This window comes from Eucalyptus grandis, chromosome 8, assembly GCF_016545825.1.
Source record: "Eucalyptus grandis isolate ANBG69807.140 chromosome 8, ASM1654582v1, whole genome shotgun sequence".
Taxonomy (NCBI): Eukaryota; Viridiplantae; Streptophyta; class Magnoliopsida; order Myrtales; family Myrtaceae; genus Eucalyptus; species Eucalyptus grandis.
This window is the reverse complement of record NC_052619.1, coordinates 15,675,716-15,814,945: the sequence shown is the minus strand read 5'-3', so window position 1 is coordinate 15,814,945 and position 139,230 is coordinate 15,675,716. Positions and strand designations below refer to the sequence as shown.

The 139,230-nt window shown below is 38.6% G+C and overlaps 13 protein-coding genes and 2 non-coding genes across 21 annotated transcripts; 12 read left to right on the top strand and 3 right to left on the bottom strand.

The window, feature by feature from the left end:
* Positions 1–18,564: 18,564 nt before the first annotated feature.
* On the top strand, positions 18,565–19,315 carry LOC104416440 (nudix hydrolase 2; the record flags this gene model as incomplete). Its single annotated transcript, XM_018860891.2, has 4 exons — positions 18,565–18,690; positions 18,770–18,820; positions 18,916–18,950; positions 19,090–19,315. Coding segments are annotated over 4 exons (378 nt in total), but the record flags the coding sequence as incomplete, so codon positions are not given.
* Positions 19,316–38,186: 18,871 nt separating this feature from the next.
* On the top strand, positions 38,187–54,706 carry LOC104456806 (glutathione S-transferase). Of its 3 annotated transcripts, none has more exons than XM_039300550.1 (4): positions 38,187–38,539; positions 38,678–38,726; positions 38,944–39,433; positions 54,398–54,706. In XM_039300550.1, the coding sequence occupies exons 1-3, from the start codon at positions 38,393–38,395 to the stop codon at positions 39,387–39,389; spliced, it is 642 nt and encodes a 213-aa protein (XP_039156484.1). In that variant the 5' UTR covers positions 38,187–38,392; the 3' UTR covers positions 39,390–39,433; positions 54,398–54,706. The 3 variants fall into 3 exon arrangements, with proteins under 3 accessions (XP_039156484.1, XP_039156482.1, XP_039156483.1); XM_039300548.1 differs by lacking the exon at positions 54,398–54,706 and adding an exon at positions 51,238–51,316 and having other exon boundaries at positions 38,944–39,432; XM_039300549.1 differs by lacking the exon at positions 54,398–54,706 and adding an exon at positions 44,930–45,166 and having other exon boundaries at positions 38,944–39,431.
* LOC104456805 (glutathione S-transferase) lies at positions 43,809–45,166 on the top strand. Its single transcript, XM_010071661.3, has 3 exons — positions 43,809–44,038; positions 44,177–44,225; positions 44,442–45,166. The coding sequence occupies exons 1-3, from the start codon at positions 43,892–43,894 to the stop codon at positions 44,885–44,887; spliced, it is 642 nt and encodes a 213-aa protein (XP_010069963.1). The 5' UTR covers positions 43,809–43,891; the 3' UTR covers positions 44,888–45,166.
* On the top strand, positions 49,636–51,195 carry LOC104416439 (glutathione S-transferase-like). Its single transcript, XM_039299640.1, has 4 exons — positions 49,636–50,076; positions 50,210–50,258; positions 50,448–50,650; positions 50,959–51,195. Exons 1-4 carry the CDS (start codon positions 49,930–49,932, stop codon positions 51,193–51,195), a joined length of 636 nt encoding a protein of 211 aa, XP_039155574.1. The 5' UTR covers positions 49,636–49,929.
* On the top strand, positions 53,255–54,706 carry LOC104456797 (glutathione S-transferase). The gene is made up of 3 exons (XM_010071654.3): positions 53,255–53,504; positions 53,643–53,691; positions 53,908–54,706. The coding sequence occupies exons 1-3, from the start codon at positions 53,358–53,360 to the stop codon at positions 54,351–54,353; spliced, it is 642 nt and encodes a 213-aa protein (XP_010069956.2). The 5' UTR covers positions 53,255–53,357; the 3' UTR covers positions 54,354–54,706.
* An 8,188-nt stretch (positions 54,707–62,894) lies between these two features.
* LOC104456798 (glutathione S-transferase) lies at positions 62,895–65,012 on the top strand. The gene is made up of 3 exons (XM_010071655.3): positions 62,895–63,041; positions 63,176–63,224; positions 64,297–65,012. Exons 1-3 carry the CDS (start codon positions 62,895–62,897, stop codon positions 64,740–64,742), a joined length of 642 nt encoding a protein of 213 aa, XP_010069957.2. The 3' UTR covers positions 64,743–65,012.
* Positions 65,013–67,679: 2,667 nt separating this feature from the next.
* LOC104456799 (glutathione S-transferase) lies at positions 67,680–69,019 on the top strand. Its single transcript, XM_010071656.3, has 3 exons — positions 67,680–67,974; positions 68,111–68,159; positions 68,311–69,019. The coding sequence occupies exons 1-3, from the start codon at positions 67,828–67,830 to the stop codon at positions 68,754–68,756; spliced, it is 642 nt and encodes a 213-aa protein (XP_010069958.2). The 5' UTR covers positions 67,680–67,827; the 3' UTR covers positions 68,757–69,019.
* A 4,221-nt stretch (positions 69,020–73,240) lies between these two features.
* On the top strand, positions 73,241–76,364 carry LOC104430794 (glutathione S-transferase-like). Its single transcript, XM_039300551.1, has 3 exons — positions 73,241–73,565; positions 73,681–73,729; positions 75,571–76,364. The coding sequence occupies exons 1-3, from the start codon at positions 73,419–73,421 to the stop codon at positions 76,014–76,016; spliced, it is 642 nt and encodes a 213-aa protein (XP_039156485.1). The 5' UTR covers positions 73,241–73,418; the 3' UTR covers positions 76,017–76,364.
* Positions 76,365–80,687: 4,323 nt separating this feature from the next.
* Positions 80,688–82,036, top strand: LOC104456801 (glutathione S-transferase). The gene is made up of 3 exons (XM_010071658.3): positions 80,688–80,945; positions 81,043–81,091; positions 81,306–82,036. Exons 1-3 carry the CDS (start codon positions 80,799–80,801, stop codon positions 81,749–81,751), a joined length of 642 nt encoding a protein of 213 aa, XP_010069960.2. The 5' UTR covers positions 80,688–80,798; the 3' UTR covers positions 81,752–82,036.
* A 13,675-nt stretch (positions 82,037–95,711) lies between these two features.
* On the top strand, positions 95,712–107,327 carry LOC104456802 (glutathione S-transferase). 5 transcript variants are annotated; one of them, XM_039300544.1, is made up of 4 exons: positions 95,730–95,952; positions 106,266–106,275; positions 106,381–106,429; positions 106,579–107,327. In XM_039300544.1, the coding sequence occupies exons 1-4, from the start codon at positions 95,789–95,791 to the stop codon at positions 107,022–107,024; spliced, it is 669 nt and encodes a 222-aa protein (XP_039156478.1). In that variant the 5' UTR covers positions 95,730–95,788; the 3' UTR covers positions 107,025–107,327. The 5 variants fall into 5 exon arrangements, with proteins under 5 accessions (XP_010069961.2, XP_039156478.1, XP_039156480.1 ...); XM_010071659.3 differs by lacking the exons at positions 106,266–106,275; positions 106,381–106,429; positions 106,579–107,327 and adding exons at positions 96,070–96,118; positions 96,334–97,058 and having other exon boundaries at positions 95,712–95,935; XM_039300546.1 differs by lacking the exon at positions 106,266–106,275 and having other exon boundaries at positions 95,731–95,935.
* On the bottom strand, positions 104,191–104,261 carry TRNAG-CCC. The gene has a single exon. It is a non-coding gene; the product is annotated as a tRNA-Gly (tRNA).
* Positions 107,328–112,965: 5,638 nt separating the features above from the next.
* Positions 112,966–114,511, bottom strand: LOC104456796 (pentatricopeptide repeat-containing protein At5g56310). Its single transcript, XM_010071653.3, is given in 2 exon segments — positions 112,966–113,213; positions 113,216–114,511. Coding segments are annotated over 2 exon segments (1,362 nt in total). The 5' UTR covers positions 114,330–114,511.
* Positions 114,512–114,611: 100 nt separating this feature from the next.
* TRNAG-CCC lies at positions 114,612–114,682 on the bottom strand. The gene has a single exon. It is a non-coding gene; the product is annotated as a tRNA-Gly (tRNA).
* A 2,362-nt stretch (positions 114,683–117,044) lies between these two features.
* On the top strand, positions 117,045–118,998 carry LOC104456795 (desiccation-related protein PCC13-62). Its single transcript, XM_010071652.3, has 3 exons — positions 117,045–117,451; positions 117,999–118,224; positions 118,508–118,998. The coding sequence occupies exons 1-3, from the start codon at positions 117,141–117,143 to the stop codon at positions 118,886–118,888; spliced, it is 918 nt and encodes a 305-aa protein (XP_010069954.2). The 5' UTR covers positions 117,045–117,140; the 3' UTR covers positions 118,889–118,998.
* A 2,646-nt stretch (positions 118,999–121,644) lies between these two features.
* LOC104456794 (protein LOW PSII ACCUMULATION 1, chloroplastic) lies at positions 121,645–126,918 on the top strand. Its single transcript, XM_010071651.3, is given in 10 exon segments — positions 121,645–121,928; positions 122,848–122,951; positions 123,691–123,826; positions 123,915–124,116; positions 124,119–124,145; positions 124,300–124,457; positions 125,054–125,242; positions 125,555–125,655; positions 125,943–126,039; positions 126,313–126,918. Coding segments are annotated over 10 exon segments (1,335 nt in total). The 5' UTR covers positions 121,645–121,682; the 3' UTR covers positions 126,388–126,918.
* The last annotated feature ends 12,312 nt before the right edge of the window (positions 126,919–139,230 follow it).

The window sequence follows — 139,230 nt, the reverse complement described above, 5'->3', positions numbered from 1 at the left end:
TCTTCAGTTCAAGTCCCACAAACGAACATTTAGTTTAAATACACCAACAACAGACATCGAATGAAAGAGAGAACTATCGGATAATCACCACTATGATCGTGTTAACAATCTCGTAAAAACAATCCGTTGTATCCTTGATGTTTAGTCACAGCCCGAACTAGAGAGAATTCCCTTTCCTTCACGTACTCTTTCTCTCTATTTTCAGCAACCCTTTGTCATGTCCCTAAACTACATTTTAAATAATATATATATAAATTAGCAACGGTTGCTGATCAATGGATGATCAGCAGCAACCGTTGCTAATCGTCCGCATGCACGCGAACGATTGTGCATGAGCGGTTGCTCATGCACGATATTGTGCATGATAGTCACGATCCATGCTTCATGCATGATGGTCAGCAACCACTGACCATCCATCCATCTTAATTAATTAATTAATTAATTAATTAATTTCTGAAACAAAAATAAAAGAAACATAATTTTTGTGTGTGCAATTAGGGTACATTAACATGTATTCACTTTGGGCATGCGTGTGCATCATATGCAAGTAGGCTCGTGACTATAATACAGATTAAATTAAATCTCATTTAATTTAATTTCAAATCAACTCAAAGCAAACATATTTGCAACAATATTTCATTCTTATTCCACGTTATCCTAATTGTTTATGGCGTGTGATATCACTAGGTTCATCATTAAGCTGGTAGTAAAACTTGTACTAACACATTAGTACTCCCAAAAGAATTAATTGTCCCAATTAATATTTGGGTCTTACAAGCCATGATTGACATTTAGCAATATATCATGACTACCTAGATAATATAAATGCTTTAAAAACATAATGAACCTGTCAATTTTAGCTACAATATAATTCAATCCATCTGTTTAACTATGTTCCAATCAAATAAAGACAATGGAATATTTGTCAAGTCACAAATTCGATCATATATACAAATCTAATTGACATGCATTTTTATTTTTATTTTTATACCCAAGGACATAAATAATTTATTTTGAACTCCTCCATCCTGGTTACAACTCTTATCCAACTAAGCCACCGCAAGCAGTGGTCAATTGACATGCATTTTATTTGAGACAAACAATTTATTTTCGGTTACAACCCCGGCGAGGATTTCAATGCAGTGTCATAATTAGATCACATAGGATATCATTATTATACTTTGTATCTAACAAGGAGACAGATTCCATATTGCGCACACGTGCAACTTCGTATATGAAGAAACTATGACCATTAGGTATAAAGACAAATCAACAACCCTGCATTATGTGTACCTGTGAACCATAGTTGTTCAACAAACAAGTTAACACTGTGCCTCAGGTCTAAGGATTATTTATACAAGATCAAAGCATAAACAATTAGAATTAGTGAAAGTATAATGGGTGTAAAAATTTTGGACAATTTTTTCCATGGAATTACGATGTTATTTTGCATTTTCTACATATGTTGTTCACAAAACCAAATCATGTTGTAGATATTACTTTGTTTAAACAAACAAAACAATAGGAATTATAACTTTATCACATTCAATGTGATGGCTATCACATAAAGCCTTATTCTATTACTTGGGAAAATTAGCCAGAAAGTCCTAAGCCAACAAAGCCAATGCAATCTTTAATCTTTCAATTGTTTTAATTTAATTCTAAACTTTTTAATTATGATAGTTTAATCTTAAACCTTTTAATGATTTGCCAATATAATCTTATGGCTAAATATCCAAATAATAGTTTTTTTAATTGAAATGGGAAATTTTCAATATATTTATAATTAAATTGATACAATTAAAATGTTTAAGATTATTGGCCATTGTATATTAAATTTAGAACTTTTTGGATAATTATCCCCTATTACTATGTAATGAACATCAACGGTTCTCTCACCGCCATTGAGAATAATGCTCTATGCAAGAACAAGCGATCACAACCGAGTTTTATATCTCATCATTTCACCATCATTAGTAACGCTAGCTTCCATGAATTCACGTACAAATGCGAAAAGTACAAATACAAGTTGTCATTAACTATTAATGGGAATTTAGATGCAATTGGCAAATTCTAAAGAAATAGAGAAATCAAATCCACTACCATCACACATAGTATTCCGATTCATAAGTCGAGTAGCTTATGGGTCTACATGGTAACATTTATGTTTCTCTCAATTTTTGTTCTTTTGTTCCCCGAACAAAAAAATAACAAAAATTTGTTTGGTAAAACTTTTGTTCTCGGGAACAATTTCTAGAAATAAGCCAATTTTCTCTTTTATTTTTCTTTTGTTCCTCTTTCTTACTGCGGCCACCTCCAAGAGCCACCGTTGACCGCTATTGACCGTTGACCGCCGACCGCCGCCATTGCCGCCGTTGCCGACCATCAACCGCCGACCGCCGCCACCCGTCGCCGCCCGCCACCGCTGCACAGCCCATTGGCCGCCACCAATCGCCAGCTGCCCATCCATGAGCAAGAATAAAAAATGAATAAATACAAAAAAAGAAACGGTTTCGTGCCAAACGTATTTCTATTTTTTTCTATTTCAAAATATAAATTTTTATAGTTACCAAATACCTTATTTTACTCAGAAATATTGGTTGAGAATCATTGATTTTTTCATTATGTTATGAATTCTACTTTTGATTATAGTTATTGTATGAATGTTTTGTATGTTGATTAATATCATGTTATGCCTTTTGATATTAATAGAAAAATGTGGAAATTATATGGGATCATGAATTTTTTTTTTATTTATGGAAGTTCGTAAGTTAGTAGAATTCGAAAAAATTCTCACCTAGAACTTACAATTTACACAAATTAAACTAGTTAACAATAATACACAAAAGTTTTTTGATTGGTAATATAGTGAACTTTCATTTCTATGCATTTTGTTAAATTATCATTAATTTAGTTTGTTTTTACTGCAAATTAAACATGTGTGTTACTTTAGAAAATGTGCTAATATTGATTCTGTGTTTATTATGTTAATGTGTAATAGCAACTAATTATGGTTTCGGCATCTAAGATCATTCTGACTAATCTCATAAGGGTGAAAAGCTTAAGGATTGACAATTATGATATTTGGCATCGAAAAGTTTTGTATATCTTTGAGAAAGTAAGAGGTTTTGGAAGCTCTCAACCACATCATGGACAAATCTAAGCATGGAACCTCAATTTAGCATATAAGAGATCAAGAAACTTATCAAGTTCCAAAAAAAAAAATAAAATAGCATTGCTAATATCACGTTACTGAATTATATGCAAGATGATCTCATATATAACTTTGAAGGTTATGATAAAGTTTCAGCAATGTAGGTTGCCTTGAAAATAAGTTTGGGAGTACGTCTATCACTAAATTAAGGAGACTCATCATCAAATTTAACACATACCAAAAGCGCCTAAATCTAATGATGATGTAGCATGTTCGGGAAATGTCAAACATGATTCATGAGCTAAAGTCGACAAGTCACACTCTTACTAATGAATAGAAGTTCAAGTTGTCATAAGATCTCTTCTTAACAATTTGGAGCATAAGAAAATCAACATGACGCACAATGACAATATCATCGTTTTTAACGATATAGCGTGTCATTTGGAATTAGATGAATGAGCATCTAGATGTTGCGAGATGCTCTACCTATGCTTATATTGCTGAATCGCGTTTGTGCAAAGCTTTGAGCTTTAAGCACAATAGGGGAACCATAAATTCAACAACAAATGGAAGGAGTTTGATTAGGCACACAAGAGAGCCAAGATTCTCTAATGCAAGAAGCGTGATGGCAAGAAGGATAATACTAAGATGAAGTACTACAATTATGACAGATTAGGTCACTTTCACTCGTGAATATACTGAGCCAAAAGAGGTATTCAATTGATCAATTACTGATGCTTTTATTTCAAGAATTATAATGTTTACTGAATCTCATCTAATATGAACTCTAGACTTGGGAGTGACAGAACACATAGTTAGAGATCGATGAGCATTTATAGAATATCGTCGGATACAGCTTGGAAGAAGATAGTTATATATTGACGTGCAGACCCTTGAAATGCTTTAACTTTGCACAAAGGGATACTTAAGTGCCATAACTTACAAAAAGTACACTTAAGTGCCAAAATCGGAGTAAAATGGATTACTTGAGTGCCAATCCAGCCAAAGTCCGGCTAAAATGACAACGTGGCATTTTTTTCAGTGACGAGCAAAATGACGCCGTTTTGCACGGCGACGTGGCCAAATAATGCAAAATCGGCGTCGTTTTGAGCTGACGTGGTAAAAAAATAATATAAAAATTAATTTAATTTAATTTAAAATTAAATTTAGTTAAAAATTTTAAAAATAATTTAAAATTAAAAAAGGGGGGCAGCGGTGAGGGATTAGCCCTCGGCTGCCGCCATCGGAAGGGCCAACAACGGCGGGGAGGGTTGGCCGAGGTCGCCGGGCCACGGCCAAGGGCCGCTGGGCTGGGGCGAGGGTCGCAGCCCTTGCCGGATCCGGTGAGGGTCGCGGGCCCTCACCCGGCCAGCCAAGGGCCACCGACCCTCGCCGGATGCAGGCGAGGGCCGCGAGCCTCGCCGGATCCGGGCGAGGGCCGCGAGCCCTCGCCACGACCACGGATGCGGGGAGGGTCGCGGCCCTCGCCTAGATCCGACCTCGACCGACCGGCGGCGAGGGCTCGTGAGCCCTCCCCCAAATCGGGGCGGGGTCGACGACCCTTGCCGGTCGGCCAAGGGCCGTCGCCGGGGTGACCCCCGTGCGGCGGCCCTTGGCCCGATTAGGGGTAAGGGCCCGCGACCCTCGTTGGATGCAGGCAAGGGCTCGCGAGCCCTCGTCGCCGGTCGGCTCGGCGACCACCCCGCCGACCCTCCCCCGCCGTCGCCGGCCCTTCCCGGCAACGGTAGCTTAGTGATCCCACCGGCCGCCTCCCCCTTTCCTTTTTTTTTTAAATTAGTATTTTTTAATATTTTAAATAAATTTAATTTAATTAATTTATATATATGTATATATATATATATATATATATTTACCACGCCGGCCCAAAACGACACCGTTTTTGTATTATTTAGCCATGTCAGCGTGCAAAACGGCTTCGTTTTGGGCTCGCTTCACCGGAAAAATGCCACATCGGTATTTTGGCCGAAGTGGTACTTAAGTGATCAATTTTTCTTCGAATGTGGCACTTAAGTGTATATTTTGAAAGTTATGGCACTTAAATGTCCATTTGTGCAAAGTTATGGCACTTGAAGCGTTCTTTTGCCGTTATATATTAGGAACAACTCAAGAATTAAAGTGAAGAGTATCGGCACATGTAAATTAATTTTATGTTTTGGTCAAAACCCATTCCTACATAATATCCTCTAAGCTTATGATATTCTACAGAAATTTGATCTTTATAGTTATTATTCTTAAATTAGGTTAAGTATTAACTTTCCATAGTGATTGTGTTGACATTTTGTTTGGAACAGTTTATTATGATTATAATAATGTATTTAATGATTTTATGGTATTAGATATTGACTATTATGTGTACAATGTTAATGTTGATAATTGTTTTTCTTTAATTGCATCTTTAAATAATGTTAAGATTGATGTGAGTACTTGACATGTTACACTAAGTCACATTGGGTTATAAAGAATGTAAATGTTAGCTACAGAAGGTCTTTTAAGGTCACTTGCTAATGTTGACTACCCATATATAAATATTATCTAGTAGGAAAAACAACTAGAAAATAATTCCATAAAGGATCCAAAGCTAAACTTCCATTATAACTCATATATTTTAACATTTATGGTTGATTGAACGGGAGAACGAGGCATGAAGTCTCATATTTCTTCACTTTTATAGATGACTTCACAAATTTTGGTTATATCTTTCCGATCTTCCAGAAATTGGAAGCTTTACATTACTTTAAACTATATATATTTGTTGGTAGAGAATTAGTTGAACAAAACAATAAAAGCATTAATAACCGATCATGAATGTGAATATCTATTTGAACAATTCAAAACTATTTGTGATGAAAATGAAATTGTAAGACAATTAATTATTCCCGATACTCCACAACAAAATGGAGTTGCTGAGGGAATAAATAGAATTTTATTGGAGATGGTTAAGTCTAGCACAAGCAATTTATCTATTAACTACTGCCTATATATTTAATCATATGCCTTCTAAGTCAGTCAATTTCACCCTTATGAGTTGTGGATTGGTAGGAAACTAGACTTAAGTAATTTACAATCTTAGGGATGTATAGCTTATGTTCATGCTTTTTCCCATAAATATAGCAAATTAGGCCATAGAGGGAAGAAATGTATTTTATAGGATATTCTAAATACTCCAAGGAGTATGTATTCATAGGTGAACAAGTTGATGGAAGTGTAATTGAAATGGAGTCATAAGATATCACGTTCTTAAGAATAATTTTCCTTAGTTATATGAGATGGAAGATTCCAATAATATACCCATTAATGTTGTCGAAAGAAATAAAAATTTACCTCAACATACAAGACCAAATGGGAGTGTCGTATCGCATAGTGAATTGAATTTAGAAAAGATTCAGTTACGTAAAAGTATTCTTTGTCATTGTTTTGAGACTAAAGAGAAGTCATTTATGATTGCTTCGCAAGACGATGTCAAGGTTAAGATTGACTAAAAAATTCTCTCATCCTCTAACAAGAAAGTATAGAGAAAAGTTTTAGAAGATGAAATAAAATCAATGAGGGTAAATCACGTCGGGATTTAGTTGATCTGCCACCCAATCGCAACGCTATTGAAAATAAATGGGTTTTCAAAATTAAACGAAAAGTAAATGATCCATTGAAAAGTATAAGGCTCATCTTATGATGAAAGATTATACTCAATAAGAGAGTATAGATTATCGGAAACATTTTCACTAGTTGTAAGATTTGTCTCTATACGCCTTATTCTAATCATTGTCGCATATTTTGACCTAAAATTACATTAAATGGACATAAAGAATGTATTTTTCAATAGAAAATTAAATAAATAAATCTATATAAAATAACAAATAGGTTTCACAGGTAACGGTTAGGAGTATAAAATTTGCAAGTTTTATTACTCAATATATGTCCTCAAGCAATCATCTAGATAGTGATATTTTTGTTTTCATCAAGCAATAATTTTTTTAAGTTCACGATGATTGAAGAATATCACTGTGTATATGTCAAATAATCCGAAAATAAATTTGTGATTTTATCACTTTATGTGGACAATATAATATTGGCTAAGAATAACAAGGGTTTGGTTATTTCCATAAAAGAATGGTTGTTCTCTAATTTTGAAATGAATGACATGAGAGAAACTGTTTATATATTAGGAGTTAAGATCAAAAGAATGATTAAAAGAGCTCCTTGCTTTGTCACAAAAGTCTTATATAATGAAGATTTTTGAGTTTTAATATGCAGTATTGTAATCCCATTGATTACCCTATCACGTAAGGCAAAAGCTTGAATATTAAAATGTGTCATAAGACTACAAAAGAAAATAAAAAAATAAAAATTGTTCCTTACACTAGTGCGGTCAAAAGTTTGATATATACTATGATATGTATTCAACTCGAAATATGTCATGCCATGGGGTTGGTGAGCCAATATCAATCAAATCCTACTCAAGTACATTAGAAAGTAGTGAAGAGAATCTTAAGATACTTGAAAAGCATTATAAACCATCTACTTTGTTATCAAGGGAATAATTAAGGAGGAGACTTAGATGAGCATAAATTGACTTCTAGATTTGCGTTCTTATTCAATGAAAGCAAATTTCTTGGAATAGTAAAAGAATAAATATGCATAACCTTATCTATGATGGAGGCAAAATTTATTACATGCTCTGTCGCAATGCAATAAGTAATGTAGCTAAAACATTTCTTAGGAAATTTAGTTATTGTCACTAAGGTTCCAAGATCAGTGATGGTTTATTATGATGTCAAACAGCCATTGCCTATGTGAAAGATTCCAAGTATTATGATAAGATGAAGCACATTGATATAAAGAACAACTTCATCAGAATATAATAACAAAAGAAATGATCCTACAATACATTTCAACCAATAGATAGTTATTGATCTGTTTACGAAGGTTGCTCCTAGAGACGTGTTATTGACTCATAGGATGTCTCTAGGTTACGTAAAATATGATATGTAATATTGTCGAAGATCATTGGTTTATATATATATAAGCATATGTATTGTACTTATTTTTTTTAATAACTTGATGTTTTATCAATAAGTACAAATTCCTTATAAGACTAGTACAAACACACATATATTGTTAAAATGTATGTCAATAAGTAATGATTGGCTCACTCACACGAACAATCACCTTAAATACCATAATTAGCAAGTTGAGATGAAACATTATATACTATAAATACTATAATAGCAAGTTTAGTATGTAAAATGATTACGTTATCTTGATTGGAGTCAAGATGAGGTTTATAATTTTTATATGATAAGACCGAACATAGTAGTACCATAATCGTGTATGACTGAAGATACCGGATGTAAGTACTTAATTGGATGCTATAGAAAGCAAGTTGATATAGCACTTATGTTGAGTATGTGAGAAGCATGTAATTATATTTAGGCTAAGATTCATATAGTGGATGTGTTCAATAAATGACACATGCTCTTATAAAAAGAGAAATCCACTATAAGATGTAATTCATACTATATGTACATTGTACAATTAATAAGGGAAGGTGAGTGAAATTATCCATGTTTACTCATCGAGTATGAGCCCTTGAGATAATTTATTATTTACCTCATTTTGTACCCTATATTGTTTCTAACTATATTCTCGAAGTGAAATATCAATGTTACTACTTTAGCTTGTTATCAACGATCATGAATAGATACATCATTTCTAGTATGGAGAAAGACATGAGTGTTAGGGAAGACTATCGGTATATTACATCTATTACGTATATTTCCTGGTTGACTAATTATATTGTTTTCTATGATTTTGGATATAATTGTAAATACATTTTTTTTATGAGAATAGTCAAATATGATTTTTAAGGGATGGGTATATTTGGACCAATGTAACAAAATATATCTAGGGCACTGTCAGACATCAATTATTTATTTCTTTTGAGGTTGTAGGCATTATGTCATCCCTAACATGTGCATAATTTGAGCTTCTAAATATAGGTGTACACACTAGTCGTATGGCTTTCTTGCCGATATGAATTATTTTAAAAATAGATGAATGTTGAATGCCTTCTATTCTTGATAGAGCACTATCAAACCCATCATGTCAAAGTGAGAAATGTTCTATTTTTATGGTACGTCAATGATGGGGTGTGATTAGAATGCACCGGTTCATCTTAATCTGACATAATGGAGAGATGCCATTTGAAAGAGTGTAGAGGAAGTTATATAAATAACTTCTTAAGATAATTGTCATGATGGTTGGCAGAAATAACGTTTTGAAAGAAACTGTTCTCTCTCTCTTCTTCTTCTCTTCTTCTCCATCAAAGAGCAAAAGGCATTCCAATACTACTTTGAAAAGACAATCGATATTAACATCGTGGAACTTGAATGTTTTTCTCATGATTGCATTCAGACCATCGTGGAGTTGTATAGTTCCTAATTTACTCATGATTTAACATTCATTCCTAGGTTATTTGTTCATTGCACATTGAGGAGGTTAGCCATTTTCTTTTGGCGACTCTTCTTCCAATATAAGCCTATGTCCACTCTCCCATACTAATAACTTATTAGCTAGATTCCACTATGAAGAACCAATCAAAAGTTATAAGATCTGAGCAATGAATACTTAAGTTCGTGTGATTAACTCCTCACACACTTTTAACTTTAAATGATTATGCAATGTTGCTCATAGAGATGAATGTATTAAATCCTAAACACTTTTCAAACTTTAGAATTAAAAGCTTCAATTTCTCTCAAGTTGCAATTGATCCTTTTAACTTCGAGACTTCCTTTTATTATACACTCTTTTTTAGAATATTCCCAAATAATAACTATCAAGCTTTTCTGTTAATGACAAAAAAGAGAGAGAGAGAGAGAAAAAATGCAATGGAAATGAACCCCCCAAATCAAGCCTTAGATTTGCTTTAAATATGAGCATGTAGAAGGAACAATGTGCTGTGGGCCATCTGCCCATCAAAATCAGCTTTGATAATTTTTCTTTCTAGAGCGAAGTTGCATGGAAAAAAGCCAGCACGGAAAGTGAACAAATATTTTCTTGTACTTTTGACTAAGAAAAGAAGACAGAGAAAAAAAGGTGAGATATCATCAAATCACAGGAAACATCCGACGTTAGTGAACGCTTTAAACTTTTGAAGTGCCATTCTTCATTAAAGTCCAAACACGAAAAATCGTCTTTTTGACTAAATAATTTGAATATATATTCTTCACACCTAGACGAAGTCTTTCTTATGAGCTTTGATGTGATGTATCCAATTATTTTGGAAATGACTTCCATTTTGATTTGACCAAGAATAACACCATCATGCAAGTTGGCACCCAAAAAAAATCCAATAAAAAGTGCCCCACCTGAGCAATAGATTTTTCGCTCCAAAGTAATAGAAAATATGGACCTAAGTAAAGTCCTAATATACAAGCATTATTCGATTCCAGTAATTTGGTTTAACCCTAAGCCCACTTGCTTCTTAGGTAGAAACGCCTTTTGCTCCATGCACAGTAGAGCCTTTTCCAAAAGAAAGCATCACGATTCTGCTCCATTAGTTCTATTTGTTCTGTTGGGCAAGATGAAAATATAGCAACAATAGTTCACAATTTTATGTATTACAATGCTAATATGTCGTAATTGACCAGTGTGATAAATTCATTAGCAGTCTAATGACCAAATTGCAGTCAACATTTATAGAGTAGTTAGGAGTAGTAAATTTACTAAAGTGAAATTTGTCGCTGCTCCTCCCCCACCGACAAATTATAGAGTAGCTAGGTGGTAATTACATCTTTTCGCCTAAGTCAAGAAAACAGTGAAGACACCAATTGCAGTCAACTGATTAAAAAAAAATAACACTTTAACCTTTATAGGTCAAGAATGCAGTGTGAACATCATCTATTTGTTTTTGGTTTGAAATGAGGGAGGGGCTCGTGCTCATGGTTCATGGAAAGTGGAGCGTCTGTGCATTGTTAGCTCTATCATTCCAACAACATTTGTCCTACTGTTACATGTGAGCGTCTAAGTAATGAAGAGGTGGTCCTTGTTCGAGCTTTGTCTTCTTCTCTTGAAAAAAACGAAGGCCAAAAGCAAAGGAAGAACATGGAAAGAAACGAAGGAAGAAGCATTTGAGTTTTTCTTCTTTTCTTTTTAGGGCTTGTAATTTTTTACTTGAGTTTTTTTTTTGGGATAAAAGTATCCATATTCTGGCCATTCAAAAAATCACATGCTCACTAGTCAGCAAACGTTTGGCTAATTGGTGAGTTTAGGTCCTTATGTGAGATTGATTTAGTTATTTTAAATTATTATTTGAAATAATGTTCACTTTAGGTCTTTTTTGATGAAATGACTTTATTCTACGCTCTTTTTTAGAATATTCCCAAATAATAACTATCAAGCTTTTCTATTAATGACAAAAAAAGAGAGTAAAAAATGTAATGGAAATGAACCCTCCAAATCAAGCCTTTGATTCACTTTAAATATGAGCATGTAGAAGGAACAAGGTGCTGTGAGCCATCTACCCAAAGATCTTTTTTCAAAATTTTTGATACTTAAGTGATCTAAAATAAAATTTTAGCAATAAAATGGGGACGCGGACCTCGGAGTGCCAAAAGTTGGCGCGAAAAAGGACACTTAAGTGCCAAAGTTACGAAAGGTACACTTAAGTGCCAAAATCGAAGCAAAAATGGATCACTTGAGTGTCAATCCGGTCAAAATCCGGCCAAAATGCCGACGTGGCATTTTTCCGATGAACCAAGCCCAAAACGACGCCGTTTTGCATACCGACGTGGCCAAATAATGCAAAAACGGCATCGTTTTAGGTTGATGTGATAAAAAATAATATAAAATTTAAATAAATTAAATTTAAAATTAAATTTAGTTAAAATATTAAAAATTAATAAATTAAAACTAAATTTAGTTAAAATATTAAAAAAATTAATTTAAAATTTTAAAAAATTAATTAAAAAAAAAGGGGGCGGTGGTGAGGCAGATTATTTTGAATATTTTAACTAAATTTAATTTTAAAATTATTATTTTTTAATATTTTAACTAAATTTAATTTTAAAATTATTTTTTTAATATTTTAACTAAATCTAATTTTAAATGTAATTTATTTAATTTTTATATTATTTTTTTACCACGTCAACCCAAAGAGACGCCGTTTTTGCATTATTTGGTCACGTCGGCGTGTAAAAAACGGGCGTCGTTTTGGGTTCATTTCGTCGGAAATTCGTTGGAAAATGCCATGTCCCTTTTGGCCGAACTTTGGCAGTGTGGCACTTAAGTGATCCGTTTTCTTCGAATGTGACACTTAAGTGTACCTTTCGTAACTTTTAGCACTTAAGTGTCCCTTTGTGCCAACTTTTAACACTTGAAGCATTCTTATCCCCAATAAAATGAGTGTGTATACAAGTTTTGACCCTTTTAGTGTAGTTAGCCCAGATATCTGCTCATGAACTTTCCTTATTCATGACTGAATGTACATAAAGAAGGAAAGAAATCGTAAAAATAATTGGCTTTGATAAACTAATATCAAGTCATCGTCGTTCTTTCTCATCAATTTCTTGCGCTAGGGCCACTTGGTTTAGGTGCATGCTGTTAATTTGCTTAGGCATGATGTTCAGTCCTCGTGCTATAAATTCAGTCGATGAAATGCTTTTCCATGCACTCCGCTTTTCTTGTAAACCCTAAGAGTGCTGCTTATCCTTCATCTCATTCATGTCGGCCAGTTCACCATCGGATGCAAGCCAAAAGAAGACCGACGGTAGCACTGGTCGGGTTCATGTCTTCAGTGGAAAATCAGACAGGTTTGAAGGACTAATGGTGGAAATCAAGGAGACCATGGACGCTGAGACATTCACTCGCTGCCTCAGAACTTCAATTGATGAATGGAAGAAACAGGTGCGGAATAATGTTAATAACTATTTGTTGCAAAAAAAATAAGCTACCGAACACATTAATGAGCAAGAACAAGCAAATAAATCGGATGCTGGATCGACACAGTTGACTTCCTTGTTTTTCACTCTCCAAAACCTGCAAAAATTTGGACTTTCCCTTTAATTTTGCCACGCCTGAGATAGCATAAACCAGTCCAGATTTTCTGCAGAGTATTTAGTCGCATTTACTGTTTTGGCTCCGAATAAACTCATGATTTCAAACTTCTCTTGCCTCTTTTGTTGTGTCCTCCTGAATTTCAGGGGAAGAAGGGCATCTGGATCAATTTGCCCATTGAACATGTCAACCTTGTTGAATCTGCAGTGAAGGTACATGACTTTTTATGTCGCCAGGCATGAAGGAAATTATTTGGCTAATGAGAGAACACAAAGTACATTCTTATATGTTAACTTGGCAAGAAATACAAGTGAATCAAGTGGTGATAACATATGATTCATGCCTTCTAATTTTTTTCACAGGAAAATTTAAGATCCACCATGCTGAAGAAAATTACTTGATGCTGACGCATTGGCTTGCTCCTGAGAAAAGTACCATTCCTATTAATGCCTCCCACAGGATTGGCGTGGGTGCTTTTGCCATGAATGATGATGAAAAGGTAATGACCATGATGCTTTTGGCGGATTCCAACACTTGAGGGCCACTGCAAAACACCAACTTGAGTCAAATTCAAAATGATAAAGAATTGGGTCTTCCCACCAGGATTGACTCGTGTAGTTGTAGTCTAAGAAGCACTAACATTCCGAAGCTTTTGTGTCGTATCCGACACTCCGACACACGGTCAACGAGTATCAGAAAATCCGACACTTGGTCAACTCTTCCTGACATGCTTCAACATGCGAGTCCGAAATTCCAACACACGATTCCGACACGTACAGGGTCAATTTTAAAAATTTTCAATACTTGAGGGGTCAAAACGTAAATGTATGAAAAAATAATGAAAATAGCAAAAATAAAGGGGAAAGAAGAATATTCTTATTCTCAAGTTTCTCACTTATAAGTTCTGATTTTTCACATGAGTAACGATGGAACGCTCCTCTTCTTGTCAGCGTCGTTCTGTTGCCCTCACATACTTAAAGTTATAAATTTTTTTTGCTTCTTTATGCCTCTCGCAAGCATCGCTTGTGAGTTATCTCTTTTGGTTTATGTTATTGGCTTGTGAGTTATCTCACATTTTTCATGACAAATTTAATGATTTCCTTTTCTTTTGGTCATACTTCAAGAGTTCTTATCCTAAATTTTCATTTTTCTCAAACCTTGTTTACTAGTCTATGTCATGAACTCCGAACTCTGTTTAGGACTATAAAAAATCTCACTAATATCCGACAAGTATAAGAAAACAGGACATGTTCCTTTAAGTTTACTCTTTCATGTTTGTAATTTTTGAATTTCTCGTTCAATTTCTGTCAAATTAAAACAGTGAATGATATTAACATATGTTGGATTAATATTTTTAGTATAAATTAATTCTATGCTCTTTTATTATTTATTTATTTATTTATTGCATTTATATATATAAAAATATATATTTAATATATAGCGTGTTGGGACATGTCGAAATCTTTATTTTTTGAGAAATGACGTGTCGGCGTGTCGTATCGTGTCATGTCACGTATCGCGTGTCCGTGTCCGTGCTACATATGTGGCATCCTAAAATTTCATACCAATCTCTAGATGTATTACGACCCATGAATAGGTAATGGAAACGCTATTGGACTATATTATAGTCATTAGACTAATGGATTTCAATAAAACAAGTCCGAGCATTTAATGGACAATTGTTTTGTTGGAAATGTATCCTATGTCCATGTATGATCTAGGTTGTATTAAAGGATAAATTGATAAGGAATTTTCTGTTCTTGGCCGTATACTCTATAAGTCGGATTACCATCGATTAATGTTACAATATTATATGGCCATGTGAGTATTTGTAATTATGTATATATAAGTGGAGGTTAAGGTGGATTATTAGAAGCAAGTGTGGGCTGGATACCTAAGGCCCAAAACAGCCCAAAGCAGCCCACAACCCCCATCGTTCGGCCGACCAAGGCCCGGCCTAAGAAGCCCATAAGGCTGTTGACTGAAGGAGGGAGAGGAACCGGATGGAGCAGCCCCACACCACCTCTCCATTTGTCCTCTTGATGAAGCCACATGTCTTTCCATTGGAGCCAAGTGTCAATTCCCATGCAAAACCTCATGATTACTAGCTAATCTTGAGAGTGAAAGAAAGAAAAAGAGAGGGGGGCGGAATGGGCGAGGCAGCAACCGAGGGAGAGAGTGATCGAGAAAGAGAGTGAGACTGAGCGGGCGAGTGAGCGAGAGAGAGAGGAGGAGAGTTTGAGCGGGATAGGGGGCGCACGAGTGTGGGCCACGAAGGGGCAAGAGGAGGACCGTCTTCCGCTGTGTCCAAGTTGCCACCATCGACACCGCCTAGCTTCGCCGTCGGTTGAGCCACGCCCGGAGTCCTCAAGTCGCCGTTTGCTTGCTGTGTTTGCGTGAACTTAAGGCAAGTGAGAGTCCATTGATCTACACTTTGCTTGCTGTGGTTGTGTGTGAAGTGTAATAGATTTTGGAGATGCTTGAGTTATGATGCTGGATGTTGGAATTTCGAAGGTATAGGAGTAGTTCTTCAAGCTAGCAAACTGTTTCATGGAAAAACAGATTGACCTTTGACGACTCCGTGAATTTTCTGTAATTATCTAGCCGAAATTTGACTTTGAGTCCTTGATAAAAGTTGTAGATAACATCTTGAGGAGTAACATAATAAAATTTGAGAAGAAACGGACAAGTATTGGTCTTTAAAACGATTTTTCTTTGAAAGTGCTAAATCTGGAAATCGTTACCAAGGGTTAGGGAGAGTTATGGTGATTATAGATTTTGGTATATAATGAATCTGACTTTGAGTTCTTCACGAAACTTTTACCTTTAGGTTTTTTCTATAACATTTCAAAATATCATAATTTTCTGAGTTCATTTAGGGATTTTATCGAAATTATTGTTGAAACTGTGTAATAGTGATGTTTGAGGTTTTATGGCTGTGATGCATGGACCATTGCGATTCATAAAAAGTTTTCTTAACTCGGTGCTCTTCATAAAACCTTTTTCTCTAGATCTCGTTTATAACATGTTAAATTTTCAGAATTTATTAAGATCGTTTACTAATTTTCCCAGAATTTTAATTAAAGGAGTCCATTATGTTTTATCCGAGAATTTGTTTTATTTTAAGAACAAATGCAATTGCTTGGTAAGCTGAAATGTCTTGAGTTGTTATTTATACAGCATATGTGGTGACATTTAGCATATCATATGACATCAAAAGTTGATTGAAACCTTTGACATTATTGCATCAAATGCTATTTTGAAAGTGAGACATATATGTGAATATACATTGTGATGTTGATGATACCGTCGAACCCTTGAGTCGACGATGCCCCGGGAGTGTTGGGATGCTCGGAGGTGTGTACCAGATGCCTCGGGAGTTTCGAGATGCCCGGAGGTGTGTGCTAGATGCCTGGAGATGTGTGTCGGATGGCCTCGTAATGCCAGTTGGGGTACAGGATGCCCGGAAGTATGTGCCGGATGCCCAAAGGTGTGTGCCGGAGGTCTCGCGATGCCAGGTTGGGTGTGAGAGTCAAGAGGGATGCAAAGATTGGTCCCTGGAAAAAAATGAGATCATTTTGAATATCAAAATGGGAAATGAATCATGCGCATGTGTGTGCATATGGCATGGTGCATGAAATGTCTATGAATTGAGTTGGTACTATCTAGCATTGAGATTGTGGTCATTAAGGCATTGAATGGATCTCATGGAAATATATGCATGATTGCATGGATGATATGTGCATTTCAACATGAAATCTTGGTTGTCTTGCTTGTTGCATTGTGTAGTTTGATGGATCTTATACTGCTAAGTGGTTATACTCACCCCTTTTGGAGACTAACATTTCAGATTAAGAGATGCCTCTGTTACTGGTCACACGTGATACTTTCTATGGCTTACCGTTCGACGTTGAGGTTGAGTGTTCGGAGCATTCTTGTGTTGGTGTTCGTGGACTAGTGTTCATCCGTGTTTGAGTTTTAGTTATATATGACGTGGGTCTACCTAATGGCCTTGTAGTTCAGGAGTTCATATCTGTACATGTTCATCGCGACGAGATCGTGATGGGGATGCTGCTGCCGCCACCGGCCGATGCACCGGGCTGGGTGTGATTATGCGTGACTGGTAGAGGATGACACTTTTAGATAGCCGCCACTGGATGATGGATCGATGTACATGACTGTTGCGGGGTCGGGTACTTTTGGGTTATAGCCAAGCTTAGTAAAGCCTTGGCCTTTTGATGTACTGACTTGTGATGTCCATCAAAGTTATGTAAATAAAAGCGGTTCGACTCTAACTTATATATAAGATGTGTAGTTGGTGTGCATTGCATTATCTTGATGAGCATAGGATAGGGAGATTTTGATTTTGCTTCCGCTATATGAACTGCGCTAGGACCGATTTAAATGATATAAACCCCCAAGACTTATGAACCCACTATAATTAAATGGTATCACAGTGATAAATTAGCAAGTCAAGAGAAAGGAGAGTGGACTATGGCAACCCTAGCGGATCAGGGGCCGTGTTGGGGGGTGCCACAACATAGGTTGTAGTATATGCTACTTCTGCAAAATGTCCTTACATACTTTTTGCTAATTTGCGTTATATTGCCTGTTTACCTTCCGTTTCTTCCAGGCAAATTGACTTCCTCATGTTCTATAAACCTTCACCTTCCATAGGTCCATCCAAGCATTTAGTGAATCCATGTTTTACAGCTTGTTCTCCTTCGACAAAAGGTCCTTTCAGATTTAGACACAGTTTTCTGTACAATAGCCTGTTCCCTTTCCATGCTTTAGATGTCCTGCTGTTAATCCTAATTGCAAATGGCTCATGCCTTTGTTCTACACATTCAAAAAAATTAGTAACCTTTATTATTTTGCCACCTTCCAAACATCACATGGTTTTTATAAAAAATATCAGCCTGCCTGATAGGCATTAAGGATATATAGGATCACAATAATTACGCATGGGAAATAATCCTCTGCATTCAATGTTCATCGGATTCGTGTGTGCATATGTTACCATTGAGTATAAGCAGAGATGTTGGACATTTGTTCCTTTATGCTAGCAGAACCAGTCTTTGGTGCCAGTGAGTTTTGTTTGACTAGGTTGTCCATATGACAAGCCATTTAGTAATGTGACTTCATTCCTATTAGCCTTTGGGGTGCAATAAATCTTCTCAGCTTTAGCAACAAGCTAATAGTTTTCTATCAGTTTTCCTCTCTTAATTGATTCAATCCGTGGATAACAGCCCTTGTGAAGAGATAAAATGCAGTAACGTTTTATACATACTTTTCTTAGGGGCATCCTTTCGTTCTGCTTCATCTGGTTTTCGACATGATTCTATTACAACCAGACACTCGATACTTCAAAGAATTTAAAACCTTCCCCTCCTTTCCAGGTGCTTGTAGTCCAGGAGAAGAGTGGAAAGCGTGTATGGAAGCTCCCCACTGGAGTTGTTAACGAGGTATGTTTAAGAAATCAAGTACTACATCAGAAGTATCAATACATGTTGCGATGGTTTGACCATGACTCTATCCCTGTAGGGCGAGGATATATGGTGTGGAGCTGTGAGAGAAGTAAAGGAAGAGACAGGAGTAAGTGACGAGTTTTATGTTGTGTAGAAAAGCTAATTCTCTAAGGCATTCACTTGAGAACTCCAACTAAAGCCTTATTCTTATATGTTCTACAGGTAGATACTGAATTCGTTGAGGTCCTCTGTTTCAGGTAAAAGAAATCCTCTATTTCAGATTGTGGTGCATTAATATTTTTTGGTCTTTGTTTTAGAGCCTTCTTCTATGTTTAGCCTTCTGATCTTCGAATTCGCTTTCACTTCTCTAAAACGCTCTCTTATGTTCGATCACAGGCAAAGCCACCAAGCGTTCTTCACAAAATCAGATTTGCTCTTCCTGTGCGTGCTTCGGCCTAAATCAACTTTAATCGAGAAACAGGAAGTAGAGATCGAGGCAGCCGAGGTACATTCGCACTTGCAGATCTTCTTGATTTTGGTAGAAGTACGAAGACTTTACTGATTAATCTTTGCTTGGGCTGTCTTGTACTATACTGGACTGCGTGCTTCAATCTTGCAATCTTGCTCATTCTTTTTTTTTAACAATGAATCTAGTAAAATTAGATGTACATTTTAAGCACATCATTGACTAGCTACGTCACTGAATGTCTGTTCAAGAAATGAGCAAGAAATCGAGGCTACTGAGGTAATTCACCGACCTGAAGAATCCTTTCTACCTAAGATCCAAAAGGTCAAGCACAGTATACTTCTCAACGGCTCGTAAACCTCAAATATAGTGTTCCAGCAAGCTGATCAGTTCTGTCCATCCATAGAACGAGTTTATCGAACAATTTCCCCCTATTCACAGTTTCACATCGGTGTGTTATTTAAGGTTTTGAGAACGCCATATGAGTAGTCTTTCAATTGCGCAATGGATTCCGATCAAGGAGTATGTACAACAATATCCTCCTGAGAAAAATGACCACTTCTATGAGATGGCACAGTGTCGCGACCTAAATTTCGGGTAATCATCTAAAATAAGTCTAACTTAACTTGGGTTCTCCAAAACCCATACCAATTCACGATTTAAGTTTAAATATTTAGCATGCAAAAGGGAGTTGCCACTAATCAGTTTAGTGTAGGTCGATTAGACACATAAGTAAAATAATGAGAGTATTTTACTCATATAAACTAGAGACTTTGGTACGAGGACTTGGTTACACTAAATTTCTCTAATGCCATTTTATTACCATTTCTTTTAAATTTCAAAAATGTTTTTGCAGGCAATTTGGATTTATTTCAACCTAAATTACTATTATGCAAACGGGTGATCACACAAATGCTCAATCATTGTTAAACAGTGAATAAAATAAATTGCAACAAATGAATTCCACACACTAAAGCAAGTTTTTTTTTTTTGAAATTTTCTTTTAATTAGAACTTTATCATAAATCATGCATTTAAACTATATGACCTAATTTTACTAACAAGTTATTTCTAATTAAATGAACCTTACATGTAAACTAATTGACATGCACCTAATATTTTTGTATTTTTCTTATTAAAATTTAGAATCAATAAAAAAAATCTTAATTAAACTATCTAAAATGAATAATTTTCTAACATGTTTTAGGGATTAATTTGACTTAAAACCCTATCCTATCTTAGAAAACTATTTTTTTTTTAAGAAAAATGAGATTATCTAAATGTGCAAACATTATTTAAGAGTCTTATCTATATATATATAAAGTCAATCTTAATTTATTCCAAAAATCATCTAAAAGTGCAATCCTAAAAAATGCCATCCTAATTTACTAACAGACTCCGATGCAAGATTTGATTTTTTTATTGTTATGTTTTTTAGTGTTTTTCCAAGATAAGTAACTATATCTAAAAATCAAGATATTCATCAAATGAGAATTAAAATAACCAAAAAATAATCCGTTGTCTCATGATTTAAATTAACGGTTATTTTAACCCTAAACATCATAACATAAAGTTCAAAATAATTAAAAATCCGATCTGAAGTCTTACAGATCAAATTAATAACTATAATGACTTAACAATTAAAATACTATCAAAATACCCAAAAATAATATAATTAAAAAAATAATTCGATGTCTTACGGATCAAATTAATAATTACGATAATTTTAGACAAAACCCCTGCGGTTAGTGCCTACAATAAAACGAAAATCAACTCCCAATGTTCCAATTGATACAATAATAGCAAAACTTAAAAAATAAAATAACATAACATAAAATAAATGAAATATAAAAAAATAAAAGGAAAAGTAAGCAACCTAAGGAAAGTGGGGCAGCAGGTTGGTCGGCGCCGGGTGGAGGATGACCGGCGTCGGAGCTCCGGTGAGGGCTGGCAGGCAGCGACGGTGAGGGGCGTCACGGGCGGTGGTGCCGCAGCAACTGGCACAGAGCTGCTGCAGAATTGTCGCACGGAGGAGGGGGCGTCGGACACCGGGCGGAGTCAGGCACTGGGTCGCCGGAAGGAGGACGGTGGCGAGTGGGCTGCTGCGGGGTGAGTTGCAGGTCGCGGTGAGGCGCAGTGGTGAGCGGAGACGCGGCAGGGGCTCGGCGAGGGAGATCGGCGCGGCGACGTCAGTTGCTGCAGAGGCGGAGACGGACAGGCTAAATGCAGAGCAGGTGCAGAGGCAGCGTCGCGGTGGCTGATGGAGGAAGGCTCGGGGCAGCTGCAGGCGACGGGGCTGGCTGCAGGAGCGGAGCGGCGAGCCGGAGCGGCGGGCGTCGGCGCTGGGTCGTGGATGCTGGCGTCGGGCGCTGGGCTGAGCAGAGGATGCGTCGCGGCAGGGGGCGGAGGTGAGCGGAGACGTCACTCGGGCGTGCGGTGACTCGGCGTCCGGTTCTGGCGCCGTGGGTCGGCAGCAGTGGTGTCGGGGCGTCGGTGCTGGTGCAGGTTGCTGCGACGAGCGAGCGGCAGGAGACGCCGAGGATGCACGGCGGTGGCTGGCGAGGCAGGGCGCGGCAGTGGCTGGCGTCGCGCTTCAGGCTGGCTGCCGGACACAGAGACCGGCACGGGGACGAACGGGGCTGCTGGAATGGCGGCCGGCGCTGGGGTTCGGCGACTGCAGAGGAGGCGGGACGCAGCGCGGCGCGAGCTCACGAGTGTGAGAGATCTCCGACGGCTGGCGGGATGCTGGTGGAGCGGCGGTGGCGGAGCGACAGTGGCGGAGGCGCGGGCGCGGGACCGGCGCGGATGGGAGACGCGTGCGGCGGGTGTGGGGGAGGAAGACAAACAGTGACTTTGTTCTTCTTTTTTTTTATCTCTCTCCCTCTGCTCTTACGTCGCCTCTCTCTGCCTTTTGCTAACTTTTCACTCTCTCCTCTTCGACCAAGATGGACGAAGGCTTTTCCTTGCACAAATTTTCCTCTCAATTCTTTCTTGCACGAATTCTTTTCACGATTTTTTTTTTTTTTTTTGCCTCCGAATTCGCTCCCCCCTTGGTCACGAAAATTGTGGCTCTCTTTTATAGTGATTCAGACGACTGCTTTCCATGGCAATTTTCAAGTTTCCATCTTCTGTTGCATTAATTCATAATTACAAATCAGAATATGATTTCACAATTAACTCAATTTTGTTTCGATTCATTCTATTTTGTAAAAATTCTTGCTCTCTATTCTCCTGATTTCCTAATTGCTTCCACATTTACCAAAATTTGAATTTTATCAAAATTTCCTTTTATTTGCTCTGATGCAATTTTTTTTTTCTAGATTTGCCAAAATTAAGTGTCAACACACAAATATGCTAGGGAGAAGGCAAAGGGTCAGGGCTATCCCAATTTCAAACACTTTAAGAGCAAAACGGGTAGTGGAAAGCCTTGTTACATATACTCAAACAAGCTTGGAAAGCCGGAGTAACAGTAGCAGCATCTGAAGCTTACTTCAATTTATGCTTATGGCACAAGATAAATACATCAATCTAAGCTATATGCGTCTCCTTCCTCTTCACATGTATTATCTATCATAGTATGCCCCACATAAAATTCCCTTTGGGAAGGAAAGAGGCAGTGTTCGTAATATATTTCAAGATTATTCTTGGTTTTAAGGAATTTTGGAATCTTTCTCCCATGCTTTTGAGATTGAATGGCTCTTAATTAAAGCCAAGTTTAAAATGAGGTGCAAATAGACTATAAGAATGTTTATATTGAAAAAAATTAGCAAGATTCTTATGGCGAATGCTCTAAAATTGAAAAAGTATAAGGGATAAGAAAATTTATAACCAGTCCCATTAGCTTTTGCAATATTCAGAGACTTAATTATACCTTGTTTGGTTTGGTATTTGCAATGGGCTTTAAGACTCTAAAGTCCCTTGACCAAATACAACCGCTTTTGGTTTCTTGTTTTTACTCAATTTTGGGAAAATACAATTGCATCTCCAAAGGGCTTTAAAGGCCTTTAATTCAAAGCAAGTCATGTGTTGTATTTTCAAAATGCAAGTCTTGCCATCAATTACTGTTCATCTTCTCCAAAAATTGCCGTACGAAAAAGTCGAATGAGGGCCGACGATAATTGGTAATCCCAAAAACAATGACCATAATTGTCTTTATAGTAATGAACCGGATGTCCATCACCATCAAAGTGTCGAACATGCTTTTTTGGATCTGGCTCGGAAATGGATGGAGGAACACATGGTTCAATCATGAGTAGGGTTTGGAAAATAGAAGGACTTTCTTCCTTTTCTTTGCCAAATTTGATGGAAACAGTTCCATCTTTTTTTTTTTCCTTACGAACTCCGAGTCCGTAGATTGGATAGGCTTGTTGTGCTGATGTAGCTTCTCATAGTTGGTAATCCAGTCTCGGAAGAAGCTTGGCTAACTTCTCCTTTGGAATTTGTCTGGGAACATGGATGCAGGATGCCTGGTCATTTTGCATGGACATGAACAAGGCATCTTCATTACCATTGTTGAAGTTAAGATCAAGCGCATGGTTCTGCACTCGATAAACCATCTGGTAATGTAATGTTGCAGCTACAGAGTCAGCAATTTGAGGGGCTCCAGTGAGTTGAAGTTGAACTTTCATAAAAGAAAGTAACTGGGGATCTGAAAGGGCTATATTGAAGTTGGGGTATAGAGTGACAAAGACCGTTCCTGCATTCAAAGTAGTTTGAACAGTACCAATGCAAGCATGCTGGTATTGTGAAAACCTGGTATCTAGTAATACTATTCTTGCCACAACCGGCAAACCTTTTCGACCATGGAACGTGAGAGCAAGACGAACAGCTCCATAATGGACATGAGTGTATCCCTGTTGAGCCCATTGTCTGGAGAATTCTGGAGGGATCGAAGAGTAACAAAGTATTCCTTTTCGAGCGTGAATAGGATGCTGGTCGAATTTGGAGGACTGGACGTACTCCTTTACTTGTTTTGGGCTTTGGTGAATTAGCTGACGGATGGAGCGGATAGGTGAAAATGATGAGGTTGGTTTTGCAAAAGCGGAATAAGGGTTCATGAGGGGGGAGTTGGGTTTTCAAATCTTGGTTTCATCGCTAAGAGACTTCATAGAGATAGTCTATCTTAGAAGCATTAGAAACACGAAATTCTGGAGGTGTTGAAGATGAAGCAGAAGGTGCCAGGGTAACCGGTGCTTCAAGGGTTTCGGGTTCTGTAGACATTATGAGGGAAGATCTTCTCAGATCTAGATTCACCTACCAAGCGCATGGAATGGATTTATTAAAAACGGAACCATGGCTCGATACCATGAATGGACCTAGACTTAGAACCGGGGAAGGAGAGTAAATTTCTTGCGGCATGCATCCCACATGGGCGAACCTAGCCCTTCGGGGACGGCCCATTAGCAAGAAACCACTCAGCCCTTTAGTTCGAGCCTAGAGACACTCGAGATGCCGGGATGGAATCGTTTCTAATCTATCCAAGCTGCCTTTCTTGAAGGATCCTACCAGATTTAAGAAGAAGAGGAATTTAGAAAGCCATAGAGAGGTTTTCACAAAGCACACACTTTACTTCAGGGGACTTTGCCCAAAACATTACACCCTCCTTGCCTTATATAGGCAATAAGAGGTTACAAAGACACACACACAGGACCTAGCTCACGGTCCTAAACAAACAAGGGCACCGAAAGGGAATTATTCGAACACTATGAACAGTAACTGTACTGTGAACAGTACTTTCCCTAGCCTAGTGCTACAGTAAAAGTGAACAGTGATTTGCTACAGTGAAAATGTACGGACTCAACGGTCTCGTCCGTCTCGAGCATTGTAGGCGCAAACCGAATCATCCGAGTTTTCTTCTAGGAGATGTGCCTCGTATTTTTGTTCAAGGGCTTCAAGGTCTTACGGTGAGAGAATTTGATTCAGCCTTCGTGATGAGGATGCTTGTTCATGAGCCCAATGTGATGCTTTTTCTTCAACCCGGTTTGTATCTTCATCTTCTTTGAAGGTCAATAATTCTTGGCCGAGGCCGTTGGATGGTTACCGCATAAAAGATGTGTCCATGCTTTGGAATTGTTCGTAGGGATCCTGGGACAGAGGTCCTCCAAAGCGTGCGTAGGGGTCTTGGGTGGATTGGAGAATGTCATCTTCGCTTGTCATTTCAGGCTCTTGGGACGATGAGGCTTGTGCGTATTGTCCGAGTGCTTCCTTAGCTTCTGGTGCTAGGTCATAATGATCCCACGTAGTGGGTGCATTATTCCAAATATCTTCGGGAATGGTCTTGTTTTCCCCGGCATAGGATTCTCTCGGTTCTCGATATTCATGTTCACAAATTCGAACGGATCTAGGATAAGATTTGTAAATCCGGGATTCCCAAATTCGGGTTAGGTTTATAAGATGTAGTTCCTATTTCCGTGGTGCATGAAGAATACTACCATTATTTCTGCAAAATTCCAAGGGCGTCGAAAAAATAGGATGGTATGGACTTCGAGGATCTGGTGTCATGGATCTCGTTCTTTTTCCAAGTCTTGTTTCCAACATGTAGGATGATAGAACCAATTTAGAAATTCTAAAAGATTTCTATCACATTCTTTTTCAATGTTTCTTCCGAGCAAGAATATCCTTGTGAGGTTAGCAATGAATCTTCTGGTTGGGATTTCAAAGGCTATTAGATACTTATTGGTTAAGTACCATAATAACGTTTTGAGTTGTTCAGGAAAATCATCTTCTTTCCAGATAAGAGGATGAATGAATGGATAATTCATGTTTAACCCAAAAGGATAAAGAATCGAACCTCCATTGAACCTGAATAGATCTATATGGCTTTGCCACATGAGGTTCTCAAGTTTTCAGCAAAGTACATCGTTACGGATTTGTTGAATAATCTCCTGGGGTATTTCCAGCTTTGCGAATATTTGATGTTCTCAATTTTGTATTTCACTCCATGGTTGAGCATATGGAAAGCAGGCCTTTTGATATACATGTTGATCTCGGCTGGTGCCTTTGGCCTTGATAAGAAATTAGCAAGTACATTCTTCTTTCAGAATATGCTTAGTTTCAAAGGAGTATTTTGAAAACCATTCAGCCCATCGAAGCAGTTGGGAATTTGGAATCTGCTTCTGTTTAAACTTGGTCATCTGAGGGAAAGATGCCATGTCTAATTCTACCAGAAAGTGGTGGCCAATGAGGTGGAACTCAAATTTTTTGATTCCATTTTTGACTACTAAGATTTCTTTGAAAGTGGAATGGTAATGCATTTCAGCTTGGGAAAACTTTCCACTTTTATGAGCACAGAGGAGTCTCTTACCATCGATTTCTTCAAAGAGAACGGCTGCCCAGTATTTGTCACTGGCGTCAGTTTGGAGAATTCTCTTGCCTGTTGATGGTATTTGTAATGGTGGGAGATTCGCATAATCTCCTTAAGTTACTTCTTGCTTTTGTCCGAGTTTTTCCCCAAGGTGGGGAATTCTTTTTCAGCATGGATTGCAAAGGGATCAGAAGTTTTGCAATATTTGGGACAAAAACCCTGAGATAATTGATTATCCCGAGAAATTGCTGAACTTGCTTTGTTGTGAAATTGTCCTGAGGAAACTTCAATAATTCTTGGGCTATATGCGGCCCTGGGTAGTATGTACCTTTGTTAAGGTGCATACCAAGAAATTCAATTTCTGTCTGGGCAATATTCATCTTCCTTTGGGAAAGCATAATACCATGTTTTTTTTATGATTTCTGCAAACTACTCAAGAAGTTGACAGTGTGACTGCTCATCAGAACTGTAGAGCGGGATATCATCAATGTATACTTTGCGCACTCGATAGAATTGGTTGGAAGATGCGACACATGGCCTTTTGGAAAAGGGATGGTGCAACCTTTAAGCCAAAAGGAAGAACTTTCCATTGGAAGTGCTGGTTCGGGATACAGAATCCTGTTTTGGATCTGTCTTCAGGATGGATGCCCAATTGCCAAAATCCAGCTTTGAGGTCGAATTTGGAATAGATGTGGGCCTTGGTTAGGCCACTGAAGAGAGAGTCTCTAGATGGTAAAGGGAATTTATCATCTTGAAGGAAAAGATTGAGAGGTTGATAGTTAATTACCAATCTCATTTTTCCTCCTGTTTTGCTCGGCACGTTTATTGACATAAAAGGCTTCACAAGCCCATTGTGAGTCGAAACTTCAATAAGTCCTTGTTGTAAAAGTTCCGAGCATTCCCTTTGGGCTAGAACCAAATGTTCTGGCTTCATTCCCATGTGGCTTGCCTTAGTTGGGTTTATGTCTTCGTTTTTCTTGAAAGGAAGCCGAACAAAGAACTCTGGGTTTTTCCATAAAGGATGAGAGCACCTTTGAGCAAATTCTGCATGGGATTCTGAACAGGATTCCAATAACTTCTGCATAATCGGATCTAGTAGACTCATTTGAATGGAAAATAGTCTCTGGATATTAACAAACTCAGAGAATTGATCTTTATACCTAAGACCTTTTCCAGGAATAATACGAAGCTGGGAGACTTGAGTCATGATGTCCCACCCAATTATCAGGTCTTTATTGGGAAGGTTAGATCCAAAAATTTTGCGGTTATGGAGCACTTTATGGGAAGAACTGGACAGTTATAGGAGTGGTTCGACATTTGTGGAGAAAGTATCTCCGGACGCAGAGTTGAAGTATCGGGTGTAGGGAGTCCAGAATTCTTCAGGGATAATTTTGGTGTCTAGAATAGAACAACTTGCTCCTGTGTCAATGAGAGCAATGACAGTGATTGGTTTGGCAAACTTTGAGGTAAGGATTTTAACTGGGAAGTGTGGACAATGGGTTTGACTTGAAAATATGTCAGAGTTTGGTTCTGGGGATGCTTTGGTGATATATGGAAAATATCTTGGACTCGAGTCGACCCGGTTTCCACCGGAAGTTTGGTAGGAGGGAATGGCACAAAGAGTTTGTTCGGATGGTTCTTCATCAACAGAGAACAAGGATTCAATATCATCATTTTCAAGAAAAATACCTATTTCGCTTTCAATATGATGGATGAGATGATTCGACCTTTTCTCACTTGAGGACAACTTTTGGCGAAATGTCCTTTTTGATTGCAAATGTAGCAACGATTTGATTTTTTGTGGCTTGTGCGATCCTTTCTCTTTCGTAGGTTTCGCCATTTCTTCTTTTTCCGGAAATACTTGGAGTTATGTTTGGATTTCTTTATCCAAAATTTCTTGTAGTGCTTCTTCTTGCGGAGTACTTGCCACATGTTCCATCACGCCTTTTTTGGAGCATTTAATTTTCAACTCTTGTCGGGAGCAGGGTGATTCTAGGCGTTTGTCATCTGTGATGTATGTTTTCACCATCTTGCGTTTTAAGCATAATTCTTCTAGGCATAGATGGATTCCTGCTGTATTTCTCCCAAGGGAATATCTTGTACCTGCCTTTGTTTTCCAAAAATGATCTTTCAACCATCCGGATAGTTCTTTCGGAATGGAAGTAAGGAAAACATGCTTGATTTGGTTCTGCTCCAATCGATAAAAGGTTTGAAGCATTAACTTAAAATGCTTATCAAGATGTTTCTTACGGAGGGAGCAAAGATCATCGTCTTTCGAAGAACTCTCTTTTTTTTTATCTCTATGAGATCCCCGGGTTTTCCCACAAAGACATGATATAAGAGAGTAATCGCATGGCTGAAAGTGGGTGACATTAGAAAATGGATCTGATCTTGTTCTGAAAAGGATTGCCACCAGTGCTTCAGACTTCCTGTGAATCTTGTAACAAAGTTGTACAATACATCATTCATATCATGGTTGGTGATAGACTGCGTATTCATCCAGGTGTGAAATTCTTCAAGCCTTATCGGCCATTTTTGATAAGGAATATCATCAATGGTGAAGAATTGTTTTGATGCAGTAGACACCTGATGAGTAGGCTTGCTTGTTTGGCCCATTTCAGGGTTGGAATAATCCCAAACTAATAATGTCCTAAAATGCACGACCCAAGCTGCCGCTTGAGGTCGCACGACCTCAAGCGAGGCCATCCGAGGCTAGATCCGGTAGTCCAACGGCTATATCTAGCTAGTTGGTGACTAAACTTCAAAAAGGAATTACAATTTTTTTTTAATTTAGTAAAAGTATTTTACAGATGCAATTTTTATCAAATGGCATTTTAGCCAAAGTTGTTTGTCAATATACTTTAAAATTACAATTCACCAAACGTTGTTTGCATTTTGGAAAACTCCCTTAATCCAAATGTATTTGCATTTTCCCAAAGACATTCCCTCAAAGCCAACCAAACGGGGCCGAAGTCACCTAAATAAGACATAGGAGTTGCTGCTTGGTATTAGAAATAAATTAAAAGCTTATTTGATTACTATTCTATTTATCTATTTTTTTTTTTTTGTTCCCTGAAATAGAAAAAAAGAGTATTAAAAAAAAAAACAAAAATAGAAATTCGTTTGATAATATCAACTGATTTTTTTTTTAATCCATGGAATAGATCAGTGATAGAATTAGATTTGGAACATATATAAGAAGTAAAAACACATACTTTGTTTATTCCGGAAACAATTACCAAAACAATGTCATTTTCTTTTTTTTTTTTTTTTCTTCCTTCTTTTTTCTTGCTTGTTGTCGACATTGGCAATAGCTAGCAACCAGCTAGAGATGAGGGCCAATAAGCTTGATGTTGTCTAAATCCGGCGAGGTTGAGCCTCGCCTAGCCATCGTAGGATTGGCTTTGCTTGGCCATGGCGAGGCCAAACTCATGGAGTTTGGTGAGTTCAAGCCTCACCGGCCATCACCGAGGCCTGATGACCAGTTAGAGAAAGAAGAAGAAGGAAAGGAAAAAAAAAAGAAAAATCACAGAAATTATTAAAAACTAAAACAAATTCCACATTAAAAAAAATTGAGAGTCATATTAAACACTTTTCTATTATTTTTCTATTCTTAAAATATAAATTTTAAGGTCGTGTCAAATGTGTTTTTTTACTCAGAAACTCGCATAGAGAAAAGAAATAAAAAAATATTTTTGAATAGAAATTATTTTCAAAAACAGAAATATTACCATACGCAAAATGGAAAAAGGATGAAATGGACAAAAGAAAAGTTGAGAAAGAACAAAAGAAGGAAAAGTGGGAAGAGAGAATTGTTAAGAGAAGAATAGAACTGAGTGGAGGGAGAGTTCTTGGAAGCATGACAATCCCTCCTAAGAACCCTCCTTCACTACGAAGGTAAGATAGATTTCTATAATCATGTCAAGATCAGTTTGCTAGTCTATTTTAGGAACTCCAAGAGAGGACCCATGCGTATTAAATGTCAGTTGTTACCAACAGCTCTCCTTTCACGTGTGGTACAAAACCGGTTGTAAATTATGTCATTAATTTTTAGGAACTCTAGGTATGACCGTATAACTAATGTTCGTACTAAATGTCGGTTGTTGTTACTAGAAGAATGTCACTTTTTAGTCGGTACAAAATTGGTATTTGCAAGGGGCTTTGGGACTCTAAAGTCCTTTGACCAAATGCAAATGCATTTGGTTTCTTGTTTTTACTCAATTTTGGGAAAATACAATTGCATCTCCAAAGGACTTTAAGAGCCTTTAGTCCAAAGCAGGTCCCGAGATACTTTGGGAAGTTGTATTTTCAAAATGCAAGTCTTAGCATCAATTATTGTTCATCTTCTCTTAAAACTATCGTACGAAAAAGCCAAATGAAGGCCGATGATCATCGGCCAAGGGGTCGTGTGACCCCGAATGAAGGCCGATGATCATCACCCCTAAAAATGTGCGACCCAAGCTACCGCTTGAGATCGCACAACCTCAGGTGAGGCCATCCGACGACCAGATCCGGCAGTCCAGCGCCTATCTCTGGCTGGTTGATGACTGAACTTCAAAAAAGAATTATAGTTTTTTTTTTTTAATTTAGTAAAGCTATTTTACAGATGCAATTTTTACCAAATGGCATTTTAGCCAAAATTGTTTCTCAATATACTTTAAAATTACAATTCACCAAACGCTGTTTGCATTTTAGAAAACTCTCTTAACCCAAATGTATTTGCATTTTCCCAAAGATATTCCCTCAAAGCCGAACCAAACGGGGCCTTAGAATATCCTGCAAACACAATTTTAGTGCAATAAAATCCAAAAGTTCCGCTCAGTCATCCTTCTTCCCCTTTTTTTGTCAATAGCCAAAAAGATACTAGATGAACCAAAATATTATAGCCCAACCATAGTAGGAAAGTTAGTCCAAATATCCAAACATAAAGTGAATCTGAAAAACATTACTTGCCAAACTGAAAAACAATCCAAATTTTCAAGAAATAACGCAAGCAAAGAAAGTTGTTTAGAGGGAAATGGTTGGTTTGGGTTAGGGTCTGAATAGAAGAAGAAAATTTGGCTTCAGGAGGTAGTTGGACCAAAACATAGTACCGCATGTTCTTAATAGTGCGCTCCGTATTCTTCATTCTTGAATCCAACTCTTCAACCTGGTCTCTAAGGAATAGCTATAGATTCTTTAGATCTTTTTCCATAGCAATATTGTGCTCCTTCATGTTGAGTAAAGTCTAGAGGACAACCTGTCTTTAGTACTATCAATAACATGTACATTATTGGGATTTACCTCAACTCCAAGTTTCATCACCATGGGGATATCCTCTCTTCTCTATCTATCAGTTTCAAGCTCCCCCTCAATACTGGCAATTCCTTACCCTTTATCATGTATATCTTTATCAATAGAAGGGTCGAATGTAGTAAAATGTTGGATTTGCTCACTAGGAGAAGAGATGCCATCGGTTCCAGTAGGAATTTGAGGAATGTTAATGGCAAAGGCATCAACATCATCTGTGTTTTCTAGAGCCTTTGGGAAGGTCAATAGCTACATCCTCACAAATTTCTAGAGCTTTTGGAAGATCATCGGCATCATTAGCTACTTCTTTAGGAACTTATGGAGCCTTTGAAATATCATCAATACCATCCGTGTGTCTACAGGTATGTTCCCAACCAAAGGTTCCTCTGGGTCTGCTAGTACATCTGCTTGACAGTGCTCCCCCTGAGTGGATGCCATGGTTTGAGAGGGATCGATTTCATGATTGTCAGCAAGTTCCTTATCCGCAATAGGTTTCCAAACCTCATGAAGTGATCTTTGATGCTTTTCATCTTGTTCTTCCAGATGTTGTGATCATTTTCATCAAAGTACATAGGTCTTGAATCACTCTGTCCTTCCATAAGTCCTAATACAATATTACTAGCCACAAAAATATCGTTGACTCAATAGTAATAAAACACTTCAATGAAGAGTAACCAAAACTCTGATACCAAAGGTGATATTGCGGAAATAAAAGAATTCAAACTAATATTATAGTGAAACAACTCTTGGTGGAGGTTAGATTTTATTGATGTGTAATTATATCACAATTAATAATAAATAGAGTAAGGGATAGAGAATTGCACTTAAAAGATTATAGTGCTTCGGCTTTTGCAAGCCTACGTCCACTCTCTCACGCTAACAGCCTATTGGCTAAACTCCAAAATGAAGAACCAATTAGAGATTATAAGATTTGAGTAATGAATTCTCAAGCTCGTGTGAATAACTCCTTACACACTCTTACCCTCTAAATGATTACACAATGTCGCTCACAGAGAGGAATGTATTAAATCTCAAACACTCTTCAAACTTTAAAATTAGAAGCTTCAATTCTCTTGAGTTGCAATTGATCCTTTCAACTTCAAGATCTTCTTTTATACTCCTCCCAATCCAAACTAACCGTTGCACAAATCCTTAGGAAAATTATCATGTCAACCTACCCGTTGGCCTAAATCTTGCTTAAAAGATCCGATTGCTTCAAGGTCATTGAAGATAGAGTTTCCAACTACTCTACTACCCATACAATAGTTTGGGTTTCCATAAGTTGAGTATTTCATATTAAAAAAATGTTTTGCCTCAGGTATATCATTCTAGCAAAGTCAAATCTCCGAGAGATGTTTAGAATACTTTCCTTTTAGAACTACTTATAAGAAACATAGAAATCCAACCAATCATTATTAGCGGTTGTATGAGTATATTGCCTCATTCCTAATCGTTTGACAAAATAAATAAGGAAGGAAATGGCAACTCTTATTCTAATTGATATTGTTTGATTATTTTTCATAAGACTTTCCACCTGAAAATTACTTATCATCAAAATTAGAGCTGGCAAAATGGGTCATAAACCCATATGATGACCCATTTTTAGTTAAACGAGTCATATATAGGTCAAGTGAAGGTTAAATATGTTTTAGAAATGGGTCAAGTGAAAGTTAAATATGGGTCAAAAATGGGTCTAAGAAAGTAAAAAAAAAAAAGGGTCTAAATGGGTTATTATGAAACCCACTTTAAAGTTTAAACCCATGGCATTTTTAACTTTATAAAAATATTTTAATAAAAAATCGAAATTATAATTATTTTTCATATTTCAATTTTTTTTTCTTTTTCTTTTTTCTTTCTTTTTCTTCCTTCCTTAGCCGGCGGCTAGCAAGGCGACGCAGGGCCGGCGCGACAAGGCTAGGCGAGGCTCAAGCTCACCAGCGGGTTGTCGATGACCGGCGAGGCTCGAGCTCACTAGATCTAACGAGACTTGAGTTCGCCGTCATCGAGCGGCCTCGACCTCACCGGATCGACGAGATCGAGCCCCACCGAATGTTAGCGAGCTCGATCTCACCTGTGGTCGATCGCCAGCCGTCATCGTGGTGGTGGCCACCGAAGAAGAAGAAAAAAGAAAAGAGAAAAAGAAAAATAATTATTCAAACTTAAAAATTATATTTTAAAAATAAGAATAATTAAAATTATATTTAAAAATTAAAAATTATATTTTAAAAATAAAATAAAATTTTATTGCATTTTAAAAATATTTTAAAAATTTTTTTTAATTATAAAATTTTTCCATTAAATTTGTATTGCATAAAAATTGTTAAAAAAATTTGTATTGCATAAAAATGTTTTAACAATACATTTTTTAATAAAAAAATCATTGCAATAAAAATGAGTTTTTTATGTTTTGTTAAAAATTTTCATTTACAATTTTTATTTATTCAATGGTATGTTCATTTCAAATAAGAGAAGCATGTGTATAGTCTAATTTTTTTTATAAATATTTCAATTTATAGGTTTTTAAAACTATTTTTATTTTATTTACTATTTTTAATTTAATTTGAAGTTTTAATTCAATTAGCATATAGTAGAAGTTGGTTTTCCTAGAATATTAATAGGTTTTAGCAATACGGGTTGGGACGGGTATGAGTCACTAGATTTACACTACAAGAATATAAGTCAAAATGAGTTAAATTGGTCAAATATGGATCGACCCATTTTTTACCCGACCCATACCCAACCCGATCCACCCATTTGCCACCCCTAATCAAAATGAAGGTCTTTACTCATGATAAGTTTTGTCATTATTCAAAATTGTTTTAGGGAATATTACTCTAACACCATTGACTATTCTCACTTAGGCCATCGTTGGCAAGAAGGAAAACGTGATACCGTCACTGTCGCCGGCCATTTCCACGAATGATCCTTTTCCTTATGGAAAATGACAATGTTTAAAACATCCACTATATGTACATTATCTATGGCAAGAATATCTTCGAGTATAAGCGAATCTTCTCCTCTTGCATTACCGCCCCCACTCACAATCCCAACCTTTTTGTTTTCATTTCATTCTACTTTATCATATTTTTTTTTTTTTTCAGAAAAAATACGAAAGTACACCTACCTTCACGAGAGAGGCCAACAAGACCACCAACCGGGCTTTTTGTCTTTTTCCAAAGTAATAAAGTATTTAAAAAAACGGAACATGGGTATATTATTGTAGCTTATAAATGGGAAACTGGTATCCTAAAGTTCCTTTTATCATGTAATGTTAGGTGTTGAAAAGTTCAACTTCACTTCATCTTCCAGAAAACAATGCAAAAAAGCTAGGCTGGTCTTTCTTTTTCAAATCCTGATTCCATGTGCAGAATATCGGGCAACTTTCAAGAACTCTGTTCCTTGTTTGACGGGACAAAGAAAAGGAAAGGGAGGGAAAAAGAAAATGAATTCGATCTGCATTATAATGGGCGGGGGCAATCGAGAGGACGTGCAGGGATGTGCAAATATCGGAATTGGAATGCTCGATCTTTTCTGGTCAGAAATGAACGTGAAATATAGTGATGGGATAGCGATCGGTTCTGCGAAAATGGGCCAGACACGTCCCAAAGCAATGCCCTAGAAGATTCCCCTGAATTTGGTTGTAAGCATGTCGGTGCCATTTGCATCACGAAAAGGGTGCGATTATTAGGATCAATCATGGACAACATCTCTCTCTCTCTTCGTTCATGCGCAGGAGCGAACATGGCAATCTAGGTCGGGTCAGTCAGTATTTGAGGTTGTGCGATGTGAATCGCCAGTACCGACCTGGTATTTGAGGTCAACGTTAATCATCGACCGTGCTGCTAGCACCAAGTTCGGTCGTGAGCGTCATTATTGGCAACAATTGCAATGGCAATGGCATCAAGGAATTTTTATTTTTTTTTTTTTGGTTTTCCGGTTGGTAGAGGGGCGGGACTGGGGTAGGCGAGATTTTTCCCTAACAAGTGACTTTTTCATATTAATTTGGCACGGGGTTAAGTAAAAAAAAATTAAGAAGAGAGATTCGTGATGAATGGCTATGCCATTAGTGAAATGGCCATCTCCTCTAATCTGATTCATAATTCCTAAAAGGCTCGATAAAAGCAATCGATCTGTAATAGACATTAGATATAATGTCATTACTGCACCCAAACATGCTATCAGTTATGTATGTAAAAAAGCACTGAAAATATTCATTTTAGATAGATGACATGTGGCTGAGCGGAGTATCTAAGTCTGCCATTCCCCTTAATTTCTCATGCTTAGATGGACCAAAGGATCAATCTTTTTTAAATCAAGACCATTTTCCAAAGCCTAACATCTATATGTGGCGTTTGATAGGCCCGAGTTATTGAAGTAACAATTTAAAAAAGGGCCATAAAGGCTATCGATTATTCACTTCCTTGAAAAACGTAAGATTGGAAATATCTACTAGGGCAGGAATATAATAGAAGATGGATTTTTTCCCTAATTTGGGACCGTATTTTCTAGGAGCAGTCTTCAACCAACCTTTGTGGAATAGTGCAGAATTTTCTACAAATTAATATGAAGATAATAAATCAAATAGAGTATTCACGAGTAAGGCTATTAGTATCCATCTTAGATGTTATATTCACCAAGGAATTACAGAAAGAATCAACATTGCTTTTTATTGGTTGTTGAGCTTTACTTCGCAAAATTGTTGGACTTGGAAGTGGACAAGGAAAAGTCATCTAACTAGATCGGACAAGCATGACTGACGAGCTTTAAGCTATAACAAAGTTCAATCGCTCGAATTATTATTTTTTCTTTAACATTGCAAGCACGAAACTCACTATATTAAAAAATAAATTTAAGAAGAAACTCCTGGAAGAGGAAATAATTGTGCTTGAAAGGCTAAAATGGCAGGACCAATTAAAATTCTCCCATCCAATTTGAATTTTGTTAATAAGTGTCCCCATGAATTTGCTAAGGTATTGTTTGGTAAAACTTCCGAGAATAATTGATTCTATTTTTGTTCCTCCGAAAAAAAAAAAAAGGACAGAAATTCATTTAGTAAATTTTTTCGTTCTCGATAACAAAAATCCATTTTTTTTGTTCCCAAAATAGATTTAAAACAAAATAAAATAATTGAAAAAAGTAATTTCTTATTTTCTAGAACAATTTTAAAATTAAATATAACTTTTCTTTTTTCTCCTTTTTTTTTTTTTTTTCCTTTTCTCATTATCTCTTCTTCTCCCATTGGTGGTCACCAATGACTAGCTGAGTGAGGTTTAGCTAGCTCGTCAAAGCCTTGCTAGGCCAAGGTAAGGTTTGGCAAGCTTGCCGAAAGCTCACTTGGCGATTGTGAGCCTTGGCCTTGCAAAGCTCGCCAGCAAAGCCTCGCCCAAGCGAAGTGAAAGGCTCAAAACTTATAACAAAAGGAGGAAGAATAAGACAAGAGGAAAAAGAAAAAAAAAAAAAAAAAGAAAAAATATAACAAAAGTATTAAAAATTTAAGAATCCCACCAAACCCCTTGAAAAACTCAAAAATTATTCTCAATAATAGAATAAAAAATCATTTTTGAACAAAAATTATTCCCAAGAATAGAATAATTATCAAATGCGCCTTAAGTGACTTATTAGAAAAAAAAATCATGCATCCCCTTTCTTGTGCTACTTGTATCGTTATAATTGGACGAGAAGAAAATTTTCAGTAGAAAATTGCGAAAGATAAAATCAAATTTTTGCTCATTTTTTCCCTTACAAAAAGTCTAAAGTTTTATCCTTTATTTTAGATCGTCACTTACATTCGGTCTATTTTCTCTCTTTTTAAAAGGAAAAATGACATAAAAGGTCCCTTGACTTTTGAATTTACATTATCGTCTCTAAATTTTTAACTTGTTCAATACATCATTTCTGAATTTATAATTTGTCTAATATAATTCCTAAACTCCGATTCGTTGTTTAGTATGATTCATAAACTTTTAAACATTTTCTTATAATTTAAAAGATTACATTAAAAATTTATTAATAGTTCAAAAATTATATTAAGTAAATTAAAAATCTAAAGATGACATTATATATTAAATAAAAGTTCATGGATAACATTGTATAAAATTAAATTTTAGGACCATATTATACATATGCGATAATCCATTTTTTGAAACCTGATTCACGTTTCCTGAAAGTCTTTTCGGAAGAGTGGAATTACATCCTCGCCCTTTAGATGAATCTTCATTCCCAAGATAGGCGCTTTTGGCGTGAGCTACTTTATCGCCGCATGACGTGCGCACGTAGGTGGTGTCTGGGGCTTCCCTTTGGCGTGTTCACACATCGAAAGAAGAGAAGAAAGGGCGAGATGATTAAATATGAAAATGGCTTGGCAGGAATGGCTGCGTGCGTCTCTTTCTCTCTGTGTCCATCCCGTCGAGGAGCCATTTTTTAATCTCCTCTCCTAAGTATAAACAACAGAGATAAAAACGCAAAAATATCTCGTTGAATGGGAAAGAAAAATCGAAATTTAAAAGTCAGTTAGATCATTCCAGAACAGGATCCTGAAACCCTTTACAAAAAGAGCCCAAAACCCACGCTCTTTGGCCACACCTGTTCTGCGTTTAGCCTTCGAGAGAGAGAGTTAAAGAAAAGAAAGCAGAGCCGGCGATCATGGTGATGAAGGTCCACGGAAGCGTCTTATCCACCGCGGCCATGCGGGTCCTCATTGTCCTCAACGAGAAGGGCCTCGAGTTCGAGTTCGTTCCCGTCGACATGCGAGCCGGCGAGCACAAGAAGGAGCATTTCCTGGCCCTCAACGTAAGTCTCCGTACCTGCCCACCCCCTGTTCGACCATTATCCTCGCAGATCTTCGGTCTTGCGGGGTCTGAATGTGCTCTTTCAAGAAACCCTCTTTCGTCTCTCTCAGATCTAATGTTTCTGGATCTCTCTGTGCAGCCTTTCGGTCAAGTCCCGGCCTTTGAGGACGGAGATTTGAAGCTATTCGGTAAGTCTTTCTGTTAGTGGTGTATTATACTGTGTGACCATCATGAAAGATGAAAGTATTTAGTCAAAAGGGTGCTGATTCGATTGCTGATAGATCATGCGACCATGATGAAGGATCAAGTGTTTAGTCAATCTTTGAGTGTTCAATTCGTCAACTGAACAAGAAACAACTACGCGAAGCATGGTTTACATCTTGATTTTGTTCTTTGTGGTGGCAGAATCAAGGGCAATTACTCAATACATAGCTAATGTATACAAGGACAAGGGCACTCCCCTCGTGTGCGAGGGCAAACCCATGGCGACCTTGGGCGTGTGGATGGAGGTCGAGGCCCACCAGTTTGACCCGGTGGGGTCGAAGCTGCAGTGGGAGCTCCTGTTTAAGCCGATGTTCGGCATGGCCACGGACGCCGCAGTAGTCGAGGAGAACGAGGCCAAGCTCGCCAAGGTCCTCGACATCTACGAGGCCCGGTTGAGCCAGTCCAAGTACTTGGGCTGCGACTGCTTCACCCTGGCCGACCTCCACCACCTCCCAGTCCTGACCAACCTGATGGGGACCCATGTGAAGAAGCTGTTCGACGCCCGCCCCAAGGTGAGCGCTTGGGTGGCCGACATCATGGCCCGGCCGGCTTTGGCCAAGGTTCTTGCCATGAGGAACCAGCAGTGAAGCCCAGGCTCTAGTTTAAAATTATCTGGTGCTGGGGGACCATATATGAGTTGGTAATCGTATTTTGTTGTTGATTCTGTCCTTTGGTCGGTGTTTTATGTGGGATTTTCTCTGAAGGTCGTCTTCAATCATCGAAGTTGGAGATGATGACCAGTCTGGTGTTTCACAGAACTGTACTTCTAGTTCTGTGATTTTCTATTATGAGCAATAAAAAGATTGGACAGATGCAGAGTCATGTTTCATGAGTCATTGGCTTAAATGTTTTGACGTTTTAGTTTCATTAGAGTGTAATGATTTCTGCGGGTGCCGGTATTATCTCTACTGATAAAAACCTCTCCTCTCATCACCTCCATAGGATGGGATGGCCTCCAGTTTCCCTACCAGTCATGAAAGCTTCACCCGCTTTCATCTGTTAAAGTACCATAGACTTTCACTAGACTATATTCATAGATGAGCATTGCCTTTACACAAAGGGATACCTTCCTCAGAAATTCTAAAATTCATCAAGCAAATGCAATTCACCTAAAACTTACTTTTAAATAGTAAATTGAATCCTAATTAAATTTATATGATGAACTTCTTTATTAAGTCATTTGATTTGACAACTAAAATTCTATTCCACCTCTTAGAAAGAAAAAAAAACTTAAATCAAAATACTTAATATTAATAGCATGGCTTAATAGAATAGCATGGCTATGCATTTATACAAAACTTCTATCCGAGCAAAAGTTGACTCTGCCTAGCGTCACATCTGGAAAAGAATTAAAAATTGTATAATAAAAATTTAGAGAATAAAAAAAAAAAAAGTGTTTTGTGACGTGAAAAATCCCGAAGTTTCTTCTAACTATGACATTTACCCCATTAAGGGTATTTTCGTCTTATTATTTCTGTTTTTTTTTTCTTTTTCTTCTTCTCTCTTTTCTCCGTCGGGCCGGGCGAGGGAAGTCGGCGTCCGCGAGGGCGCCCTCGGATTGGACGACCTCGCTCGCCGGCGTCGGGCGAGGGCACCTCGCTGACGCCGGCTTCCTCATACGGCTCCGCCATGGTCAAGCGGAAGGAAGGAAGAAGAAGAAGAAAAAAAAGAAAAAAAGGAAAAAAGTTTTTAAAAGTAAAAATACCAAAATTCCCTTATGATTTAGGGTAAATATGTCACACAAATAAAAGTTTTGGGTAAATGTGTCACGCTTAGCAAATTTCGGGGTTTTCACGTCACAAAACAAAATTCGGGGGTAAATCACACTCGAGGCAAAGTTGGGGGGTTTTGGTGGCTTTTTTTCCTAAAAAAAAAAAAAAGGATGATAAATAAAAATGAGAAGAAACCGGACTCCACCCACCCACTGTCCCTGCTTTGAGCTGGCCACTCGAGCTCCGTCAAGCACACCATCATGGCCACGACAGTTTCTTCCGGATCCTGGCCACGGCTGCTCTTATAGGGTAGGCGCGTGCCAATTGCACAATGAATTATTGATTTCTGCACACTACTCGTCCCTCGTCCCGAAGGCTGATCTCACGACATGGAACAGTGCATCTACTAAGAAACTCTCGGGCTGGGAAATATCTGAGGTTGAAGTTACTCTGTCCTTTCCGCTTAAGTCTTTATTAACTTGCTTATAATTTATGGGCCAAATCTGTTCACTTCTTTGCATGGCTGCAAGCAAATGACTAAAATTGTGGGGCCAAATGAAAATTCTCCTATCCAAATTGGACTTTCTTTAAAAGTGCTCTTATGAACTTGTTAAAAAAATAAATAAAATTATGCAGTTTTCAGTGCACCACTTTTCTCGTTTACTTATAAGTAGTGCATTGTAATCAAATTCAAAATTACCCACGGTGACCACAACTCATTGGAGTATTTGAAAATCCCGCTCTATACCTCGCGGTAATGATTCATTTGGCATTACGACCTTTAATACAATGATGCTGTCCATAAATCAAATTATTTCGCATATTAGATTTCACTTGACTATCTACAACTTTATTACGTGTGCCCGGGATAGAAGTTTTGTATAAATGTATCAACATACTATTAATATTAAGTATTTTTATTAAAGTTCTTTTCTTTCTAAGAGGTGTGTTGACATATAAATTTTGACAACTGCGATTAGTTGTTTATCATTTTAAAAAGAGAAAATCTCAAATAGGGACCTAAAGTGGCCCCATTTTCTCAAAAGAAGACCTGAAATGGAATCTATTTTAAATAAGGCCCCAAAGCAGTCATTTAGTCTCAAAAAAGGACTTGACTTGTCACCGGCGAACTGATGCATTTTCAATGTGTATTCCAACGACCTGGTCTGGCGAACCAATGCATTTTCAATGCATATTTCGACGACCTGGTTTGGGGTATTTTTGTCCAAAATATATTATCTTTTTGTTTTCCTTATCCTGTTCATCTTCTTCTTGATCTACCCATGGTTGTCCCTATTCATCGTCTTCTTCGTCAAGATAGGCATTGCCCAAATCAAGGACATCGGAAGTAGGGAAGGGCCGGTGAAGGTCGTGGGACCGGTGTGGGTTGGCATCACCTGAGGCCAGCAAGGGCTCAACGCCTATCGCCGGTAGTAGGCGTTGGCAGCGGGCGAGGGCTTGCAGGCCCTCGCCTACCCTTACCAGTGGTCGGCGAGGTCAGCGAGCCCTTGTTGGTCTCGCCGAACTCACTGAGGATGAAACCACCCTACAATGGAGTCTTCTTCTTCCTCCTCCTCTTCATCTCCGCTTCCCTCGCACAGAGCGACCTGGACATGCTCTTGAAGCCCAAAACCGCCATGGTCGGGCCTCCCTCTGCCGCCATCAGCGACTGGGTCAACTCCTCCTCCTTCTTGCCGCCGCCCTTTCCGCATTGCTCCTTCACCGAAGTCACATGCGAAGCCGGCTCATGGGTCGTCTCTCTCAACATCACATCCGTCCGCCTCTCGGGCTACATCCCACCCAAAATTGGCCTTCTTTGTGACCTCGTCAACCTCACGCTCGCCATCGACAACCTCACTGGGACCTCCTGCTAGAGCTCGGCAGCCCCACCTCCCTCCGATTCCTCAACCTCTTTGGGATCTTCCCCAGCAAAGTCTTACAGGCGATAACCTAGCTCGAAGAACTCCACTTGGGCAATGACAAGTTCACGGGGCTGCTGCCGCTGGAGGTGGCAGGGCTCAAGAAACTGAAGTGGCTTGATCTCGTCGGCAATTACTTCACTGGCGAGATACTGGAGGTCTGCTCGCAAATGGAGAAGATGAACAGAGGAAAAGGAAAATGAAAAGAGAATATTTTTTGGACAAAAATACCCTGATTAGGTCGCCGGAATACGCATAAGAAATGCATTAGTTCACTCGGCCGGAATACGCATCGAAATGCATCGGTTCACCGCCGGCGAGTCGAGTCCTCTTTTGAGACTAAATGAATCATTTAGATCTTTATTTGAAACAAACTTCATTTTAGGTTATTTTTTGAGAAAATGAAGCTATTTTCGATCCTTATTTGAGATTTTCTCTTTTAAAAATTAGAGATTAATTTTTAACCCATAAACAAAAAAGATTATAATTAAATTACATAACATGTAGTTTTAAGAGCATTTTTTTATTTATTACATTTGCATTGGGTTGGTGACGAATGGATTTAATTTGATGGTTCTGAGCTTAAATTTAGCAAGTTGGACTAAGCCTGCGTTGAAATGGAATTGGCCAAAGCCCATTATTTTTTGATGACCAAAGATTAACTTATAAGAATTAGTGATTCGATATTTTCGATGATATGATAGAGGATTTTTCATATGTTCATGTAATCTATTCATATATCCTCGAAAACGGCAAGTGTGAGAAGGAGATATTACGAGCTCGTCTTTACAAGATTTAGAATTTGAGAAAATCCTATTACAATCTAGAATTTTTGGTATTATGTAATAAAAATCGATGGAGAATATTCATTTTTTTTGCATAGTCTAATGTGGAAAGATATGGAGTGCATACAAAGGAAATCAAACAAGGCTAGAAGAGATGTGGAAAATAAAAAGAAATATTGCATGTGGGGTACATATTTCGACAATATATCTTCATGCATGCTGAGAAAGGAAATGTGAATCCGATGTGAAAAAGGAAATAAAATATTCTAGAAAGCCTTAATACCTCGCCCATAAAAGCCGCTCGCAAACGGACGAAAGAGGGGGCGGACGTTAGATTTAAAAAAAAGGGAGTTCTCTCTCGTTTTTTTCAACAGGTCAACAAAGGACTTTGTCCTTTCTCTGACAAGGTGCAGACGGAAAAGAAAGGAAGGACGCGAGAGAACAGAAAAGGAGGAGCCATTTTTGCATCTCCATCTCCTAAGTATAAACAACAAAGATAAAAAAGCAAAATTATCTCGTTGAATGGGAAAGAAAAATCGAATTTTAAAAGTCAATTAGATCATTCCAAAACAAGATGCTGAAACCCTTACAAAAAGAGCCCAAAACCCACCCTCTTTCCCCACATCTGTTCTGCATTTAGGGAGATAAAGATAAGAAAGGAGAGCCAGCGACCATGGTGATGAAGGTCCACGGAAGCGTCTTATCCACCGCGGCTATGCGGGTCCTTATTGCCCTCAACGAGAAGGGCCTCGAGTTCGAGTTCGTCCCCGTCGACATGCGAGCCGGCGAGCACAAGAAGGAGCACTTCCTCGCCCTCAACGTAAGTCTCCGTTCCTGCCCACCACCAGTTCGACCGTTATACTCGCAGATTTTCGGTCTTGGCGGGTCTGAATGTGCTCTTTCAAGAAACCCTCTTTCGTCTCTCTCAGATCTAACGTTTCTGGATCTCTCTGTGCAGCCTTTCGGTCAAGTCCCGGCCTTTGAGGATGGAGATTTGAAGCTATTCGGTAAGTCTTTCTGTTAGTGGTGTATTATATTGTGTGACCATCATGAAAGATGAAAGTATTTAGTCAAAGGGTGCTGATTCGATTGTTGATAGATCGTGCGACCATGATGAAAGATCAAGTGTTTAGTCAATCTTTGAGTGTTCAATTCGTCAACTGAACAAGAAACAACTACGCGAAGTATAGTTTACATCTTGATTGTGTTCTTTGTGGTGGCAGAATCAAGGGCAATTACTCAATACATTGCTCATGTATACGAGGACAAGGGCACTCCCCTCGTGTGCGAGGGCAAACCCATGGCGACCGTGGGCGTGTGGATGGAGGTCGAGGCCCACCAGTTTGACCCCGTGGCGTCGAAGCTGCAGTGGGAGCTCGTGTTCAAGCCGATGTTTGGCATGGCCACGGACGCCGCCGTAGTCGAGGAGAACGAGGCCAAGCTCGCCAAGGTCCTCGACATCTACGAGGCCCGGCTGAGCCAGTCCAAGTACTTGGGCTGCGACTGCTTCACCCTGGCCGACCTCCACCACCTCCCGGCCCTGACCAACCTGATGGCTTCACCTGTGAAGAAGCTGTTCGACGCCTGCCCCAAGGTGAGCGCTTGGGTGGCCGACATCATGGCCCGGCCGGCTTTGGCCAAGGTTCTTGCCATGAGGAACCAGCAGTGATGCAAAGGGGTCTAGTTTAAATTATCTGGTGCTGGGGGACCGTAACATTAGACCTTTTCTACCCCTTTTTATATGAGTTGTTAGCTGTATTTCGTTGTTGATTCTGTCCTTGTCGGTCAATGTTTTATGTGGGATTTTCTCTGATGGGTCGTCTTCAATCATCAAAGTTGGAGATGATGACCGGGCTGGTGTTTCGCAGAACTGGACTTCTGGTTCTGTGATTTTCTATTTTGAGCAATAACAAGATTGGACAGATGCAGAGTTATGTTTCATGAGTCATTGGCTTGTATGTCTCATCTTTCTAGTTTCATTAGAAATGATTGCTGCAAGTGCTGGTATTATCTTTACTGATTACAAAGCTCTCCTCTCATCATCTCCATAGGATGGCCTACAGTTTCCTTACTAGTCACGAAAGCTTCACCCGCTTTCAACTGTTAAAGTACCATAGAAGTTCACTGGACTATATTCATGGATGAGTATTACCTTTACACAAAGGGATACCTACATCAGAAATTCTAAAATTCATCAAGCAAATGTAATTGACCTAAAACTTTTAAATAGTACGAACTGAATCCTATTCAAATTTGTATAATGAACATTTTTATTAATTCATTTGATTTGACCAACTAAAAGCTGACTCTACCTAACGCCACGTCTGGAAAAGAATTAAAAGATTTTATAATAAAAAGTTTAGAGAAAGAGAAAGAGGATATAATAAAATTGATAAGAAACCAGAAGCCACCTTCCCACTGTCCCTGCTTTGAGCTGGTCACTTGAGCTCCGTCGAGCTCACCATCATGGCCACAACAAGTTTCTTCCGGATCCTGGCCATGGCTGCTCTGGTAGGGTGGGCGCGTGCCAATTGCACAATGAATTCTTGATTTTTGCACACTACTCATTCCTCATCCAAAAGGCTGATCTCATGACATGGAACAATGGATCTACTAAGAAACTCTCAGGCTGGGAAATATTTGAGGTTGAAGTTACTATTTGTCCTTTCCACTTAAGTCTTTATTAACTCGTTTATAATTTATGGGCCAAATCTGGTCACTTTCTTTGCATGGCTGCAAGCAAATGATCAAAATGGTGGGGCCAAATGAAAATTCTCCTATCCAAATTGGACTTTGTTTAAAAGTGCTTTTATGAACTTGTTAAAAAAATATAAAGAGAATTATGCAGTTTTCAATGCACTGTTTTTCTCATTTTACTTATAAGTAGTGCATTGTAAATCAAATTTAAAATTACCCATGGCAACTACAACTCATTGAAGTATTTGAAAATCCTGCTCTATGCCATGCGGTAATGATTCCTCTAGCATTACAACCTTTATTACAATGATGCCGTCCATAGATCAAATTATTTCGTGTATGTCTACAGCTCCATTGCATGCGCTTGGGATAGAAGTTTTGTATAAATATATCGCTATGCTATTAATATTAACCATTTTGATTTAAGTTCGTTTCTTTTTAAGATGGGAATATAATAACCTAGTTGAAGTGTAATGATCATACGTCTGTAATGCTTTGTGTGCCCAAGAATAGGTCCCATTCTTCTAACGATAATAGGTCCTATTCTTCTATCCTTTCAGAAGAGTTCGACCCAATGCTTTATTTATGTCCTACTTGATCTTGATTCGACATTAAAGGTATATTGATTTTTCCCTAATAATTTTTCTTCCATAAATCAATTTTCTTCCCCAATATCTTATGTTATGATATGAATATACCACATCAATTTGTTATGTATGGATGATCAGATTCCATTGATATATAGTCAATTCCAATAGATTTATTGTAGTGTCCCGTTGGCATGCATCCAATAGGAATTGAACCTACGAATTCACCAATTATGAGTTGGGCGCTTTAACCATTCAACCATGGATGCTTAGCAGGGATCCTCATACACGGTGAATAACCAAATTCCAATTGAAATGAAATCTTTAGGAGAAATTAATGCAATTTAGGAGAAATCAATGAAAGGACATCAATTCAAATCCTGGATTTTCGAATTGAGAGATCCATAATTCTCACTATTTCTTAGATTCATGGATCCAATTCAATTTCATGGGATCTTTCATCCACATTTTTTTCCACCAAGAACATTTTATAAAACTCCTAGACCCCCGAATTTGGAGTATCCTACTTTCACGCAATTCACAAGATTCAACAAGCAATTGATATTTCACGATCAAGGGTGTAGTACTATTTGTAGTAGTAGTCCTTATATATCATGTTAATAATTGAAATATGGCCGAAAGAAAAAAATCTTTATTTGATAGGGCATTTTCCTATACCTATGAATTCCATTGGACCTAGAAATGATACATTGGAAGAATCGTTTGGGTCTTGGGTCTTCCAATATCAATAAGTTGATCATTTCGCTCCTTTATCTTCCAAAAGGAAAGAAGATCTTAAGATCTTCGAGAGCTTTTTCTTGGATCCGAAAGAGAGTACTTGAGTTCTCCCAATAACGAAAAAGTGTATCATGCCTGGATTTAACTTGGGTTTGCAGTGCAGAGGAATTTGATCGGAAAAAAGAGGATTCTAGTTGTAAGATATCTAATGAAACCATCGTTGGAATTGAGATCTCATTCAAAGGAAAATATATCAAATATCTAGAGTTTCTTTTTGTATATTATATGGATGATCTGATTTGCAAGTACCGTGATTGGGAATTTTGGATCGTCTTTCTCCGAGTAAGAAACTAAACATAATTAATTTGAATTCATGATAGCTATTCGAAATCTTTTTTGTCCAAGTTTCTTTTTCTTTTTTTTTGTCTAACTCACTTCCTTTTTTCTTTGTGAGTTTCATGAATAACCCCATTCATAGGTTCGAGATCCACGTCTATGAATTGAAAGGTCCGAATGATCAACTCTGCAATCAGTTGTTAGAATCAATAGGTCTTCAAATTGTTTATTTGTAAAAATGGAAGCCATTATTTTTGGATGATCATGATACTTCCTAAAAATCGAAATTATTGATCAATCAAGGAACAATATCACCATTTTTGTTCAATAAGATACCAAAGTGGATGATTGATTCATTCCATACTAGAAATAATTGCAGGAAATCTTTTAATAATACAAATTCATTTTTCTCAATGATATTCCACGATCAAGACAATTGCCTGAATCCCGTGAAACAATTTCATAGAAGTTCATTGATATTTTCTTTTTATAATGTATTTCGGGGCAAATTTCTGAACGCACGACATACCATGCAATCAACATATTTCTTGCGACCAAATTACTTAAAATGGATCTTTCATACATCAAATACAAGAAAAGATCCCACGTTTATAAGTTGCAGACTTGGGTTCCATTGGAGGAGAAAATCCTTAAATCCAATGTTGATGGCTCCTTTGTCGATGAATTGGTGGATGGCACCGTAGCTGGTATCTACAGAGATCGTGCTCGTATTATTATTACGGGTTTCCCCAAATTGGTGAAGATCTCATCACCTTCTTAGGCGGAAGCCCTAGCCGTCCTTGAAGCAATCCAGCTTGTAGTTTTGAGTGAAGATAGTTCCGCAAACTATGCAGTTGAGCTCAACCATGCCGATCTCGTGGAAGCTTTGGTAAGCGGGTTTACGAATAATTTCAACCGGGAGGAGTGACTTCTTATCATGAATTTTATAAAGCTACTCAAGGCCCATCCATCCATTCGCATAGCCCATTTTTCGCGGGCTTCTAATGTAGTAACTGAGCTACGAAGACATGATGGATTGGCCCACTTCCACAAAACCGGCTTTCTTTTCCTCCTCAAACCCTTTGGGCCCTCCTTTGTTCAGATTCGCCTTGCTCGGAGCTCTTTACACCATGTTCGTAATTTCAATAAAATTTTCTTCGATAAAAAAGAAGAAGAACAAATTCAACTTTTAGTCCTTTCCTTATGTTTGCAATCATGGTCAATGGAAGAGAGAAGAAAATTACAAAAAAAAAAAAAAGAAAAGGAAAACAAGAAACACTTTCCACTCTTTTTATGCCTTAAGTAAAATTAGAAGTTTTCTTTATTTTCAACCCACCTGAAAATTCATTCCATTTTCTCTCGTTTCTTAAACATAATTAATGTTTTCTCAAAGTCTTTCTAAAGAGAGGATTGCCTTTTTGATTTTCAAAAAATTCTCCTTCTGAGTAGAGGCACGTTTCACACAAGTGACTTATTGATGGGCTACCTACTACACAAGGATTTGTTGTCTCCTTTTGAGTAAGGGTTATTAGTTTATGATCCGATTCAATTCCAAGGTGAAATCGGAAATCGGACGAGGAGATGGTCATGTTCCCAAAAATTAGAACTGAGGATTGGATCGATTAGTCCTACAATTGGAAATCGGACCACATCATCGATTCGATCCAATTCTGGTCTGATCTAATGGAATTGATCGTTTATTTTTTTTCATTATTTTTTTTTTCTCATTGCTTTAGTATTTAGTTCATATTTCACTAATTTTTGAATAAATAAAAAAATAATTAGTCTGTCTAATTCAATTCTGCCTCAAAATCGGAACCACATTGATATTCTCATAAATTGGACCAAATCCGCCGGTAGAGTCCACGCAGTTTCAGGTTCAGGCTGTCCAATCCCAACTGCCACCGATGGATTTCATTTTCTGAGAAACTTTCAGACGACGAAAAAAGTATGGCCGTGATAGATGGTGTTGAATTTAGCAGAAATAGGAAATAATAATAGTACAGCAATAGTATCTCCTTTCCAAGAATGGGAGATAAGAATCTCGCCGACGGACAGGAACATGGCTACGGAGGACTCATCGCCTGCGTCTCTCTCTCTCTCTCCCCCACATCCCGGCAAGGAGCCATTATTGTCATCTCCACCTGCTAACCGTAAACAATAAAAGATACAAGGCAAGATTATCTCGTTGAAGGGCATACCAGAATCGAAATGTTCAAGTCAATTACATCATTCCAGAACAAGATCCTGAAGCCCTTATAAAAAGAGCCCGAGACCCACCATCGATCGCCACAGCTGTTCTGCGTTCAGGTTCTGAGAGAGAGATAAAGAAAAGAAAGCAAAGCGAGCAATCATGGTGATGAAGGTCCACGGAAGCGTCTTCTCCGCCCCGACGATGCGGGTCCTCATTGCCCTCCACGAGAAGGACCTCGAGTTCAAGTTCGTCTTCGTCGACTTGCGAGCCGGCAAGCACAGGAAGGAGCTTTTCCTCGCCCTCAACGTAAGTGTCCGTCCCCGCCCACCGCCCGTGCCACAGTATTCCTAACTATTTTCTGGTCTTGGGTCTCAACGTGGTCTTTCAAGAAAACCTCCTTCGTCTCTTGGAAATAACGTTTCTCAATCTCTCTGTGCAGCCTTTCGGTCAAGTCCCGGCCTTTGAGGATGGAGATTTGAAGCTATTCGGTAAGTCTTTCTATTACTGATGTATTATATCGTGTGACCATCATGAAAGATGAATCATGATGAAAGATCATGAATCATGATGAAAGCTCAAGTGTTTAGTCAATCTTTGACTGTTCACTCAGTCAACAGAATAAGAAACAACTACGCGAAATATAGTTTATGTCTTGATTATGCTCTTCGTGGTGGCAGAATCGAGGGCAATTACTCAATACATTGCTCACGTATACGAGGACAAGGGCACTCCCCTCGTTTGCGAGGGCAAAGCCAATATTTTCTCGTGGATGGAAGTCGAGGCCCACCAGTTTGACCCGGCAGCGTCGAAGCTGCATTGGGAGCTCGTGTACAAGTCGAAAATTGGCATGGCCACGGATGCTGCAGTAGTCAAGGATGCGGCAAATAGATTTCTGAAAATCGAACCGATACTCAAACGATCGAATATAAAAAACGAACGTGGAAACATGTTCAAAAAACATTGTTGCAATCTCAGAATTCTCCTTCTTCAAGAGAGAGTGATCTGTTTCAAGGAGAAGAAAATGGAGAAACGTGTTTTCTCTCTGAACATTTAATTTTTATTTTATATATTACAGTTATTTTCACTTAGAAAATAACTGTATTTTCCTTTTATGGGCTGAGTGGGCGAACAGACTTAACTTGACCCATCAAATGAAAAACCCGTTTGACTTAGCCCATCTAGGATAAGGAGGCCAACCTTGCCAAGGTCCTCGACATCTACGAGGCTCGGCTGAGCCAGTCCAAGTATTTAAGCTGCGACTGCTTCACCCTGGCTGACCTCCACCACCTCTCGGCCTTGACCAGCCTGATGGGGACACTTGTGAAGAAGCTATTGGACGCCCGCCCCAAGGTGAGTGCTTGGGTGGCTGACATCATGACCCCGCCGGCTTTGGCCAAGGTTCTTGCCATGAGAAACCAGCAGTGAAGCAATGGGTCTAGCTCAAATCATCTGGTGCTGGGGGACGATAACATTAGACCTTTTCTACCCCTTTCTATATGAGTTGGTAATCGTATTTTGCTGTCGATTCTATCCTCCTTTGGTCAATGTTTTATGTGGGATTTTCTCTGAAGGGTCGTCTTCAATCATCAAAGTCGGAGATGATGACCAGGCTGGTGTTTCGCCGAACTGCAAGTTCTGTGATTTTCTATTATGAGCAATAAAAAGATTGGACAGATGCAGAATTATGTTTCATGGGTCATTGTTTTATATGCCTCATCTTTGTAGTTTCATTAGAATGTAATGATTTCTGCAAGTGCTGGTATTATCTCTACTGATGAAAACCCCTCCTCTCATCATCTCCATGGGTGGCCTAAGGCTTCCCTAAAGCTTCGCCTAGTTCACTGCACTTTATTCATGGATGAGTACTGCCTTTACACTAAGGGATATATGCATCGGAAATTTTAAATTTTGTCGTGTAATTGACCCCTAATATTTTAAAATGTATAATAAATTTTTTTATTAATTTGTTTGATTTGACCAATCAAAAAAGCTAACTCTACTATGGGAAACGTCGACATTCTCCAGAGTTTTTGAGTCATATTAGATACTCCAACACGTGTCTAATATTCTATTAAAAAATCCAACGTATGGTCAAACTTTCTCAATATGTTCGAATCTAGAATTTAGATAATAAATTTTAAACAAATTCATATAATTTAAAGATTATACTAAATATTTATCAATAATTTAAAGATTATATAAAATAAATTAAAAATTTAGAAATGATATTATATAATAAAAACTCACGGATCACGTTGTACAAAATTAAATTTTAGGGACTGCATGATACATTTGTAGTAATCCATTTTTTGAAACATGATTCACGTTTTCTCAAAGTCTTTTCTGAAGAGTGGAGTTACATCCTCGCCTTTAGGAGTGTGTTTGGTAATGATTTTATTCTCAAGAACAAATTCTAATCAGAAATGATTATTTTTATTCTATTCTTAGGAACAATTTCTAAACATTTTAAACCATTTAATAACTATTTAAAATTTATAATTTTGGAATAAATTGCGTTTGGTATCATGCTTATTGATTATGTTCTAAATCATTTTTTTTTCATTTTTAATAATTTTTTACTTTTTTCCTTTTTTTCCCCTTTTTCTCCTATTCTTCTTCTTCTTCTTGTGGCTGGCGACCTCATTGAAGTTTTGTTGGCCCTCGTTGGCCGAGCATCACCGGTAGTTGGGCAAGGCTCGACCTCGCTTAATCTTATAAGGCCAAGCCTAAGCCTCGGCGAGCTCTGGCTGGACCTCGTCCTTGGCCTGGCGAGCCTTCGGCGAGCTCGCCGGACCGGTTGTCGGCGACGCGGCGAACGATGGTGGACGGCGGCGGATAGTATTTGCGGGATGTCGGTTGATGAAGAAGAAGAAAAAAGAAGAAGAAGAAAAGTTGATTTTGATTTTTAGATTTGTTCTTGGAATAAGAATCATTTTTTTTTTTATTCTATTTCAAATCTACTTTCAAAAACAAAAAAATATAAATTTGTTTTTGAAACAAAAATTTTACCAAACGAAATTTCATTTCAAAATTACTTTCAGAAAGAAAAAATCAGAATCAGATACTATTTAAATAGCTACCAAATATTCCCTAAATGTATCTCCTTCCCAAGATAGGCGCTTTTTTTTTTTTTTTTTGTCGGTAGATAGGCGCTTTTTTTTTTTTTTTGGGTCGGTAGATAGGCGCTTTTGGCACGAGCTACTCGCCGCATGACGTGCGCACGTAGGTGTCTGCGCCTTTCTTTTGACCTGTTCAGACATCGAATGAAGAGAAGAAAGTGCGAGATGAATATCAAAATGGCTTCGCAGGAATCGTCGCGTCCGTCTCTCTCTCTCTCTCTCTTCATCCGACAAGAAGCCATTTTTGCATCTCTATCTCCTAAGTATAAACGACAAAGATAAAAAAAGCAAAATTATCTCGTTGAATGGGAAAGAAAAATCGAATTTTAAAAGTCAATTGGATCATTCCAGAACGAGATCCTGAAACCCTTATAAAAAGAGCCCAAAACCCACCCTCTTTCGCCACAACTGTTCTGCATTTAGCCTTCGAGAGAGAGAGATAAAGAAAAGAAAGCAGAGCCAGCGACCATGGTGATGAAGGTCCACGGAAGCGTCTTATCCACAGCGGCTATGCGGGTCCTTATTGCCCTCAACGAGAAGGGCCTCGAGTTCGAGTTCGTCCCCGTCGACATGCGGGCCGGCGAGCACAAGAAGGAGCACTTCCTCGCCCTCAACGTAAGTCTCCTTTCCTGCCCACCACCAGTTCGACCGTTATACTCGCAGATTTTCGGTCTTGGGGGGTCTGAATGTGCTCTTTCAAGAAACCCTCTTTCGTCTCGCTCAGATCTAACGTTTCTGGATCTCTCTGTGCAGCCTTTCGGTCAAGTCCCGGCCTTTGAGGATGGAGATTTGAAGCTATTCGGTAAGTCTTTCTGTTAGTGGTGTATTATAATGTGGGACCATCATGAAAGATGAAAGTATTTAGTCAAAGGGTGCTGATTCGATTGTTGATAGATCGCGCGACCATGATGAAAGATCAAGTGTTTAGTCAATCTTTGAGTGTTCAATTCGTCAACTGAACAAGAAACAACTACGCGAAGTATAGTTTACATCTTGATTGTGTTCTTTGTGGTGGCAGAATCAAGGGCAATTACTCAATACATTGCTCATGTATACGAGGACAAGGGCACTCCCCTCGTGTGCGAGGGCAAACCCATGGCGACCGTGGTCGTGTGGATGGAGGTCGAGGCCCACCAGTTTGACCCCGTGGCGTCGAAGCTGCAGTGGGAGCTCGTGTTCAAGCCGATGTTTGGCATGGCCACGGACGCCGCCGTAGTCGAGGAGAACGAGGCCAAGCTCGCCAAGGTCCTCGACATCTACGAGGCCCGGCTGAGCCAGTCCAAGTACTTGGGCTGCGACTGCTTCACCCTGGCCGACCTCCACCACCTCCCGGCCCTGACCAACCTGATGGCTTCACCTGTGAAGAAGCTGTTCGACGCCCGCCCCAAGGTGAGCGCTTGGGTGGCCGACATCATGGCCCGGCCGGCTTTGGCCAAGGTTCTTGCCATGAGGAACCAGCAGTGATGCAAAGGGGTCTAGTTTAAATTATCTGGTGCTGGGGGACCGTAACATTAGACCTTTTCTACCCCTTTTTATATGAGTTGTTAGCTGTATTTCGTTGTTGATTCTGTCCTTCTCGGGTCAATGTTTTATGTGGGATTTTCTCTGATGGGTCGTCTTCAATCATCAAAGTTGGAGATGATGACCAGGCTGGTGTTTCGCAGAACTGGACTTCTGGTTCTGTGATTTTCTATTATGAGCAATAAAAAGATTGGACAGATGCAGAGTTATGTTTCATGAGTCATTGGCTTTTTATGTCTCATCTTTCTAGTTTCATTAGAGTGTAATGATTGCTGCAAGTGCTGGTATTATCTTTACTGATTACAAAGCTCTCCTCTCATCATCTCCATAGGATGGCCTACAGTTTCCCTACTAGTCACGAAAGCTTCACCCGCTTTCATCTGTTAAAGTACCATAGAAGTTCACTGGACTATATCCATGGATGAGTATTACCTTTACACAAAGGGACACCTACATCAGAAATTCTAAAATTCATCAAGCAAATGTAATTGACCTAAAACTTTTGAATAGTACGACTGAATCCTATCCAAATTTGTATAATGAACATTTTTATTAATTCAATGATTTGACCGACTAAAAGCTGACTCTACCTAAAAAAAAAAAAAAAAAAAGCTGACTCTACCTAACGCCCCGTCTGGAAAAGAATTAAAAGATTTTATAATAAAAAGTTTAGAGAAAGAAAAAGAAAAAAAGAGGATACGATAAAAATGATAAGAAACCAGAAGACACCCTCCCACTGTCCCTGCTTTGAGCTGGCCACTTGAGCTCCGTCGAGCTCACCATCATGGCCACCACAAGTTTCTTCCGGATCCAGGCCATGGCTGCTCTGGTAGGGTAGGCGCGTGCCAATTGCACAATGAATTCTTGATTTTTGCACACTACTCATTCCTCATCCAAAAGGCTGATCTCACGACATGGAACGGTGGATCTACTAAGAAACTCTCAGGCTGGGAAATATTTGAGTTGAAGTTACTATTTGTCCTTTCCACTTAAGTCTTTATCAACTTGTTTATAATTTATGGGCCAAATCTGGTCACTTTCTTTGCATGGCTGCAAGCAAATGATCAAAATGGTGGGGCCAAATGAAAATTCTCCTATCCAAATTGGACTTTGTTTAAAAGTGCTTTTATGAACTTGTTAAAAAAATATACAAAAAAAAAACTTGTTAAAAAAATATAAAGAAAATTATGCAGTTTTCAATGCACCATTTTTCTCATTTTACTTATAAGTAGTGCATTGTAAATCAAATGTAAAATTACCCATGGCGACTACAACTCATTAGACTATCTGAAAATCCCGCTCTATGCCATGTGGTAATGATTCCTCTGGCATTACGACCTTTATTACAATGATGCTGTCCATAGATCAAATTATTTTGTGTATTGAATTTCACTTGATTGTTTACGGCTCCATTGCGTGTGCTTGGGGTGCTTGGGGTAGAAGTTTTGTATAAATATATTGCTATGCTATTAATATTAACCATTTTGATTTAAGTTCTTTTCTTTTTAAGAGGTGGAATAGAATAACCCAGTTGAAGTGTAATGATCATACGTCTGTAATGCTTTATATGTCCCTGTATAGGTCCCATTCTTCTACTGAGAATAGGTCCTATTCTTCTACCATTTCAGAAGAGTTCGACCCAATGCTTTATTTGTGTCCTACTTGATCTTGATTCTTCATTAAAGTTGACATTAAAGGTATATTAACATACCACATCAATTCATTATGTATGGATGATTAGATTCCATTGACATAGAGTCAATTCCAATAGATTTATTGTAGTGTCCCATTGGCGTGCATCCAGTAGGAATTTAACCTACGAATTCGCCAATTATGAGTTGAGTGCTTTAACCATTCAACCATGGATGCTTAGCAGGGATCCTCGTACATGGTGAGTAACCAAATTCCAATTGAAATGAAATCTTTAGGAGAAATTAATTCAATTTAGGAGAAATCAATGAAAGGATGTCAATTCAAATCCTGGATTTTCGAATTGAGAGAGATCCATAATTCTCACTATTTCTTAGATTCATGGACCCAATTCAATTTCGTAGGATCTTTCATCCACATTTTTTTCCACCAAGAACATTTTATAAAACTCCTAGACCCCCGAATTTGGAGTATCCTACTTTCACGCAATTCACAGGATTCAACAAGCACTTGATATTTCACGATCAATGGTGTAGTACTATTTGTAGTAGTAGTCCTTATATACTGTATTAATAATTGAAATATGGCCGAAAGAAAAAATCTCTATTTAATAGGGCTTTTTCCTATACCTATGAATTCCATTAGACCTAGAAATGATACATTGGAAGAATCTTTTGGATCTTCCAATATCAATAGGTTGATCGTTTGGCTCCTTTATCTTCCAAAAGGAAAAAAAGATCTCTGAGAGCTTTTTCCTGGATCCGAAAGAGAGTAATTGAGTTCTCCCAATCACAAAAAAATGTATCATGCCTGGATTTAACTTGGGTTTGCAGTGTTGGAGGAATTGGAGCGGAAAAAAGATGATTCTAGTTGTAAGATATCTAATGAAACCATTGTTGGAATTGAGATATCATTCAAAGGAAAAGATATTAAATATTTGGAGTTTCTTTTTGTATATTATATGGATGATCCGATCTGCAAGTACTGTGATTGGGAATTTTGGATCATCTTTCTCCAAGTAAGAGACGAAACATAATTAATTTGAATTCGTGATAGCTATTCAAAATCTTAGTTAAAGACTGGATTTGTTTTCTCATGTGTTGCTTTTCGTGAAAAAAATACCAATTGAAGTGGAGGGTTTCCTCAAACAACAAGGAGCTGGGTCAACTATTCAATCAAATGATATTAAGCCTATTTCCCATCTCTTCTCGAGAAAGAAGTGGGCTATTTCTTGGAAAATTGTGCTCAATTTCATATGTAACAATTCCACCAAGATCTCTTCGTTAGCTGTGGGAAGAATATGCCTGAATCGGATTTTTTGAGGAACATATTGAGAGAGAATTGAATTTGGTTAGACAATGTGTGGTTGGTAAACAAGGACCAATTTTTTAGCAAGTTACAAAATGTATCGTCAAATATTCAATATGATTGTACAAGATCTAGTTTTGTTCAAATAACGGATTCTAGCCAATTAAAAGGATCTTTTGAGCAATCCAGAGATCATTTCGATTCCATTAGTAATAAGGATTCGGAATATTAGACATTGATCAATCAAAGAGAGATTCAACAACTAAAATAAAGATTGATTCTTTGGGATCCTTCATTTCTTCAAATGAAATGAACAGAGTTAGAATCAGACCGATTCTCTAAATGCCTTTCTAGATATTCCCAACTATTCACGAAATGTGAGAAAGAGATGAAGAATCATTTGCTTCCGAAAAAAATCGAAGAATTTCTTGGGAATTCTACAAGATCCATTCTTTCTTTTTTCTTTGACAGATGGTCAAAACTTCATCTAGGTTGGAATCCTACTAAGAGGCCCACTAGAGATAAAAAATTGTTGAAGAAAGAACAAGATGTTTCTTTTGTCCTTTCCAAACGATCATAAAATAAAGAAATAGTTAATATATATAAGATAATTATGTATTTACAAAATCCTGTCTCAATTCATCCTATTTCATTAGATTCGGGATGCGATATGATTCTAAAGGATGAACTAGATATGCACAGTTCCCATAAGATTTCATTCTTGAACAAAAATACATTTTTTTTTTTATTTATTTCATCTATTTCATGACCGAAACAAGGGTGATACACATTACACCACATTTTGAATCAAAAGAGAGATTTCAAAAAATGGCAGATCTATTTACTCTATCAATAAGCGAGCTAGATCTGATGTATCTTAAAGGATTTCCCTTATCTATGGATTCTTACGTATTAGATCAAAAATAATTCTTTAATGAGGTATTCAAATCCAGGGATGAATTGAAAAAGAAATCTTTATTGGTTCTACCTCCTCTTTTTTTTTTTTTTTTTTTTAATAAAGAAAATGAATCTTTTTATTGAAAGATTAGAAAAAATGGGTTTGGATCTCATGCGAAAATGATTTGAAAGATCCAAAACAAAAAATAATGGTATTTACTAGTAACAACATAATGGGACAGTTAATCAATATAGATGGATCCGAAATCTAATTCAAATCCAATATAGCACCTATGGGTACATAAGAAATGTATGGAACTGATTCTTTTTAATGAATGAATCCGATTGCAATTTTGGATATGGAATTCAAAGGGATCAAATATGAAATGATACTTTGAATCATAAAACGATAATGAAATATAAGATCAACCTACATTTATCGAATTTGAAAAATAGTTAGAAGAAATTGTTCAATCCTCTTATTTTTATTTCTTGAACTGAGAGATCTGTGAATCGATATCCTAATACATATAAATACAAATGGTCCAATGGGAGCAAGAATTTCCAAGAACATTTGGAACATTTTGTTTCTAAGCTAAAGAGCCGTTTTCAAGTAGTCTTTGATCAATTAAGTATTAATCAATATTTGATTGATTGGTCTAAGGTTCTCAACAAAAAAGATTTGTCTAAGTCACTTCGTTTCATTTTGTCCAAGTTTCCTCTTCTTTTTTTTTTTGTCTAACTCACTTCCTTTTTTTCTTTGTGAGTTTCGTGAATACCCCCATTCATAGGTTCGAGATCCATGTCTATGAATTGAAAGATCCGAATGATCAACTCTGCAATTAGTTGTTAGAATCAATAGGTCTTCAAATTGTTCATTTGTAAAAATGGAAGCCATTATTTTTTTATGATCATGATACTTCCCAAAAATCGTAATTATTGATCAATCAAGGAACAATATCACCATTTTTGTTCAATAAGAGTCCGTTCGTTTCATGGAAAATATGTTTCCGGAAAACATTTTCCTAAAAGTCATTTTCCAGGAAAATGACTATTTTCCGGTGTTTGGCCGAAACCAAAACTTCAAGTGGAAAATATTTTCCACCATTCGTTAGCTAATTTAATTGTTTGGGAAAGATTATCAAAAATTGAATTTTAATATTTTTAATTGACTAAAAAATTAGTTTTATTTTTTTTATATTTTTAAAATAAAATTTTAATTATTTCTATTTTTAAAAAATCGAAATTTTTATTATTTCTTTCTTTTTCTTTTTCCTTCCTTCTTCCTCCTCTTTCTTCCTCCCGCTCCACCTTCCTCCACCACCGCATGCCTCGATGATGGTCGGCTACCGCGACCGACCAACACCCAGTCGCCAGATCCGACGAACTTGAGGCTCGGCCAATCTCGCTCGAGCTTGTCGATCTGGCAGTGGAGCTCGGGTTCCTATGGATCACGAGCCCAAGCTTCGTTGCCAGATTCGGCAAGCTCACGGCTCACTAGAGCCTGGCAAACCTCCGGCGAGCTCGGGCGAGCTCGGGCGAGGCCCGAGCCTCACCTAGCTCGCTGGATCTGGCGAGGTTCGAGCTCTACCCTAAGTCGGCAGGGCTCTGCCTCGCCCGATTTGGTGAGGCCCAAGCTCGCAAGGATTGGGCGAGCTCCCTTCGCCAGATTGGGCTAGGCGAAGCCTTGCTAGCCTGGGGCGAGGCTCAAGCTGGCTTGCAGCCGATTGCCGGCCGCCGCCGTGGCTGGCAACCGACCACCAAGGAAGAAGATGAAACGGCCACCAAGGAAGAAAAGAAAAAAAGAAAAGGAAAAAAATTAAAAACTCGATTAAAAAAAAAAAAAAGAAAAAGAAAGCATAAATGTGTTGGTGAAAAGAAACAAGGTGGAAGAAGTTATGGAAAATGTTTTCCTCTTTTCAAAAGAAGAAATCATTTTTCACAATATTAGGATCTCCATCGGTACATTTTCTTTGACTACCTATTTTCCGCCATCGGTACATCGGTAATTTTGGAAAATATTTTCCCGGAAATTGTTTTCCGCGAAACAAACGGACCCTAAGATACCAAAGTGGATGATTGATTCATTCCATACTAGAAATAATTGTAGGAAATCTTTTAATAATACGGATTCCTATGTCTCAATGATATCCCATGATCAAGACAATTGCCTGAATCCCATGAAACCATTTCATAGAAGTTCATTAATGTCTTCTTTTTATAATGTATTTCAGGGCAAATTTCCGAATGCACGACATGCCATGCAATCAACATATTTCTAGCGACCAAATTACTTAAAATGGATCTTTCATACATCAAATACAATAAAAGATCCCACCTTTATAAGTTGTATACCTAGGCTCTCATTGGAGGAGAAAATCCTAAAATCCAATGTTGATGGCTCCCTTGTCAATGGATTGGTGGATGGCGCCATAGCTGGTATCTACAGAGATCGTGCTTGTATTATTATTACGGCTTTCCCCAAATTGGTGAAGATATCATCACCTTCTTAGGTGGAAGCCCTAGCCGTCCTTGAAGCAATCCAGCTTGTAGTTTTGAGTGAAGATGGTCCCGCAAACCATGCAATTGAGCTCAACCATGCCGATCTCGTGGAAGCTTTGATAAGCGGGTTTACAGATAATTTCAACCGGGAGGAGCGACTTCTTATCGTGAATTTTTTACAGCTACTCAAGGCCCATCCATCCATTTGCATAGTCCATTGTTCGCGGGCTTCTAATGCGGTAACCGACTGAGCTACGAAGACATGACGGATTGGCTCACTTCCACAAAACCGGCTTTCTTTTCCTCCTTAAAGCCTTTGGGCCCTCCTTTGTTTAGATTGGCCTTGCTCCGAGCTCTTTAGACCATGTTCGTAATTTCAATAAAATTTTCTTCGACAAAAAAGAAATCAAATTCAACTTTTAGCCCTTTCCTTATGTTTGCAATCATGGTCAATGGAAGAGAGAACAAAATTCCAAAATAAGGGGAACAAATTTTACACTCTTTTTATGCCTTAAGTAAAATTAGAAGTTTTCTATATTTTCGACCCACCCGAAAAATCTTTCCATTCTTTCTCATTTTTGAAACATAATTAATGTTTTCTCAAAGTCTTTCTAAAGAGAGAATTGCCTTTTTGCTTTTCAAAAAATTATCCTTCTGAGTAGAGGCACGTTTCGCATGAGTAACTTATTGCTATGCCTACTTGTTGCATAGGGATTTGTTGTCTCCTTTCAAGTAAGGGTGATCGGTTCTCAATCCGATCCAGTTCCAAGGTGAAATTGGAAATCGGACCAAGAGACAGTCATGTTCCCAAAAATAAGAACTAAGGATTGGATCGATTGGTCTTAGAATCGGAAATCGGACCACATCACCGATTCGGTTCAATTCTGATCCGGTCTAATGGAACTGATTGTTTTTTTTTTTTCTCATTGCTTTAGTATTGGACCAAATTGGCTGGTAGAATCCACATAGTTTCAAGTTTAGGCGGTCCAATCCCAACTGCCACCGATGTATTTCATTTTCTGAGAAGCTTTCAGACCACGAAAAAAGTAGTGCCATGATAGATGGTGTGGAATTTCGGAGTGAGCATGGTTCGGGTTGGACCGATCCACCCCCTAACCCTAGGACCAACCTGCATAGTGCTAGTCCTCAATTTTTAGGACCGAGGACCGACCTAATTGAGCTTGGAACCGAGGACCGGACCGACCCAATGGGTTTGGTCTGATTCGGGATCAACCCGAGACCAACCGATAATTTTTTATTTCATTTTTTGTACTTCTTAAAAAAGCCATTAAAGACCGGATTGACTCAATGGGTTTAGTCCGGTTTCCAGGTCAACCTAGAACCAACTAATAATTTTTATTTTATTTTTTGTACTCTTTGAAATGGCAACCAATGACCGTACTAACCCAATGAGTTCGATGATAAGTAAGGTCAGTTAAGAAAGGCAAGCATTAAGGGTTAAGTGGGGTGAGCGTCGAAAGAATGAGCATCGAATGTTGAGCGGGGAGTAGCAAGCCAAGTGAGCATCAAGCGGCGAGTGGCACGAATGACCTAAAGCGAGCAAGGTGAGTGTCGAGTGGCGAGTGGAGAAGTTGTTTATTTCGATTTTGACAAATTGAAGATTAAGATGACAAATAAGACAGAAGAGAACAAATACTATAGGGGATGCCATAAGGAGCTGTTTATACTTTTTTGGACACCGTGAGGACTCTCACAAAAACATTTTCCTCCTTCATAAATTATGATTTTCAAGTTATTAAAGAATAATGTAAAATTACTTGAACTCATTACTAAATAGCTATTTAATGCCGTTGACACTATTTATTTTAGGGTTTTCTCTATATAAAAAAATTATAAATAATATTATATATATATATAGAGTCAGGGTTGATCCGGGTTGGACTGATCGAGAACTGACCCGCACAGTACTGGTCTAGAAATTCTAGGACTAAAAACTAACCCAGTCTCCCTAGGAACCGGATTAGGACCGATAGGGTTGGGCCGATCCAGGGTCGATCCAATGCTCACCTCTAGTGGAATTTAGCAGAAAAAGGAAATAACAATAATACAACAATAGTATCTCCTTTCCAAGAATGGGAGATAAGAATCTCGCCGACGGACAGGAACATGGCTACGAAGGTCCACGGAAGCGTCTTCTCCGCCCCGACGATGCGGGTCCTCATTGCCCTCCACGAGAAGGACCTCGAGTTCGAGTTCGTCTTCGTCAACTTGCGAGCCGGCGAGCACAAGAAGGAGCATTTCCTCGCCCTCAACGTAAGTGTCCGTCCCCGCCCACCGCCCGTGCCACAGTATTCCTAACTATTTTCTGGTCCTGGGGTCTCGACGTGGTCTTTCAAGAAATCCTCCGTCGTCTCTTGGATCTAACGTTTCTCGATCTCTCTGTGCAGCCTTTCGGTCAAGTCCCGGTCTTTGAGGACGGAGATTTGAAGCTATTCGGTAAGTCTTTCTATTACTGATGTATTATATTGTGTGACCATCATTAAAGATTAAAGTATTTAGTCAAAGGGCGCTGATTCGATTGCCGATAGATCGTGCAATCATGATGAAAGATCAAGTGTTTAGTCAATCTTTGACTGTTCACTCAGTCAACAGAACAATAAGGGTTTGCATGGAAACGTTTCTAAGAAACAACAAAAAAGAAAACGCGTTTGGTTGCGTTTTTGTTCTTTTTTGTTTTTTTGTTTCGGAATGAAATAAGAACAAAAAAAAAGAAACAACAATTTGTTGTTTCTTGTTCCCGAAAACAAAAACGAAGGAAACGTTTCTTCTCTCTCTTCTTTTTTTTCTTTTTTTCTTTTCTTCTTCTTTTTTTCTTCTTTTTTTCTTTCACCGGTCGCCGGCCTCGGCCATGGCCGGCGACCGGCCATCGAGGCTCGGCCTCGCCGGATCTAGGCGAGCCCGAGCTCGCCCAGCCAAGGCGAGGCTTGGCGTCGCCGGCGCGCGGCGAGGCCGAGTGTCGCCGGCGCGAGGCTCGGCGTCGCCGGGATCTGGGCGAGCCCGAGCTCGCCCGCCAAGGCGAGGCTCGGCGTCGCCGGGGCGCGGCGAGGCCGAGCCTCGCCTTGGCCGGGCGAGCTCGGGCTCGCCCGGATCCGGCGAGCTCGGCCTCCTCGGCCGAGCTCGCTCGCCCGGCGAGGCGAGGCCGGCGTCGCCCAACCACGGCGAGCCTCGCCATGGCCGGGCGAGGCTGCCCGACTCGTCGGCCGATCGCCGAGGCCGGTGACCGCCCGAAAAAGAAAAATAAAAAAGAAAGGAAAAATGAAAAATAAAATAAAAATGTTAAAAAAATTAAAAGAAACAAAAAAAGAATAAAATTTACCAAACGTGTTTCATTCATTTTTTATTCCCGGACCAAACGTTACCAAACGCGTTCTTTTGTTCAAAATTGTTTCCTAACGAAACACATTTTTTGTTTACATTGCCAGTCAAAAAAAAAGAACAAACGTTAATTCGCACCCTAAACAATTAGGCGAAATATAGTTTGTCTTGATTATGCTCTTTGTGGTGGCAGAATCGAGGGCAATTACTCAATACATTGCTCACGTATACGAGGACAAGGGCACTCCCCTCGTTTGCGAGGGCGAACCCATGGCAACCGTGAGCGTGTGGATGGAAGTCGAGGCCCACCAGTTTGACCCGGCGGCGTCGAAGCTGCATCGGGAGCTCGTGTACAAGTCGAAAATTGGCATGGCCACGGATGCTGCAGTAGTCGAGGAGAACGAGGCCAAGCTCGCCAAGGTCCTCGACATCTACGAGGTCCGCCTGAGCCAGTCCAAGTACCTAGGCTGCGACTGCTTCACCCTGGCCGACCTCCACCACCTCCCGGCCCTGACCAGCCTGATGGGGACACCTGTGAAGAAGCTGTTCGACGCCCGCCCCAAGGTGAGCGCTTGGGTGGCCGACATCATGGCCCGGCCGGCTTTGGCCAAGGTTCTTGCCATGAGGAACCAGCAGTGAAGCAATGGATCTAGCTTAAATCATCTGGTGCTGGGGGACAATAACATTAGACCTTTTCTACCCCTTTCTATATGAGTTGGTAATCGTATTTTGTTGTTGATCCTGTCCTTCTTTGGTCAAGGATTTATGTGGGATTTTCTCTGAAGGGTCGTCTTCAATCATCAAAGTTGGAGATGATGATCAGGCTGGTGTTTCACATAAATGCACTTCCAGTTCTGTGATTTTCTATTATGAGCAATAAAAAGATTGGACAGATGCAGGGTTATGTTTTATGAGTCATTGTTTTATATGTCTCGTGTTTGTAGTTTCATTAGAGGATAATGATTTCTGCAAGTGCTGGTATTATCTCTACTGACGAAAACCCCTCCTCTCATTATCTCCATGGGATGGCCTAAGGTTTCCCTAAAGCTTCGCCCAGTTCGCTGCACTTTATTCATGGATGAGTATTGCCTTTACACTAAGGGATATGTACATCGGAAATTTTAAAATTTGTCGTGTAATTGACCCCTAATATTTTTAAATTTGTATAATGAACTTTTTTTATTAATTTGTTTGATTTGACCAATTAAAAAGCCTAACTCTACTCTAGGAACCATCGACATTCTTAGGAACATTCCAACACGTATCCGATATTCTATTAGAAAATCCAACATGTGGTTAGTTTTCTCGATATGCTCATGTCAGAATTTCAACACATGATTCCGATGTGTATGGATCAATTTTAAATTTTTTTAATAAATGAGAGATGAAAATGTAAATATGCAAAAAAAATTAAAAATAATAAAAATAATAAAGGGAGAAAAACCTAGTCTTCTCTTATCTTTTTTTTTAATTATAAATTCTCATTTTCTGTGATTCACTATTTTCAGTGTAAATTCATTCTAAACTCTTTTATTATTATTATTATTATTATTATTATTATTATTATTATTATTATTTTTGTCAATAGAGTCAAATTAATTTGATTGAAATAATCATGAATATGTATAACGTGTCGTGTGTATCGTGTTGCGTGTGGTGTGTCGGTGTCGATTCTCCTTAGATTCTACCAAGCACCACATTTGGAAAAAAAAATAAAAATTTTATGATAAAAATTGAAAGAAAGAAAAAGAGAATAAAAGGAAAAATGATAATTATATATATATAGGGCTCCACCACCCCGCTACCCTCCTTTGAGCTGGCCACTCGAGCTTCGTGGAGCTCACCATCATGGCCACAACAAGCTTCTTCCAGCTCCCAGCCATGGCCGCTCCGGTAGGGTAGACGCGTGATAATTGCGCAATGAATTCTTGATTTTTGCACATCGCTTATTCCTCCTCCACTAGGCTGATATCGCGACGTGGAGCAGTGGATCCACAAAGAAACTCTCAGGCTGGAAAATAATTGAGGTTGAAGTTACTATCTGTCCTTTCAACTTAAGTCTCATGACTATTTTATAATTTATGGTCACTTTCTTTGCATAGCTGCAAGCAAATGACTAAAATGGTGGGGCCAAATGAAAATTCTCCTATCCAATTTGCACTTTGTTTAAAAGTGCTCTTAAAAACTTGTTAAAAACAATAAAAAATATCATACAATTTTCAATGCACGGTCATTCTCGTTTTACTTGTAATCAGTGCATTGTAAATTGAATTCAAAATTACCCGTAGTGATTACAACTCTTTGAAGTATTTGAATATCCCGCAATGACCATATATTTCGAGAAAAATTCCAAGCACACAAGAAACAGTGGAATCGGCATATTTCTTGCAATTGGATTACTTAAAATGGAACTTTCATACATCAAATACAAGAAAAGATCCCACCTTTATAACTCGCAGAGTTGGGTTTCGTCGGAGGAGAAAATCCTAAAATTCAACGTCAATGGCTCCTTTGTCAATGGATCGGTGGGTGGCACCATAGCTGGTATCGGCAGAGATCATATTGGTGCTATTATTACAGGTTTTGCCAAATTGGTAAAGATTTCCTCTACTTCTCAAGCGGAAACCCTAGCCGTCCTTGAAGTAATCTGGCTTGTAGCTTCAAGTGAAGACAGTTCTGTAAACTATGCAGTTGAGCTCAACCATGTTGATCTTGTGGAAGCTCTGATAAACGGGTTTATGGATAATTTTAACTAGGAGGAGCAACTTCTCATCATGAACTGATTAAAACTACTCAAGGCCCACCCATCCATTCGCATTGCCCATTGTCTGTGGGCTTCTAATGCAGTAGCCCATTACGTTGCGAAGATATTGCAGAATGGCTCTCTTTCATAAAACTGGCTTTCTTTTCCTCCTCAAGGCCTTTCTGCCCTCCTCTGTTTAGATTCGCCTTGCTTGGGACTCTTTAGACCATGTTCATAATTTCAATAAAAAAAAAATTCGATAAAAAAAATGATAAGTTTTTAGCTCTTTCCTTATGTTTGCAATTATGGTCAATGGGAGAGGGAAGAAAATTGCAGAAAAGAAGAAGAAGAAGAAGAAAATAATAAATAATTATCACTCTTTTTAGGCCTTATGCAAGTTCTCTTTATTTTCGACCTACACGAAACGTCACTCTGTTCTCTCTCATTTCCGAAACACAATTCACGTTCCCTCAAAAGTCTTTCAAAAGAGAGGATCGCACTGTCGCCCTTTAAAAGATTCTCCTCCAGAGTAGAGGCACGTTTCGCACGAGCGACTTGTCCCCGTGTGACGTGCCGCACGTACGTGTCGTCTCCTTCCCACTGACTCCATTTGCCGAGAAGCCTTCAGACAACAGACAAAGGAGTACGAAGATGGACACGAACATGGCTACCGAGGAGTCATCGCTTGCGTCCTCTCTCTCTCTCTCTCTCTCTATCCAACCCGCTCAGCCACACGGGTCATTTGTCCTTGGCCCCACTTTCTCATCTTCTCTCATCTCCGTCTCTTTACCAAGAAACTGCGACGAAGTTATCTCGTTGACGGAAAAAGGAAGACCGAATTTCCGCTTGGAAAAAAAAGGAGAAGTTAAACCGGTTCGTCGAGCCCTTATAAAAAGAGCCCGAAACCCACTTTCATTCGCCACGATTGTCTTGCGTTCGGTTCTTGGAGAGAAACGAAAAAGAAAGTAGAGCACAGCGACCATGGTGATGAAAGTTTATGGAAACCTCATGTCCACCGCGGCGATGCGGGTCTTCGCTGCCCTCTACGAGAAGGACCTCGAGTTCGAGCTCGTCACCGTCGACATGAAAGCGGGCGAGCACAAGCAGGAGAATTTCCTCGCCCTCAACGTAAGTCCCCGTCCCTGCCCATCGCCTCGAACTGTATTCCTCGCTGATTCTGGTCTTGGGGGGTCTCGACGTGTTCTTTGAAGAAACCCTGTTTCGTCTCTCTCGGATCTAACGTTTCTCAAACCTCTCTGTGCAGCCTTTCGGTCAAGTCCCGGCCTTTGAGGACGGAGACTTGAAGCTTTTCGGTAAGTCGTTCTATCACTGATAGATTATCGTGTGACCATGATGAAAGATGAAAGTATTAAGTCAAACTTTGAGCGTTACATCAGTCGACTGAAAAAGAAACGACTAGGAGAAATGAAATTTATATCTTGATTATGCTGTCTATGGTGGCAGAATCAAGGGCGATTACTCAGTACATTGCTCATGAATACGCCGCCAAGGGTGCTCCGCTCGTCTGCGAGGGCAAACCCATGGCGACGGTGGCCGTGTGGATGGAGGTCGAGGCCCACCAGTTTGACCCCGTGGCGTCGAAGCTGCAGTGGGAGCTCGTGTTCAAGCCGCTGTTCGGCATGGCCGTGGACGCTGCGGCGGTCAAGGAGAACGAGGCCAAGCTCGTCAAGGTCCTCGACGTCTACGAGGCGCGGCTGGGCCAGTCCAAGTACCTGGGCTGCGACTGCTTCACCCTCGCCGACCTCCACCACATCCCGACCCTGACCAACCTGATGGGGACACCGTTGAAGGAGCTGTTCGAAGCCCGCCCTAAGGTAAGCGCTTGGGTGGCCGACATCATGGCCCGGCCGGCTTGGGCCAAGGTTCTTGCCATGAGGAACAAGCAGTGAAGCACAGGGTCTACTTCAAACCATCTGGCGTTGGGGACAGAAGCATGAGACCTTTTTCACCCCCATTTGTTTGGGGAGTTGGTATTAGTATTTAGGTGTTGATTCTGTCCTTCTTTGGTCAATGTTATTATGTGGGAGTTAAATGAACTTTTCGTAGTTGTCTTCAATCATGAAAGTTGGAGATGATGATGAGACTGGTGTCTCGTGATCGTCTAGCCTGAGCAATAAAGACTTTACTAATAAAGAGAGAGTTATATTTCTAACGTCTAATCTTTATAGCTTCATTAGTAGTAATTGCTGGAAGTGCTGGTTTTGTTTCTACTGATGAAGCCCTATTCTTGCATCATCTCCATGGGATGGCCTCCAGTTTCATAACCACTTTCCCTGGCAATCACAAAGATCTTTATCCAGTCTCAAACATTCTTTCACTGTTGCAGTTTCTAGAGTTCCAGAGTTAAGAGAAAAAAAGTCAAAAATTCAATCAAAATTAGACCGAAGGTACTCACTTATCCAATTTTGCATCGTATTGTCTAACACGTACAAGTTAAACAGTTAAATTTCCAAATAATTAATTCATTCTTTTCGCTTTGATATGAAAATAGTCGTTTTGGGTCAGCTCATTTGGGTCCAGCACGCGGGCGCATTTAATGTCAAGTTCCATCTGTAATTCAACCGGCAAGATGACTGATAAACTACATGAATCAAAACTTATATAATAAATACTCCTCATGTATTTTTCAGTTTTCATATTCACATCTTCTTATCTCATCTTGTAAAGTTAGTCCGATGGTCACTTCATTCTGAATTGAATGTGACATATTTTTAGAGGGTTACGATAGATTTTTTGCAGAAAAGGCAAAAAGTATCCCAAGTGGTGCCCTAAAAGATGCGCATAAAATAGGCAATTATTCGGACTACTAATGGACAAATTCTCTCTAGAAAATATACAGGGATTTCAGAGTGCCGCATCAATATAGTCAAATGCAATTATAGATTGACACGTATATATTGACATGAAATTAAACAAATAAAAAAAAAAAAAAAATTGCCTTGATATCTTCCTCCTCCTCATTCACAAAATGCCCAGATCTCTTCTTCCTCTCTCATCCACAATAACTGACGCCGTGTCCAGGCCGGCGTGGAGAGAGCCAACCTGGAGGATCGACCACGAAGACGAGACTACGGCGCCGAGAGACGGAGAGAGCCATGCCCATTGCTCTGCACTTCCGTCACCAGTCATGGACCAGTGGTATCACTAGCTGGGCACTAGCTTGCACTCCCGTTGCTTTGTAATCGTGTCACCGCGTCTAGGCCGTCAATGGACGAACTAGGCTCGCAAGTGATGCCGATCTTTGTCCATGGTCCTCATCAGAGTCGTTCGGCCAAATTTGTAGTATTGCCCAAGTCCAGACATGGAAATCCGGGCGCTCACAGCCAAGGCTCCATCATCCATGTCATCTAAACCGTCGACAAGATCTAAAGCAATGTCCACCTTTAAATTTGGAAATATGGGTGCTCATGGCCGACGCTCTGTCGGCGTCATCTAAACCCGCTCCCTTGTCACTCGTGGCTCAAGGTTGGCCATAGATGGAGGTAGATCAGAAAGGTGAATGGAGGCCAAACACAAAGCAAAATAAAAAATTTCAGTTTTTTATTTGATTCCAAGTCAGATCCATGTGTTAAGTTATAATTGCAGAGAATTGAATGTGAGTAAGTAAATGCATGCCACATGAGATGCTGATGTGGCACTTTGAACCTACCGAATATTTTCTCCTCTCAATCTCTCTCAAAAATACGTTTGGGTCTCAGATTGATCTCTTCGAGGTCGTCCCAATGTTAATCACAGACACCAACCTCAGATTGACCTCTTTCACAAGGCATTTCTCACACTATTTCGGTATTTATTTTATAAATCAGTAACATTTTGAAACCTCTTTCATTAAAAAATTTCCAAATCATTTTAGAAATCATCTCATAAATCAGTTTGCAACTTATATATAAAAATCATATCATTAATAATTTCACAACACCTTTCATAACACGTTTCTCTTTGAAATAATCGAAGAGTAGTAAATGCGTGATACATATTTTTATGTAATAAATATTGGGAGCCGAATACTTAAGAGTGCTAAGGCACATGAGGACAATTGAGTGCCCAAAGTTCATAAAGGTACAGTTAAATGTCAAAATTAGAGCAAAATAAATCAGTTAAGTACCAACGGTCATAAAATCCAACCAAAATGCTAACGTGACGTCTTTCGACAAGATAAATGCAAAACAATGTCGTTTGCACACTGACATCGAAAGAAAAGCAAAAAATAACGTTGTTTTGCCTCGGATTTGAATTTGAATGTAAATATTAATTAAATTAAACTGAAAACTATTTTTTTTTTAAAGAAAAAGATTGCAGAAGGTTAGGGCTATGCAAGCCTTCGCCTTCTGCAATCTTCATCTCCTCCGTTTTTTTTTTAAAATAATTTAATTTAATTAATATTTATATTAAAATTTAAATCAGAGGCAAAACGATATTGTTTTGGCTTTTCTTTGTTGACTAAGCTTTTTGGTGAGTTACATATGTGAGTTATATTATTAAAAACTCGTAATGTAGGATTTTCGGCAAGGTCGCTGAACTTGGCATTTGGGTATCCCAATTTTTTTTAAATGACACTTAAGTATATCTTTTGTAATTTTTAGCACTTAAGCGTCCTCAATTTCAAGTTTTGGCACTTATGCTGTTCTTTTTCCAATAAGAATGTTATTTCATGACCCATAATATATCACTTTTGAACAAGAAGTCACAAACTCGACGTAAAAATAGCACCACTCACCTTGAAATGTCTACGATCAATAAATGTAGTTATAAGCGTTGATAATCTCATAATTCTAACAATTAAACAAGAATCAACATCAAACCGAGTAGCAAATATTTAAATTATCCACAACACAGAGCTTAAGTGCAAAGATGGTTATGTTATTACTTTGTCTATTGAACCTCATTTCAAGTGAGCTTACAATTAAAAAGAAGATTTTTTTGAAACACTCAAAGACCCATAACTTGGCTAACCCAAAATGAGCCCAAAAACCCTCGAAATTCGACCCAAAAGCCATTGGCTACGCATTCATCACTTGTAGCCAAATTTAAAATCTTATTTTGGACAAACTGTAAGTTCAAATCAAATTTTGTAAAATCTTACGACTCCATAACACTATAAACTATCATTTTTAAATATATTCGTAGCTTAACGACTCCTTAATTGAACCTCATAATTAAAAATTCACAAAACCCCAAATTTGTGTTCCAACCCCAAATATTACTCCGATTAGATGAATGAAGGGTGAAGTATTAACTGAATCTTGCGGTACATAGTAATTGTTCGCGGCACAAAACCCTCCTCTTTCTCTTTCCCTTTCTTCATCTTCTTTTCTCTGTTCTTCTCTCTTCCTCGCTTCTTCTCCTTTTCTCCTTTTATATCTTCCTTTTTCCTTTTTTTTTTTTTTTTTTTTTGAGCTCCACACATGTTGACCAATTAAAAAAATTAACTATTACGGAATTCATCTTAAATTTCGTCTCACCATGTAATTACAAAAAGAAGAACAGAAACTTTGATTAGTCATTGTCCTTTACTTTATAAATATTTTAGACTAAAAAAAATTTAATCAGAAGTAGCCAAATATTCTTAAAATGGCAGGTTACGAGCAATAACAAAATTCAATTTAAATTACTTACCTTTTTCTAACGGTGTAAGCACAAAAGTAACATTATGGATAATGGTTCCAAGAAGAAACTCTTGGGTTATGACATATTTATTGCCAGAAATTACCATTGTATCCTTTCAACTTTAGTGAATAACCTTTTATAATGTTATGGGCAAATTCTAGTCAATTCTGCTCACTTTCTTTATATAGCTCCAAGTAATGACTAAAATGATGGGGTGAAATGAAACTTGTCCTATCATGAGTTTTGTCAAAAAAATATTTCCGTAAATTTATTGAGCACCCACAAAGAAATTAATGTTGTTTTCAATATACAATTTTTCTGGTGCTACTTGTAGTCGGTATATTATAGATCAAATTCAATATTTAGCCCTTTCCTTACATTTGGAATCCTGGATAAAGAAAACTTCGACAGAAAAATGGCAAGAAAGAGTAGATTTGAATTCCTACTCTTTTATCTTCTATTTTCTCTCATTGTTTAAACATGAATCGTTCCTCGAGTCTTCCGAAAGAGAGGATTACTTTTTTGCTCGTCGAAAGGTCTTCCTTCCGACTGGATGCCCGTTTCGCGGATGCTACGTATTGCGTTAGATGTGGTTCCCTCCTCCCAACGACTTTAGTTACCGAAAACTGTTCAGACAGCCATTAAAGTCGTACGAGAACATGGAAATGACAACGCAGTCAATCGTATGCGTCACCCTCTCTTCCAACCCCCGGGAAAATGCAGCCGCAGGAGGAGACGAGTCGTTTTGCTTTGGCACCCTCTCTCTCTTTCTCTCTCTCTCTAGTCGTCTCCATTTCATATGAAGTATACACCATTTCATAAAAGATCATTCCAGGACAAGATCGCTAAGGCCGTACAAAAAGAGCCCAAAACCCACCATCGTCCGCTACAATTTTTTCTGCGTTTAGTTCTCGAGGGAAAAAGAGAAAGTAGAGCAAGCAATCATGGTGATGAAGGTCCATGGAGCCGTCATCTCCACCGCGACGATGCGGGTCTTCGCCGCCCTCTACGAGAAAGACCTCGAGTTTCTGTTCGTCCCCATCGACCTGCGGGCCGGCGAGCACAAGAAAGAGCACTTCCTCGCCCTCAACGTAAGTCTCCGTCCCTGCGCACTACATGTTGGATGGGCTTGGGGTTTCAACGTGCTCTTTCAAGAAACCCTTCCTTCGTCTCTCCGATCCAACGTTTCTCGATCTCTCTGTGCAGCCTTTCGGTCAAGTCCCGGCCTTCGAGGACGAAGATTTGAAGCTGTTAGGTGAGTCATTCTATTAATGAGTTGTTACAAATTGATTTTGCTATTATTATGAAATAATTCACGATTAAGTAAATTGATATTGCTATTATTATTAAATTATTCACGGTCAAGTACTATGCTCAATCCTACTCAAATTGTTTTTTTTTCGGCTGCCCACTTAGACTTTAGCTCATTAACTTTACCTAGTTCATGAGGTTAGTGAGATATATTTCATTGATTTGGGAATTACATGTTTAAGATAAACTTTCTTGCCATGTACATATATCATATAATGTCAAATAGACTCACGGCTCGTGGAACTTGACTGAACAAAATATTTATGTAACTTGAACTCTATTCAAAATCAAACTAATCAATCTCGGGTATTTAGTGACTGAACTCAAGCTTTCTGTGAGTAGCTTGACTCAATTTTGCCCCTACAAAGAGCAAAAACTGCTCATTCGAAGGTCCTTGGTATTAACCATGGGGAGGTACTCCATCCTTCAAAAAACTTTGGTGGGTGTCATGGTAAGGGGTGCAATCGGGCCCCATTAGACCCAAGAATCGTTTGTACCATTCTAAACGATATATTTTTAGCAGGCCTTGAGGAGCCGGTCAAATTTTCGATTCACGGGACCCATAACCAACATTAAATTTATTTGATTTCCGATTTCACAGGAATGGCTCAGCGGCCTTGATTTACTCCTTTCCCCTTTGAAAACACAATTTGTGTTTCACGTCCACCAAGGTTTGAATCATAGACTCCTATATAAAACAATGCTCTCATAAGCATCGAACGGAGAGCAACTATTATGTTTTGAATGTACAATCAGGAACATAACAATGGACTTTTCAATTTATTTAAGAAAAAGGAGCACCCGATTTTAAGCCGGCTGGTTTGGCTTCTAGGTCGGGACCGACCCTCTTGAGGAACAATTGCACTTAAGTAATGGTCTCAATTCAAGGTGAAATAAAAGGGTAAAGGAAAAGAAAACATTTGACCTTAACATCTGGCATTATCATGACTAGTGAACTTCGTCTGTCTGTACGATACCAAAATCGTGCGCCCATGTACCGGCTTTTTAAACTGGAATTTTTTTTTTGAAAGTTTTAACTTTAGAAAAAGCAAAGCAAACCTTTCGAAAGTGACTCATCTATTACCGAAATGAATATACTCGGTATGTATATGTTATTTTAAAATTAGTAGGAGATCAGGTCAAACCAATATCCAGATTTCAGAGTCCCAAGGACAAAACATTCATTTTGGGTTTATTCAAAAATTAAAAGAAACGATGAGAAACCACATTTTTAGCTCACTCATGAGATAAAATAATTACAGCATAGTATTGGTGAATGCGATTGGCAATTTGTTCGTGTCTTTTTCCTTTATGTAATTACTTTGAATGCATTTAATGTGATTATACCATATTGATTATTAAAAGTGAGTGAAAACGTGTCAATTCATAACGATATAAAATTAGTAGTGTCATAATTATCAATTTGGTTGTGTCGTAGTAAGGTTATCTCGTTTTTAGAACAATGAGCTTGTATGTTGTGAAGATTTGTTAGTCTCCTCTCCGTGCTTGAGTTTGACTTTAGTTCAAGTTGCAAGTAAGACTTATTGACTAATGGCGTTGAGTCAGGTTGGGCTCGAGTTCCAAATGCGAGTAAGACTAATTGACTAATGGCGATGAAAAATGAAAGTATATAGTCGAAGGTGCTGATTCGATCGCTGGTAGATTGTGTGACCATGATGAAAGATAAAGTGTGTAGTTAAGTTTTGAGCGTTCGATCAGTCAAATGAACGAGAAACAACTATACGAAATATACTCGCATTTCGATTATGCACTTTGTGGTGGCAGAATCCAGGGCAATTACTCAGTACATTGCTCATGTATACGCGGACAAGGGCACTCCGCTCGTCTGTGAGGGCAAACCAATGGCGACGGTTGGCGTGTGGATGGAGGTCGAGGCCCTCCAGTTTGACCCCCTGGCGGTGAAGCTGCAGTGGGAGCTCGTGTACAATCCAAGGCTTGGCATGGCCACGGACGCTGCTGTAGTCGAGGAGAACGAGGCCAAGCTCGCCAAGGTCCTCGACGTCTACGAGGCTCGGCTGAGCCAGTCCAAGTACTTGGGCTGTGACTGCTTCACCCTGGCCGACCTCCACCACCTCCCAGCCCTGACCAACCTGATGGGGACACCATTGAAGAAGCTGTTCGATGCCCGCCCCAAGGTGAGCGCATGGGTGGCTGACATCGTGGCCCGGCCTGCTTGGGCCAAGGTTCTTGCCATGAGGAACCAGCAGTGAAGCACAGGGTCTAGTTCAAATTGTCTGGTGTTGGGGATGATGATGAGGATGGTGTCTTGTGAATGTCTATCCTGGGTAATGAAGACTTGACTAATAAAGAGAGAGTTAAGTTTCTAATGTCTCACCTTTATAGCTTCAGTAGTAATAATTGCGGGAAGTGCTGGTTTTGTTTCTGCTGATGAAGCCCTGTCCTTGCATCATCTCCATGGGAATGGCCTACGGTTTCATAACCACTTTCCCCACCAATCACTAGATCTGTACCCATTTTCAGTTATTAAAGTACCATAGAAGTTCACTAGACAATATTCATGTACAAGTATAGATTTTATACGTTCTTTTCATATTTCAGCGCAACCTTCTCACACTGTTGCATTTTCTCTAGTGTTCAAGAAGTAAGAGACTGTCTTCTGATTTCGGAAACTCGTGTAATCCCACTTCTGGATAGTAATGAAAGTATGTTTTTTCTGACGAAAATAAATAAATCAAAACTTAATCAAAAGTACACCAATACCCACTTCTCCAATTTTGCATCGTAATATCTAACACATTAGACAGTTTAGTTTTGAAAATTTCCTTTTCGCTTTAATACAACACTAGTCATTTTCATTTAGAAATTAGTTGGTCAGCTCATTTGGTCCAGCATGTGCGTGCATTTGGTCTGAAGTTCCATTTTGTATTTCAGCCGGCAAAATGACTGATAATTTACTTGATTCACAACTTATATAATAAATACTCATGCATTTCTCAGTATTCATCTTCATATCTCCTAATCTCATCTTGTAAAGTTAGCCCAATGGCCACTTCGTTCTCAATTGAACAAGAAATATATTTAGAGGGTTATGATGGATTTTGCAGAAAAATGGCTAAAAACATAAATTTGGTTGCCGTATTACGAAGGGGGGCAATTATTCGGACTACTTGTGGACAAATTCTCTCTCCACAAAATATTAAGTGGTTTTCAAGCGACACGTTAATGTATGATATGGCACTTATTATATTCTCAAATACAATTATATATTGACACACACACACACATATATATTGGCATGAAATGAATCAAATAAAAAATAAATAAATAAATTACCTTGATATCTTCCTCCTCCTCATGCTCGAAATGCCCAGATCTCTTCTTCCTCTCTCATCCACAATCACGGACGCTGCGTCTAGGCCGGTGTGGAGAGAGCCAACCTGGAGGATTGACCACGAAGATGAGATTGCGGCGCCGAGAGGCAGACAGAGCCATGGCGCATTGCTCTGCACTTCCGTCACCAGTCATGGACTAGTGACATCACCAGTTGGGCACTAGTCTGCACTCGCGTTGCTTTGTAATCATGTCACCGCGTCTAGGCAGCCAGTGGACAAGCTAGGCTCGCAAGTGATGCCGACCCTTGTCCATGGCTGTCATCAGTGTCGTTCGGCCGAATTTGTAGTAGCGCCCAAGTCCACATATGGAAATTCAGGCGCTCACAGCCAAGGCTCCATCGTACATGTCATCTAAACCGTTGACAAGATCTAAAGCAATGTCCACCTTTAGATTTGGAAATATGGGTGCTTGTGGGCAATGCTCCGTTGGCGTCATCTAAACCCGCTCCTTCGTCGCTCGTGTTTCAAGGCTGGCCATGGATGGAGGCAGAAGAGAAAGGTTAATGGAGGCGAAACACAGAGTAAAATCAAAATTTCCAGTTTTTTATTTGATTTCAAGTCAGATCCATGTGGCAACTTATAATTGACGTGAATAAATAAACGCATGCTACATCAGCTGCTAATTTGGAACTCTGGATCCGTTGAATATTTTCGCTTCTCAATTACTCTTGAAAATGCGTTTGGGTCTTAGATAGATCTCAGTTTAAGATTGTCCCAACATCAATCATGGACACCAATTTCAGATTGACCTTTCCTTTACGGGACATTTCTCACACTATTTCAAAATTCATTTCATAAATCAATAACATTTCAAAATGTTTGTGATTAACATTTTCCAAATCATTTTAGAAATCATCTTATAGATCAGTTTGCAACACATATATAAACTTTCACAATATTTTCAGCAAAAGAACAATTCAAGTGCCAAAACTTGGCACAAAAAGACATTTAAATGCTAAAAATTAGGAAATTGATATTTAAGTGTCATTTAAAAAAAAAAAAATGGGACACTTGAATACCACATCCAATGAACTTGTCAAAAAACTCACGTGACAATTTTTTATTAATTTTTCTCGCTTACATGGCTTGCCGGAAGGCTGACTCAACAAATAAACATTAAAACAATGTCGTTTTGGTACAATTCGAAATTTAATATGAAAATTAATTAAATTAAATTTAAAATCAAATAAATAAATAAATAAAATAGGGAAGGGAGGATTGCCGCCGCCACCTGTTCATCTTCCTCCTCCCTTACTTTTTTTTTTTTTTTTTAAATTTGGTTTTAAATTTAATTTAATTTAATTAATTTTTATATTAATTATTTACCACATCAGCACCAAAATGACATTGTTTTGACACTTTTTAGCCACATCGAGTGCAAAACGACATTGTTTTGCACTGGGTTCACTGGAAATTCGCTACGTCAGCATTTTAGCCGAATTTTCTCACCGTTGTGACTTAACTCGATCCATTTTGCTCCGATTTTGACACTTAAGTATCACTTTTCTAATTTTTGCACTTAAATGTTCCTTCATGCCAAATTTTAGCACTCCATGTGTCATTGTGTATGTTTCTCAAACCGTTCTCAAAAAATCGAAGAGCAGTAAATGCCCACTACATATTTTCATGCAATAAAAATGTTATTTCAGTTTCAAACATGAAATCACAAACTCAAAGAATAAATAACAACACTCATTTCGAAATGCCTACGATCAAACAACGTAGTTATATGCGTTGACAATCTCATAATCCCAACAGTTAAACAAGAATCAACATCAAAATCAAGTGAAATACCACAACAAGTACGAAACAATTATACTAAGCTGAAACGCTTATGAAATGACGCCTATGCACTAAGGGAACTCTCATCCAAAACAGATTTTCAAAGTTATCTGCAACACAGATCTTGAGTCCAAAATTCAATCACATCATAACTCTCCCCATTGAATCCCATTTCAAGTGAGCTTACAATAAAAAGGAGGATATTTTGAAACACTAGAACACTCGTAGCCTGGTTGACTCAAAATTGAGCCCAAAACGGTCAAAAATCGACCCGAAAGCCATCAGTCATGCACTGTTCATCACTGGAGCCAATTTCAAAATTTTCTTTCAAGTAAATTGTAAGTCCAAATCAAATTCCATAAAATCTTATGGCTCCACAGCACTCTAAAATATATATATATATTTGCGTACCTTTGTAAGTCAACGATTCTTAATCAAACCTCCTAGTTCAAAATTCACAAAGCCCCAAATTTGTACCCTAACCCAAAAAATTACTCTGATTAGATAAATGAAGGATGTGAATATTGACCGAACATTGCAATATATGATTAAATCGATTGGACGAGGTGTTCACGGCGCAAAACCCTCTTCTTTCTCTTTCCCTTTTTTCCTCTTCTTTCTTCTTTTCTTCTTTTCTTTTCTCTCTCTTCCTCTCTCCCTCTCCTTTTCCTTTCTCTTTTTCTTTGGGCTCCACACATGTTGACCATGTCAAAATAAAAAGGGCAACTCTTGCGGTATCCATCTTAAACTTTGTCTTTACCATGTAATTGCAAAAAGAAGAACACAAACTTTGGTTTGTCATTGTCCTTTAACAAAAATATTAGACTAAGAAAAATTTAATCAAAAGGAACCAAACATTCTTAAAATGATAGGCTATGAGCTATAACAAAATTTGATTTAAATTACTCACCTTTTTCTAAAGTAGCAAGCACGAAAGTAACCATGTGATAATGAATCTAAGAAGAAACTCCTGGGTTAGGACATATTTGTAGCTTGAAATTACCATTGTATCATTTCAACTTTAGTCAATAACCATTTGATAATGTTATGGGCAAATTCTAGCCGATTCTGCTCACTTTTATTATACAGTTGCAAGCAATGACTAAAATGGTGGGGTCAAATGAAAATTGTCCTATCTTGAGTTTTGTCAAAAAGTTTTTCCGTAAGCTTATTGAGCACTGACAAAGAAAATAACGCAAATTTCAACATACTGTCTTTCTCGTGCTACTTGTAATTATAGATCGAATTCAATTTTTAGCCCTTCCCTTATGTTTGAAATCCTGGATGAAGAGAGTGATGAGAAAACTTCAACCGAAAATCGCAAGAAAAAGTACATTTAAATTTCCACTCTTTCCCTTCTATTTTCTCTCATTTTTGAAATATGAACCGTGTCTCCTCGAGTCTTTCAAAAGAGAGGATTACTTTCTTGCCCATCGAAAGGTCTTGCTTCCGACTTGGATGCCCGTTTCGCAGATGCTTCCGTATTGCGGTGTGATGTATGCACATAGGTGTGGTTCCCTCCTCCCAATGGCTTTAGATTCCGAAAACTGTTCAGACAACCATTAAAGTCATACGAGAACGTGAAAATGACTAGGCAGCCATCGCATGCGTCGCCCTCTCTCCGACCCGCGCAGCCGCAGGAGGAGGAGAGAATCATTTTGCTTTGGCACTCACTCTCTCTCTGTACCTTTACTCATCTTCATTTCATATAAATTATAGACAATAATTTGATAAAGATTGTTCCAGGACAAGATCGCTAAGGCCTTATAAAAAGAGCCCAGAACCCACCGTCATTCGCCACATTTTGTTCGGCGTTTAGTTCTTGAGGGGAAAAAGAGGAAAGTAGAGCAAGCAATCATGGTGATGAAGGTCCATGGAGGCGTCGCCTCCACCGCAACGATGCGGGTCTTCGCTACCCTCTACGAGAAGAACCTTGAGTTCGAGTTCGTCCCGGTCGACCTGCGAGCTGGCGAGCACAAGAAGGAGCCCTTCCTCGCCCTCAACGTAAGTCTCCGTCCCTGCGCACCATTTGTTGGACGGTAATCCTCGCTGATTTCTGATCTTGGGGTCGGATCTAACGTTTCTCGATCTCTCCTTGCAGCCTTTCGGTCAAGTCCCAGCCTTTGAGGACGGAGATTTGAAGCTGTTCGGTGAGTCGTTCTATTAATAATAGGTTGTCTTCTGTGAGCATGATGAAAGATGAAAGTATTACTCGAAGGTTCTGATTTGATGGCTGATAGATAGTCTGACCGTGATTAAAGATCAAGTGTGTAGTTAATTTTTGCGTGTTCAATCGGTCGACTGAACGAGTAAACAACTCTGCGAAATATATTTGTATTTAAATTATGCACTTTGTGGCGGCAGAATCAAGGGCAATTACTGGATACATTGCTCATGCGTACGCGGACAAGGGCACTCCGCTCGTCTGTGAGGGCAAACCCATGGCGACGGTTGGTGTGTGGATGGAGGTCGAGGCCCACCAGTTTGACACCTTGGCGTCGAAGCTGCAGTGGGAGCTCGTGTACAAGCCGATGTTCGGCATGGCCATGGACGCTGCTGTAGTTGAGGAGAACGAGCCCAAGCTCGCCAAGGTCCTCGATGTCTACGAGGCCCGGCTGAGCCAGTCCAAGTACTTGGGCTGCGACTGCTTCACGCTCGCTGACCTCCACCACCTCCCGACCCTGACCAACCTGATGGGGACGCCATTGAAGAAGCTGTTCGACGCCCGCCCCAAGGTGAGCGCGTGGGTGGCCGACATCATGGCCCGGCCTGCTTGGGCCAAGGTTCTTGCCATGAGGAGCCAGAAGTGAAGCAAATGTTCTAGTTTAAATTATCTGGTGTTGGGGGGGAATAACACTAGACCTTTTCTCCCCTCTTATTATGTGAGTTTACAACTGTATTTTGTTGTTGGTTTTGTCCTTCTTTGGTCAATGTTTTATGTGGGAGTTGGATGAACTTATATGGGATTTTCTCTGAAGAGTCGTCTTCAATCATCAAAGTTGGAGATGATGATAAGGCTGGTGCTTTGTGGTTGTCTACTATGAGCAATATATATTGGACATATGCAGAGTTATGTTTTATGAGTCATTGGCTTATGTCTCGTCTGTTTATTTTTGTTGAAGTGAATAATTGTTGCAGGTGCTACTATTGTGTCTGCTGATGAAGCCCTGTCCTTACATTATCTCTATGAAATGGCCTGCAGTTTCATAGCCACTTTCCCTGCCAATCACAAAAGTTTTACCCACTTTCATTTGTTAAAGTATCATTGAAGTTCACCAGGCAATATACGTGCATGAGTATAGCTTTATACAAATTTTCCATATTTCTCCTCAACATTCTTTCACTGGTGCAGTTTCTAGAGTTTGAGAGCTAAGAGAGAGAGGTCAATTTTTTTTTAAAAGTACTCCCATACCTACTTATCCAATTAATACTTATATTTGCGAGTTGGATAATAGGAATCAAGTCGAGAGGGGTGAGAGAATTAATCCCATACATAACTTCAAATGAAGACCTATGATGTATTTTAGAAAGCCATTATAAGTTAATTCGACATGTGCAAGTTTCATATTGTGGTTCTTGAAAGTCTTACTCACCATACTATGAAAGAGAGTGGTAAGAATGTGCTCATTTGACTTCGTTAGCCATCCGTTTGGTGATGACAAGTGGTATAAGATAGAAGTTTGGTACCAAGAATCCTCCGTAGGGTCTTCCAAAAGTAACTCAAGAATTTGGAATCACAATTTGATACATTAGTTTTGGGAGCTCTATTAAGGCAAATGATCTCCTTGCAATATATACTACAATGAAGAGGGAAGCATCATTCATCTTGTGACACGAAATATAATAAGCCTTTTAGAAAATTGAACATCCACAACTATATTTTCATCATTTCCCCTTACGTGTTTTTGAAGAGCCACAATGACATTCATACATCCTCCCGGGGTCACGATGGAAACAAAAGTGAAGTATAAATCTTTTTATGGATGTGATACCTTGCTTGACAAGTTGAACACATCAGAATGATAGTATGCATATCCCCATTCTTCTTGGACCAATAAAAAAGGTTCTTGCAGGACTTCAACAGTTGTTAATATCAAAGTGGCCAGCCAATCCTCCTCCATGTATTTCTCAGATCAGTAATTCTCTTAAGGAACTCTTTGACATACAAAGCTTATTATTTCTAAAGAAGAACCTTTCTTGGATTGTATAAACACCTCTGGATGAAAACTCTAGATCCTCCTAATAGAGTTCTTTCATCAAATTGAAGCTAACAACCAAGTCGAGTAGTAAGCATTGAATATTTGCTTGATAGAGCATATGCTACATCGTTAGTGTTGTCAGGTCTATATTTTGAGACAAAAGAAAAGAATTGAAGAAAGTCTACCTATTTGACATGTCTCGAATTGAGCTTGTGCTAGCCACTAATGTACTTGAGAACCTCATGATCAAAGCAAACATCTGGTTGTCTATGCCTCAAGTAATGATTCCAACAATCAAATGCTCTCATAATGGCATAGAATCCTTTCATAAGAGCATCTTAACCTGTCAACTTTTCATTGAAATATGCCAGAGGTTTGGGACTTGGATTGGGACAACCCAATGCCAACTCCACTTTCCTCATTCTATTTCAAAAACTTCATGAAAATCTGGAAGAGCAAAGATAGGAGAATTACAAACTTTTGTTTGATGACTTTAAGGGCATTGTAGGTGGCCTCGAACCATTCGAGAGATCCCTTTTTCATGTGTTCAGCAATAAGAGCCGTGATTGTGCTAAAGTGCTTCACAAAACAAGTAAGCATATTTCCTGCTAGACAATAGAATATGTTGACAAGGGGAGGAATTTATCAAATAAATCATTGGTAGAAAGAGTCTAGATCATGAAAACTCATCAAATTAGAAATGGATTTTGGAACCAGTCACGTCTACATTGTCCTGTCTTTAATTTGTCTACAAAAGTTCCATCTTTAAAAACCGCACAACCAAGGAATTTAATTTTAAAAAGATGAACTGGCACTCTTTCGGCTTGGCATCTAACTTTGTTTCCTCATAACTTCAAAGATTTGTCTTAATGGAGACATTTATTCTTCCTCGTTCTTGCTATAAAACAAGGATATTATCAAGTAGCCAACCACAAAGCAACTAGTAAATGGGCGAAGGACTATATTCATAAGTTTCATGAAGGTGATCGGAGCATTAGATGTTGGAAATTTTCAATAATATGGACTTACATTAATTAATTGATTTTATATTTTAAATAATTGAGTTAATATATATCCCAATATTTGTTAAACCCTTAAGTGATCTTATTATATTGGATTTTGACATATATTAATAACAGCCTAGTTGAGTAGCAAAATATAGGCAATTGTGTTTAATTGAAGCCCGTAATGGGAGAGGCTCAATTGACACACTATTGATTAGGATTTGTTAGATCCCCTCTCTAGTCTATAAAAGGGTAGGTTATGCCTATTAGTCGCTTAATCCTATTAAAAGTTGTTATACTAAAATAAGTCATATAGAGGAAGATCTAGCATTCCAATAGATCTCTGATTATAAATAGATTGATATATTTTTATTCAAGTGAAGCAATGGTTCAAATAGGTATGTTTTAATTCCGTTGTGCATATCGATTTTGGTGTTTCACAGTCATATGTAGATTTGCTTGTTCTTGATTAATTAGTTATTTATGCGGATAATTTTCTACATGTGGTATTAGAGCATGTCATATATGATTGTAGAACCCAAAATTATTTTTTTAATGAACAAGTTTGAAATTTTTTTTGAACCGAATATTGTCGTTATTTTTTCATGTGGATTTTTAGATCAATTGACTCTAAAACCGTAGGGTTTTTGTTCTACATGTCAAGATTTTCCAACCATATATAACTTGTATAGTTTCGTTGAGAATTGGGCGAGAATTTTGAATTTGAAATTTTAGGGTTTATACCTTGAAAAAGTCCTAGAATTTTTAAATTACTTGCAATTGAATGATATTTGTTATAAATTGTCGCATGAGTATTGTTATATATATTAGAATCTTTTGGTTGCATTAAGGTGAGTTTTTTTGGGCTTAAACTTGAGAAAACCGAGTTTCAACCATGGGTGTTAGATCAGAAATTTTGAAGCTTGAATATGGATGATTTTTTTCTTTCTTCATTTGTTCTTCATTTAATTCACTCTAGTCAAATTATATTGATGTTAAAAGTAAGACCCATGGAAAAATTTCATCAAAAACAACCTTAATAAGTTTTTTTTTTTTTAGGTTCGGGTCGAAATTGGGTCGTGTGACCCGATTTGCAAAATTTCAAGACCTTGCTAGAGGTTGAAGAAGACCTCTAGCCAGGCTAAGGCTAATTTATGGGTGTAAGCCCAATTTTTTTTTTTTTTTTTCTGTTGTTCTGGAACATGGATTCAATTCTATTAGCTGAGCCTAACGCGGCTATCCTTTGGCCCACCCGTTCCAAGCCGAGAGTTGGACCATGGAGCCCGTGTGAAAGCTTGGGCGTCGTGTAGCACTAAAGAGGAGGGGACCGCGTGGGCCGGGGGAAGGCTTGGGCTTCGTGTGGCCTTAGTCTTTGTGAGCCTTAGAGAGGAGACTTGATCCGTGCGATTCAAGCAAAGGCTTGGGCTGTGTGGGTCCAATGGGTTTGTTTTCTAATTTTCTTTTAATATGCCTAATTTTAATTTAACAAAAATTTGGTATGATTAATTATAATTTAGGCATATTTAAATATCTATTTGGAATTATTTATTGTTATCCATATTTAATTACATGAAAAATATGGAATAAAAAAAATTAAAAATTAAAAATTGTGGCAAAAATTGTTGTTTGATAAATACAATATGATCTTGGGAAACATATGTCGTAAAGTGCTTCATATTGTTGGATGAATTTTGGACATTGATTAACTAGAACATCATATATAAATTTCTTTTGGAGTTCCTATTGATTAAAATTAGTATATACAATTACTCGCCCAAAAGTATTATTGTGTATATTAATTTGAAAAATTGCATGAAGATTAATTCCCAATTTAAAAGATGGGGATGTATAATTGAAAAATATTTATCTAGCCAAAAGGGATAAATTTTTTGAAAATTATATATAATTCCCTTCTATATTGATATAATAGATATGATTGAAGGGGATGTATGACTCAAAAGTTCTATCTTCCTAAAGGGGATAAATTTTTAGAGTTATGTGTAATTCTCCTCTATGTTGTGATAATGGAGTTGTGATAATGGAGATGTATAATTTAAAGGTCTTGTTTGCACAAAACGAATAAGTTCTTGATGATTATATGTAATTCTCCTTATCGTTTTTATATATTGTTATTATGGAGATTTATAATTTAAAGGATTTGTCTACCCAAAGGAGATGGATCTTTGACAATTATATGTAATTTTTCTTATTGTCTCTTTATAAACTTCATGTTGTGGAAAATAATAATACATTGTACACTCTGCCCAAAGAGGGGTTTATAATGTACTAATTATTTTTGTTAAATTGCTTATTACCCATAATTAATCTTATTGCATTATGTGTGATAAACAATTACCTTTACTGTAAACAACAACAATGACACAATTGAAATGTTAACTAGATCAAACTTCAAGATATAGAAGTAAGACATAGAGTTTGCTCTTATAATTGTGGATATGAACTTGGCTCTGTGTGAGGATGAACCTTCCAAGCCCAATGATCAAAATACTGCAAATCAAAAGGCTCATTATACTAGATGGGAAAAATCCAACCAACTAAGCCTCATTGCTATGAAGAGGTCTATTGCTAAGCATCTCATTAGTGATTTGCTGGAAGATAAGAATGTGAGATAATTCCTTGAAGTAATGGGAGAAAGATATAGAGTCTTAGATAAGGCTAAAGTTGGGAACTTGCTGAGTGAGTTAACAAATATGAGATATGATGCTGCTATGGGTGTTAGAGAATTTACATTAAAGATGGCCCATATTCAGTCTAAACGTAAGGCCCATGACATTGTCCTTTCTAAAGATTATGTTGTGCATCACGCCTTAAATGTTATGCCAGCTGAATTTAGCTAGATTAAGATTGATTATAGCGCTTAGAATGAGACATGGAGCATCAATGCCTTGATTACCAAATATGTGATTGAGGAGGATAAGTTAAAGAATGAGAAGTATGAATCCACCTACTTAATTGCCAATGCCAAGTTGAGTTCATTTAGAGGAAAATGGAAGCCTAAAATGTCAAATGCTCATGATCCAAAGAAAGGCCAAGACTTCAAGAAAAATGGGAATCATGGAAGAAATTGAGATAATAATTTCAAGTGTTTTCACTGCAAGAAACAGGGTCAAAATAAAGCCAATTGCTACAAGTTCAAAGTTTGGCTAAAAGCAAAATAAGAAAGTCACCAAGGTGAGTTGTTGGTTTTTTTTAATCAAATCTAGTTGATGTTCCTTTGAATTCTTGATCACTTGCTTTTGGTGCTACTGTTCATGTAACTACTAATTTACAGGTCTTACAAATATAAGGAATCAAAGTTTGAGAAAGTCAAAGTTTAAAGTTGGAAACGATGTTGGAGTTGATGTGGAGCGCATAGGAACAATTGTTTTGAATTTAGACTTTGGTTTTCAGCTTATTTTGAATAATTTTTTTTTATGTTCATGGTTTTAGGAGAAATTTGATATCTCTTTCTTTGCTTGACAAAGTTGGATATTGTCTTTATTTTGCAAATAAAAGAGTGGATTTGAGTTATGATTCCAAAATAATTGAGAATTGTGTTTTGTCTGATGGATTATATCAATTATCCTTTTCTCCCAATAGACCATATTGTTCTTTCAATGTCGAGAATAAAGTTGCTAAGAGATCCTTAATCAAAGAAAGATTTTCATTATTACGGCATAAGTGATTAGGGCATATCTCTAAAGAAAGGGTAAAGTGACTCATCAAGATTGATATTCTTCCTTCTCTTGACTTAGATGATATTGAGACTTGTATTGATTGTGTGAGGGGAAAATTGACTAAAATCAAGAAGAAAGGCACTACTCGTAGTCAAAATCTATTGGAGATAATTTATATGAATATTAGTGGGCCATACTCAACACCTTGTGTGGAAATAAGTATTTCATCACATTCATTGATGATTTCTTCCGTTATTGTTATATTTATCTAATTAACGAGAAGACTTATTCTCTTGACATATTCAAAGTGTTTTGCACTGAAATTGAGGAACAATTGAGAAAAATTATCAAGATTGTCCGATCTTATCGAGGTGGTGAATATTATGGGCGATATACCGAGACTGGACAACAAATGTGATCGTTTGCTAAATATTTGCAAGACTATGGTATAGTTGCTCAATATACAATACTTTGGAATCCTTAATAGAATGGTGTAGCTAAACGACGCAACCACCCACTCATGAAGATGAAATGAAGTATGATGAACAATTTTAATTTGCTTGAATACTTATGGGGTGATGCAATTAAAACAACAACTTATATATTAGACCATGTACCTAGTAAATCAATGCCAAAAACACATTTTGAATTGTGGATAGGGAGGAAACCGAGTTTGAATCACTTTCAAGTTTGGGGGCGTCCTACGCGCCGGAGCTCTCCATCGCCCACGAGCTCGCTGCTCCGCCAGCAAGTCCCGAACAGAACGCTAGCCCATTGCGGAGACGCCGTCCGACTTGTCCGCCGCGCCTCCTCCTCAGCCGCGACGCAGCCCCTACCGGATCGACGCCTGCACGCCGGTGCTCTGTCCCTGCCACCGCCTCGCCCCACCGGACGCCGAGCCGACGCCCTGCAGCGCCCCCGTTCGCGAAGCTACCACCGATTCACCTCCTCGCCGATCGCTTGCTGCTGTTTTCCTCTCGTCGGAGCTCTGACGATCATCCCCTCACGCCGGCGACTCCTCACCGGACTGGCCACCACGTGCTGCCTTGCTCAGAAGAAAAGGAAAAACAACAGAAAAAGCAAAATCAATTAGGTTGTTTTTATTTTTCATTTATTTTACTTTATTTTGTTTATATTCTTTAGTTATTTACTTAATTGGATCCCAATGTTCACTTTATGAATCTTGTAGGCATTATCAGCAAGAGTTATCCCTAAACTTATTGTAATTATTAATTTGACCCGTAAGATGTCGGGTTATTTTTTTTAATTACATTAATTTTTGGGGTTTGTTGATAGTTTTTAAGTACTAAATCAATATAATTATTAATTTGATCTGTAAGAATTCGGATAAGATTTTTAGTTATTTTGAACTCTTTGTTGTGATAATTAGGGTTAGGACAATCGTTAATTTGACCTGTGAGACAACAAGTTATTTTTTCGATTATTTTGATCCTTTATTTGATTGCATATCTTGATTGTTTAGATTTAATGTTTAGCTGATAATTGCTTGTTTTGGAGAATCACTAAAAAAATCTAAAAAAAATATTTGAATTAAGATTCAGTTTGTTTCTTGTTATCTTGCATATCTAGGATAGGGATTTTAGTTAGAAAAATAAAAAAAATGCATTAATTTAGGATTTTAGTTGCATGTTTAATTACATGGCAATTTTAAATTTTGAATTTCAAATAAAAAAATAAAAGATAAAAGAGGTGAAAATTTATGATCATTCTTAGAAGAAGACCGAACCCAGGACTACTAGATGTTATTTTATTGAGTACCCTAACCATTCCAAAGTGTATAAGTTCTATTGTCCTACTTGTGGCGCTAGGATCGTTGAATCACAAACTGCCAAATTCCTGAAATTAAATGTTGCTTAAAAAAATTCTTTTCAATATTTCGAAAGGGATAACAAACAAAACGATCTATATTCCATTACCCATCTTGAATGATGATTCAATGCAAGAGCCTTATAGAGTGGAAATTAAGCAAGAAGTAAATACTGGAGATATGGCAGTAGATCCTTCTATTATAAATCAAATTCCCCAAACGGATGATGCAGCTCTAGCAAATGCTTGTGTGAAGATCACAGCGAGAAAGAAGACGAACGCTTCTAAATGATTATTATATTTATCTTGGAGAAGCTGATTTTGACATTGGGCATATAATTGATCTGGGGACCTTTAAAGAAGCTCTTAATAGTGATCAGGCAGATGAATGGTTAGGAGCGGTGAAGGACAAGATGATTTCCATGTCAAATAATCAAGTATGAGAACTTGTTAATTTACTTGATGGTCATAAACCGATTGGTTGCAAATGGGTATCAAAACCAAGAAAGACAATAAATGCAACATAGAGAGATTCAAGGCAAGATTAGTCGCAAAGGGGTACACACATAGAGAAGGCATTGATTATACTGAAATATTTTCTCAAATCTCTACTAAAGACTCATTTCGGATAATCATGGTATTGGTGACTCATTTTGACTTAGAGTTTTGTGTCAAGACAGCATTTCTAAATTGAGATTTGGATGAAGAAGTATATATGCAACAACCTAAAAGATTTAAAGAAGTCGGAAATGAGCATATGGTGTGCAAACTTTAGAGGTCAATTTATGATCTCAAACAAGTATCACATCAGTGGTGCTTGAATTTTCACAAGGTTGCGGATCATTTGGCTTTAAAGAAAACAAGTTTAATCAATGCATCTACATGAAAGTAAGTTGGAGTAAATATATTTTCTTAGTACTTTATGGAGATAACATTTTGCTTGCTAGTAGAGATGTTGACCTATTGAATGACATAAAAAATTTTCTATCTACAAAGTTTGAGATAAAATACCTTGGGGAAGCCTCTTTTGTTCTAAGCATTGAGATTCATTGCAACAAATCTAAAAAGTTCTAGGGTTATCTCAGAAAATTTATATAGATCGTGTTTTGAAAAGATTCAATATACAAACCTACAAGTTTGGTGAAGTTCCCATTGTGAAAGGAGATAAATTTAGCATATAACAATACCCCAAGAATGATGTTGAAAAAGAAGTAATGAAGAATATTCCATACGCTACTGCAGTTTGCAGTCTTATGTATGCACAAGTATGTATCGGACCTGATATTGCTTTTGTTGTGAATACTTTTGGGAGATATTTGTCGAATCCAAGTCATGAACATTAGGTTGCAACTAAAAAGATGATGAGATATTTACAACAAACAAAAGACTCCACGCTCGTGTATAGCAGAATAAAGGATCTAAAGATAATTGGATATTCGGATGTTGATTTTGCTAGTTGTTTGAATGATAGAAAATCAACTTCTGGATATATTTTTATGATGATTGGAGGTGCTATTTCTTGGAAGAGCATAAAGCAAACATTAGTTACGAACTCTACAATGTATACTGAGTTTGTAGCGTAATACGACGCATCAATTCAAGCTGTTTGGCTAAAAAATCTCAGAATTACGAGTTATGGACTATATTGCTCGACCTATGGTGATATACTATACAACACTGCAGCTATGTTTTATTCTAAAAATGACAAGATCAACAATGCATCCAAACACATGGAGATCAAATATTATACTGTTAAGGATTTGATCAAAAAAGGAGACATTGTGATCGAGAATATCATAATTGAGTACATGTTGGCTGATCCTCTAACAAAAGGTTTACAATCTATTTTGTTTAATGAACATGTAAAAAATATGAGTATTTTAGATTCTTTTGATCTCTTTTGTTAGTGGCAGCTATATAATTTATATTTTTAGATATTATAATTATATGTAAACTGAAAATATTTTCATGATGTCTATTAAAGCATTTATTTTCAATAATCATTATCATCGATTCTACTATTATTCTTTCTCCTATCGACTGAGAAATGGAAATATAAAACAATATCTTTAAACAAATTTTTAGTTTAAAGACGATTGGATATCGCTAATTATGATATCTCCTTGGATTGTGACAAAATCATGCAATATCATGTTGTTTAAAAATTGCGCTAATGCAATTTCATGTCATTAAGAAATTACATTGAGGACCGATAAGAAATAGTATAAATTCTGATCACATGTTGGCACTTTTTTTACTACACTACTAGGCCCATGATCTATAAACATATAATACTTATTATATGTGATTATGGAAAGTCATATGTTGGTCATATGTTGCGGTATCTTCTTAACGTATTGATCCCCATAGTCATAAACTGAGGTTATATAGGATTTGATTGATTTTAAAATGCCGTTATTATATATATATATATATATATATATATATATATATATTAAGTTATGGCCACACAAAACAAATTTTCAATTCTTTACCCAAAAAAAAAAAAATTCCAATTATTAACCCGAGAGTGTCGTTTTCAATATAAAATATATTTTCAAATAAAAATAAGTTAATTAATGTAGCCCAAGTGGAAGAATGTTTGAAATTTTCTATAATATGGGTTTACATTAATTAATTAATTTTCTATTTTAAATAATCAGGTTAATTGATATTCTAATATTTGTTAAACCTTTAAGTGATTTTATTGAATTGAGTTTTGACATCTATTAATAACAGGCATAGTTGAGTAGCAAAGTGTAGTTAATTGTATTTAATCGAAGCCCGTAATAGGAGGAGCTCAGTTGACACACTATTGATTAGGATTTATTAGGTCTCCTCACCAGGCTATAAAAAGGTAAGTTATGCTTATCAATCGCTTAATCCCATTAAAAGTTGTTATACTAAAATAAGTCACAAAGAAGAAGATTTGACATTCCAATAGATCTCTGATTATAAACAGACTAATCTATTTTTCTTCTACTGACGTATAGCTCAAACAAGTATGTTTTAATTCCTCTATGCGTATCAATTTTGGTGTTTCACAGTCATATATGGATCCAATTGTTCTTGATTAATTAGTTGTTTATGTGGATAATTTTCTACATTAAAAACATTGATGTCATAACTAGTTGCTCATAGACGCCCCTTTGTTTTTTAAGGCCATTTTCCACTAGTCCCTTTCCTTCATCCTAATTTGATAATAGCCACTCCTCAAATCAATCTTTAAAAAAAAAAGAATTGTGCGGCAATACAATTCATTAAGCATGTTATTTAGATTAGGTATGGCACCTATACTAAATAGTTATATAATTATATTGTTGATGGTTCAACGATCCCCGTTCATTCTGAAAGAACGTCATTCCTTGGCATGAGGAGGCTTGGATTCAAATAAGGGCTCATACTTTCTCTTATATATCATTTAGCAATCTTCTTGGTGTCCTTCGGATTGCATCAAAAAGGCGATGTTGTTATGAAGAGAAGCTTTAAAGGTAAATTGGTTTGGTGCTCAACTTCTCTCAAGGGAGGTAAACCACGGGGTAAGATCTCCAAAAATACATTCCAAATTCATTCATTAAGGAGCAAATTTTAAGGTATAACAGACTCTCTTTCTCACTCTTTTGTCTCTCAGTCATGAGTAAGGCAAAAACAAACTTTTGTTTTAGAATGCTCAACAAGTGTTTCACTAAAGAAAATGCTTTTCTTACTTGTAGTTCCCATTATAGGTTGATTTTCATGGACCATGGACTAGAACATGTTTTTAACACCATCATGCACAGCCCTCCTATCAAGAGGATTAATTTAGCTATTGAAGATAAACAATACAATCGCCGAGAGATCTAGCCGCCCATGTAATCAAATTTTCATTATATATATAGTTTCCATGAACAAAATTGCTTATGTTAAGAAAATAATCCTTTTCGCCAAAGTGATGGACAAATGATTGGATCCCCCTTCCTTTGTCTCTTCTAGATTTCTAGGCATGTGACATATTGTCCATATACTTTGAGACTTAGATTGATAGTTAAAGGAATATATGTTCAAATCAGAATGTGCAATCGTGTGACATGCACATTCATCTCAGGTGGAGTTGTTCGTATTAGCAATCTGTGAGTCTATTCAAGCTTCTCGTAGTTGACTTATATACACCTTCCCATTTGATCTTCCTAAGTACACAAATGATCAAGACTCTATAAAAAAGTTCACTTTATGGTACCTTTAAGTCTCCATGAACTTCTCATTCCTTCGACTTGTTCACTCTTTGTTAAGGTCCTTTTAATATTCAGGAGACAATCCGCGAAGGTTGCCTAAGGTCGGGCAACCCTCGCAGACTACTAGTGAGGGTTGCCACTCAGTCAAACAACCTCGCTGTGACCTGCACTTGGGTTGCTCGACCCCAAATTTGCAGCCCCCTACGGCGGTCATTGGGACCCAGATGGCGCGGCGGTCACGCGACCCCCCGATGACTATTGCTTGGGTCACCGCAACCACACCAGCCTCTATCTAGCTATCGTTGTCCACTCACAACCTTGTGCAACATGCTGGCCGCTCAATGGAGAAGCAAATGAATAGTCAAATGATGAGGGCAAAACCCGAAAAACAAAAAAGTGAGTGGGGATAATTTTGGAAGAAATTTTTTCACTAACCCTAAGGCTACTTGTATGCCAAGAAAGTTGAAAGTCCAAGACAACCTTAGACCTGCCTTGAGCTTTCAGCCTTCAAAATGCTAACTTTGACCTAATAGGGATTCTAAATTTTTTCCAAAACACTCCATATTTGGCCCAAGGGGCTTTAGGTGTTCAAAGTGCCTTCTAAAGGCCACTCCCAAATGCACCCTTAGTTGATTGTTGAGGCTTGAGGTGGCATTGTGAGTTGATTGTCTTAAATGAAATTTATATCTCGTGTATCACAACCCATGGCCAATCAAGGAGATGTGAAAATTGTGCAAATGTCAACGTTATAATGATTCTTTTTTCGGTCGGAGGTTATAATGATTGACCTTGTGAGGCTTCAATTTGAATTTGAAATATAGTAAATGGTTTGCGAATAAAATTTAAACAGAAAACCACGGAAGAAAAATAGATTTCCACTCCTATTTTTCCTTACGAAAAATATAAAATTTTCTTATTTTCGATCCATACTTTCATTCCCTCCGTTTCCTCTAATTTTAGAACATAATCCATGTTTCCTCAATCCCTCCAACGAATTTTCCTTCCGACAAGGTTCGTTTTGAACGAGCTCCTTGTTGCTGCATGACGTGCCCATTTGAAATATGACTTTGAATCAATAGAATAATCAACTTAGACTTTGAGGCGTAATATTATTTTATTTAAAGATTTATTTACTCAATTATTGACAAATATCCTCCACGGTAGAATAAAATCTCAAATAAGAATACTAGATAGCAACTCTAATATTTTTCTAATATCTCTCAAAGGAAACAATTTAAAAATAATGGCCGTATTTTTATTTAAATAAAAATGAAAATGGAAGAAGAAGATTATGATCGAACATACACGTTCAGTAATTTATAGCAAAAGCAATAAGTTATATCTGATTAGACACAACCTTCTAAAGAGTAAGAAGTTGTGTTTGAATAGGTACAAACTCTAAGATAATCATTTGAAGAAATTATGAAATTCGAAATTAAATAAATAATAAATAATAAATAATCGTAACTCTATCCTGAAAAATTACACTATTTCAGTGGGACGCTATGGTTAATTTTTATAAAAATAAACTTAAATTTTTCCAATAAATAAAAAATAATGATTGCTGGTTAATGTCAAATCTCGTCCACATTTGCACTTACATATTTTCAATGTGGGAGAGGTCACCTCTTACAAACAAACTACCAACAGTATCGACCTTGTGTCGTTCCCTTGCCGCTGGCTTGTGCAGACACCAAATAAAGAAGTACGTGATGAGTGTGAAAATGACTACGAGTAGTGATCATGGTGACGAAGGACCACAAAAAAAACCTTATACGAAAGAGCCCAGAACCCACCATCAGTCCCCGCCATTATTGATGAAGGACCACGGAAAAACCTTATAAAAAGGAGCCCGGAATCCACCATCAGTCGCCGCCATTGTTCCGCGTTTAGTTCTTGAGAGAGAAGAAAAAAGTAGAGCAAGCATTCATGGTGATGAAGGTCCATGGAAGCGTCTTGTCCCCGCCAGTGTTGCGGGTCTTTGCCGCCCTCTGTGAGAAGGACCTCGAGTTCGAGTTCGTCTTCGTCGAGGTGAAAGCCGGCGAGCACAAGAAGGAGCCTTTCCTCGCCCTCAACGTAAGTCTCCGTCCCTGTCAGCCACCTGTCCGACAGCATTTCTCACCGATAGCTGGTCTTAGGGTCTCCATGCGTTCATCCAAGAAACCTTCCTTCGTCTCTTAGATCTAACGTTTCTCGATCTCTCTGTGCAGCCTTTCGGTCAGATTCCAGCCTTTGAGGACGGAGATATGAAGCTATTCGGTAAGTCTTTCCATTACTGATAGATTATCTTGTGTGACCATGATGAAAGATGAAGGTATTTAGTCAAAGGGTGCTGATTTGTTGCTGATAGATTGTGTGCCCATGAGGAAAGATCAAATGTTTAGTCAAAGTATGTGTGTTCAATCAGTCTACTAAGAAAGAAGCAACTAGGCGAAGTATAATATGTATCTTGATTATGCTCTTTGCGGTGGCAGAATCAAGGGCAATTACTCAATACATTGCTCACGTATACAAGGACGAGGGCACACCGCTCGTCTGCGAGGGCAAACCCATGGCGACCGTGAGCGTGTGGATGGAGGTCGAGGCCCACCAGTTTGAACCTGTGGCGATAAAGCTGCAGTGGGAGCTCGCGTACAAGCCGAAGTTAGGCAAGGTCACGGATGCTGCAGAAGTCGAGGAGAACGAGGCCAAGCTCGCCAAGGTCCTCGACATCTACGAGGCCCGGCTGAGCCAGTCCAAGTACTTGGGCTGCGACCGCTTCACCCTCGCCGACCTCCACCACCTCCCTGCCCTGACCAACCTTATGGGGACACAAGTAAAGAAGCTGTTCGACACCCGCCCCAAGGTCAGCGCGTGGGCGGCTGACATCATGGCCCGGCCTGCGTGGGCCAAGGTTCTTGCCAGGAAGAACCAGCACTGAAGCAAAGGGTCGAGTCTGAATTATCTGGTCCTGGGGGCTATAACAAGAGACCCTTTTTACCCCCATTTATGTGATTTTGTACTTGTAGTTTGTTGTTGATTCCGTCCTTTTGGTCGATGTTTGATTTGAAGTGGGAGTCAGACGAACTTATCTGGGATTGCCGTCTTCAATCATCAAAGTTGGAGATGATGCGGTTGGTGTTCTGTGATTGTCTATTATGAGCAATAACGATTGGACAGATAAAAGTGTAATAACTTTCGCCCGCGCTGGTATTGTTTCTACTGATGAAGGCCTGTCCTTTCATCGTCTCCATGGGACGGCCCTCCATTTTCATAACCACTTCCCCACCAATCACAAAAGCCTTACCCACTTTCATCTTGTTAAAGTACCAAAGGAGTTCACAGTACAAGAACCATGTATAAGTATAGCTTTATACAAAATTAAAGTGACATTCCAATCATCGTAGATTGTTATACATGACATATCGTCAAGTCAGCAATTTTTTACGAAAATTTTCTGGAAAGATTATATTAAAATTCCATATAAATGTTTAAGAGTCAATTGGCAAAATTGAAAAATTTAAACTTGAATTGATATTTTTGCAATAGGTTTACAACCGATTGGACAAGTCCACCCCGTGAATTAAGTTCGATGGCCACTTCCTCCCTCTTTCTAATGTTGCCATTTGGCAGTTCTTATGTTAGTAATTTCTATCAAATACCTTGTAAATGCAAGGCAAAGAACATAGCAGAGAGGAGGAAACAAAAGCTCCCATTTTCACAAGTAAAATCTACAAGAAATAAAATCCATAATAGGAAGAGACGACATGCCATATCGAGATAAAACAAGAGAGAATCAAAGAGAAAACCTAATCAATGACGCCCAACCAAAAAATGATTCTATAGCTCAAAAGTCAACAAAAGCTAATCTCAAAGCTCCAACCAATGCTCATTCAACAAAAAGCTACTTCATATGGTACCATCAGACTAATTGAGATCAGATCGCAAAATAACCATTATTTTATGTTCTTTACAAAAACAAAGACGTTTGACAATCTTCATTGTTGACTTTTTTTTATAACCTTTTTGCCATAGCTAGCCTTGATAAATGAGGCTTTTATTATTGTATTTGTGGGTATCTAACCGGTGGGTCGTTCATGTACGTGGTGGGTGAGTGGTCGTCGGTCAAGCTGAATAGGAGAGTGTCGGACAGGAGCTGTGCTTCACGGTTAAGTAACATCAATATAACATTGACAATTAGCGATTAAGGGAGCCGAATCGGACTCTGTCTCATCTATGGAATGGGAATAGTAGATGGCTGGTTGTGTAATATATATTATAATATATCTCGAGTTTGAGCTCATTAATGAAACCGACTAAAAATAAATTATTATTTTTGAATGCTTAAATATATGCTGTATATATTAGATTTCCTTTTATGGTGCAAGAGTTCAAGTTGGATAACGATTCCAAGAAAAATAAAAGGAAAAGGAAATATACGAAAACCTACTGCACGTTGGAGAGAGGGCCGAATTTAGAAAGTCGATCGTCGACTTTTGAATTGCACCAAATTCGATCAAACTTAGCTTTCATATAATATATGTCTCCTGCAAGTGCAAGTGCGGTCTTCAAGCGCCCGAAGTCGGCGAAAAACAGCAGGGTCTTCAACCTGTTGTTGACGTGAGGAGTCCTTGAAGTGCCGTTCAAGTGCTTGACGGTAAATATTCTTCGTTGGATTCCTCCGTGAATAACACCCAAAATTCATGTAAATTGTATTCGGATGATGGTCTTGGAAGAGCCCCTAAATAGACAGTTCGGCGCTCAAGTCAGCATAGCGTGAGAGAAGATGAGAATTTGAATGTGAGCGCGCATGACTCCACGGGTTTATGATTTTATCAGGGCTACTATATATGTAGCTGAGAGTAGGAGCGGTCCTTGAAATTTAAATCTTTGCTTAACTTTTATTATTGTTAGTTTTATCCAATTAAAATTATAATTTGCATATACGAGATCTTTCGCATGCATATGCTAGATCAGAGATGGACGCGGGTTGGTTTTAATATATTAATAGAGACATGAATTTGGATTAAGACCTATACGAAAGTAAGAGATTTGAATAAGATGTCATATTTTGATTAAAATGACATCCAATTTTCTCTATACCCTTTGGTTTAATATCACAAAAATACAAAATTGGTATACATGTGATAAATTTATCAAAAACTAATTTTTGGATCACTAAATATCAAATTGGTATACATGTGACAAATTTTCCTTGAGCTAATTTTTGTATCACCAAAGACCCCAAATTGATACATTCGTAACATATTTACCGTCTGTTAGCTTTTATTAAATTTTAATGTAAAATCGTTTAGTTAAAAGACACTGCGTGATAACTCAATTAACAAATAAGTCCATGTGGAAATCTATATTAGTTTGGAGTAAATTTATCAGAGATGTATCGATTTAGGGTTTTTGGCAATCCAATAATTAGTTTGGAGTAAATTTATTATAAGTGTACCAATTTAGGGTTTTTGGTGATCCAAAAAATAGTTTGAGATAAACTTATTACAGATGTACTAGCTCGAGCTTTTCATGATATTAACCCCTACTCTTCTAATATTGAAAATAAGGATGTTTTAGTCATTTGAAGAGTGGATACCAAATTTAAACGTTGGCTTTTCATATAGGATTCTTTTCGTTTCTTGGAAAATGAGTGATTGAGAAAATATTTTCTCGAAAAACAATTGCTTATATTGTTGAAAAAATTAGTCAACAACAAATATTTTCATTATTGATGATAATTTATGCTTTACTATTTTTGTGGATGATGAAAAAATTCCCATTCATTTATTTTTCTAAAAGATATAAGAGATCCCTTCCTTTTCTTTGTATCTTTCATGAACATTGTTGGAAGCTTGGCAATAAGTAGACCCGTTAAACAGGTGGGTCGAGTTGGATTTTGGTTGAGTCATAAATAGTCCGACCCAAATCGATCCATTTAACCCATTTATTGCAATGCAAAATTTTTGACCCATACCCAACCCGACCTATACTCAACCCATATCCGACCCATTTATATATATATTATTTTTAAATGGTATCACTAAAATGGTTTTATACAACACAAATTTAATGGACAATTTTATAATTTTTAATATAATCATTTTAAAAAATCGAATTTTAATTATTTTTATTTTTTAAAATTAAATGTTTAATTATTTTTATTTTTATTTTTTAAATATATTTTTCTTTTTCTTTTTCTTTTCTCTTTTCTTTCTTCTTTTCTTTTTTTTTTTTTCTTCTTCTTCTTCTTGGCTGGCCGACGGCCTATGATCGACACAAGTAGCCTCGAGCTCGCCCGGCTTGGGCGAGCTCAAGTCTCGCCAAATCGGCGAGGCTCGAGCCTCGCTAGAGGTCGGCGAGGCCTCTACCTCGCCAAATCTGGCAGGCTTGAGGCTCACTTGGCCGATCCCCATAAGAAAGGAAAAAGAAAAAAAGAAAAGAAAATTAAATAAAAATATATAATTTCGATTTGTATAAAAATTATTTTTGTAAAGTTAAAGAGAGAAGAGAGAGATTGTAAGGTTTTGATTGAAAATGAGTTCTCAATCCAACCCATTTAAAACCCACTTAAGACCCACCAATCTTTTAAGTCTTTAATTGTGAAAGACATTTAACTACTTTTTGTCTAAAAACAAGTGACCTACATACCATTGATTTAAATGGGTCATAGTCTAAGACTCATTTTGCCACCTCTAGCAATAAGCTGGGACCACCGGAAATAGCGACAGTGCTATTTTTTCACTGATCACTCATTGGAAAGCTATGACTGGAACTTTGGAGATTCGCAAATCGTCGGTGGTTCTGGACAGCAACAACAAGGCTAAAGACCAGCGCCCAAAATTTGTCGGAAGCTGGTTATAACGGTCTCCGGGGGCTGAGAAGCTGGTTCTTGCCGAAACGCTGGTTGATGGGTGTGAAGTGCAGCGTTAAAACTCACGTTCTCAGTTGAAAAAGCAGCAGCAGATCGGCAAAGGGGGTGGGGCGCCAAGGAGCAACCGCTACCAAGCTTGAAGAAGGCACGACAAGACTACTAAGTGTAGCCGCGGTGCATGACGTCGCCAGGTGGTGGAGGCACAGGGTGCGACAAAACACGCGTAAAGGCGTGTGGTAGAGACGTGGCCGTATGGAGGAAGACTACACGAAGGACTCCGACTTTTCACCCCGAGCAAGTGCTGGAACTCACGGCTCTCGGATGTCTCGTTAGGGTTGATGGAGATCGGAGGGTTGTTGATGGTCCAGCGAGAGGGCAACAGCGGCGGCTTCGCTATTCACGACGGGGTTTTGGATGACAGCGTCGTATGATCAGCGTCATTTTTCTAAAATTGTTTTCAAATTACTTATTTTTTGCAAAAAGAACGTATAGGTATTGCAAAAAATAAAAAATACTTAGTATTACAAAGAAAATTGTGGTGTTGGTTTTTGGACGATATGGTCTTCTTAGCATTGTGAATTGTTTTTTACTTTTTTTTTAACTAGAAAGTAAAATAAAAAAATATTATCATTTTAAGTGAAGAATGAAATAGTTAGCAATTTCTATCGCATAACATGAAGAATACCTAAAAAGACTTCAATCTATTTTACAAATGTCAATCCAATCCTAAATTCTTCAATTTGGCTAATTTAGTCAACATTTTAATGATTTGTCAATATAATCCTTTTGGCCAATTTTGATCGAAAATTACCGACGTGGATGCTAATTATAATGTTGGCCGTCTTATGTGACACAATCAGTGTTAATGTGGATAGTTTTTTAAAATTTTTATGAGTTTTCTTTTTATTCTTTCATTGTGGTCAGCACCATCCTTGATGGCTGGGCAAGGCGACTCTCGCCCATATCTTGCGAGGGCCTAGGCGATGGTCATGGGCAATATTGGAAAAAGGAAAAAGAAAATAAATATATATAATTGAGGAAAATTTTTAAAAAATGGCAATGATCTCTTCCACCGGATTAAACCATAAGAGATATTTATGATATATTCTAAATATATTGATTATATTCTCCATATTTCTTGTGAGTGGAGATTCTTCAAATCTCATATTGTATTGTACTTGATATGACTACTTGGTCATCTAATAAAATTTATAAATAGGCTCACGCACTCTTCATTAGAAATATATCGAATACACAAATTTCATATTTCTCTTATCTGCATAATATTTCTTATATATGTCAGTCCTTGCCCAATAAATATGGTTATATACGAAGTCATTTGCTCGAGATACTCACTAAACGCGGTATCAAATTGGTCGGCCATCAAGAAGTGAACACGGACCAGGCCTTTTGAGGAACTTGTCGGCCTACCTCGATAGTTTGCGCCTGTTTTTCTAGGCTCGATTTGCAAGCTTATGCTCAATGAAAAATAAAAAATTTGGCCATGACTGTACCGTATAGATTTAATCCGGCCTGGATTGAGCTTGGCCAAGTTTTTTCTCCACAATTTTCCTTTCGTTGTAGAAATTCTTCTTAAGAAAATGAAATTTCATTATCGAAACATGTACCGTCGAGATTTCTCGATTAACTCGTGTGATTTTACTTAAAATCTGATATTTTATTTTGAATGTTGCCTGTTTTAAAACCTCAAAACCCACTATTTGGACATCTCTAGAGACCATTTTGATCGTACTTACTTGCTAATTCCAAAGCTTCAACTAATCTCGGGTTTATTCATGACTTTTGTATGGATTTCATAGAATAGGTACGTTCAAAATTTGTTAAGTCGGCCCCCTTTTCGGGCCCCCAATTCTTTACCAACAGCCAACTTTGATAGCACTACCTGATTGGCGCAATACCTAGTTATGAGGACAGTCCATGACACAATGAGCCCATTTGATTCAACTTTGGAGAAATGACTTTGCATTTGATGAAGGCAAAAGTGTTTGGGTACTCTCATTTTGGTGTATATTGCAAAGTAGCTTTGAGGTGAAAAGAAAAAAGAAAAAAAGAAAAGAAAAAGGAGGAGGAGATGCTGAAGTAGAGGCGAACGATCGGGAGGCAGCCAGAGCTGGTGATTGCGGTGGGGGAGGTGGTTGGTGGCAATGGTGGTGGGGAGGGTTGCACGACCCACGCGATAGCGCAACCCACGCGATGGCGCTACCCACACAACGGCAGTGTGTGGCGACAGCGGTGCGTGAGCTACCAGATCTAGCCAGGCGAGCTCACTCGGTCCGTCGCGTGGGTCGCACAACCCAAGCAACGCCGACTGAGGCTGCGACCCACGCAACGACGGTGCGTGACGACAACGGTGTGTGGGCAACCAGATTTGGCCAGCTGAGCTTCACTCTTGAAGAAATAAGTCCAACAAGGAAGACGATGAATAATAATTTTTTAGGGTAAAATAGGAAAACGCAATAATCAGTGAGGGTAATATTAAAAGAAAAAAATCATTAAACCTCTCTTTAGCATTCCGAAAATGCCGAAAGCCCAAAGCGGATGGGGACTTCCAGCATTTCAACATTTTAAAGGCAAACATTTAGCTAAGGAGACTTCCAAATGCGGAACCAAACACCTAAATTTTTCTCAAAGGGCTTTGGGGCTCAAAGCTCCTTGGGAATGTTGAACCAAACGGGGTCGATGTCTTTGTGGGGCATTTTGCATCCGGCAGCAAAGTGCCATTCTTATATTATAGCACAATACCTACACTACATTTAATGATGGAGACAAACACCCCCACACACTTGACATCCTAATGACAAACTGTCAATGACAAAAAAACTCAAAGATTAGATGAGCCAACGGCCATGAATTCTTTGTCCCTTTTGACAAAGATGAAACTTCACGCTCTTTGAAAAAACACTAAACAAGAGCTCATCTTTTCCTTATTAAAGTATTTAATGGTGGAGAGACTACCCAAATATAGGCCACCACAAATCATGCCCATTTCCTTTTGCCTTCAATACTATTAAGACACCCATCATACATCCCACCAAATTTAAAACCCAATAACCAATGTGCTCAAATTTTCAACAATCAATTTTATATTATTCTAACACTGATGAAGCGCGAGACAAGGGAGATGTTCCAACTTAGGTCTAGGACAACAAGTCAGGCTTGGATTTGGGCCGGGGCAGCGAGTGGTCAGGACATGGAGGATGTGGCTGATCGTGGTCTGAAGATGGGAAAGTGATGTCATGAACTTGACGCTGGCCATTTGTTCAAGCGAATCTAGCAACGGAAAGATAGCGTCGACTGTCAAGATTCTGAAACGTCTATTCTGGGGCAAAGGAAAGGGAAGATATTGAGCGGAGCTGCCAACGAATTACCCGCCCTGAAAATCGCTCGGCAAAAGTCGAAGCTTCAAAACTAGGGAACAAGTTTCAGGGAAAAAAAATGGAAAACTAGAAGAAGATGCGCATCCGGGGAATCGAACCCCGGTCAGTACCGTGGGAGGGTACTATGATACCACTACACTAGATGCGCGAGCCGACAATTTCTCCGTGAAATCCTTACTCTTTTGTTTCATGTTATGCTTTCTTTCTACCTACCACCCAGCTCGGTCGCCAGTAGCCGCGTACTGCGGGCCGATCGCCGCTATGCCGCTATTGACGCGGAGCTGATCCACGTCGCGATGAACCTGGGAGTTCTTGGAGGCTGAGTTTCTTCCTCTACAGGCCGCTCGGCAGAGGGCTCAACAGCATCGCGCTGTACTCGGCTCTGGGCGGCCCACCCCTGACCGGCGGCAAGAGGGCCAATCTCGACCCTCATCATCAAGGAGTTCGGTTACGAGGAAGTTGGCCGACTCAGGTCATCAGTCATCTAAAACTAGGATGCATATTCATGAATCATTAGACTTTTTTTTTTTCCATTCGGTTTGGTATATCACTTGAGTAGCCAATGCCAGAGTGAAGCTACTGACTGTAGGGTTGCAAGGTAGCGTCCAAGGGAGACGGTGGATGGGGGGCTTCTTTTCGTTGGGGGCAAAGAAAACAAGAAAGGTAGGGTTAATACAGAACCGAAACAATTAAAATACCCGAATTTTAAAGTGTTTACCTGAACCGAAAGAGAACCGATTCGAGCTTTTTTGACAGCCCTAATGGCAATGGTGTAAGGAAGGGTGGCTTCGCTATGCAAAGAGGTGGCAATTGGCGGGAGCGGAAAACTTTTTCGCAACGAGCGATTTTCTCAAAATTAATTTGGCATGTTGGGTAAAAGTATTTTAGAAAAAAAAAAAATGTCATATGACTAACCGCTATACCATTAGGTGGAAGAATTATCTCCCTTCTCCAATTGACAAATCTTGAAAGGGTTCAATCAAGACAATCAACCCATAACAGACTTATAATGCATTGTTATTACTGCCCCTCCTCCGAGCCGTCACGGCGGCCAAGCCGTAAGGGGTTATAACTTATCACATCCAAGCAATGGAGCCAGGGTGAACGTGTGTTTGGGATTTTTGGTTTTCGTTTTCTTCTTTCTTTATTCTTAATGTTTTTCTTTTTTGAATAATTAAAATTTACTGCTGTGGTGCTCACGTGTTTTATGTATACTTTGATTAACGCCGACTTTTTCCGTTAATCAAATCGGACAAACCTAACATAGATTCTTGATTGCACTAATTCGATAAGTTGTAAAACTTAATTGTACTTTTTAAAAGTTTCATGATGTAATTACACTTTTATAATAAGTTTTAAAATTTCTAGTGCACTTATCAAGTATACATCACAAATCGATTAGTTCATTCCAGAACAAAATCACCGAGCCCTTATAAAATAGGGAAATGGTGAGCTGACGGTGTCGGGAGTCTTCCAAATGGAAAGATGACTTCTCCACCTTGAACGACATTGGTAGACTTCTTTTTTAAAATAAGACCAATGCTCTCTCAAAATGCCATTTGAATTGCATAGAGTGGACTGTTTTTTTTTTTTTTTTTTTTTTTGATAAAAGGGAAGATATACATTGAACTAAAGAACCAAGAAGCTAAACAGCTTACAGCAGGGAACCAGGCACCAAAAAGCTTACACTCATTAAGATATCATGTCAAAATGAGTGAAAGGGTGTCGGGGGGAAAACAAACTGCACGAGAAAGAGACAAGGCAGCAAAGAAAGAGCCAACCAGCGGCCAACAACAAAGACGAGAGGAGAAATAACCACCAAAACAACGGTAGCCCGCACAACAAAAAAACCGCAACAAACAACAAGGGAGCGGACTGTTAGGTTAGCTATGCTCTATAAAAAGAGCCCAAAACCCATCATCATTCGCCATGATTGTTCTGCGTTTAGTTCTTGAGAGAAACAAAAAAGAAAGTAGGGCAAAGCAATCATGGTGATGAAAGTTTATGGAACCGTCTTGTCCACCGCGACAATGAGGATCTTCGCCGCCCTCTACGAGAAGGACCTCGAGTTCGAGTTCGTCCCCATTGACATGCCGGCCGGCGAGCACAAGAAGGAGCATTTTCTCGCCCTCAACGTAAGTCTCTATCCCTTCCCACCACTGGTGCGACAGTAATCCTTACTATTTTCTGGTCTTGGGGTCTGAAGGTGTTCCTTTCAAGAAACCCTCCGTCTCTCGGATCTAACGTTTCTCGATCTCTCTGTGCAGCCTTTCGGTCAAGTCCCGGCCTTTGAGGACGGAGATTTGAAGCTATTCGGTGAGTCATTCTATTAATAATGAATTATCTTGTGTGATCATGATGAAAGATCGGGTGTTTGGTCAATCTTTGAGTGTTCAATCAGTCAACTGAACAAGAAACAACTGCAAAATCTATTAATATTTTGATTATGCTCTGTGTGGTGGCAGAATCAAGGGCAGTTACTCAGCACATTGCTCATGTATTCGCGGACGAGGGCACTCCGCTCATCTGTGAGGGCAAATCCATGGCGACGGTGGGCGTGTGGATGGAGGTCGAGGCCCAACAGTTTGAACCCTTGGCGTTGAAGCTGCGGCGGGAGTTCCTGTACAAGCCGAGATCCGGCGTGGCCACGGACGCTGCTGTAGTCGAGGAGAGCGAGGCCAAGCTCGCCAAGGTCCTTGATGTCTACGAGGCCCGGCTGAGCCAGTCCAAGTACTTGGGTTGTGACTGTTTCACCCTGGCCGACCTCCACCCACTTCCCACCATGACCACCCTGATGGGGACACCGGTGAGGAAGCTGTTCGACGCTCGCCCCAAGCTGAGCGCATGGCTGGCCGACATCTCAGCTCGGCCGGCTTGGGCCAAGGTACTTGCCATGAGGAACCAGCAATGAAGCGAAGGGTCTAGTTTTAATTATCTGGTGTCGGGGGGCAACGACACGAGGCGGTTCTTACCCCCTCTTTTATGCGAGTTCGTACTTGTACTTTGTTGTTGATTCTGTCCTTTGGTCAATGTTGGGAATCGTCGTCTTCAATCATCAAAGTTGAAGATGATGAGGTCGGTCTTTTGTCATCGTCTATTGCATGCAATAAAGATTAGCTAGATAAAAGTGTAACGATTGTTGCGGGTGCTAATATTGTTTCTATTGATGAGGCCCCATCCTTTCATTATTTCCATGGGACAGCCTACAGTTTAATAGCCACTTCCCCACCAATCATAAAAGACTTTCCCCACTTTCATTTCGTTGAAGTAGCGTATAAGTACACAGAACAATATACAAGTATAAGCATAGCTTTATACAAGGTTGATGTGGTGATCTGATCATTACTAACCATTTTACATGCTATCTTATCTCTTCAGTGATTGTCGATAAAAATTGACATGAATAATTATATTGAAATTTCATATAAATGTTTGAAACTCAATTGTCAAATTAAAAAATTTATAACTGAATTAACATATACATAGTAAAAACTAATCTGACAAGATCCATTGTAAATAAAGTCCAATGGCCACCTCCTCCCTCAGTCTAATGTTGTCATTCGGTAGTTCTTATGTTAGCAATTTCTATCACAAACCTTGTAGATGCAAGATGTAAGAGCATGACAAATCTATTAGAAGAGACAACAAGCCATGTCAAGAGAGAACAGGAAAGAGTCGAAAAAAAATCTACCCCCAACCAGAAATTGATTCTATGGCTCAAAAGTTGACAAAAACTAAGCTCAAAGCTCCCAGTATTCAAATAAAAGCATCTCTTTTGGCTACAGCCAAGAAAAATTGTGGAATAGGGATACCACATGTTCAACAACTTTCGTATGGTGATCACACAAGTATCGTGACTTTTTTTTCAACCAATTGAGTGACATAATTTCTAAAAACATTTACAAGTGCCATAACATCCAATTGATTGCTTGAATCTCATAATTTTTTATAAAAGTTCATCTAAGTGCCGAAAGTTCAACGTATTATGGCACTTGTGGTGAACTTTTTAAAAAGTTTATAGTACTCAAATGATCGATTGAAAAATTATATGACACTAAAATAGACATCATTCATAAGCTACAGACACAAGTGATTAAAAAAAAATTATGGTATCTATGTGAGCAGCGTACGAAAATTAAAATACTTGTGATGTCTTTTTTCTGAGGTTATTTAATTATGAGGAAGCTGCTTCACGTGTTACGATCAATTCAAAATCGAAAAGGTCAAACCAATTGTAATCACGCTCACAAATGACAATCCTCTGCGTACTTACACGAAGACGTTCGACAATTGTCATTGTCATATTAATATTTTATTCATTTATTTATTTTGCCACAGCTAACTTGGATAAGAGAGGTTTCTATAATTGCACTTGTGGTTGTCCAGCTGGCGTATGTGGCGGGTGAAGGGTGGGTATGGGGGTGTTGGGACGTCTGTGTTGAGTGTTGGTCGGTCGAGCTGAATAGGAGAGTGTCGGACAGGAGCTTGTGCAATATGCATCACGTGGTTCAGAAACATCAATACAAAATGGACAATTAGCGACTAAGAAATGGAATAGAATAGGATTCTGTTCTGTCTCATCTATGAAATGAGAATAGTAAATGGTTGGTGTGTAAAAGAAGATTGTAATCGGATGGTGATCTTGGCTCTTGAAAAGTCTCTTTGGAAAAGTTTAGGTCCGCTTCCCTCATGACCTACAAGAGAGAAATGGGTGAGGAGGGGTCCAGGGGGAGCCCTCCAAATAGGCACTCCAAAGCTTAGTTCAGTGTAATGCGAGAGAAGAAGAGAGAACTCAAATGTGAGCACGAGGAACTTCATGTGATTATGATTTTTTATTAGGGCCTCTATATAGAGCAGAGAGTAGGAGCGGTCCTTGAAATTTCAATATTTGCTTGACTTATTTTATTATTAGTTAATAGCCAAATAAAATTGTTATTTGAGTATATTTGATCTTGCGCATGCACTACACATATGCTAGCTAAGAGATGGATGTGGGTTGGATTAAGTAGATAAATAGAGACATGAATTTGAGTTATGTGTTCAGTGAAAGTAAGAGATTTAGCAAAGATATTGATTAAAATAACATATAATTTGCTCTTTATTTTTTTCAATATCGATAGTAAGGTTATTGTAGCTATTTGAAAAGTGGACACCAAATTTGAAAGTTGATTTTACATATAGTATCAAAATATGGTTATTGCAAAATATAGCAAAAATATGGTGTTATGAAGAGATGTGAGGTGTTAATGTTTGCATGACATGGTCTTCTTAGCATCGTGGATTGTTTTCTTGTTTTCCTTTTTGTCAAAATGAAAGGTGGATAACAAAGATTATCATTTAAGTGAGGCTAGAATTAGTTAGCACTTTCTGCCACGCAACTTATAAATGCTAGAGATATAGGAATATGACAGAGTAAGAAACAAAAGACTTTATAAGACAAAGAGACAACATGCTTTTTCGAGAGAAAGCATGAGAGAAACAAAGAAAAAAAAACTTTATTAATGAACCCTAACTAAAAATATAACCTACATCTCAAAAGTCGATATAAGCAAAGCTCAAACCAATGTTTTTTTGGCATAGCCAAATTCGACAGAATGAGGTTTCTATTATTGGATGATAGGTCGTGCCCGTCTGTCGGCAGGGAGTGGTAGGTGTTGACCTTCAGTCGAGCTGAATAGAAGACTATCGGTCTAAAGATTTGCATCACATCACGTGATTCAGTAACATCAATATATTAAGGACGCCAGCGAATAAGAAATAGAACGGAATCGGATTGTGTCTCGTCTATGTATGCAAATTAGGTGGTATAGATATCATTGTTATGGGAAAAAAATGTAATGAGGTTCGCCAAATATCGGGAGGATCTTCCTCATACCAAATCCTTTAGTTGTGGTGCAGAAGGATTGAGCAGCAAGGTATGCCTGGTAAGAGTATTGACCCATTCGTGTCATGGATATCATACCCCTAACCCCAAATTACACGGGATGATAATCCAAAAAGTTCGTAAACTTATTATATAATGACTAATTCAATTCAAAACTTTTTAATTTCGTTAATTTAGTTATAAATTTTTGACAATAATATAATTCTTTCAAATAATTTTATAATGAAATTGCTAACATAGACGTCGATCATCCTACGTCATGACACAACCATGCAATTTTTTTTAGACTTTTTGGATTTTTCTACTTTTTCTTTCCTTTTTTATTTTTTCTATTTTTCCAATTTTCCTCTATTGGGGCCTCGGCTACCAATCATAGGCAAGGATCGAGATGCCCTCGTTGGCTAAGACCCTAGTGACCAATTGAGAGAAGTAGAAAAAAGAAAAGATTTAGAAATATTTTTTTAAAATATTGCGAAAATCATTTATTTCAATGATGTTTGGTCAAAACTAGCAAAAAGGATTACATTAGAAAATACTCGAAATGTTTAGGGTTAAAAATTTGATTTTTAGAAAAAACAAAAAAATTAAAATTAAAAGGAGCATATTGGAGGAGAACATGCTTGGTTCGGGTGAAAAAAAAAAGGAGGGAAAGAATAACTTTTGAAGGTGTTTTTTTCATTTCTCTCACTTTTGAAGGTGTTTTATTTTCATTTACAGAAAATGCTTTCCATGACTAGTTTATTTTCTATAAACTAAACATCAAAAAATCTGAATTTTTTTTTTGAAGTTATTTTCCGTTAAAAAAAAAAGGAGCCTTACTTGGAATCCTATATTATGGTTCAAGTGGCGCCTATTTTCAACCTCAAAACCCACTATGACATCTCTAGAGACAATTGTGATCATACTTGCTAATACCAATGCTTCAGCTAATCTTGGGTTTCTAATGACTTTGATATGATTTTCATGGAATAGGTAAGTTATAAAATTTCTAACATTTTTTTTTCAAAATTTGTTGAGTAGGCCCTATTTGGGCCTCCAATCCTTTTTGAACAGCCCACTTTGATAGCACTACATGATGGGCACAATATGTCATATATTTGAAAAATCACTAAAAGAGAGTCTAAGTCCACTACATGCTCAAAGACTTGAGTTGATTAACCTACCTAATTATATTTCATTGCACTTAAAAACTAGTGTTTTGAGTAATGAACCAACTAGACATACTAAACCAATTGTTTTGCAACATAGAAGTTATTCAATGCCAGACTCCGTTTCATTAATAACGACACTCGTTTACCTAAACACCAATCATGTGGCTTTGGGGTTCCTTAGCCAGTGAAATGAACTGGCTCTGATTACCAAATGAACAATAAGACATGTAGCGATGAGTTGTCCTTCCCGTTTCAATTAGGAGTGTGCAAAAGAATCGGAACCCGCCTGGACCACTCGGAACCGGATCGGAACTGCCCGGAACCGGTGGTTCTTGAGAGAACCAATCCAGTTCCCTGTTCCAATTTATGAGAACTAATGGGTATCAGTCCGATTCCCGGTTCCATGGGCAGATCCGCCCACCCGAACCGGACCAATTATATTATAATAATACATTAATTTTTAATATTAAAATAAATTTCGAAATTACTAATTAGCTAACCTAAATTTTATGGCTCCATTCCCTCTCACGGTTTCCATGTTTTTATAAGAATTTAGTAAAGTGTGTAAACTGTCTTTTAGCAACTCAACAAATGGCTCCTTCAAATAATACTTCCAAAACTCACATAGGAAACTGTGTCTAAGAATATGTGAAGTATCGGTGGAATTGTTTCTACAAAAAGAATTTGGTAAAGTAAAAGTTGTAAGAGATTAAGCATTGTTAGGGGATAAAGGAAAAGATGATCTACATATGACAATCATCCAAAACTTTGAATTTATAAAATACTTTAGATTTCAATTGAAATTATTCAAAAACAGGAAAAAAAAAAACCTATTTCTCTTCTTTGATAGTGTTTTCCAATAAAATAAAGAAAAATGGTACCTTTAATTAAGCAAGTTTGGTTTAAAGAAAAATATTACTTGATATGAAGAGTACTCACAGTGGGATTTAGAAAACGATATTATTATTGGTGAGACAAGTTCCATGGATCCACCCGAACCGGACCGGACCGGCGGTCCGGTTTTCGAGTGGATCCATACAACTAACGGTGGTTCCTGTTCAATTTTGGAACCGGTTCTTAGCGGGCGGTTCCCAATTCTAGGCCGGGAACCGTCCACCCGGATCATACACATCCCTAGTTTCAACTATCCATTTGCTATATCCTATCAGGTTTCCATTCGCTTCATCATGATGAGATGATGCCATATCTTCTTGGTGGTACCAACATATAATGTGCCCAAAAGTCAAGAATGAATACAAGCTGTACAGTTAATGTTGGACATATAATACTCAGCAATCCCAATAAAAACCGAGTGACAACAAACTTCTGGACAGATATGATTGTATAATGTCACAATTACAGTAAGACAAACCCTGGCATTCATCAACTTATCTGGACTTCAAGCTTTTCCAAGATCAAGAATCATCGGGAAGAAATCAGCTTCAGTATCGGAATCAAGGGCTTCCGTTCATCTTGTAGTCCTGATGTCTGGGTGTTTAGTGAAGGGCTAAGCAACAAATTGAGTTCATGAAATGTCATGAGCACTGCATTATAGAATGCAGACCATTGCTTTTGTTTGGCCGTTTCCCTCAGGACGTCCAGCTCTATGGGATCTGGCTGTTGAACAGCTCATCAACTTCATCTCAGGCAGATCATAAAAAGGGGTCTTGCCTATTACTCATAGTAAATGTACTGAGCCTCGAAAATCATAGACCGGTATGCCTTTACGCAGTTATCCAACAGAGACTATTGATGAAGAGATCATGCCATCCTCTCTTTCACTAGCACAGTCAGGAGAAGTGTGGGATTCAGGGAAACTATCCTGAAGCATCCTGAAGCGGATGTTCTAGAAATCTTCGACCCAAGTCCTTTTGAAGACCCCTCTCTTTCATCAAACCCCTCACTTTCTCAACGTCACTCCATCTTCCCATTTCAGTGTACAAATCAGAAAGCAAGACATAGTAAGCGCCATTTTCTGGCTCCAGTTCGATGAGCTTCCTCGCTGCAAGTTCACTTAACTTTCCACGAGCTGTAGAGCCTGCTAAAATTGCTCTGCACATGGTTTTGTTGGCTCCAAAGGCATTTGCCTGATTAATTCTAAAGCATCTTCTTGACACCCTCCACGCACTAGAAGATCAATCGCACATTCATAATGCTTTATGCCTGCAGATATTCCAAACTCACCATCAATCAGCGCACTGAAAATTTCTCTACCCTTATCTATCAATCCTGATCGACTACAAGCAGAAAGCACCGCAACCAAAGTTTCTCCATCCACCTTAACCCCTTCTTGCTGCATTTTACTAAACCAACTCACAGCCTCATCACCATTTTTCGCAAGAGCTAGCCCTTTAATCACCATATTCCAAGTCGAAACACTCTTCTCCTTTACACTATGGAAAGCTGTCAATCCCTCATCAACTCTCCCACATCTCATGTACATGTTGACCAAAGCAGTCCCCAAAGTCACATCCAATTCCCAACATCGTCTCCTCGCAAAATCATGCACCCACATGCCCATCCCGACCTCGCGAACACTCGAACACGCGGCCAACACACTCACCATCGTGACCTGATTCGGGTCTAACCCGGACAACAACATCCGCTCGAACGCCATCAAGACATCACCGAACCTCCGAACTTTCCTGTACCCAGTGATGAGGATGGTCCACGACACGACGTCTCTGTGGGGCATTTCGTCGAACATGCGGCGGCAAAGCCCCAAGTCGCCACCTCCGGACGCGTAAAGATTGAGCAGCGAGTTCCGGACGAAGATATCCTCAAGGTGGCCAAATTTGGCGACGTGGGCATGCACGCAGAGGCCCTGTCCGAACTCCCCAGAGTCCGCCAGGGACTTGAGGAGGAAAGGGAAGGTGAAGTTATTGGGCCGAACGGAGTTCCTGCGCATGTGGGTGTAAACGGAGAAGGGAACGCGAGGGGTGCGGGAGAGAGAGAAGGCTCGGATGAGGGTGTTGCAGATGAAGACGTGGGGTCTCGGGAGGCGGGCGAAGAAGGGCAGGGCCAGGTGCGGGAGGCCGAGGGAGTGGCAGACGTCGATGAAGCGGGACGCGAGGGTGGTGTTCGAGCTGAGGCCCAGGACGACGAGCCGGGCTTGGACTTGGCGGGCGTGGCTCGGGCCGGCGCAGCGAGCGGTCAGGACGTGGAGGATGTGGCCGATCATGGCGGTCTGGAGATGGGCGGTGAATGGGGTCACGAACGCGGCGACACTGGCGATCCAGTCGAGCGAATCTCGGAGCGAAAAAGGCAGTGCGTACTGTCGGTCGAAGATTCGGAGACGTCTCTTCTTCCGACGGTGAAGGGAAAAGGAAGAGATCGATTGGAGCGTCCGACGAAATGCCCGCCATGAAAATTGCCCAGCAAAAATCGAATGTTTCGAAACTTCAAAACATAGGAAAACAATTTTCCATTGGAAAAAAGCGAAAAAGGGGAAACAAGAAAAAAATGCGCATCCGGGGAATCGAACCCCGGTCAGTACCGTGGGAGGGTACTATGATACCACTACACTAGATGCGCTGGTTGCTTATGCCTCACTCATTTTAATGATGTAAATAAAACTGTGCCCAATACCACACTACCTAACAAGTTCCAAATCTGAAAAATTAGAAAATCTGTTCGACGATTATGTAACTCGAAACCTAAAACGGGTCCTTATATTTTTCTTATTCTATGTCTTCTTGCAATCCTACGAAATTTCATAACGTCCAATAATAAGTATGTAATCTCATACCACTATTTTGAGTTTCCATTGCTAGCTATATGCATGACTAGAATTTTTACTTTATTAATACTTTAAAATCTTTGTGTGCCAAAATATGATTTGAATCAGTAATTAATAGTAAATGATGATTATTAGAAGTGATGATTCATTACAATCGTTCAATTAAGAGTAAAAATGGAAGCTAAGTAAACTAATGAACCTGTTATAAGGTAAGTTCCAGATTTCAAAAATTAAGGAACCTAATATGATAAGTAAATTCTAGGTTAGTCACCCCTAAAATAAAGGTTGGAAACCAACCCATTACCCTATAAAAATGGTCATTGTCTCGTCTCATTCAAATCAAGTAACCCTCGAGATTCGAATAAAAAGTAAGCACTCCTAAAAGGAAAAGCCCAAGAATTGCATGGAGTTACCACGATGGCAAGAACGATAATGGCCTTATTCAAAAAGTTAGGAAATAATATTTTCGGAGGTTTGTAATGTCTAGTAAATGATCAGGGCCGCATGCACACGCATATAGTATTGTCCGAGGAGGACGAGGAGGGAAAGAAAATGGAGTTTAGGGCTGAACGATGGGGGTGAGAGGGACAAGTACAGAGGGAGGCAGCGAAGGAATGGGGGCGTCATCGTTGAATATCATCGGCCTTTAATTCAGCGGGTGAGAAAACCATCAAGAATACTTCTAATCAAATAGAAAGATGATACCAAATCGATATGATAAGACCTTGGAAAAGAAATATCACGGGCATGACATGACTATACTTTGTCTATTTCCATAAGAAAAAAGCTGAACGATTAACCCGCATGGTCTTATCGAAACTTGAAATCTATGTCAACGGTTCTATCTAGTTCAGAACAATCCATGTTTTATTTTCAAGAATTCATCATTCTCCGTAATCCTTCCGATTCATTCGATTTGACTATAGGAAGTATGACGTGGTGCTGAGGCACAAGTGGACTTTTTTGCAAGTATTTCAAGATGCGTGAACGTTTTCCTCATAACAAATCTTAGTTAATGAGAAAACCAACCCTTTTGAATATTTTTCCAGACTGATGGATTTTGACCCGAGATGAGTGGTTTGAATGCAAGAGGACAAAGCCATACCCAGGATTAGCTTGCTCAAGTGGGGAAGTCTGTTCTTAGGATTACCTTAACTAGGGGACATCTCCTGATTGATTAGTAGTGTACAATTGGCTGAGATTTGCCTGCTCTTATTGCTTAAACTCTCAGAGAAGATAATGAAATTTAACTAATCTCATTTCCTATGCCACACATTTCTCCAAATCTCTCTCTCTCTCTCTCTCTCTCTCTCTCTCTCTCTCTCTCTCATATACACCCACGCACTTCACAATCACAAAAAGATAATATGGGTCATTGGCATTCGCAAATAGCAGTATGGGATCATTCTTCAGACTTCAGAAGGCAAAGCTTGCTTCCAAAACCAGAACCTTCGCATTGTCATTATCAGCCATACATCACCACGTTTACCAAACGCTTGTCCATATTTTCCTCCGAAAGAGAGAGAGAGAGAGAGAGAGTGGCCCATTTTAGTCGGTGGAAGATCGTTGGTCTCTACTGGTGCAAACGTGTGGCGTAGACAGGCCGAGAGCGAACCTCATTGGACTCTCGGTACGTTTAGTCACACCATGGAAACCACTCCTTCCTTAGATCAACTATAAGGTTTTCTTATTTTACTTTGTGCCCCGCATCATCATCTCACATTGCTTGTACTAATTTTCGAGATCTAATTTCTTCGAGGTGTATAATTTTCGTGACTTAGCATAGAAATTTCGGCTTGACGAAACTGCATAACTATTTAAGGATCTGAGCGTCGGTTGTCTTCATCGGAACTAGTTTGTTTCCCCACGCAAAACTTCAGCGAGACACTCGCCCACGTTTCCAAAGAATGGGAGAAGCAAGCACGCTATTCAATTACGTCTCGAAACCCTAATATCTTTATAAGGAGGAAAGACTATTTTTCGATAAATATTTGTACTACCCTAATATCTTTATAAGGAGGAAAGACCATTTTTCGGTAAATATTTTGTACTTCTTCACAAGTTAAACATTCCTATAAGACAGCATGTTTTCGGGTAGTGGTTCGCTAGTCAACATTGATCACGGCACAGACATGCAACCCACCACCAACTTGTACTTATAAAACCTACTTTCCGTCCTAGTCCCGTGCAGCTCCCTGCGCATCACCTCCTTCTTTCAATTACCAAGAAAGTAGTCCATCATTTGACCAGAACATGAAAGCCTCGTACTTCTGTGTCATCCTTCTTCTTCCATTCTTCCTAAAACTCGGCTCAGTCACTGCTGGCCATGCTTACTGCGGGCCTATCCCCGCTACTGACGCGGAGCTGATCCACGTCGCGATGAACTTGGAGTTCTTGGAGGCCGAGTTCTTCCTCTACGGCGCGCTTGGCAAAGGGCTCGACAGCGTCGCGCCTTACCTGGCTCTGGGCGGCCCACCCCCCATTGGCGGCAAGAAGGCCAACCTCGACCCTCTCGTGCAGCAGATCATTGAGGAGTTTGGTTACGAGGAAGTCGGCCATCTCAGGTCATTTAGTCATCTAAACTAGGATGCATATGCATGAATCATTAGATTTTCTCTCATTAAGTTTGGTCAGAATGTGCAAAACGGACCGCTTGAACCAGGAATCGCTTGGATTGGACCGAACTGGCTAATTCGGTCTAGTTCTCGAGAGTATCAATCCGATTCCTTATTCCTAAAAATGGAACTAGTGTTTGAGCAGCCTGGTTCCTGTTTCAAGGGTGATTGGACCAAACTAACTACATAATTAGTAAAAGATGAGCTAAATATTATCTTGTCCAGTAATACTGTAAGCTGTGGCATAATGACTCTTCACTCATCGTCACTTCCTTCAATATTTTAAGATTTGTCACTCTCTCTCGTTGTTTATAGCCACTTTTTAAAGTGAAGAAAAAAAAAGTGACCGATTTCATTAGACAAGATCATCAGTAGGGTCTGATTCTCAATCCTAGGATCAATGGTCTAGTTCCTAATTTTGGGAACTAGGCCCTGATTCGATTTCAAGGTGGAAGAGATAAGCTACCGATTGTAATCTTTCCGTTGGGTATTTCAGGGCAATTTATACAACAGTAGGTGGAATTCAAAGGCCGCTAATAGACATCAGTGCTCAGAAGTTTGCCATGATAGTGGATTCAGCTCTTGGGCAAAGATTGTGGCCTCCGTTTGACCCATACCTGTCGTCGGTCAACTATCTCTTGGCTTCGTATCTCATCCCTTATGTGGGATTAACTGGTTATGTTGGTACCATCCCCAACCTTTCCAACTACACCACCAAAGCCGTAAGTGCATGATTTCTCTCCATTGATCTCAGTAGGATCTTAATTTTAACTTTTTTTTATAGTTTTTGTTCTTCAAAATTCAATATGATTTAACGTTTTTTCATTCCTTACTCCAAATATTTTCAAAAGAGTAACTTGATTGCGACGCTTTCACTTATATTTATAATATCACGTCAACATGTGACGTGTCAAATCTTATCATAATTTATTATTCTCATTTTGATATCGTTGTATCCAATCAATCCCTTCAAGAAAGGTTGTTTGAGTTGCCCTGTGGTTGCAGCTCGTGGCCGGGCTCCTGGGAGTGGAATCCGGTCAAGATGCGGTGATTCGGGCGCTACTCTACGAGCGGGCCCATGAGAAGGTCGTGCCGTACGACGTCACGGTGGTGGAGTTCACCAACTTGTTCTCCATCCTGAGGAACAAGCTCGGCATGTGTGGGATCAAGGACGAGGGCATCATCGTACCCCCGGTGCTCGGCGCCGAGCAGCGAATCGAGACCAACGTGCTGTCTTCGAACAAGGCGTCCCTGTCTTATCCGAGGACGCCGCAGGAGGTCCTAAGGGTCGTGTACGGGACGGGGAACGAGCATGTCCCCGGCGGGTACTTCCCTCACGGCGCGAATGGAGAGGTCGCCAGGAGATTCTTGGAGAAGAAAGCTTAGGGAAAGTCATGTATTATGTATGGTTGTGGAGTGGTTTGAATTAGTTAAATAATTGGGCTTTGTTTGCTAATTAATAGCTTATACCCAGTCTGATGAGACTTTCGCGTTCATATGAATATAATCCAGCTTCACATATTTCCTTATACTCACCGGGAAGTAACCCTATCAAAATAGATTACAAGTCCATTTCTTAACCCATATTTGAGGAATTAAGTTGTTATATAGGTCAATTATATTCAAAAAATGGGTCATAAACGAATTTAGAATGGTAAAACATTACATAATGTGGGTGTTGAATAGGTTCACAACTTACTTAGAATGCGCATGACAACCATTCTATTTCTATTCCAGAACTATTTTTCTATTCCATATTTATTTTTAAAATAGAAATCTGTTTGATAAAATTATTTCATTTTTCTATTTCTGAGATAGATTTTTATTCTAAAAATTGGTTTGGAATAATAATCAGAAGTAAAAAATTTTACTTTTCTATTTTTAGAATAGAAATGAGAAATAAAAACGCATCTCATTATTTGTCCTTGATATTTGTCGGTTGCTCATTTGTCGTCACTGGCCACTATTCGCCCACTCCCTGCCACCGATCGCCAATTACTAGCCATCGCTACAGGTGGCGATCGCCATCCGCCGGTCACCACTAGAAAATGAAAACTTTGTGTTGTTATCAAACAAATTTTTATTATAGAAATAAAAATTGTGTCATTATTAAACGGATTTTTTTACTTAGAAACACATCTAAGAATAGAAATAAAAAATAAAAAATCTATTTATTTTCTAGAAATTTAATTTCTAACTAGAATAGTTATCATTTACGCCCTTAAACACAATCCATCTCTATGACTCTCTCTTTGATCTCTCTCATCCTCACTCACTCAGGGCTCTCAATTTAATTTGGATATAAGTTTTCCTAAATTATGTTAGATGCATAAACGTTTTAGTAATATGGGTCAAATCAAATTAAGTATGAATCACTAAATTTGTATTGCAGAGAAATAGGTAAAAACAGTTAAATACATCAATTTAGGCTAGATTATTTTCAACCCAACCTACCTACTAACTAGCTATTGAAAGCGGGCTAGAGTTGTGGTCCACTATGGGTGCGTTTGGTAACATTTATATTTAAAAATTGTTTTAGAGAACAGAAATAGAAAAAGTTATTTCTATTCCGGGGAACAATTTTTGAATAGAAGAACGTGTTTGGTAAACTTGTTCCTGGAATAGAAAAAGAATAGAAACACGTTTATTAAATTTGTGTTCTTTTAATTTTTTAATATTTTTATTGTAATTTTCTTTTTTTCTTTTTTTTTTTTTCTTTTTTTCTTTTTTCTTTTCTTTTTTTCTTTTTTTCTTCCTTTTGGCCAATCGCCGGCCTCGGCCATGGCCGGCGACCAACCGATGAGGGCCGGCAGCCTTGCCCAACCATAGCAAGGCTCGTCGGCCCTTGGCAAGGCCGAGCCTCGCTAGGGGCGGCGACGCTCGGCGAGGTCGCCGCTCTCGACACCAATCACCGGTCATGACCGGCCGCAACCCGAAGCCAAAAAAAAAGAAAAATGAAAAGAAAGAAAGGAGAGAAAAAATTTTCTTTCTCCAAAGTGTTCCAAAACAAGAAACAAGCTTTTCTTGTTTCTTGTTTCTATTTCAAATTTGTTCTAGGAACAAAACGCAAACAAACGCGTTTCTTTTTTTTGTTTGTTTCCGGTAACAAAAAAAAAAAGATTTGTGTTCATAAACAGAAAAAAGAGATACAAACAAACACACCATGTATCATTGAAGTCCACCTTTGATACCGAGAGAAGGATCTTGAAAGATAAATATTCTTTTTGCTGGAGATTTTGAAAGAAAAATAGGAGCAGTTTGAGTGCGTGAAATCCTGAAGCGGACGTCCATGGCAAAAACGCGACATTACAAGAAGGTATTTCTAGTCGAACGTGCGCAACGTTGCGGAGGGCCAACGACCATATATTATCATCCGAATCATGACAAGGGTCATAATGCCGAAGCTATTGAATCAATGCTATGTCGCTTTGATTGTAATTTATTTTTAATCAATCAGTGCACTCGCAATTTGTGCGCGTGAATTCGAAGAGATTTTTTAATTCATTTTTTATTCAAAAATTGGAATTTATGAGTTCAATCATTTGATTTTGTGGATTTTTTTTTTTAAATTTTTTTTAGCAAACTCTTACACTGTTAAATCTAATTAAAAAGGAATAAAGAAAAACTAGCCATTGCAGCCAAGGGAGTCGAGCAATTACAGAGAATAAGACATAAATTCAAAAAAATCAGAATGAAAAAAAAAATCATTCATCCTTTTATATTTTAGTAAAGACATTAGAAGTCCTTAAATTTGTTATGAATGTATAATTAAATCTTAAGATTTCAAAAATAACAATCAAGTCTTACAAATTGCCAAATTGATTCAATCAAATCTTTCCATTAATTTCACTCTTTGAAATTTTATGATTCAATTATATTTTTATAACAAATTTTAAAATTTAATTGCACTTTGTAATAATTTTAAAATTCATATGACATTTTCATAATAAATTTTAGATTTTTTCCGAAATAATTATAAGCATTGCTATAAAATATTAAATTTCATTTTTTAGCCATGTTTCTCCCCCTGAAAATTGATTTGTACCATGAATTTGCACCATGAAAAATTGATTTGTATTTTTATTATCCATCAGCTTTATTCGGATAAAAGGCTTTCGCGTGCATTTCAAATTTCCTTTTTTCTCATTAATTCGGACAAGAAATTCTGTGTGGCTCTGCCATGGCTGGGGCTGCTTTGCCACTCAACCACCACCTCCTCCTCCGCCTCTCGAGCTCGAGCTCGAGCGCTCGAGCGCGGTCATGGCTCTCCCGTGGCGGGGAGGGCGCTCCCCGACCGACGACGAGGCGGGTCCGCTTCTCCGGAATCCGCTGCTCTTCTTCTACCTCGCAGGCCCAGGAAGAAGAAGCTCCGGCGACGGCCGAGTCCTGCGTCAACACCGGTCTCGAGCTCTTCTCTAAAGGGCGGGTATGAAGAATTGCTCCGTTTCGTGGCTTTCGAGATGGGCTTTTGTCGGGAAGGGCCTGTGGTCTGTCAAGTTTGTAGCTTTTGCTTGTTCTTTGTTGCTGAATAGGAATGTGAAGTGCAAGAGTCGTTATTGGTGTGATATTCGGTAGTTTTGGATTTCACGATTGGTCTTTCTGGGTGATGACTGTATGAGACGAGGAGGGTGTTGAGAGTGATGGGGTAAAGGGTCTTGATTGGGATGCTATGAAATGAGTTCCTAGGTGAATTGAATTTGGAGTTTCAGGCCGTGACATGGACATACTGATGTTTGCCTGGGTTTAATGCTCCAGAATTGCCCAGGATTTATTGGATTAGGGAAGATTAGTCAAGGGAAAAGAGAGAAATGGTACATTGAACAACAGTATGCATCAGTTCAATGCAAGTGTTATGCTAAAAGTAGCATGGCTGACGAGTCTTTGTTGCAGCAGGATGAGTGCACGGTTCCTCACTCTCCCATAAATAAGAAGAACAATGTGCATTGTGACTGCGACTTTATGGCTTTTTTTGTAATGTAGGTCTTGACTTCATTATATTATTGACATATGTGGTTGTTTTGAAGGGGAATCTTGATCCCATAAAATGTTGATTCAATGAAGGATGAGAATAGCCTAATTAATTCTAGTTCTGATAGGGCAATCTATGTGGATGATAGGCTTCTATGGTTTAGTCGAATTTGAAAAGCAACAATGGGCCGCCAACACGTATTTGTTGGATGAACTCTTCTCTAACCAACCTTGGTCATGCTTGATAGAGGATAATGTCTCATTTTATGCTTTGATTACTTGGTCATATATGTTCAATTTCCTAGTGTGCATGCTATTGAGGTGGGGAATAAGCAACATTCAACTTTATCTCATGCCAATATCGCCATGACTTTCAGGTTAAAGATGCACTGTCCCTGTTTGATACAGCCCTTACTTTAAATCCAAATCCTATGGAGGCCCAAGCTGCCCTCTACAACAAGGCTTGCTGTCATGCCTACAGGTGGGAGGCGAGAGCTCGAGCTATGTTTTCTGCCTTAAATTGCAATTGCTTTGGCTTTCATTAAATTTTGCAGCATTTATCATCTAGAAGACTAGCGTAGTTTCCATCTAAAAGAATTGGTAGTCATTGTAAAGGTTGAATTTAGGAGAGATCTTTTAATACAATTTTCTGGCCCTTAATATTCCTCTCTAATCTTTGGTGTCATCTAATTCAATATTTGTAAGAGCTTCCAATAAGATGGAGGTAAACTTCATAACAGCAAAAGCTTTTACATTTACACATTTCCAGATCAGCTAAAAGGTCTCTTTTCTTATGTTGGTTAAAGTTTATGGATGGCTTTCTGCAATCTGAAACTTTTTACTGTCACTTCTCTGGATTTTGGCAGCAGCTTTGTGCAGTAACTGTCTCGTAGCTGTAACGTAATTTTATTGGCTGAGACAGGATGCCCAAACAACTGATGAACTTTGGGATGGGACAATTAAGAGCTGTTGCTGTTTAAATTTAACTCCATTTGCTTGATGATTGATCCACCTCTGCTAGGTCTCTAAGTAGTTTAGAATGGCAGATCATTGAACATAGCCATAATTAGGATGCTTGTCCATTGAATTATCTCTGCACTTGTCTTAACCCATTGAAAAGATGCATTTACAATTTTTGTGTTTTTCTTGTCTGGCTTTGTATTGGCTTATGTGATTGACCATTGCTAAGCTTTTATCGCTGCATATTTTGTTTGTGAAAGAGGGGAGGGAAAGAAAGCTGCTGATTGCTTACGTACAGCTTTGAAGGAGTATAACCTCAAATTTGGTACAATTTTGAATGATCCTGACTTGGCATCATTCAGAGCCTTGCCTGAATTCAAGGAACTGCAGGAAGAGGTCTCTAGCTAATTTGAATTTAATACTCGTTCTCAGATGGTTGAAAACTGTGATCTCTATTGCTCAACTCTATTCATTAGATTTACAGGCTAGACTGGGTGGTGAAGATATAGGCTATAGCTTCCGCCGAGATCTGAAACTTATCGGCGAAGTTCAAGCACCTTTTCGTGGGGTTAGGAGATTCTTTTACGTGGCATTCTCTGCAGCTGCTGGCATTTCCTTGTTCTTTACCATACCCAGGCTTATCCGTGCAATAAATGGTGGAGATGGTGCTCCTGATCTCTGGGACACAGTGGAAATGCTGCAATTAATATCGGAGGTAACATTTGGCATTCCCTAATTATGCAGAATTCTACTAAAGACTACTAGCCTTTTGCATGTTATTCTGATGTTCATCCTTACTATTAATATTTTGGAATGCTAGACATGGAAATTGCTTTAAGTGACTAAATTTTTGAACCAGCAATCTGCAGGCATCATTGTTCTTGTGGCATTGTTTTCCTGGGACAATAAAAAGGAGGAAGAGCAACTTGCACAAATATCCCGCAATGAAACCTTATCAAGGTTGCCACTGCGCTTATCCACTAATCGAGTGGTTGAACTCGTACAGCTTCGGGATACAGTTAGGCCTGTTAGTATCAGAGTTCCCTCTTCTTTTAAGTTATCCATCTCTGTCTCTGTTTATATTGCCCTGGAGTCGACTTTGGTTTCACATTGTAAATGTTTTCTAAATTCAAAGTATCCTCAACTGTTCTTAGTGCATTTAGAGTAGAGTTTTGATATTCTTCCATGAGCAAGATTGCAGCATTCTTCTCCTGGAGAATATTTGTTTATCTCGCAGTTCATCGACATGATTTGTGCTGCTCATGAAATTTTCTGGAGCTAATGGACAAGGAAAATTTCATTCTCTTTTACTTTCTTTGGGAACTTTTGTCAATTAACATTAGCATCAACAATAAAAGATTGAAAGGTCTGTAAAGGGTACTGCAGAATTTGAATAGATTCCTATGGAATCTACTTCTTTCAGAGTTCTTTGCAATATAGGATCCAAGTATAAAAGGAGGTTATGTGCATTTTTACTTATATTCTTGCATGTGTACGAGATGCAAATCATAAATTTCAAGTCAAGTTCCAGATTCCAAAGTCCGATGAAGAGATGTTTATTCATCTCAGCTGCTTATTGGCTGGTTTCTTTAAATTTTAGTTTCATAAGACGCATTCTTGTAGGTTATTTTGGCTGGGAAAAAGGAGACCGTTGCATTAGCCATGCAGAAAGCAGAGAGATTTCGTACTGAGCTCCTTAGAAGAGGTGTTCTTTTAGTTCCTGTAATCTGGAGTGAAGGAAAGGCTGCACCATCAGAGAAAAAAGGGTTTGGTGCTTCTTCCAAAGCAGCTGCTGCTCTTCCATCTATTGGGGTAAGTTGGTGAGACCAAACGCATATACTAGTTGGGTCATTTCATCGTTTTGGGCGGTGATTCACTATAGATGTCACACCATTCTAAGAATAGTCAGGATGATGATTGGTCAAGTCGAAGTGAGTTGCAAATTTCTTTTGATCTTGGATGAGAGCTTTTCCTCCCAAGTTGCACTGCCATCAATTAATCCACATTTGTGACTGATGGCATGGAATTTTTATGACAGTTTCATTTAGGAAAAAAGATATGTCAGAGTTTCCATATGCTTCTGTTTTTTGACTTTGATAATGCACTTGGTGAAAACAATGGCAGGAAGATTTTGAGAAGCGGGCTCAATCTATAACCACACAATCAAAATTAAAAGCAGAAATCCGTTTCAAGGCAGAGGTCGTATCACCCGCTGAATGGGAAAGGTGTGTTCATGCACTTGCTTCCTTTTTAAACTGGATTTGAAGGGGTGCAACGAATCAATGAAAGAGATTCTTTTCAAAGCTTTTGGTGGCAATATCTCTGTCTTTACCAGATTTTGGTACTTTATGGCTAATGAGTTTCTGCTGGCCCCCACCACCCAGATGGTGTGTGTTGGTACTCATTAAAGGACGTTTGAGGTTCGAAGTAGCACCTTGCTAGGTGCTTTTACTCATTCTCTCTCCTTTTATCTGATGAAAAATGCTTATGAGCTTTTGCCTGGACTTATTAGGTGGATTAAGGATCAGCAGAAATCTGAAGGAGTTACCTCTGGTGAGGATGTGTATATAATATTACGACTTGATGGTCGTGTACGAAGATCAGGCAAGGTAATTATGACTAATCCATCCTGTGTTAAAAATTTCTGTGACAGATCGGTCTAAATTTTTGGCATGCTTCCCGATCAATCTTGACAGGTACATTTTGGCGGATGTTTTTCAACTATATAATGATAAATCTTTTATAGATATTTAGGACTTCGAAGAGAACCTGGATTTGGCATGTGGAAACTACTGTTAGATTTACTCCAAATGTAGATGGAAATGCAAAATTTGTTTAAATGCCCTTTTTGTTGTCCTTGAGAGTCTTGCATGTTTTCGCAGGGTATGCCAGACTGGCAGCAAATTGTGAAGGAGCTGCCACTGATGGATGCATTGTTAAGCAAGCTAGAGAGGTAGAGATGCAGTCGCTTCTCTTGAATGCGGACTTTCGCCATTTGTGCTTACTTTCTTAATGTGAGCTCAATAGCTTCATAGTGCCCCAATCCGGTGGCAAGCACAGAGTCATAGGATAATTACTAAAAAAAGTTGATGTCCGGTATCATGCGAACCAGCTGCACTTCCCAAAACGGCTCTAACATGAGTCATGTGATTTAGTTCTTTGAAATTTCCAAGGAAGTGAAATGAAAAACATTCCATCTGTTCTGCCTGAGCCTAGTCTTCCTAGCAATGCATATGGGTCTTGAGGTGTTTGATGTTGGTTTAGACACTGTCTGTGCTCTTTCATTCCATGGTTGTATGGCTCTTTCGGTTCATCTTATTACCATCCTAAGCTGCAATTCCTGCCCCCTTCACGACTTCTTCAGGAAACTGACGAATTGTGCTTAAGGTAAACTGTAGCAGTCCATTAATCTAGCCTATGACCTTTTGTGCTTAAGGTAAACTGAGGAGTGTGCGTATTTCAGAAATACAGAGTTATTTCTTCATTTATGTCAGGCTCCCAACGTGCAGATTCAGATTATTGTACTTATAACCTTCGTATAATTGTACTTGTAACCTCGATTTGCATACATTCCATATGGTGGTGGGTGAAGTTAGATTTGGAGGAGAGACACATTGTCCTTGGCCAAATCCTTGTCCTTCCTCCTCCCTATTGACATGGCCATCATCACACTTATGATGATGCTTGCCGTCTTGAGCACCACCGAAGCAGGCTGCAGCCACCATGAACCTAGCCGGGTACCTGCTTTATGATGCTAGGGCACTCTAGTAAAGTGCATGCCGGAAAGCAAGAGGGAGATGGATTAGGAGATAAATAGGCGCGTTTTATTGAGCAACAACTGTATTAGCTAAGATGCACCTATCGTGATCTACTTTTTCAATGTCTTTACGTGTGGGTGCATGTGGAGGCTAATGGCTTGCTTAGCAAAGGACTTAGCATGGGCTTTCTCAAGCCCCTCAATTCACGACTCATTATTCAAGTTTTTAACCTACAAGTCAATTCCAAATAGTAGTTGTCACTAATCAATTTGAGATAAGCCATTAGATATCCAAGCAAAATATTGGAAGAAATAATTCATTCTTGCGCAATTAGATAAAATTAAGATGAAGGACTTGATTACACTAATCAATCACTAATGCCCTTCCGATGCCTAATTTTATTTAAATCTTAAGGCTTTTTGGATTTTCAAGTATTTACCATACATTTGTGGAAAATAAAACTATCTTTTAGGCATTTTTTATTTTTTGAAGAATATAAAATATTTTTTTTGAGTTTTTGGAAAATAAAAAATAAAAAGAACTCTGCGTCCAACCTAGGCCCGTGGCCCAAGCCTCTAGCAAGCCCAGCCTACTTCTCTCTTACTAGCCAGAAACCCTATTTGATTATAACTTGCATTCGACTCGAGTTTTAACCCAACTTACACCTCTTTCCTTCTCTGCCTTTCCACGGCACTGATGGGGGCGGCCAGGACATCACCGGGTGGTAGCTCGGCATCAACGATAGTGGCGACGCAACAAGGCGGCAGCAGTGAGCTATTTGACTAGGCTGAGATGCAGCAAATGGTGATGAGTGGGGAGGCCGAGTTCGCTACGGGCTGGTCGCAACGAACAATACCGATCACCATGAGACCTATAGACATGGTGGGGAAGTAGCAAGCAACGATAGAGACAACGGCAAGTTCAACATCGGAGGGGGACAACAGCGGCTTGCGTCGAGCTCCGGGCAGCATATCCGCATTGGTGGGAACGATAGCAGCTAGCATTAGGCCGGCGAGCTCAGCCTAGCAAAGCTCGTAGCTAGTTGACGAGGTGGCACAAATGGCGGGATCAATCCCTCGACTCTCTCTCTCTCTCTCAAATCTGGAACCAAACCCCCTTCACCCACAAGCTCTTTCCCTCTCTACCTTCTCCCCCGATTTCTCCCTCTAATCTCCCCCCAATCTGCCTCTCTTTCCCAAACGCTCTCCTCCCGGGTCTCTTAGGGGAAGTCCTCCGAGGTCGCTCCTCCAATCTCTCTCTGCACAGCTTGCTCACTCTCAAGCCTCCCATCATGTCTATCGGGAGAAGTCCTTTGAGTTCACTACTTCTATATGTCTTTTCAAGGGGCTTGCGAACGTCTTATTTATAGGCGAGGAGGCCAGTCGATGGAGGTGCTTGGACCGCCAGTCCTTGGCATGCCAACTAGGGGTAAGCATCAATCTAGGGTCAACCCTGGACCGACCCTAAACCAGCCCAACCCTACTAATCATGGTTTGGTTCCTAGGGGGATTGGGTTGGTCCTTGGTCCTGAGATCCCTAGACCAACGTTGTGCTGGCTAGTCCTTAGTCCTGGGAATTTAGGGTCGGTTTAACCCAAACCAACCCTGACTTTCTATAATATATATAATATCTAAAATATATTATATATTTAACATATCTAATATATTATTTATAAAAAAAATTATATAGTGTTTGACTTCAATAGCATTAAACGGCTCCTTAGTGAGGTGAGAAGTCCAAGTAATTTTACATTATTCTTTAATAATTTAGACTTTTAATGTCTTTTACAATATCAACAATCATATTTACAAATGAGGAAAATGTCTCCATGAGAAGTCCTCACGGCGTCCTCACGGGGTAAATAGCTCCTCATGATATTCTCCTTCGGTACTTGTTCTATGACGTCTTCTTTGTCCTCATAGTCTTCAACTTACCAAAATCGAAAAAAACAACTTCTCCACTTGCCCTACAACACTCGCCTCCCTTGCTTCTAGTCGGTTGCACCACTCACTACTCGATGCTCACCTCTCTTCGCTGACTTCACTTATTGCCGAACCCATTGAATTAGTCCGATCCTCGATTGGCTTTTTAGGAAGTGCAAAAATGAAACAAAAAAATTATTGATTGGTCATGGGTTGACCTTGGAACTAGACCGAACCCATTGGGTTTGTTCGGTCCTCGATCCCAAGCTCAATAGTATTGGTCCTCAGTCCCGAAAATTGAGGACCAACGTTGTGCGGGTTGATCCTAGTGTTAGGGGGTGGACCAACCCAACCCGGACCATGCTCACCCCTAACGCCAACCGGCCTTGGCAGGCTCAACCCTGCTTTGCAACATTCTACAGCAAGCTTAGCCCTGCTTTGCTCCTTAGCTCAACAACATTGATGACTCTTGTCGTCGGCTATCCTAGTCTCCTTCAGTAGGGCTGCAAGGAGGAAGAAGAAAAGAGGAAGGAGCCAAAGAAGATGACTCCCTCTGTCTCTATCTCTCTCTCTTTCTTTTGTCTTTTTTTCTATTATTATTTTGTCATTTCTCAACCCCCTTGCACGTCAACAAACTAGAGAGGGCTAGGCCCCTTTCTTTGACTTTTCTACTCTCTTCCCTTCTTCTCTTTCTTTTTTTTCTTTTTTTTAATGTGCAGAGCACTTGCTCTTCCTTCGAGTATGTGGATAAGATTAAAGAGAGAAAGTCCATTCCATGTCGGTCCATGTTAAAGAGACAAAAAAGCCACTTTTTTTTCTTTTTTTTTAATAATTATAATTTTTTATATTAACTTGAAATGCAATAATAAAATGAAAAATTAAAATAAAACTTAGTTGATGCAAATAATATTAGTGTCTATGTGATGCAAAAATCCTTTTTGTTAGGGTTAAATTGATCCCTATTTTTCTATATAATTTTTATCATCAATACTTAACCAAAATTTAGGTGTCAACAAATGCTCATCTTTGAATGTGAGCTTGCAAAGATTGTATTCAAAGACGAACCGATACCTAAATTTGTCTATGCATATACAGTAAATTATACCTTATGTTAAGATCAGGTGTCCTATGCAAAAAGGGCAATATAGCATAATACATACTAAAACGGATAATAAAATATATGTAGTTACTTACCGAGAATGAGTGATATGGGCATGAACCCCGAGTTTGACAAGTATCAAGGTATCATCTTACCTGATGACGTGAGGAAGTTTTTTCAAGACCCGAACCTTTCTTCGATTGTTTGTTAAAGCAACAAATTGTTTGTCTAGGACCTGAATCTTTTTTCAGTTGCCTTGATGAAAGTTATTTTTCCATGACCTGAACCATTCTTCGGTGGCCTATTAGAACAAAAAGTTATTTTCTAGGACTCAAACCTTTCTTCAGTCACCTTGACGAGGGATTGCTTTCCCAAGACCCAAGCCATTCTTCAATCGCTTATTAGAGCAACAAATTGTCTAAGACTTGAACCTTTCTTTGATTGCCTTGATGTAAAATTGTTTTTCTAGAACCTAAAACATTCTTCGTTTGTCTATTAGAGTAACAAGTTGTTTGTTTAGGACCCAGACCTTTCTTCGATCGTCTTAACAATAGATTGCTTTTCGAGGACCCAAACCTTTCTTCAGTAGCCTATTAAAGCAACAAGTTGTTTGTCTAGAACCCGAATCTTTCTTCGGTTGCCTTGATGAGGAATTGCTTTCGCAAGACCCAAACTTTTTTTCGATTGCTTGTTGTAGCAACCAATTGAGTACCCAACCTTCTCAAGGATGTGCCAACCTTTCTCAAGACATATGTTTGTTGAATGCTTGGCCTTTGTTAGGAACATTGGTTTGTTGATTACCCGACCTTTCTCGGAGATGCACCGACATTTCTCAAAATATATGTTTGTTGAGTAACTAACATTTCTCAAGGCACCAATTTGTTGATTACCCGACCTTTCTCGGGACATCTATTTGTTGAATACTTGACCTTTCTCAAGGCACCAATTTGTTGATTACTCGACTTTTCTTGAGACATTTGTTTGTTGAATGTCTACCTTTCTCAAGGCATATACCCAGATATTCACAAGCATCGAAAGAGTTCCTAGAGGATATCTAGACATTCACAAACATCGAAAGAGTACCTGGATAATCGTAAGTACTAACCCTAGAGAATACCTAGATATTCGCAGGCATGGAAAGCAGTAGAATACTTGGACAACTACAAATATTCAATTATATAATTTAGGGACAACTCGGCAAACCAAGTGTCGTGGTGATAAGAAAGCATACATGGGCAGCCATAGACATACAAGACAGTGGAACACTTAACAGTTATAAGTATCCCAAATTGCAATTTGGGACCAACTCAGGCAAGTTGAGTGTCGTGATGATAAAAGAGCAGACCTAAGTGGCCGCAAGCTCACAAAGCAGTGGAATACTTGAACAGTTATAAGTATTCAATAATACAATTTGAGGACAACTCGGGCAAGTCAAATGGCATTGAAAGAGAGTACACAAACACTGACAGATACTTGAAGACAATAGGACACTTCGCAATCGCCGATATCCATATTTTAAGGGCAACTTGAACAAGTCAAGTGTCAATAAAAGAGAGCATCCGAACAATAGCTAATACTCAAGGACAATGAAACACTTGGTCAAACACAAGGTTTTTTTTGGAAATAGAGGTAGAAATATGCTTACTTGATGATATCTCTAATTTAAAAAAGTATATCTCATGCAATATGCAAACATGTTGTAAATCCATGAGTTCAAATGGGGCTCATGCATGATAATTTTGTCAGTTTTGCATCATTGAAATTCCATTGGGAAAAATTTAAAAAGACAATCTTCATTCTAAATGGGGACGTCTTGAACATGCCAAATGAGGAGCTTTCAGTCTGAAAAGACTTTCCATTCACTCTCACTAAATATGTTGTTTTATCCCAACCATTAATGTAGGATTTACAAAAGCACATCTTCCCACTGTCATTATGCCGACAAGGGTTTAAATATTCTCACAAACGATATGACTTTACCAATCTAAGAGGTCTTTGTTGAGACTGTAATATAGGCTTGGTCAACGGCTTATCAAAAGAGACCATCAAGGTCAAGGCTTATGAAAGAAAATGCAGCACAATCATCTCCAGGTTTACAAGTTAAGAACCCTGCAAAAAGAGATAGAAATAATCGTGTCCATACTTCTTGGAGCGATGCTTATAAACATACGAAGTCCTACATTAATTGAAGTGACCTAATTTGAAAAGACTTTTACAAAGGGATGCAACATAAGCTCGGTTCACGTGTAAAATGGTAGGAATTGGTGATTGTCTTGGCATTTTCACCGGTCTTTCTTCTTACCGCCAGATATTATCTTCATGGAGGCTCCATTAATTGAATCACAACAGCAGCTTTGCTTGGGAGTACAAATGGCTAAAATTCACTTTTTGTCTAAGGGTGTCGGCCTTGCTTCTTATTAGGCACACTGCTTTTTTATGCTCTTAGTTTTTAATCTAATTTTCTTATCTATGGGCATTGACCTTACTTTTACCAGACACACTACTTTTTCATGCTCCTAGTTTTTCATATTTGTTGTTTTAAGGACTAGCCTAGACAAGTTCAAACAAAACACTACCATTAGACTCTTGGGGTCTTCATCTTCAGTCAGCACTCCGGATCATGCTACTTGAGCAGTAGTAACTCCTGCTTTGCCTCAATGTGATGATGAAATTATAGACTCAATTGGGCAATACAATGAATAAAGTATGTAAGGTAGAGAAAGAATCGTTTTTCGTCATTCTGGGATACTTAAATTATCGCGAGTGTTCATATGCAATAAAGACACCCAAAGATTGATGCAAATGCGAGTAATAAAATTTCTATCCCCTTTCTCTCTTTGTGATGCAGCCTCGCCTCCGATCTACCCCAGTGTTGGGTGGTTTTTATATGAAAGAAACTTCACAAATGTATGGGGTTCAAAGGGGGTAAGCAATGGATAACCTATAATGTTTAGGGTAGAGAAATGAAATGCCCTTATTACTTTGGTTATTGTACCATGACAACCTTTTACCTTGTAGACATAAAACTTTCTATGCTCATCTCACAAGTGTATAAATAGAAGATTGTGTGTGGAATATGGCTTGCCTTTCATCATCCCGATGCACCTCATCTAGCATGCTCGATCGATCTCATGTTATTCATTCAACTATCTATTTTAATAATCTTTGGTGAAATCAATGACTTAAACGGACAAAATCATCATGCAAAATCCTTTTGGAAAAACCATGGACTTAAGTATAAAGGACTTTACTCCTAAAACAAATAATTGATTTTACTAAAAAATTTCATCAAAAGCATTTAACAAAATTATTCCTACAGACGTGTTAAATCCTTAACTCAAAGGAGATTATTCAAAAAAATGATGTTCACGGATTGCCCCCATTCAAAAGGTGAAATAACATATAAACAATTAATCGAGGCCGATATTTGATTCGACGGATGCGCCTGCTTTTGCTTCTACACAAGAGAAAATAAATTATTAAGAAGGGCCAAAATCAAATGCGAAATAAGGCCCAAAAGCTTCTTGGGATCCGCTTTGGCGATGTTTGAGAAGCCATTTTGTTTGGGAGAGTTGATCAGAGTTTGACATGCCTCTTATTGATTTGTCATCCATACCTTCGGTAGTGAGGTGATCCTTCAATGGATAGGGGGAATACGTTAGTGTATAAAATTCTCAGGAGTTGAACAACTATGAGCTATATAACATTACCCTCCATTGGTCAATTAAAAAGGCTCATAATCCTAAGGTTTGAAGAGGGTATGAAGTCCTGCACTTTTGATCTCATTGGGTCAAACACTTTCCCAATTTTTCAAAAGCAAGAGACGCAAAAAAGAAAAAATATATTACATTTTTTACATATGGCAACCTAGGATGTGCATGACAAAATTTCTGGAGCATAAATTGATTTCTCAATTTTTATTTCAGAAATTGAGAAGTTAAAAATTTTAGCTTCTGATTTCTTCTTCAAATCTATTTCTAAAATAAAAATCTGTTCCAGAAATAGAAAAATCAAATTGCATTATCAAACAGATTTCTATTCAAAACCTGTTCCGGGAAGCAGAGAAACGGAAAATAGAAAAGTAAAAATTTTATCATGCACACCCCTAGTTGCCACTTTCGGGGATCAAACCCCATTTGTTTCTAAACCACTTCATTCCCAATACCACCAAGCAGAAGCACTGGTAGTATCCATGGAGCGCTTCTCTTTTCATTTAATCAACTGACTTTGGAACGACACATTTTTTCACACCGAGTTAGGTGAATTTGATATGAGTTACTCTCGTACGCTTGCTTGGCTAATATTAGTTTGCTCAAATTAACCCATCGAATTTGTTCCTTGAATCCTGATGCTTCATGGCAATAGAGAAACTATGTCAAAAGCAAATTTAGAATGGAGATATTGGAAACGATACCAAATTACTCTTCCACAGAGTTTGTATTCAATGACTTCTCAGAATATTTCGAATGTTGGTGATGGTTATTTTGTCTTGTCATATTCAGCATCCCTTTTAATTGGTCATTCTCATTTTGTGGCCATGTATGCACATCTTCACGGCCTTCCTTTTATGGAATTTTTCTCTTGCCTTTAATCATATGAACATCAGTAGCATTGGGCAAAGTCATATATCTCAAACTTCCTTGGAATCCAAGATGGATAATCAAAACCTTCAATTTTCTGATGACAATCACTTCTTAGAAGAGCATACGTCTAGAACAAGAAATGAAGTTTCGAAATTCTAAAATCATCATCTAGAATAGGGGGCTAGAGATCATCTCAACTATCTGGATTTTCTCCTTATTGATGGTAGCCAATTCAAAGGAAGAGAAGGAATTCCTTTTCTGTGCTTCTTGGCTTATCAAAGCTGAAAGTCCCATCAATGAAACTATAAAGTCTGGTCTCTTGGAGTACATTGTGCAAAGGAGACACTGCTCAGACTTGAGGCAGAGTCGTGCAAGTGCGAGGTGGAGCATGCAAAGCTCTAAGGATGGCTCACAAAATGGGGGAGGCTGAAAGCAGCATGGAAAAGGATTCCCAGGTTACCCTACCCTAAGCTATCATGACATGTTTATATCGAGTTCAACCGCATGCTTGTGCCTATTATGTCCTATCTTTTCATCTCCTATAAATGAAAGAGAGCGAGCATCATTCCCAAAATTATGTTCAAGGAATAAGACATACCATTTTTTTTAAACGGGGTGATTTTTTCTATTTGACCATGCTTTCTTGAAAGAGTGTTTTAGAATCCAATGAGTCCATTGACGTGCCATTTTCAAATGCCCCATGTCAGGCTAAGTCAAGGAAATGATGTTCTAAAATACGAAGTAAGTAAATCAAACAAACAAGACTAAATCTAACATCTACTTTGAAAAAAGTTTTTGGTAATGAAATGTTTTTGTTTTCAAAAAGATTTTTTTCTTTTTTATGGAAGCATGAGGAAGGCCAGCCAATAGAATTCTCCTTGGATGATATTTTCTTTTCATGGTTGGATAGCATCACCAAGTCAATTTGGAATACCACCTCATGTTCTCGAAATATTGGAATTATACATTCACTGAGTGAAAACAAATTATATTATTGGAATGGAAAGTGCAATAGTAACATATTAAACAGGATAAAAACATAAGATTATACAAATAATAAAAGTCAAGAAGACTCCTATGAAAAAGAGCATTTTGATAGTTGATAGTGTTGACCCCGAAATCAAGCGCATTTGAGTTCTTTGCCCCTAGGAGACTTGAAGTATTCGCATGAGAGGATCACATCGTTGAAGTTACGGAAGCATAATCCATGTAACCAAGAGTGATGCTTACGAAGTAAGGCTATATGAAGAAACATGGAAGATAGCTCATTCCAATCTCTTATAAAGTAGATCCGTACCATGAAGAACCACTATAATGCGGGCCCTATGAGACTCTTTTGGAAAGTCTAAGTTATGAATGGCGTTTGGTTGCACTACTAACTCATTTCAGCCTAGAAACATTACAAATGGATAATGGGGCAAGTCGTGCCATTATATTTATAGAGATTAGGTACTCCTATTTTTCCGGAATCATAATCCTAAGGAGGCAAGATGGTCCCATTGTATTTTGGTTGGGCAACTGGTCCTCTCATTGCATCAACATTCCATTAATTATGGTGATAAATTTTGCTACTTCAAGGAAGTTGGATTCTTCCGAGATCATTTCATTGTTTTCTTCCGGATCAAAATTTTCAATCGAGGATGAGGCATTTATGTCATCCTCATGGTCGGATGACAAATTTAGCAGCCCATTGGGTGATAACCCTAAAGAGCAAATGTTCCCCCTTCTAACAAGCTTTGAACCGTATGTGTGGATGAGAGGCAGTTATTCGATGAATGACTAACCTCATCTATATAACACTAATAGCTCTTAGGATTATACCATGGGCAACATTCGAAGCCTTGGCGTGGCGGCCCATTAGCTATCAGACTTTGCCTTTGTTCAGTGGCAAGTGTTGGCTCGGATTGCTTAGGCTTTCTTTTCTTGACACCCAATCATGACCTTTTGAGTAAAGCCCTTCGTTTTGCCAGCTTGAGCTTGTCAAGGGGACTGGGAGACTGGGAGATGGTGAAATTTTGTTTTTTAGGTTGATGGGGGTCAACACTCTTTGGACCTTGGCTCTTGTAGTAAGTCTAAGAAGTTGTGCTATCGTGCTCCAGATCTAAATAGGTTTTATAGTATCAATCTCGTCCACGGGCTTCTTATCTTTTTTAGTAGGAAGCTTCTTAATAATAGGATACTGCTCAGTAGTCCCTTCATCAAGCAAAGCTACATCGATATTTTCTCTATCAATCCTTCTTCTATTGGCTGCGAGTCAAACTAGGTGGTTAGGCTCCTCCTTGACCCAGCATATCCCCTTAAGAACTTATTATCTTTTGTCTCCGCACCTGTTGGCTCTTCATGAGGTGGGGTGATATTGATGTCGATATCGATGTCAACATTATATTCTTGGTGGAAAGCATCAGTCAAATCCTCTCAAGTCTTAAGAAGACTAATCCTCCTTACAATGTACCACCATGAGGTAGGGCCAATCAAATTTGATTGGTATGATTGAATCATTCTTCAAACCAAGTAAGCCTGCAAATATGCTTATGGGTAAGAGGCATTGGCATACCCCTCGCATTTAGGCACTTTAAGCTTTTCTGAAATTTTAACATTGACATAATCAAACAAATCAATGGGATATTGATCCTACAGCTAACTCAGCTTCTTCATGATCCTTACAAAGTGTCTATCATGTTGGTCATCCTTTGGCAAGTTCGCAGGTGTTTCTAGTGTGTTTTCTCATGATAAAGCAGTTACGGGGTTGGGCTTGGCCTAAGTGAACTCTATTTGTCTCAAGAGTTGTCAAAGAACAATGAACATCTGTCATATGCCATCTTCAATATTAGCGAGGCAATTTTATATATCACTCTAACTTGCCACTATTGCTTGAGGCCATGCACAAGTGACTGATGGTCGGCGATTCATAATCACCTAGCATCACAAAGAAAAAACAAATGAGCATGAGGATAAATGAAGATTGACCCATAGCAATGGTCCAACTGATTTTATTTATCAAAATAGGATTTTATACACAAGACACTTCTAACATCCAAACTTGGAATAAAGAATGAAATACTAGACATTAAACAAAAGTCCATAAACAATGGGACTAGGAACAAGACGAAACTTTCAAAAGATTGACACTGGGGAGCACATGACCGTTATTTTATATGCGACGGAGATCCTTTGCGAAGCTGTTTGCTTTCTTGGACTGGCTCCGAGACATGTACTCTGCTTATTCCCAAGCGCTTTCACAAATGCTCAATTTGCTCCCGCTAACTAATTTTGCTGGCTAGATCAGGGGCCAACGGTCACAGTCTTATTGGGATCTAATGGTTGTGGATGTATGATTTAGAGGCGTGATGGGCCTTTTCCTGTCCCTCAAGCTTTTCAGGCAACACAATCCTTTTACGATGACACTTGCTCCATGTATCCTCAATTATGTAAATCTTGAATGTGTAATCATGAATTTTATGGATGAAAAGGATTGTAGATATCTTCGTCTTAAGAGGCAGCAAGATCTCTTGAAGGGCTCCATATTGATATACCACCCTATATAGGAGGCCGAGGCCGAGCAACGTGATAGGATTGCAATGTTTGTAAGTAAAGCAAGCTCTCTTTTCATAAACCAACTAGCACACCACATGAATACCTCAAAAGTGGGGTCCATTAGGGAATTTATCCAGTTAAAGCAACTTTTGATTGGGGATGTATTGTCTTAAAACCACAAATCTCTGTAGTGGACTTACGAAATCATTTATTTCAAGGCAATTGCATGAACTATCCAAATTCACTTAAGTGAGAAAAGAACCAAACCTGTAAAATTTCCGAGGAGGCCCGCATGATTTTTTCCATATTTTCTTTAAAACGATTAAGGGATAGGAATCTTTCGGCTAAAATCATATTAACATAATTTTACCCCTTTAAGACTAGATCAACCATCCATTCCATCAAGAGACTTATGACATCTTTTTAATGGGGGAAAATGATTAACCCAAAAAGGCTAGGAGGAAAATCTCACATTTTTAGATCATTGGTTGATTTTCAAAACAACCAGCCAAAAAGAGTAGTGGGCAAGTATTATGGTTGGCTTCAAGAATTTGCCTCATAACATGAATTTTAGTTTTTAAAAGTCGCGCTAACTCACACAATAGGTCAATACCTGTTGGTGACCTAACAAGCTTACTCTCGAGAAGCATTCCGATAGTGATGTTGTATTCGTCCAAAGTTGGGGTTAGCTCGAACCTACCGAACATAAAAGTAGATGTCTTAGGGCACCAAAAATGTTCTATTGCCTATAGGATTTCGAGATGAACAAGGATTTGGAATAACGATAGAAGATGACCGATTTTGGCTTTTATATGCTTTTGGGCAAGTTGGTCCAACTAACTCCACCATCTGAAGAGCTCTGCTTTAAAGGCGGGAATAAATTGGATATCATCTCTTCCCATCG

Coding starts and splice junctions, on each gene's coding strand:
- LOC104416439 (XM_039299640.1), top strand. CDS start 49,930: ATGGTGATGAAGGTCCACGGAAGCGTCTTCTCCGCCCCGACGATGCGG. Junction 50,259..50,447: donor TGGAGATTTGAAGCTATTCG/GTAAGTCTTTCT, acceptor TCGTGGTGGCAG/AATCGAGGGCAATTACTCAA. Junction 50,651..50,958: donor CTGCAGTAGTCAAGGATGCG/GCAAATAGATTT, acceptor ATCTAGGATAAG/GAGGCCAACCTTGCCAAGGT.
- LOC104456797 (XM_010071654.3), top strand. CDS start 53,358: ATGGTGATGAAGGTCCACGGAAGCGTCTTATCCACAGCGGCTATGCGG. Junction 53,505..53,642: donor AGCACTTCCTCGCCCTCAAC/GTAAGTCTCCTT, acceptor CTCTCTGTGCAG/CCTTTCGGTCAAGTCCCGGC. Junction 53,692..53,907: donor TGGAGATTTGAAGCTATTCG/GTAAGTCTTTCT, acceptor TTGTGGTGGCAG/AATCAAGGGCAATTACTCAA.
- LOC104456798 (XM_010071655.3), top strand. CDS start 62,895: ATGGCTACGAAGGTCCACGGAAGCGTCTTCTCCGCCCCGACGATGCGG. Junction 63,042..63,175: donor AGCATTTCCTCGCCCTCAAC/GTAAGTGTCCGT, acceptor CTCTCTGTGCAG/CCTTTCGGTCAAGTCCCGGT. Junction 63,225..64,296: donor CGGAGATTTGAAGCTATTCG/GTAAGTCTTTCT, acceptor TTGTGGTGGCAG/AATCGAGGGCAATTACTCAA.
- LOC104430794 (XM_039300551.1), top strand. CDS start 73,419: ATGGTGATGAAGGTCCATGGAGCCGTCATCTCCACCGCGACGATGCGG. Junction 73,566..73,680: donor AGCACTTCCTCGCCCTCAAC/GTAAGTCTCCGT, acceptor CTCTCTGTGCAG/CCTTTCGGTCAAGTCCCGGC. Junction 73,730..75,570: donor CGAAGATTTGAAGCTGTTAG/GTGAGTCATTCT, acceptor TTGTGGTGGCAG/AATCCAGGGCAATTACTCAG.
- LOC104456806 (XM_039300550.1), top strand. CDS start 38,393: ATGGTGATGAAGGTCCACGGAAGCGTCTTATCCACCGCGGCCATGCGG. Junction 38,540..38,677: donor AGCATTTCCTGGCCCTCAAC/GTAAGTCTCCGT, acceptor CTCTCTGTGCAG/CCTTTCGGTCAAGTCCCGGC. Junction 38,727..38,943: donor CGGAGATTTGAAGCTATTCG/GTAAGTCTTTCT, acceptor TTGTGGTGGCAG/AATCAAGGGCAATTACTCAA.
- LOC104456802 (XM_039300544.1), top strand. CDS start 95,789: ATGGTGATGAAGGTCCATGGAAGCGTCTTGTCCCCGCCAGTGTTGCGG. Junction 106,430..106,578: donor CGGAGATTTGAAGCTATTCG/GTGAGTCATTCT, acceptor GTGTGGTGGCAG/AATCAAGGGCAGTTACTCAG.
- LOC104456805 (XM_010071661.3), top strand. CDS start 43,892: ATGGTGATGAAGGTCCACGGAAGCGTCTTATCCACCGCGGCTATGCGG. Junction 44,039..44,176: donor AGCACTTCCTCGCCCTCAAC/GTAAGTCTCCGT, acceptor CTCTCTGTGCAG/CCTTTCGGTCAAGTCCCGGC. Junction 44,226..44,441: donor TGGAGATTTGAAGCTATTCG/GTAAGTCTTTCT, acceptor TTGTGGTGGCAG/AATCAAGGGCAATTACTCAA.
- LOC104456799 (XM_010071656.3), top strand. CDS start 67,828: ATGGTGATGAAAGTTTATGGAAACCTCATGTCCACCGCGGCGATGCGG. Junction 67,975..68,110: donor AGAATTTCCTCGCCCTCAAC/GTAAGTCCCCGT, acceptor CTCTCTGTGCAG/CCTTTCGGTCAAGTCCCGGC. Junction 68,160..68,310: donor CGGAGACTTGAAGCTTTTCG/GTAAGTCGTTCT, acceptor CTATGGTGGCAG/AATCAAGGGCGATTACTCAG.
- LOC104456795 (XM_010071652.3), top strand. CDS start 117,141: ATGAAAGCCTCGTACTTCTGTGTCATCCTTCTTCTTCCATTCTTCCTA. Junction 117,452..117,998: donor GAGGAAGTCGGCCATCTCAG/GTCATTTAGTCA, acceptor TGGGTATTTCAG/GGCAATTTATACAACAGTAG. Junction 118,225..118,507: donor CCAACTACACCACCAAAGCC/GTAAGTGCATGA, acceptor CTGTGGTTGCAG/CTCGTGGCCGGGCTCCTGGG.
- LOC104456801 (XM_010071658.3), top strand. CDS start 80,799: ATGGTGATGAAGGTCCATGGAGGCGTCGCCTCCACCGCAACGATGCGG. Junction 80,946..81,042: donor AGCCCTTCCTCGCCCTCAAC/GTAAGTCTCCGT, acceptor CTCTCCTTGCAG/CCTTTCGGTCAAGTCCCAGC. Junction 81,092..81,305: donor CGGAGATTTGAAGCTGTTCG/GTGAGTCGTTCT, acceptor TTGTGGCGGCAG/AATCAAGGGCAATTACTGGA.